Genomic DNA, 144,179 nt, shown 5'->3' with positions numbered 1-144,179 from the left:
TGGTCATATCCTAATTTTTGAATTTGGCTTATTTCCATTCATTTCCAGAAACCGTATAAGATATCGACAAATTATTTTTTCTAAATTGTTAGTCGCGACATGTCGTAACACGTAAATTTTAATTGCAAAGGTACGGTGAACGTAAATGTGAGTTTTCTCCCCTTTTGTATTTAAAAATACTCGTATGGTGATGTAACTGATTAACTAAATATAATTAAGACCTATGGTCTTTTGATTTGAGATCCTTGGTTTATGACCTTGACATTGATCTCAAGGTCATAGCTTAATTTGACGTTATAGAATTTGACCTTTGCTTTTACCTCACATAAAATTGAGAATGGAAATGGGGAATGTGTCGAAGAGACAACAACCCGACCAAATAAAAAACAACAGCAGAGGGTCACCAACAGGTCTTCAATGTAGCGCGAAATTCCCGCACCCGGAGGCGTCCTTCAGCTGGCCCCTAAACAAATATATACTACAGTCTTTGGATGGTGTAAACTTCCCACTAACACCATACACCATTACACCATACACCATACACTATTACACCATGCACTTTGTACCATTACACCATACACGTTACATCTTTGCACCATACACCTTAAACATTACACCATACACCATTCCCCATTCTATCTACACGATCCGAAATTACCCATAATGCAATTAAATTTCAACGACTACAAAATTATTTATTTGTTTTAAAAAACGAATTTTGATCACAATATTGCAAATTAATATATAAAATTAAGACTTCCGTGATCATGGTCATGTAAACAATACAGATCAAATACATGTATTTGTAAATAAAGTACGCATAAAACTTTGCTTGTATAAATTAAGCCGTGATCTGCCTTCCTGTAGAGGCTGTGTCTGCGCGTACACCCGTGGCCGAATTGGCCTCAGTTAATAAATAACGATATAGGTTTCACTGCTTTTATTATTAAGTTCTGATCGGTTTTAAAATGTAGCGTAAAATTAAAAAACTTGGTTTTCAGATAAAGTCGACAAACAATGCAGAAAACGAATAGTACTAAGATCATATAAAATATTCATATATAATCATGAAAGCGATATTGGTGTACAGTTTACCGGTCAGGGCGAACTCTAAAAATCGAGTATACTCGGTTTTGCGAGTTTACGATCCCGTCGTGCAATAACTATTCATGCTTATGGCCAGCGTAATATAAATGATTATTATTTTTCTGCACCAATCAACAATACATTCATACATATCCTTTTTCATTCAATTAATTGAATTATCCACAAAAATTATAGCTTTCACATCTCATCTTCACTAAAAACTAAAACGAACGAACCTAAAAATATTCCGGTAAATTTTTGCAATTTTTTTTTTTTTTTCCTCCCTTAAAATGTCGAGATTGAAAACGCATTTTTGTTCCTTTAAAATACGATATGATGTATTATTTTAAAATGAAACTTGATAATCTTTATACGTTCAACATTCAAAGTTTTCGTTTGGTGTTAATAAAATGTATGTATCTTTCACTCAGTAAGGACATTGGTCCGCAGAAAATCATGGTTGGTCAGGTTTGAGTGTTAACGTTTCTCGGACCAACAAATTTTTGGTCATGCCAAGTAATCCTTGATCACAACTCTGTTGGACCTCCTACGGCATCCATTAGTTATTTAAAAGATTAGATAAAAGAACATATAAACCTATCAAATGTACCGTTTTTTAAATAAAAATATTGCGAGTGGACCACTCAAACCTCCTTTTTCGGCGATTACAATTTTCAACCCTCGAATTAAGCTTTCCAAACTAACTAAAATTAAAAACTTACTTTCTAACCGATCTTTTCGTGTACCGGACAGGCACCACTCGTTATTTCATAAGAAAAGCCTGCTATGGTCTAATACACATGCAATCGGTTGTCTACTTGGGAGTTTCCGCACAAACACTTGACTCAGAATAAACATCGAATACGGCAGTGGAAATACCATTCATTTTTTTGGGCAAAGGTTACCGGGTTAATACCGAGTTCAAAATATACATGAAATATCATAATTTGTCCTGCATGTACGTATCGCTTTAAACACGGACATATGTTATACATGTACCAAATGGTGAATATGAATCAACCTTGAAATTGCTCTGGCAAATTGTTAGCTCGTAAAGTTAAAAAAAATCCATGTTTGACAAAGGTGTTGGGTTTTTTTTTTTGGTTTTTTTTGTCAGAGAAGTTAAAATGAAATTTACCGGTAAATGGAGTTACACTGAATCATGGAAGTAATATTGTGAATCTTCTCAAATGAAGAATAATGGATTGAACCTGGTTTTATGGCAAACCAAACCCTCTCTCTCTTATAGGCAATGTTAAAAATACCGCTATTATATGACAATAAAATTTGTCTTTATGGCAAATAAAACACTATAAAAATCTTGAAATTATCTGCTGTTATTCGTATAAATAAAAAAAAAAGAAAGTTGCGATATGATTGCCAATGCGACAATTCTCCACAAGAGACCAAAATGACACAGACATTTAACAACTATAGGTCACCGTACGGCCTTTAACAATGAGCAAAGTCCATAGTATGTTTCTTTTTATCATAATTGCAATATGATATTTTATAAGTTATCATTAGACTTCAAAATGTTGAATGAGTTGACGCCGTATACTGCTAATTGTATTTTTTTCTATCAAACTCTGTGATGTGTACAATGGTGTAGTTTTGAGGGTATTCAACAGATTACACTCGTGTCACAGGATGTCGATGTATATCCTATAGGTGGTCATTCATGTTCAATAAACGAATGTATGACAGAAAGTCACAGGACAAAAAGTCACAATTTAGTTTAGTTAAACAAATTTTATTTGTTCAAGTCACGACAAATTGGATAAAACACAAAAATAAATAAAGGAATAGTAAGAGAACTAAAACAAAAACAAAAAAAATAAAATACAAAATTAATTCAACAAACGAAAAAAGGGAAGCATTTAACTTAGATGATGATTTGTGTGCGATCATGGTTTGCTATCTAGACAATTAGAATTCGGTTTTTAGAATATATTTCTTTGAACATTTTAAAGATAGTGTTGTGTTTTTTCTTGAACTAGTATTAGATAAAATACAAAGATAACAAAGAAACAGGCCGGTAACAACCGTTGCCGGATAGTTTTTTTCTGCACGAGTAATCAGGTCAAGGTCCGAGGCGATAGCCGAGTACCTTGACCTGTCTACAAGTGCAGAAAACTATTCGGCTGGTTGTAACCGGCCTGTTTCTTTTGTTACTTTTGTTTTTTATCTGACTTGTACGACGTTTCAAGAAAGTAATAATACTTTTAGCAAGACTAAACATTTGAGAAACGTAGACAGCCATAAAGCAGTAAATGTAAGCTATAGCATAAACACATTTTTTTTTTCATTTCCCTTCAACCGAGATTTTTTGTCATTAAAAAAAACAAGGAATTTGATAATTTGATAAAAAAAAAAAAAAAGAAAAAAAGAACAACATTTCAAGTAAAAGATAAATGTTTTACACATTTAAGACTTTTTAAAATGCAACTTCGTAAAAAGGTAATATATTAAAGAAATATTTTGTGGTAAGTAAGATAACGTTTGATTTTTATGAATAAAACGGAAAGCGAGGAGGGTGGGGGGGGGGGGGGGGGTGTTAATTCATTTTAAAACAAACAGGCTGTGATCTTTATTTTTGATGAAAAAATGCAGGATGTGCCATTCCATCCCCCCCCCATTCCCCCTTAAAAAAATCGTAAAAATCGCGCGTTTGTTGCCAAATACATGAATTTAATATGCAGTGGTGGGAGTCCCGGGGTTAGAACAACCCTTTTTTTGACGATCAATGCATTTAAATGTGGACATAAAGTTGGACCCCCCCTGTTTTGTCCTTGATTTAGACCTAGATCCGCCACTGGTATAAATTCGATAAAAGTGAATTAAATGTTTATGAAAAAAATGGATTTTGTCTTAATATTACATATATTTAGCCATATACTTTGATTTTTTTATAAATTCATGCTCGTCTCTAGATCTGCAAGCGTTGATCGGGATTAAACACGTGTTACTATATGATCCAATCGCAGCTTACCGCCCAAAATTGATGACATAAGTTGAATGATTTTCTTCTAGATTTGCTGCTTATTTGGACGTGTATTACATGAACACTTTTTGTTTATAGGACCAATCGTGCATTGGTGAGTTGATAGGGATTTTATCTTTTGATATTAGATTTGATTTTTATTTACTTATTTCCTGTCTTATTTTTATTGAAATATACACATCAGTATCATGATCCTTTTTTTACTTTAAGCAATGTCCAAAATACTATTCATGTCCATATATTAAAAAAAACATTTATTGACTGAATATTTTGCTTCATAAAGGGGGCGGTATGTTCTTTTTTTAGTATATTAACTATTTACTTTTCAACGCCATCACCCAAATGTGTTTTGTTTAAATTAGCACAAGGGGCGGATCAAGCCATTTTAAAAGGAGGTCCAAGCTAGGACAAAGGGGGAAGGGTCCCAACCCAGGACAAAAGGGGGGGGGGGTCTAACTATATGTCACCATTCAAATGCATTGATCGGCCAAAAAAAAGGGGGTACCAACCCCCGGAACCCCCCCCCCCCCTCCTGGATCCGCCAATGAGCACTATTAACGGAATTCGGAAAATCAGGAATCATGCAAAACATTAATTTGTCATCTGCTTGACCATAATAATATTTTTCTCATAAAATTTGGGATCAAAATATCTATTTTAGGAGAAAACCATATCCCCCCCCCCCGGCCCCCACTATTGAAGTTTAATGTCTAATCCCTAAGTGTACTGATATGAATAGTATTTAACTGGAAAGGTTTGAAAAAAAAGATATCGATGCTAACGTAAATATTTTGTTCAATAAAAAGACAGGAAATAAGTCGGTTAACCAAAAAGTTCAAATCTAATTAAGTTAAAGTGCCCATGAACTCACTGACCATGCACGAGTGATTCTATTCATAAAAATGGTCCGTGTAACAACTAAAAAGAGTCCGTGTATCGTCTAAAAAGAGTCCGTGTAACACCCGTTAATGTACTGTTTTTCTATAGCTCTGCGAGGGGGCAAAGTCGTACAATTATATATAAAGCAACTTTGTAATTAAAATTTATTCAATTTAAATCAATACAAAATGTCAATTATTATATATTTTGTCTCAGTCTCCATAATCACTGAAATGCACTATCCTTAATGTATTTAATAACATGAAACAATTCAGAAACATTGTTGAACATGTATTATTCTATTTTATTTAAACGTTGTTCTCATATTATTATAGTCATAAGCAATAAGGATATCCTAAATGATGTTGTTGATTGTGTAATTCACGGCTGAGTAGGTGTGTAATCGATGACACGTGCATGCCCGCATTATATTATGAAAATTAAAAATATCTCTCTAAGTTCGCCAGGGTTTTAAATATCTAAAAAATTACCTCAGGGACTCGGTCGGCAGATTTTTTATGTTTTTATTTTTGTTATATTTCTTGTCTGGACACTGGACACATTTTCATAGTAAATACTGCCCATGGACAATATCTACTTATTTAAATGTGTCCTGGACACAATTTCCTATGAAAATATGTCCTTAAGTATGAAAAAGAGTCCATGAACAAAAACATAATATTGTCCAGGGGGGACATTTTTTCAGAGGACATTGTGTCCACCAGGGCATCTTTTGATGGGATTTAAGTATTAAATGATATCCATTGCCTTGTTATTACTGGACACATTTTAACTTTTGCAAACTTTAATTAATTGTTACTTTGACATAGAATTGTCTCATTGGCACTCATACCATCCTTATCTTAATATGTATATCTCTTAATATAATTATATACATGCATAATTCAAACTCAAATAAGTAACAGATGCTGTACAGTATTATTTTCCTTAGAGGACACAATTTAATAACATTTACTACAACAGTTTGTTCTGTAGATGGACCATATTTCATAACTGTCGCTGTAAAATGCTGTCCACTTAGGAGACAATATTTCATGGCAATGGACATTATTTATTTTCAATTGCCTTCTTCTCTGACATAACAAATATAGTAAAGTTCTTCGGACTTAATTTTACACTTCCTTCAATCAATTAAAAATACTGCTTGTAAATATATTGTACTGTAGCACATATTAGAACCCCACTTAAATCATGAATGGTCATGCTTTACGAATTTCTTTCACATTTACATGTATGACCCATTCTGTTTGGCTATATACAATGATATAGGTAGTGCTATACCTTGACATTTCTTGGTATTACAAATCAACATGTATATTAACGGCTCATTTTATAATGGCGTTAAATACCTATCTCTGATATAACAACATTTTTATAACATTCACATTTCTGAATGTTCTGTATATCAATTTCATATTTTATTGACCGAATGAGAATATGTTTATATGCAAGGAAACTTATTGAGTATCAAATTAATATAGGTGGTTTTTATTTATCTTGGTATTAAATTAAAGAAATTTGAAAATACTATTGCGTATCAGGTATAAAGTAGACTTGTTGACTGTTAGCGGAGAAATAATATGCCCTATACTGAAGAATATGAATGACTGAGACAATGACAAGTCTTGCAAAGGAACAAGATATAAAGCACATCGATTTTCCAGCCGGGGGCGTCTAAACACTCGGCTGCTAAGGAGTCCACTTTGTCTTAAACAGTTCACAAACGTTTTTTTTTGCACTAAATACTAATAAGGAGCACGCTTCAGCTAAACTCTTTTTTCTTTCGGTTTCATTCTATCTACATGGGCAAAGTTGACTTTAGATATTTTACCAAATGATACGAAACATTTAAATATGTCACAAGTATTACTCCATATATAAAAAAGAAGATGTGGTATGATTGCCAATGAGAAAACTGTCCACAAGAGACCAAAATGACACAGACATTAACAATTGTATGTCACCGTACGGCCTTCAACAATGAGCAAATCCCATACCGCATAGTCAGCTACAAAATGCCCCGATATGACAATGTAAAACAATTCAAACGAGAAAACTCACGGCCTTATTTGTATAAAAAAAAAGAATAAAAAATAAATATATAACACATAAACAAACGACACCCATTGAATTACAGGCTCCTGACTTGGGACAGCCACATCCATAAATAATGTGGTAGGGTTAAACATGTTAGCGGGATCCCAACCCTCCCATATTTTTTTTAAAATAATTTTTCGTCTTAATATGCATGAAATGTTTGCCACTGGACGTTAGGCAATCAACAATCAATTGATCAAATTTTGCACTAAAATAGGAATTCAACAAGTTAGTTAACTTTCTGAATTCGTTTTTGAGCAGAAATAAATTCCATAGAATATATTAAGTATGTAAATATATGCAAAGGGTATCTTGTGGTCTTGTGGTATAGTTTATATTAGATCAATCATTTGGCTGTTGTCTGCTCTTTGGTTGTTTTGTTGTCTCTTTTACACATTCCCCGTTATCATTCTCAATTTTATCGTATCTTTATTTTTATTGTATATGCCAGAAAATGTATTAGCCAAGTTTAAATGAAAATAAAGAGAATTAGAATATTGTTGAAGAGAAAATATATATCCGTGTGGAATTCGCCTCAGGTTGTTTTTCCAAGTTTGATATCCAACTTCTTTACCCGACAACCTTGTATATTGTATATGTTTGATGGACTATCATCATGCTCATGTGACCATCAGGTACTGAGATAAATATGTTATGGTTTAAACTCTGTCAAAAGCCAAAACGATTAAATATATATATCTAATTTAAATTCATTCATGCATACAGTAAAACGTTTCTTGAATGAGTGAAATTATATAAAACAATTTTTCAAACTTTTATCTTTAATGCGTTTAGCCTACATGTGAAAATAAACCGGGAAAGGAGTTGTGATTGACAAATGGACAACTATATACATGATATACAAACATATGTATTGATATTTTCTTTAGTTATGAACTGTAGAAAATACCCGATTCATGTATCCTCATTACACATAATCTGTGTTGAAATGCGTTGAAAGCATGGGAGTTTGTATTTCTTGCTCCTATATTATGTATTTCTTAAATATTTTCTTCGCCTTAAATGTGATCGATGTTTATATTGTTCTTATTAGTCCTGAATATTATAGTTCAAATCACACCTCTTTAACACAAGTGAAAAAGAAAGGGGGGAAACCTTGAATGACACAGTACAAAACTCCCAGTATATTTTATTTTATCATGGCCATTATAATGCTTAATCTACATGTATATATTGTTTACTACAAACATGAAATCGACAATAAAATTATACCACCAGCTATTTAATTGTACCATGTTGGTACTACTTCTACTACTTTGCGTTACACGAAGTTCCTCAAAACAAGGACTTGGTATAGAAAGTCCCTGCTCAAAATAAGGCAATTTTGACATTTCAAAGAACTCTGGTGTTTTTCGTTTTATTTTGTCTGGCATTGTCGGTATGTTTTCGTCTTATAAGTTTGAATTATTGTGCAGCAGCAAATATTCCAGAAGTACGCTATAAATACTTAGGATCTCGTGTCATGACTAAATAATTGAATCCTTTTTTTTCAGACAGGATAATATGCTCATCTCGGGTCCTTTAATAGCTAACTTACTTTTGTCTCTTGTGGAGAGTGGTCTCATTAGCAATCATATACTACACATATTTATATATCTGTATATATATAGTACCACATCTCCTTTTAATGGGCGCACTACGTTTGCACACATTTGGGAATTAAAATGTTTTACGTTTCCACTCAGCTTTTGATTACATTTGCACGCATTTATTTAACAGGTTTATTTCAATAATAATAATAATAATTTTATTTGCAAAATACACCCATATGGGTCAAGCAAACACAAATACAACATTTAATACAGACAGTGAAGAATTACAAATATTAACATAAAAAAACATAGTTATAAATGGTAATTAATGTAACCTTTGATGGACATGGACCTCATTTTCGCAATTCTAAAGATTGCTTTATAAAGTCACCAATTTCTGTCAAAAGCTCAGATTTAGGATTTAAAAGTTGTTTTAGCTTTAAAAGTGGTTGATAATTTGTAAAATCAGGATTTATATTATTAATCTTTAAAAATAAGCAATCTCTTAAAGTTGAGTTTAGTTTGCAATATAGAAACAAATGGTGTTCATCATCAATTTTATTACAAAGTTTACATAACCTTTGATCTCTGGGTACATTTTTATATCTTTCCATTTCAACCTCTAGGTTATGGTCACTAACCCTTAATTTAGAAATTAATTGTCTGGTTTTAAAATTTGATTCTTTTAATAAATAATTTTCAATTTTTATCTCAGTCAATCTAGATTGCCAGCATGTTCTCTTTTTATCCAAAAAGGTGTCTCGCAACAAAATTTCAGTCATTTGATACCCCAAGCTGACTTGCATAATAAAATTATATCAATGCATCAACCAAAACTGACAATATTTACATTTTATTATGTAAATCTATATATATAGCTGCACAGTACATAGTAAATCAGCAATATTTTGATATCAGAATGCATTGCATTATACAACTGAGTCTACAGTAACATTGCAACACAATGTCAACACAAATTTATTCCAATCATTTAGATTGCCAGCATATCCTCTTTTTATTCAAAATAGTGTCTTGCAACAAAATTTCAGTGATTTGATACCTCAAGCTGACTCATATAATAAAATTATTTTAACACGTCAACATAATTTGAGTGATTTGATACCTCAAGCTGAATATATAATAAAATTATTTTAACACGTCAACATAATTTCAGTGATTTGATACCTCAAGCTGACTCATATAATAAAATTATTTTAACACGTCAACAAAATTTCAGTGATTTGATACCTCAAGCTGACTCGTATAATAAAATTATTTTAACTCGTCAACAAAATTTCAGTGATTTGATACCTCAACAATGCTCAAGCTGACTCATATAATAAAATTATTTTAATGCGTCAACAAAATTTCAGTGATTTGATACCTCAAGTTGACTTATATGATAAAATTATTTTAACGCATCAACAAAATTTCCGTGATTTGATACCTCAACAATCATGACAATGCTGAAGCTGACTCATATAATAAAATTAGTTTTGCACGTCAACAAAATTTCAGTGATTTGATACCTCAAGCTGACTCATATGATAAAATTATTTTAACGCGTCAACAAAATTTTAGTGATTTGATACCTCAACAATGCTGAAGCTGACTCATATAATAAAATTAGTTTAACACGTAAACAAAATTTCAGTGATTTGATACCTCAAGCTGACTCAAATAATAAAATTATTTTTTAAAACTGACCATATTCGCTCTTCATCAGTCAGGGGCATTACTTAAACAAGTAACAATTAAAATTACCTATACAAGTAATGTTGAAAACGAGGCTATTTTAAATATAACTTATATAAGTTATTTTTCTGAATATTATGTTTATAGGTGTCAAAGAATACAGATTTTACTGGCTTTACATAATTTTCACAGTTATCTGGTTATTTTTCCCTTGATATATAAAAACTAATTCTTCAGAAACACTAATTAACTTTCCGACGCACTTATCTTTCATACCAACGCTTCTGGGTCAAAGATTGGTCTCTTGGGACTATTAAATTATCATTTTCCTCTAAAATCTTGAAGGTAGACTGATATAAATAGATAGATACTTGTGAATTAATTAAGACCTGAAGTTATTTATAATTTGTAACCTTAATCAATTACATATGTGCCTTAGATAAGTGTACTTGCTATTTTTTACAAAAATGTTTAAAATAACTTATTCAAGTAATATTTTTGCCATTATTTTCAAAGTAACCCTTTATCTCTATACTCCTTTTAAATCTGATAAATTCTTTATTTTATGATATAAAATGTTATTTAAAATCATGAAAACTACATTTAGTCTATGTTTCTATTGAAAATTAAAATAACTCTATTAAGTAATTTTATTATTTTTAAAATAAAAAATTACTTATATAAGTAATTAAAAAAAATAACTTGTTTAAGTAACGCCCCTGACTGTTTATTATGTAAATCAATATATACAAAATGATATAGCAGCATAGTAAATCAGCAATATTTTGATGTCAGAATGGATTGCCATTATATAAATTTTGTTGATTGTTGGCATGTCTTGTTTTTATTCAAAATATTGTCTCGCAACAAAATTTCAGTGATTTGCAACCTCAGGCTGCCCATGCTGACTCATAATAAAATTATTTAAACATGTCAACCAAAACTAACCATATAAGCACTTAGACATGTCTATTATGTAAATCTATATAGCAGCATAGCAAATCAGCAATATTTTGATTCTTTTCTGTTTACGTAATATAAAACGGTCACTGAAGTCAATATCTGTATCTGTATTTCAAACTTCTGAACATGGATGGGTATGCCGTTAATTCATTTTGGCTATTGTTTGATTGTTGGATCTGCGCATAAATAAGTCATGCTTGCTGTGGTGTGCTCATTTAAACCCAGTGGTTCAGGATATTTTGTAAGATTCACCATATCGCTAATCCTGGCTGAGACGGCTGCTTGAACTTTTCATGCATATAACAATCACTTTTCCATGGTGGCTTCATATATTTTGTTTTATGACGTCACAATTTTACGGGAAATTTTACATGTCTATTAATGGCAGACAAATAGCGATAAGGTTTATAAAACTAACCCAGTAGTACATCCCCAACAATGTGACTGACATGAGAGATACTTTCATGACTTTATAATGAGAAGTTCTCTTCTTGGAAAAGTATACTGTTACATGTAGTATATTATGTCGGTTGGTTGATTTTGTTGGTAGCTAAATTTCAAGTGGCAAATATTTCATTCCTGTTCGCGTAAGTATTTTTTCGAACGTTCACGGTATCATTTATAATTTATAATGACAAATCTAACACAATTGACGAGATTGTTCATAGTTATACAACACCTTATGTGCAATACATGTAACACTGTACAGTGTACAATTTCCTTTTGAACATTTTCTGGAAAACAGAATCGTGAATCCAAGGCAAACAAACGTGAATTACGAAGGAATATTTATGAAGAGCCTGTCAAAAATGGGGAACGAAACAACGTTAAAAATGATGCTGATAACCCAATGATATAAAAATATGTTCCTATGCGCGGATAATCTCTGTATACGGCTTCTACTTTAAAAAAATCATTTATTTTAATTTATGATAGCTGCAAGTGATACATGTGATAACAAGTGTCCAATCTTATAGCCATTGTTCTCTATAAATAAGAATATGAAATAATAAAAAATAATTACTTTAATAAACACATTAAAAATATTTTTTTTTCGTATTCTTATCTATAATATATATTAAGTCTACCGGGTATAGTAATTTGCTACTCTGGAAAAATATTAATTAAGATTATTATTATTGTTTAATCCGAAAAATTAAAATAAAAAGAACTTCGATTTCCACCAATGAAATGTCGTACACCATTCATTCACACCATTCCCGATTGCACGTTACACGATCACACCATTCCTCATACACCATTACACCATTCCCCTTACACCATACACCATAGCACCATACACCTTACACCATTGCACCATACACCTTACACCATTACACCATACACGTTTTTTTGGGAAGTTTACACCATCCAAGGGCTGTATGTTATCGTGTGTTTTTTCTATTTTGTAATGTTATGCTATTGTTTCAAAAAAAGAGAGAAGTTTGATACCATTAAAACGTTTAGTCCTGCTGCAAGTATTTACACCTGTCCTAAGTCAGGAATCTGATGTACATTAGTTGTCGTTTGTTTATGTAAGTTATAAGTGTTCTCGTTTTTTATGAAGATTAGACCGTTGGTTTTCCTGTTTGAATGGTTTTACACTAGTAATTTTGTGGCCCTTTATAGCTTGTTGTTCGGTGTGAACCAAGGCTCCGTGTTGAAGGCCGTACATTGACCTATAATGGTTTACTTTTATAAATTGTTATTTGGATGGAGAGATGTGTCATTGGGTCTCACACCACATGTATATGGTGGGATGTTAAAAGTACGAAACTACGTAATATGTACCACAGAAACACAAAAAGTAGCACGTTACACAAAGCACACCAGCGAAAATAAAAGATATTACAAACAACACATTGATATAAGATAATCATGAGACATATCTTAAGGAACAAGATATATTGTGGTGCTAATGAGACATATATTGCTTTTGCAAACAGAACAATGACCCTTAAATATAACAATTGCATTAATACTCAATGAGTTGACATGTCATGGCAAAAACCCTTTACCAATTTCATGAGTCAGGATATATAAGCGTCCTTACAATCAGAGATTTATTACAACGATATCAGTTTATTTTTTCAGATTTTGGTGATAAAAGAACAACCAGTGAAATAAAGTTATGAATCAACGTGATAGATCTTCAACCTTGCGAAGGGATATAAGTTTTCTTCATTTGTAAAATATCAATGATTCTATTTGTATACGTAATGTTAAGAGTAATTAGTTTAATGACTCTAAATACAAGACAAATGTACATTTTACTTTTTTTAAATTGTTATTTGGATGGAGAGTTGTCTCATTGACACTCACACCACATTTCCTATAGCTAAGATATGTCATACAAAAAAATATATATACATGTTTATACCAATTTAACCCCGTTAGGTGATACCTCGATCACAGTATGTCTACGGATGTACTTTTTTTACATGTTTGAATAACATTAGTGACTGTCTAGTTCAAAAGGAGTCTAACGTTGTAACAGGTAACAGGGATATCCCGAGATAAATTACATTGAGAACAATAGTTTGTTTATCACACTAACCTGAATGAGAAACCATGAGAATGTTTTATAACCGATGTCCACTGTAAATCGGATTGTTTTCAATAAAATAATCATGTTTAACACAAAAATATCTCTATGTTTAGATTTTTTGGTTTGGGAAACATGTAGATCGTCAAATATCAGCTGTAAGCCACAACGTGAACCTGTTTGACATGTGAGTGCATCAAACGTGCTTAAATGTTTGACATTGTATCAAGTGGCTTTTATTTAACGATATCAATATGTATAAAACCCGATTATGAGTTTATCTTTCTAGTACTAGTCTCTCGAAAAATTTACAATTGACAAAAGCAAAGCTTAGTACCGTCCTCTCACTCATTGTAACGTCGTTGGTAACTTCTCAGCAGATATTGTGATGTCGATTATAATGCCCCCTCTCGTGGGATACGAACATTTTTTAGCGATTGAGCAAGATCATATAAGCTAAGAGGAGGAAGATAAATCTCAGTATTAGTATTTTAACTAAGGGTTATGGTACGTTATCATGGTAATGTGCGAGAACCATTACTATTTTGTTATAAAAAAGACCTTAGTTAGACACATCTCTACTGTATTTAGTTGAGTTACAGACCCACAATGATCTACAATTAATCTTATAATTACATAATTACTTACAGTGCTATTTGCCTGAAATCATGAAACAAATATTACTCTATTAATTATGTTACTTTGAAATATGAATATTATTCATTACTTAGATTTACATGTTGGCATATTATGTACAACATTTTGATTCCCTAAACGTTGATACTGAAATTATACTAAAATGATGCAAAAAAAAAGATGGACGAACTTAGATAATCGTTATATTGTATGACCACTTAGATTTTGCGTTAAATATAATCCCAAAATTAGGCATACTGTATTCCGCGGTAACAAGAGCTGTTAATTTGAACTTAATTCTGCGGACCCGTATTTATTTTTTTATTTATCCTTTTGTAGATTTAGAAAAAGTAACTACAGAGGGTTACAAATCTTCCTGTTTCTGATTTTTGTTTAAAGTCTGTAAGCCTATTATCAACTAACAAACCTGAAAAAAACAACTTCCAACATGAAAATTATCAACTATACTGACATAAACAGCATTGAAAATGTAAACTGTGCAGACCATCGCACTTCAGCGTTTCGCCTAACGCATTTCAGAGTAGATATCAACAAGAATTAGTCACAATGCCACCATCGCAGCGTCAAGTCATCGCACCTCAGCGTGACCATCGAGTTTTTGAGGACCATCACGGTTCAGAGTCCTACATATATATATATATTCATTTTACACCGTGATACAACTATCCCGATCTGTCTCCGGCTGTACTTTTTTTACATGTAAGAATCGCATCACTTTCATTAGAAACTGTCTAGTATAACAGAAAATGTACTCTGACGTTATAACAGGAAGCAGAAGAAACTTAGCAAAGTTGCATTGGGGTCAGTATTTTAGTTTGTTCATTTATTAAATTAGAAGCAATTGTTCTATAGAGCAGCAACTACGCTTGGAAAGGAAGGGAAAGATCTAACCTTGTTACGAACCATAATGAAAATAATATACTTTTTCATCGTTTACACTAATACGTCGATTGTAGTGTAAAGCAAGCCACAATGTGAACCTGTTTGACAAGTGAGTGCATCGAACGTGCTTAGCAGTTTTACATTGTATCAAGTGAATTATATTTTACGATATCAATTTGTTTAAAACCCGATTATGAGTTTATCTTTCTAGTACTAGTTTCTCGACTGATTTACGATTGACAAAATCAAAGCTTAGTACCGTCCCCTCACACATTGTGACGTCGCTGGTAACTTCTCATCAGACATTGTGATGTCGATTATAATACCCGCTCTCGTCTCAAAGACAGGATACTAGCATTTTTTTTAGCGACTGAGAAAGATCATTTAAGCTAAGAGGAGGAAGATAAATCTCAGTATTCGCATTTTAACTAAGGGTTATGGTACGTAATGTGCGAGAACAATTACTGTTTGTAATAGAAATGACCTTAGTTAGACACATTTCTTCTGTATTTAGTTAAGTTACACCCTCGCAATGATCTACAATTAATCTTATAATTACATAATTACTTACTGTTTAAATCTCCTGAAATCATGAAACAAATATTAATCTATTAATTATGTTTCAAGAAATATGAATATTATTCATTACTTAGATTTACATGTTGGCATATTATGTACAACATTTTGATTCCCTGAACGTTGATACTGAAATGATACTGAAATGATGCAAAAAAAGATAGATGAACTTAGATAATCGTTATATGGTATGACCACTTAGATATTGCATTAAATATAATCACAAAATTAGGTATACTGTAATCCGGGGTAACACGAGCTGTTAATATGGACGTAATTCTGCGGACCCGTATTTATTTAGATCCTTTTGTAGATTTAGAAAAAAAATCACTACAGAGGATTAATTTCCCCTATCTACAAATCCCTCTGTTTCTCATTTTTTTTAAAGTATGTAGGCATAATATCAACTTTCAAACCTAGTAAACAACTCATCACATGAAAATTATCAACTATACTGACATAAAAAGCATTGAATATGTAAATTTTGTAGACTATCGCACTTCGGCGTTACGCCTATCGCATTTAGGTGTAGCTATCAACAAGAATGATTCACAATTTCACCATCACAGCGTCAAGGAATCGCACCTCAGCGTGACCATCACGTTTTTGAGGACCATCACAGTTCAGAGTCCTACATAAATTTATATTCATTTTACACCGTGATACAATTTTCCCGATATGTATCCGTCTGTACTGTTTTTACATGTAAGAATCGCGTCACTTTAATTAGAGATTGTCTAGTATAACAGAAAATGTACTCTGACGTTATAACAGGAAGCAGAACAAACTTAGCAAAGTTACTCTGAGGACAGTATTTTATTTTGTACATTTATTAAATTAGAAGCAATTGCTCTATAGGTTGCAGTCTTGTAATTGACGGCTCCATAGGCTTACATGCAAAACAGCTGATCTTTGAAAATAAAAAAATAAAAAATGATACATAGAAAAAAAAATTCATGTTCATAACATGTATATACTAATGTGAAATTGTGATTTAATCGAAAAAAAAGGGGGTCTTGCCACGAAGAATAAAAAGTTACGCAATCATGAAGTCAAAACATTTTTTTCTACTTTCTGTATGCTATTTTTACTAGGCCGCACCACTTCCAGTAAACATGATATCCTTCCACTTTCCTGGGTTGATATCCCCAAAAGATGCATGATTTTTTTTAAAGTCTATATATATGTTTCAATTCAGCATAAACCTATAATCAAACAGAAAAAATTGAGTTCAGAAAAAAATTCAGAAAAAAATGCACTATTTTGTTTCCCTCCATGTTTTGACATGCACCGGAAACTGGAGTTGTAATACAAGACTGGTACCTATAACAAGAGTGACATGTCTTAAAAAAATAAATCATTTACTTAGTTTCATTAAGTAGCCATATTTGAACATAAAAAATGCTATTATAAGAACTGTTTGGCTGTATTAATAAAAATAACCCCACTATTAAAGCAGTACCCCTTTCTGAAAACAGGCAAAATTTGGAAATCAGTCATGTCTACTAATTGATCTGTAAATCTCATTCTAGTCTATCTTTATGAATGTTTTCCTATTATTTGGATACTGTGGAGCTAGAAGAGTATTCTTATCTATTATTTTTATTTTTTTCCTCCTGTTTAAAAGAACCACATTCAATAGTTTACCCCTCCCCCTTTTTTCAATGAAATCTACCCAAGTGGGCCTCTTGTTTAAGTCAAAATTGGAAAACCACCCAAAACTTTTTCATATTGAAGAATTTGCTACAATACAACTATCTGGACACAAGAAAGACCATACCTTTCTCTCTTTTTACTATACTGGTCTTTATACATGCCTACTATATCATGGTTTTTAGACTGTACTTGACCCACCAATGCATATAGAATTTAAAATAAAATTCAAGAAAAAGCAAAATAAATACTCAAGTTGGTGTTTTTGGTAAGAATATTGATTACTTGTCACACCTAATCACAAAAATCCTGGTCATGATGGATAGTTTTAGATAAATTCTACTTTTTAAACAAATTTTTAACCCAAATATGGAAATTTCAATTAACCATGCAGTGCCGCAGACAGGAAAAGAAGTACAGACTCATGAAAAATGAATATTTTGTGAAAATCTTTTCACCAAAAGTTCATTTTATACATATTCTACCTAAATGTCAACAATTGAGCCATGAAAATAATAACCCTAAAGAAAAACATTACTTTTGTATGTAGCTGTCTCTTCAACTTTGCTCTAATTTTCAATAAAACTGTGCAACTAAAATTTTCATCATAAGAAGAAGATTTCATTGAGAAAAAAATCGTTCTATGTTCTTTTTAATTGAAAATCATATATGTAATACCATCAAAATCTCAATTCGCCTGAAACTGTTGTGCTTTATATCTATTAATACTTTAGAATGGTGTCTAGTATAAAAATGCATAATTATTACATAATTTCAGTTTTTTCAGTGTAACTTGATACTCCATGATTTTCTTCTCTTAAAAAGTTCTGAAATCATGATGTTTTATCATTCTGGGCACATAAAAGTCCACATGAACTACCTTCTTGCAGTGAACATATGAAAAAATACCCTATGCAGGTTGCAGTCTTGTAATTGACGGCTCCATAGGCTTACATGCAAAACAGCTGATCTTTGAAAATAAAAAAATAAAAAATGATACATAGAAAAAAAGTTTCATGTTCATAACATGTATGTACTAATGTGAAATTGTGATTTAATCGAAAAAAAAGGGGGTCTTGCCACAAAGAATAAAAAGTTACGCAATCATGAAGTCAAAACATTTTTTTTCTACTTTCTGTTTGCTATTTTTACTAGGCCGCACCACTTCCAGTAAACATGATATCCTTCCACTTTCCTGGGTTGATATCCCCAAAAGATGCATGATTTTTTTTTAAAGTCTATATATATGTTTCAATTCAGCATAAACCTATAATCAAACAGAATAAATTGAGTTCAGAAAAAAATTCAGAAAAAAATGCACTATTTTGTTTCCCTCCATGTTTTGACATGCACCGGAAACTGGAGTTGTAATACAAGACTGGTACCTCTAGAGCAGCAACTACATTTTGAAAAGAAGGGAAAGATCTAACCTCGTTACGAACCATAATAAAAATAATATACTTTTTCATCGTTTACACTAATACGTCGTTTGTAGTGTAACTGTTACAAGCCACAATGTGAACCTGTTTGACATGTGAGTGCATCGAACGTGCTAAAAAGTTTAACATTGTATCAAGTGGCTTTTATTTTACGATATCAATTTTATAAAACCCGATTATCCGTTTATCTTTCTAGTACTAGTTTCTTTACAGATTAACGACTGACAAGAGCAAAGCTTAGTACCGTCCCCTCACACATTGTGACGTCGCTGGTAACTTCTTATCAGGCATTGTGATTTCGATTATAATGCCCGCTCTCGTCTCAAAGACAGATTACGAGCAATTTTTTAGCGACTGAGTAAGATTATATAAGCTAAGAGGAGGAAGATAAATCTCAGTATTCGCATTTTAACTAAGGGTTATGGTACGTAATGTTCGAGAACAATTACTGGTTGTAATAGAAATTACCTTAGTTAGACCATGGAAGTAATATTGAAAGGAATAACATCGTCGTCACTTCAAAGGTTTCATCTGCGATACCGCCCATCTTTCAATAACTTGTTAATTGGTTCAATATCTGGCATGGAAGTTGATTCTCCGCATGTGATCGATCAAATCACTGACACTTATCGGTCATTTTCGTGTTCACGGAGAACTACGAACAGACATGTTTTTGTCGTTTATACGTGCGAAGTAACCCGAACAGTCCATTCGTTACATTCCGTTGATGTACGCTGCCGAAAAGAGTCATTCGTTCAATTTTTATTTTAGTCCAATTTTCCCCTATTTTTTGGTTAGTTTGATCATACTAGTTTAAACTGACAGCTATCACATACGAAATTGGAGAACAATATTGTGTCATTTCAATTTTAATATTTACAGACAGTTAAAAAAACATTTCCGTAAGTTAAGAAGATGATTGTAAAAAAATACGTTTGGACCCCCTTTATTAAATACGAATAATCTAAATCCTTCGTGTATTTATAGTCAATTAAAATATTCACAATTCTAAACGGTTCTATCCTTCAATTTAAGTTCTTGATACATAAACTAATTTGTGTAAAAAGGAATTTAACGTAAGACAGATAGTCAAGCCCATTTCGTCGGTTTGTTATAATTTTTGCTGTATAGCTTATTATATTAATACAAGCATTCCACAATAATATATATTTACGAAAATATTATCCCCATTTTAGTTGTCCAGTTTCAATAATGCAATCAATAACATTTATGACATATACATCAATTTAGAATACTTGAAAGTAAATATTCTTTTATTCAATCTCGATTAACTTTGCACATTTCAACAGTAAAAAAATCTATGCCTACATTTGCCTACATTATTTTGTTAAACATCATGTGAAACCTGATCGATTCATCGGTATTTATCTGTTTAACTCGGGATTCGCTTTTAACCGGAAAATACTTTTAGGACAGTTTAAAACAAACGGTAAAAAGCAAAAATATCCTAAATTAAATACAATTTGTCCATGTTAAACTGCTGTAGTTTGAACAATTCTCGTAAGTTTTTCTAGTTTTTTACATCATACGACTTCATCTGAAGGCAGAGGTTTTATATGATACAGCGCCACCTTCTTATTAATAAACCTCGGATTTCACACAGGTACTTTGAAATTACCGGACTCGATAAAATCACGTGACTGATAAGAAATTGCAGATGCCATTATCACAGATAGTAACCAAAGAGGTCTTACCGCTGAGACTATAATTGGATAAAATCATATGACTTTAGTACAGGGCTCTACAGGCCGTTAATACATGCTAATTACTCGATGTTATTCCTTTTAAATATTACTTCCATGGTTAGACACATTTCTTCTGTATTTAGTTAAGTTACGGACCCGCAATGATCTACAATTATTCTTATAATTACATAATTACGTACGGGTCCAATCTCCTGAGATCATGAAACAAATATTAATCTATTAATTATGTTACTTTGAAATATTAATATTATTCATTACTTAGATTTACATGTTGGCATATTATGTACAGTATTTTGATTCCCTGAACGTTGATACTGAAATGATACTGAAATGATGCAGAAAAAGTGAGATGAACCTAGATAATCGTTATATGGTATGACCACTTAGATTTTGCGTTAAATATAATCACAAAATTAGGTATGCTGTAATCCGGGATAACAAGAACTGTTAATGTGGACTTAATTCTACGGACCCGTATTTATTTTTTTACAAATCCCCTTGTTTCTCATTTTTCTTAAAGTATGTAAGCATAGTATCAACTTTCAAACCTAGTAAACAACTCATCACATGAAAATTATCAACTATACTGACATAAAAAGCCTTGAAAATGTAAATTTTGACTATCGCACTTCGGCGTTACGCCTATCGCATTTAGGTGTAGCTATCAACAAGAATGAGTCACAATTCCACCATCGCAGCGTCAAGTCATCGCACCTCAGCGTGACCATCGAGTTTTTGAGGACCATCACGGTTCAGAGTCCTACACATATATATATATATATATTCATTTTACACCGTGATACCACTATCATGATATGCATCCGTCTGTACTGTTTTTACATGTAAGAATCGCGTCACTTTCACTAGAGACTGTCTAGTATAACAGAAAATGTACTCTGACGTTATAACAGGAAGCAGAATAAACTTAGTAAACATCTAATACGTCGATTGTAGTGTAAAGCAAGCCACAATTTGAACCTGTTTGACATGTGAGTGCATCGAACGTACTAAAAAGTTTTACATTGTATCAAGTGGCTTATATTTTACGATACCAATTTGTATAAAACCTGATTATGAGTTTATCTTTCTAGTACTAGTTTCTCGACAGATTTACGATTTACAATAGCAAAGCTTAGTACCGACCCCTCACACATTATAACGTCGCTGGTAACTACTCATCATACATTGTGATGTCGATTGAAATGACAGAATACGAGCATTTTTTAAGCGACTGAGCAAGATCATATAAGCTAAGAGGAGGAAGATAAATCTCAGTATTCACATTTCAACTAAGGGTTATGGTACGTTATGTGCGAGAACAATTACTGTTTGTAATAGAAATGACCTAAGTTAGACACATTTCTTCTGTATTTAGTTAAGTTACACCCCCCGCAATGATCTACAATTAATCTCATAATTACATAATTACTTACGCGTCCAATTGCCTGAAATCATGAAACAAATATTACTCTATTACTTATGTTACTTTGAAATATGAATATTATTCATTACTTAGATTTAAATGTTAGCATATTATGTACAACATTTTGATTCCCTGAACGTTGATACTGAAATGATACTAAAATGATGCTAAAAAAAGAATGATGAACTAAGATAATCGTTATATGGTATGACCACTTAGATTTTGCGTTAAATATAATCACAAAATTAGGCATACTGTATTCCGGGGTAACAAGAGCTGTAAATATGGACGTAATTCTGCGGACCCGTATTTATTTTTGTTTAAAGTCTATTAGCCTATTATCAATTTACAAACCTGGAAAACAACATCCAACATGAACATTATCAACTATACTGACATAAACAGCATTAATACATATTTAATATTGTATTATAGCATTGCAAAGATAACATTGATGCAAGAAACGAGGACATAGTTCGTGGACAGCATTTGAGGAAGTGAAAGTTAAAAAAAGGATCAAAAAGTAAAATAACAAAAATTCTGAACTCCGGGGAAAATTCAAAATGGCATTCTCAAATATAGAAAATGGTGGATTGAACGTGGTTTTATAGCGCTAAACATCTCATTTGTATGAAAGTCGCATCAAATTCAATTATATTAACGATGCGTGAACAAAACAGACATGTTATATGAAATTTTAAAAATAGGGATGCATCCATCAATACCATGTCACAATCCCAATCAGAACAAAACAAACAATCATATAACAAAGAAGTACAAAAAATAAAATATCAAATTAAACAATCAAATGCATTACTACTTATATGTGTATTTAAAATCAACCCAAATGACCGCATGGTGAGGTTCCATGTGTTTGATGTTGGAATGTTACGTCACAAAGGAATAATTTGAAATATGTTGTCGTTTAAAGTATTTCCAATATTATACTAGAACAATAACATTATAAAACTATTATAGATCAATTACATATATGGTGGGATGTTAAAAGTACGAAACTACGTCATATATACCACAGAAACACAAAAATCGCACGAACAAAGCACACCAGCAAAAATAAAAGATATTTCAAACAACACATTGATATAAAATAATCAAGAGACCTATGTTCAGTGACAAGATATATTGTGGTGCTAATATGACATATATTGCTTTTGCAAACAGAACAAGGACCTTAAATATAACCATTGCATTTGTACTCAATAAGTTGACATATCATGACAGAAACACTTTACCAATTTCAGGAGTCAGGAGATATCCGCGTCCTTACATTCAGAGATTTATTACAGCGATATCAGTTTATATTTTCAGATTTTTGCGAGAACATAACAGCCAGTGTCATAATGTTATGAATCAACGTTATAGATCTACACCCTTGCGAAGGGATATAAGTTTTCTTCATTGGTACAATCTCAATGATTCTATTTGTATACGTAATGTTAAGAGTGGTTATTTTAATGACTCTAAATACAAGATAAATGTAGAAGATATGCCATACAGAACAATATATATACATGTTTATACCAATTTAACCCCGTTGGTGATACCTCTATCACAGTATGTCTACGGCTGTACTTTTTACATGTTTGAATAACATCACTCTCATTAGTATTTGTCTAGTTCAAAAGGAGTCTAACGTAGTAAAAAGTAGAAGCCGTATACAGAGGTTATCCGCGCATAGGAACATTATTTTTATATCATTGATTATCAACATCATTTTTAACGTTGTTTCGTTCCCCATTTTTGACAGGCTCTTCATAAATATTCCTTCGTAATTCACGTTTGTTTGTCTTGGATTCACGATTCTGTTTTCCAGAAAATGTTAAAAAGGAAATTGTACACTGTACAGTGTTACATGTATTGCACATAAGGTGTTGTATAACTATGAACAATCTCGTCAATTGTGTTAGATTTGTCATTATAAATTATAAATGATACCGTGAACGTTCGAAAAAATACTTATGCGAACAGGAATGAAATATTTGCCACTTGAAATTTAGCTACCAACAAAATCAACCAACCGACATAATATACTACATGTAATAGTATACTTTTCCAAGAACTTCTCATTATAAAGTCATGAAAGTATCTCTCATGTCAGTCACATTGTTTGGGATGTACTACTGGGTTAGTTTTATAAACCTTATCGCTATTTGTCTGCCATTAATAGACATGTAAAATTTCCCGCAAAATTTTGACGTCATAAAACAAAATATATGACGCCACCATGGAAAAGTGATTGTTATATGCATGAAAAGTTCAAGCAGCCGTCTCAGCCAGGATTAGCGATATGGTGAATCTTACAAAATATCCTGAACCACTGGGTTTAAATGAGCACACCTCAGCAAGCATGACTTAGTTATGCGCAGATCCACCAATCAAACAATAACCAAAATGAATTAACGGCATACCCATCCATGTTCAGAAGTTTGAATATAGATACAGATACTGACTTCAGTGACCGTTTTATATTACGTAAACAGAAACGAATCAAAATATTGCTGATTTGCTATGCTGCTATATAGATTTACATAATAGACATGTTTAAGTGCTTATATGGTTAGTTTTGGTTGACATGTTTAAATAATTTTATTATGAGTCAGCATGGTCAGCCTGAGGTTTCAAATCACAGAAATTTTGTTGCGAGACAATATTTTGAATAAAAACAAGACATGCCAACAATCAACAAAATTTATATAATGGCAATCCATTCTGACATCAAAATATTGCTGATTTACTATGCTGCTATATCATTTTGTGTATATTGATTTACATAATAAAGAGCGAATATGGTCAGTTTTAAAAAATAATTTTATTATTTGAGTCAGCTTAACATGCTTAAGGTATCAAATTACTGAAATTTTGTTGACTCCTTAAAATAATTTTACTATATGAGTCGGCTTGAGGTATCAAATCACTGAAATTTTGTTTACGTGTTAAACTAATTTTATTATATGAGTCAGCTTCAGCATTGTTGAGGTATCAAATCACTGAAATTTTGTTGACGCGTTAAAATAATTTTATCATATGAGTCAGCTTGAGGTATCAAATCACTGAAATTTTGTTAATGTGTTAAAATAATTTTTATTTATGAGTCAGCTTCAGCATTGTTGAGGTATCAAATCACTGAAATTTTGTTTACGCGTTAAAATAATTTTATCATATGAGTCAGCTTGAGGTATCAAATCACTGAAATTTTGTTGACGTGTAAAAATAATTTTATTATATGAGTCAGCTTCAGCATTGTCATGATTGTTGAGGTATCAAATCACGGAAATTTTGTTGACGCGTTAAAATAATTTTATCATATAAGTCAACTTGAGCTATCAAATCACTGAAATTTTTGTATTTTGAATAAAAAGATGATATGCTGGCAATCTAAATGATTGGAATAAATTTGTGTTGACATTGTGTTGCAATGTTACTGTCGACTCGTTTGTATAATGCAATGCATTCTGATTTCAAAATATTGCTGATTTACTATGTACTGTGCAGCTATATATATAGATTTACATAATAAAATGTAAATATGGTCAGTTTTAGTTGATGCATTGATATATTTTTATTATGCAAGTCAGCTTGGGGTATCAAATCACTGAAATTTTGTTGCGAGACACTTTTTTGGATAAAAAGAAAACATGCTGGCAATCTAGATTGACTGAGATAAAAATTGAAAATTATTTATTAAAAGAATCAAATTTTAAAACCAGACAATTAACTTCTAAATTAAGAGTGACCATAACCTAGAGGTTGAAATGGGAAGATATAAAAATGTACCCAGAGATCAAAGGTTATGTAAACTTTGTAATAAAATTGATGATGAATACCATTTTTTCTATATTGCAAACTAAACTCAACTTTAAGAGATTGCTTATTTTTAAAGATTAATAATATAAATCCTGATTTTACAAATTATCAACCACTTTTAAAGCTAAAAAAACATTTAAATCCTAAATCTAAGCTTTTGACAGAAATTGGTGACTTTATAAAGCAATCTTTAGAATTGCGAAAATGAGGTCCATGTCCATCAAAGGTTACATTAATTACCATTTATAACTATGTTTTTTTTTATGTTTATATTTGTAATTCTTCACTGTCTGTATTAAATGTTGTATTTGTGTTTGCTTGACCCATATGGGTGTATTTTGCAAATACAATTATTATTATTATTATTGAAATAAACCTGTTAAATAAATGCGTGCAAATGTAATCAAAAGCTGAGTGGAAACGTAAAACATTTTAATTACCAAATGTGTGCAAACATAGTGCGCCCATTAAAAGGAGATGTGGTACTATATATATATATAAATATAACTCGTCTAAACATCAACCCAACAATGTTAGATCTGTAAATTTGCTTTTGCAAATTTTTGGTTCTTCCCTCGCCGGGATTCGAACCCATGCTACTGTGATATCGTGACACCAAATCGCCTGCACTACAGCTGTCCCGCTAGACCTCACGACCCCCTGGACTCTCTCTCTATATATATATGTGTGTAGTATATGATTGCTAATAAGCAAATGATGAGGCCACTCCTCACGAGACCAAAGTAAGTTAGCTATTAAAGGACCCGAGATGAGCATATTATCCTGTCTGAAAAAAGGATTCAATTATTTAGTCATGACACGAGATCCTAAGTATTTATAACGTACTTCTGGAATATTTGCTGCTGCACAATAAGGGAGGCAACATATAACGTGCAATGGGGATTTCAAACTTATAAGACGAAAACATACCGACAATGCCAGACAAAATAAAACGAAAAACACCAGAGTTCTTTGAAATGTCAAAATTGCCTTATTTTGAACAGGGACTTTCTATACCAAGTCCTTGTTTTGAGGAACTTCGTGTAACGCAAAGTAGAAGAAGTAGTACCAACATGGTATAATTAAATAGCTGGTGGTATAATTTTATTGTCGATTTCATGTTTGTAGTAAACAATATATACATGTAGATTAAGCATTATAATGGCCATGATAAAATAAAATATACTGGGAGTTTTGTACTGTGTCATTCAAGGTTTCCCCTTTTTTTTCACTTGTGTTAAAGAGGTGTGATTCGTACTATAAAATTCAGGACTAATAAGAACAATATAAACATCGATCACATTTTAGGCGAAGAAAATATTTAAGAAATACATTATATAGGAGCAACAAATACAAACTCCCATGCTTTCAACGCATTTCAACACAGATTATGTGTAATGAGGATAAATGAATCTGGTATTTTCTACAGTTCATAACTAAAGAAAATATCAATACATATGTTTGTATATCATGTATATAGTTGTCCATTTGTCTATCACAACTCCTTTCCCGGTTTATTTTCACATGTAGGCTAACCGCATTAAAGATAAAAGTTTGAAAAATTGTTTTATATGATTTCACTCATTCAAGAAACGTTTTACTGCATGCATGAATGAATTTAAATTAGATATATATATTTAATCGTTTTGGCTTTGACAGAGTTTAAACCCTAATAACATATTTATCTCAGTACCTGATGGTCACATGAGAATGATGATAGTCCATCAAACATATACAATATACAAGGTTGTCGGGTAAAGAAGTTGGATATCAAACTTGGAAAAACAACCTGAGGCGAATTCCACACGGATATGTATTTTCTCTTCAACAATATTCTAATTCTCTTTATTTTCATTTAAACTTGGCTAATACATTTTCTGGCATATACAATAAAAATAAATATACGATAAAATTGAGAACGGAAACGGGGAATGTGTAAAAGAGACAACAAAACAACCAAAGAGCAGACAACAGCCAAATGATTGATCTAATATAAACTATACCACAAGACCACAAGATACCCTTTGCATATATTTACATACTTAATATATCCTATGGAATTTATTTCTGCACAAAAACGAATTCAGAAAGTTAACTAACTTTTTGATGATTCCTATTTTAGTGCAAAATTTGATCAATTGATTGTTGATTGCCTAACGTCCAGTGGCAAACATTTCATGCATATTTAGGACTAAATATTATTTTTAAAAAAATATGGGAGGGTTGGGATCCTGCTAACATGCTTAACCCTACCACATTATTTATGGATGTGGCTGTCCCAAGTCAGGAGCCTGTAATTTAGTGGGTGTCGTTTGTGTATGTGTTATATATTTGTTTTTTGTTCATTTTTTTATACAAATAAGGCCGTGAAATTTCTCGTTTGAATTGTTTTACATTGTCATATCGGGGCATTTTGTAGCTGACTATGCGGTATGGGATTTGCTCATTGTTGATGGCTGTACGGTGACATACAATTGTTAATGTCTGTGTCATTTTGGTCTCTTGCGGACAGTTTTCTCATTGGCAATCATACCACATCTTCTTTTTTATATATGGAGTAATACTTTTGACATATTTAAATGTTTCGTATCATTTGGTAAAATATCTAAAGTCAACTTTGCCTATGTAGATAGAATGAAACCGAAAGAAAAAAAGTTTAGCTGAAGCGTGCTCCTTATTAGTATTTAGTGCAAAAAAACAACGTTTGTGAACTGTTTAAGACAAAGTGGACTCCTTAGCAGCCGAGTGTTTAGACGGACCCGGCTGGAAAATCGATGTGCTTTATATCTTGTTCCTTTGCAAGACTTGTCATTGTCTCAGTCATTCATATTCTTCAGTACAATGTATAGGGCATCTTATTTCTCCGCTAACAGTCAACAAGTCTACTTTATACCTGGCACGCAATAGTATTTTCAAATTTCTTTAATTTAATACCAAGATAAATAAAAACCACCTATATTAATTTGATACTCAATATGTTTCCTTGCATATAAACATATTCTTTTTCGGTCAATAAAATATGAAATTGATATACAGAAGAACATTCAGAAATGTGAATGTTATAAAAATGTTGTTATATCAGAGATAGGTATTTAACGCCATTATAAAAAATGAGCCGTTAATATACATGTTGATTTGTAATACCCGGAAATGTCAAGGTATAACACTACCTATATCATTGTATATAGCCAAACAGAATAGGTCATACATGTAAATGTGAAAGAAATTCGTAAAGCATGACCATTCATGATTTAAGTGGGGTTCTAATATGTGCTACAGTACAATATATTTACAAGCAGTATTTTTAATTGATTGAAGGAAGTGTAAAATTAAGTCCGAAGAACTTTACTATATTTGTTATGTCAGAGAAGAAGGCAATTGAAAATAAATAATGTCCATTGCCATGAAATATTGTCTCCTAAGTGGACAGCATTTTACAGCGACAGTTATGAAATATGGTCCATCTACAGAACAAACTGTTGTAGTAAATGTTATTAAATTGTGTCCTCTAAGGAAAATAATACTGTACAGCATCTGTTACTTATTTGAGTTTGAATTATGCATGTATATAATTATATTAAGAGATATAAATATTAAGATTAGGATGGTATGAGTGCCAATGAGACAACTCTATGTCAAAGTAACAATTAATTAAAGTTTGCAAAAGTTAAAATGTGTCCAGTAATAACAAGGCAATGGATATCATTTAATACTTAAATCCCATCAAAAGATGCCCTGGTGGACACAATGTCCTCTGAAAAAATGTCCCCCCTGGACAATATTATGGTAGTGAATAATGTTTTTGTTAATGGACTCTTTTTCATACTTTAGGACATATTTTCATAGGAAATTGTGTCCAGGACACATTTAAATAAGTAGATATTGTCCATGGGCAGTATTTACTACGAAAATGTGTCCAGTGTCCAGACAAGAAATAAAAAAAATAAAAAAATTAAAAACATAAAAAACATAAAAAATCTGCCGACCGAGTCCCTGAGGTAATTTTTTAGATATTTAAAACCGAACTTAGAGAGATATTTTTAATTTTCATAATATAATGCGGGCATGCACGTGTCATCGATTACACACCTACTCAGCCGTGAATTACACAATCAACAACATCGATTAGGATATTCTTATTGGTTATGACTATAATGATATGAGAACAACGTTTAAATAAAATAGAATAATACATGTTCAACAATGTTTCTGAATTGTTCCATGTTATTAAATACATTAAGGATAGTGCATTTCAGTGATTATGGAGACTGAGACAAAATATATAATAATTGACATTTTGTATTGATTTAAATTGAATAACTTTTAATTACAAAGTTGCTTTATATATAATAGTTCAAGAAAAAACACAACACTATCTTTAAAATGTTCAAAGAAATATATTCTAGAAACCGAATTCTAATTGTCTAGATAGCAAACCATGATCGCACACAAATCATCATTTAAGTTAAATGCTTCCCTTTTTTCGTTTGTTGAATTAATTTTGTATTTTATTTTTTTTTGTTTTAGTTCTCTTAATATTCCTTTATTAATTTTTGTGTCTTATCCAATTTGTACTTGAACAAATACAATTTGTTTAACTAAACTAAATTGTGACTTTTTGTCCTGTAACTTTCTGTTCTACATTCGTTTATTGAACATGAATGACCACCTATAGGATATACGTCGACATCCTGTGACTCGAGTGTAATCTGTTGAATACCCTCAAAACTACACCATTGTACACATCACAGAGTTTTATAAAAAAAATACAATTAGCAGTATACGGCGTCAACTAATTCAACCTTTTGAAGTCTAATGATAACTTATAAAATATCATATTGCAATTATGACAAAAAGAAACATACTATGGACTTTGCTCATTGTTAAAGGCCGTACGGTGACCTATTATAGTTGTTAAATGTCTGTGTCATTTTGGTCTCTTGTGGAGAATTGTCACATTGACAATCTTATCGCAACTTTCTTTTTTTATTTATACGAATAACAGCAGATAATTTCAAGATTTTTATAGTGTATTATTCGCCATAAAGACAAATTTTATTGTCATATAATAGCGGTATTTTTAACATTGCCTATAAGAGAGAGAGGGTTTGGCTTGTCATAAAACCAGGTTCAATCCATCATTCTTCAATTGAGAAGATTCACAATATTACTTCCATGATTCAGTGTAACTCCATTTACCGGTAAATTTCATTTCAACTTCTCTGACAAAATAAAAAACCCCAAAAAAAACCAACACCTTTGTCAAAAATAGATTTTTTTTTTTAACTTTACGAGCTAACAATTTGCCAGAGCAATTTTAAGGTTGATTCATATTCACCATTTGGTACATGTATATGTCCGTGTTTAAAGCGATACGTACATGCAGGAAAAATTATTTTGTTGAATGAAATCATATTCTAATGGGTGCCGTAGGAGAACCACCAGAGTTTTGAGCAAGAATTTCTTGGCATGAAACAGATCGAAATCTCGGAGTTATGATATTTCATGTATATTTTGAACTCGGTATTAACCCGGTAACCTTTTCCCAAAACTCCCAAGTAGACAACATGCACGTGTATTAGACCATAGCAGGCTTTTCCTATAAAATAACGAGTGGTGCCTGTCCGGTACACGAAAAGATCGGTTAGAAAGCAAGTTTTTAATTTTAGTTAGTTTAGAAAGCTTAATTCGAGGGTTGAAAATTGTAATCGCCGAAAAAGGAGGTTTGAGTGGTCCACTGGCAATATTTTTATTTCAAAAACGGTACATTTGATAGGTGTATATGTTCTTTTATCTAATCTTTTAAATAACTAATGGATGCCGTAGGAGGTCCAACAGAGTTGTGATCAAGGATTACTTGACATGACCAAAAATATGTTGGTCCGAGAAACGTTAACACTCAAACCTGACCAACCTTGAATTTCTGCGGACCAATGTCCTTACTGAGTGAAAGATACATACATTTTATTAACACCAAACGAAAACTTTGAATGTTGAACGTATAAGGATTATTACTTAAAAAAAATTGAGATTTTTTTTCACAAATTTGAGGAAAAACTTCAAGTATCATTTTAAAATAATACATCATATCGTACTTTAAAGTAACAAAAATGCGTTTTATAATCTCGACATTTTAAGGGAGGAAAAAAAAAGAAAGAAATTGCAAAAATTTACCGGAATATTTTTAGGTTCGTTCGTTTTAGTTTTTAGTGAAGATGAGATGTGAAAGCTATAATTTTTGTGGATAATTCAATTAATTGAATGAAAAAGGATATGTATGAATGTATTGTTGATTGGTGCAGAAAAATAATAATCATTTATATTACGCTGGCCACTTGAATAGTTAATTTCCACGACGGGATCGTAAACTCGCAAAACCGAGTATACTCGATTTTTAGAGTTCGCCCTGACCGGTTAACTGTACACCAATATCGCTTTCATGATTATATATGAATATTTTATATGATCTTAGTACTATTCGTTTTCTGCATTGTTTTTCGACTTTATCTGAAAACCAAGTTTTTTAAATTTCCGCTAAATTTTAAAACCGATCAGAACTTAATAATAAAAGCAGTGAAACCTATATCGTTATTTATTAACGGAGGCCAATTCTGCCACGCGTGTTCGCGCAGACACAACCTCTACAGGAAGGCAGATCACGGCTTAATTTATACAAGCAAAGTTTTATGCGTACTTTATTTACAAATACATGTATTTAATCTGTATTGTTTACATGACCATGATCACGGAAGTCTTAATTTTATATATTAATTTGCAATATTGTGATCAAAATTCGTTTTTTAAAACAAATAAATAATTTTGTAGTTTTTATTAATTGCATTATGGGTAATTTCGGATCGTGTAGATAGAATGGGGAATGGTGTATGGTGTAATGTGTAAGGTGTATGGTGCAAAGGTGTAACGTGTATGGTGTAATGGTACAAGGTGTATGGTGTAATAGTGTACGGTGTATGGTGTAATGGTGTATGGTGTTAGTGGGAAGTTAACACCATCCAAGGACTGTATCAATTGGTAGGCTTAACTCAATCAAAAAACGTAAATTAACACACTATGAACGATTAAATTTGATCTGCGATATCTGAATGCAAATGCACAGTTTATAAAATATTAGGGACAAACAAGCAAGGCCAAAAAGCAAACAAAGTAGTCCAAACAAAGCCATGACAAGACACTACTGCGAAATATTTAATCCTTCGAAAATAATCACTTTTGAAAAAAAACGGTTTTAATAATACAGGTAAATGAAAAATAACTTTGTCATTTTATGTATACTACTTATGTGTATAAAATTCTGCCAAAAATTAGAAATACTAAGAAAGTTCTGTCATATACATACACAATTTAACACTAGTTACAAATTGGGGTGAATATCAACAATAAAACTATACAATTACAGCTAGCTAAAACTTCCCTGTACAGATTTAAGGAGAATAATCTTGAAGTTCATACAAATGTAGTACGAAGAAGTGAACATTAGAAGATATTCTAAATTATAAAAGCTGGTATATAAACAAGATCCATATTAATATAAAATAACAAAAAAGAATTATAAACAGTATAACAGGTGTATGTTATTGATCTAAAATACAAATTTTATTGTTCTTTTATAATAATGGAAATACTTTGAACAACATTGATTAAGGATCTGTAACTCATTTTACATGTCTAAATAAGTGTTTTTGTAATTCGAAAACAGTAAAAGTTCTTTGAGATTACGTTCCGTCAACCGCCGTTTAATCTAAATACTGGGATATCTAACAGGAGATGTCTTAATAACGTGTTATAGTGAAAATAATGATTTTTATAATAATGAGTATTCAAACACATGACGTTTATCTTTAAAACGTATTAATCTATAATGCTATGAAATCAAAATTAAAGATTTAATTTGCGTCAATGTAATATATTTATTTATCATGATTTCAAAAAATAACTTCGCACGTCTCAAATTAACCAAAATAACAAAAAAAAAACATTTAGTTATTCAAACATCGATGCTTATGATAGTTGTTTTAAGAAATTCACATTTGACATTGGTATTGATTTTTTTGAAAATAATATTGTAAATGATGAGACCTCTTATTATATGCATTGTTCTATGGAACAAGACTTGCACTTATCCTTCAATTTCAAATGTATGTGTTTTAAAGGAACATTGTCTCATTTGAGTTAATGTGTTAAGCCAAATTATATATCTTGAATATTTCAGGATTTAATATATATGTTAGCGGCAATAAGTGAAATTAGGCATTAAGCTTAAATCCTAGGCAATAAGCTAACGCCTAGGCATTATGTCTAATGCCTAAATGATGTTAGGCATTAGTCTTAAATCCTAGGATTTAAGCTTAAATCCTGAAAAATGTGTCCAGGCATTAAGCTTTATGCCTAAAATATAAATGCGAGTAAATAAAAGACATTTTTTCAATTAAATAAAAAATTATACATAATAGCTTTACGAGAACTGAAGTTTAAATGTAATCTACTGGAAATAAAATCACAGATAATCCTGGCTATCATTGTGTTTGCCTGCTTCAGTTGACTGTCCATGGCTCCAGAACGATGGCAAACTCTCCATTCCATCGCTCAATGCTACCATGTGATTGGGGATGTCTCGGTTTCCCATGAACGATAAAAAATTGCAAGTTCTGGTCACATTGATTTTAACTGGGATATGACCAAAGCTGTGAATTCCCGACCATTGCTTTGAAGTATATGGGGCGCACCAAAAATTTTAAAAATATCAATGAGATTGATCTCCTACCTGATAAACCTTACAATTGACATTCAGGTCATAATCTCTTTTTTGCCTCCACTGAGCCATTTTAATGTTTTCCCTGGCAAGGTCATGTACCTCTGTCAGCGTCTCTCTAAGAATCTTTATATAATCTGTTAGTTCTTTTTGTTCCCTAGTCCTGTTAGGTGCATCAAGACCCAAAACTAGGTCAATAGGTTGAATATTTTCCTTGCCAAAAACCATGAAATTTGGTGTGAACCCAGTTTGTCTGTTTTCTGTAGCTCTAATGGCACCAAAAAGTTGCTGTAGATGAACATCCCAGCTATCTTGTCGTTTCTTAGTGAAGCACCTTATCATCTGCGCAAGAGTGCGATTATAACGTTCAACTTGACCGTTTGAAGCTGGATGATATGCTGTAGTCCTTGTTTTCGTTATCTCTAGGAGTTCCGAGAGCTGTCGTATCACGTTACCATCAACGTTTTCCCCCTGTCTGTATGAATCTCCAAGGGACATCCAAATATTGATATTGTACTGTCCATAAAAGCTTTGGCAATTGTTTCTGCATGTTGGTTTGGTAAAGCACAACACTCAATCCATTTGGTAAATTGATCAAGGATCACGAGTATATATTTGTTACCCATTTTAGTTACAGGTAGGGGGCCTAAAATGTCCATATGTATCCTTTCAAAAGGGACCCCAGAGTGATACTGCCCCAAATCTGCTCTTGCCTTTCTGCATGCCGTCTTCTGTCTATTGCAAGCATGACATGAACTTACATAGATTTTGCAATCTGATGACCTTTTATACCAGTATGCAGTCTTCCTTAGTTTTGATAGTGTCTTGTCCTGCCCTAGATGTCCAGAAGATCTTAGATCATGACAGCACCTGAGCAATTCATTTTTCAGACTGTCTGGGGTCACAAAAAGAATCCTAGAACCAACAGGGTCCTCCCAGATATAAGACAGTATACTGTCTTGATATCTAAGCTGTGACTTACATTGCCAAAGATGTCTAACTCCTGGACTCTGCATCTGTAGTTTCTGCTGAGAGGGAGTATAATTCAGTGTTAACCATGCAATAATAGTACTTAGGTGTTAATCCTGATTTTGCAATTGCCTCAAGTCATCATTTGAATAACTGGTAGGCATTCCCATTATACTTATATTATTGTCTGATGTTACCTTATCGACCTAATGGTTAATCCTATAATGCCGACTGGTGAAGTACAGCTGACAGATCTCGCTGTCCAAGGTACCACAAAGTCAACATCTTCTTCAAATATTTGCCACTGGCTCCTTGCTCGAGTGCAGTACTTACATCCTCCACAAGGAAGCAAATTAAGTGGTATCTCTGAGCTGTAGTGTGAGCAAAGGTCTTGGTGATTGGGTATCCTGGAAAGCCCATTTGCATCTGAATGCTTCTTACCTGGTCTGTGTTGAATGATCAGGTTATACTGTGATAACTCTTCTAGCCAGCGAGCTAACTGTCCCTCTATGTTTTTGAAGTTCATGAGCCACTTCAAACTGTTATGGTCTGTGCGTAAAGTGAACTGGTTACCAAGTAGATAATGACGATATTGTCTGGTAAAGGCTACTATTGCTAGAATTCCTTCCTTGTAGTGCAATATTTTCTCTGAGCTGGTGTCAATACCCTACTTGCATAGCTTACCGTAACACACTTTTTGAATTTGACTCAATTCGGCTCCAATAGTATTTTCAGAGGCATCAGTATCCAGAATGAATGGAAAGTTAGGATCAGGATATCCCAATACAGGTGGTGTAGTTAAGGCCTTCTTAATGCTATTAAAGGCATCTTGATGTTCTGATTCCAATTTAAACTCTTTTCCCCCTGTAAGGACATGTAGAGGTGCGGCCAGAGCAGCATAATGAGACACATGCTCCCTGTGGTAATTAGCAAATCCCAAAATGATTCTAGTTCTTTCTTGCTTTTTGGAACTGGCCATTTCTGTACCGAATCAATGTTTTTACGATCTATTGAGATTCCATCCTTATTAACAATCTTACCTAAAATGTTTGCCTCTTTTTGGAACAGATTACACTTTGATGGTTTCAACTTGAGATTATACTGGTGGAATCGTTCTAATACATGTCTCAGCTTCTGTAGATGATCCTCAAAACTATAACCCAAAATGATGACATCATCCAGATATGCCAAACACTCCTCCCAAGTTAAACCCTGCAAAACTAACTGAACAACTCTACTAAAAGTAGCTGGAGAGTCACAGAGACCAAATGGCAGTCTGACGTGCTCGAACAAACCATACTTAGTCACAAAAGCGATCTTATAGCGGTCTTTCTCGTCTATTTCCAACTGCCAATAACCTGCAGCCATATCCACCGTACTCATGTATTGGCTTCCACGCAAAGTATCTAGACAGGTTTCTATTTTCGCTATCGGAAATAAATCTTTTGTTGTAGCCTTGTTGAGTCCTCTATAGTCTAGACAGTACCTGATAGAGCCATCCTTTTTCCGTACTAGAACAGGACATGCTGCCCAATCTGATATTGATGGCTGAATAACCCCTTTATCCAACATATCTTGTAAATGTTTTTGTGCCTAACCTTCAAACTTTTATGGAGTCCGCCTCAGTCAATGTTTTACTGGAGTAGCATCTCCTGTGTGGTTACGGTGTTTAATTTCCCCTTTAAATAGGCCCAAATCCATATCCCCTTTCGCAAACACGTCCTGAAATTGAATCATTAATTCTGCTATGTCTCTACTTTCTGACAGTGTCATACTTTTAATGGTCCTTGAAAACAGATCTTGTATATGTTTTGGAATAAGTTCATTCATATATTTAATTGAAAGAGCTTGTTTGACAGAGACCCTGTCAGACATGTTTTTATCAGGATTTTATGAACCTACTTGAGAGTGGTTATTATCAGCTTTAATGGATAAAATTGTATGTGCAGGTGGAACCATATTTGAGTTTTCTTTTGTCTCTAAAACAGTTGTCAGGCTATCAGATATTCTGTCAGCCTCTGCAGCTTGATGTGTTACAAAATATGGCTCGAAATTATTTAATGACTTGTCAGAAAAGCTGTCAAGTTCATTTACATCTGTCAAAGGTATTGTGCATTCTATTTCTGTGCCAATTCCAAATTTTAACCCTCCTTTCAAAGTGACAAACTTATTGAAGCCATTACGTACTACTGTTGAGACCTCCTGACCTACTTTCAGCACAACATTTGGTGTTAATAAACCTTTTAGTTCATATTTCGGCTGTATAATAATATCAGAATTAGGTGTCCTATCAATCTCAGTTTTTAATACCTTCATTGACTGAGGGGGAACAACTGTTTTCCTCCCTACTGTTACTCTGTAAACATGTGACATTTTACCCTCCTTATCACCTAAACAGATGGCGGGTTTAAGATCTTGATTTATCTGTACGGTATAATTGCCTAGATCAATTATAGCCTTGAAATGTTCCAAAAAATCAATACCTAATATTACCTTATCTCTGATCTCTGCAGCCACAAACCTCCATTTGGCTTTGAGTTTACCAACTGTCACGTCAAGGTCATCTGTGTATCTGGCTTCCATTTCAGACCCTTTTCCAGCCCCTTTCAATATTATGTGCTGCTTCATCTTTACTTTTGGCCCCAACTGTTTAAGGAGTGATATACTGATCACGGAAACTTGAGCTGCACTATCTACAACAGCTAAAACTTTTTGCCCATTAAGAATTAAGTTTATGTACAATGTGTTTGAATCTGAATTATGTTTATACATAAATAGTTCCTGAATTTTTGCTGTATTGCTAATATCCTCTTTTTTTTTTTTACATCTGTACATATTTGCCACCATGTCCCGAGCTGATCAAGAATTGGCCGTCTTTCTTGATCCCTGATAGTTTAAAGTGTTGCTACTTGGTGATGGAGATCTACTTCGCATGGGCGACCCATTTCGATACATTATCCTGCTTGGACAATCCCGGGCATAATGTCCTTCTTTTCCACACTGAAAACAGCCTGTTCCCCTATATGGGCTTGTTGACCTTTCTGGTGTAGGAGACCTATATGTACTTCTTGACCTCTGGTTTTGACCCTGATTTTGGTTAATTATATTGAGAATATTTTTCACAATAATTTTTGTCTCTGCAAGATCATCTTCTGTTTCTTAAGTCTTTTCTCAATATTAGCACTTACCCCTCTTTTATCATCATCTTTTTCAACAACCCATACAGCAAATTTTTCTTCTTCCTGTTCTTGGACATCTTCTGTATCTGAAAATGTAACTCTTTTCACTTCAGACTTCTTACCGCCCATAATAACTTTTTGGTTAGCTGCTGCACTACGTACAAATTGGACTGCTTGATCTAAGGATTCTGGGTTCTTGTCCATGGCCACCAAAGCAGCTCTTTTGTCTAGACAACCTCTCAAAAATGCATCAGTAGCCAGCGTCTCAGCAAACTTCTCTGGAGTATCAGGATACCCATCAACCGCCAACTCCTGTGCCCTCTCTGCAAAATCTCTCAAATTCTCTTCATTTTCTTGCCTCAAATCCTGTAATAATCTACGTAAAATATTCCTTTTTACCAAATTTCTCATTAAATTTCTGACAAAACAGTTTATAATTTTCTGTAATGATTTAACCCTGTTACTGTAGTACTTTAGAGCCCTATCACTTAAAAGTTCTATTAATTTGAACAATCTTTGCTCATCAGTCCATTTATATCTATCAGCTATGGTAGAAAACTGTAGAAAAGTATGGTCGCCAGTCACTTTTGCCATCAAAAATAGCCAGCTTTGGAGCAGATGGACCATATTTGTCGGAAGTTGAAGGGGGTTTATAATTTACTCCTGATTTAGATTCCCTGTCAGTTATTACCTTTTGAATTCTAGCAAGAGACTCTTGCTGTTCTATTTGAGATTGCATTTTCTCTGTTTTTTCATGATACCGGTCTAATTCCTTATCTTTAGTTTCTACCATTTCTCTAAAGTGATTTAATTCTTGTTTTACCTTTTGTAAGTATACATCTCGCTCTTGCTCATACTGCAACCTTTGTTGTTCCAATAAGGCTAGGTTCTTCTCTCTCATCTGGTCAGCCTGTAACTGAAAACTAACTACCATATCAGAACGATCCTTTTCAAAAAGTAAAATCACAAAAATACTAGATATTTTATCCCTTAGTAATGCTACCTTTGACGCAAGATCTTCCCCCGATGGCTTAACTTCTTTAAAAGTTATTAGATTGTCTTTTAATAAAGATGCCCAAAGAGTACTAGAAATTTCTAGAAATTTCTGTAATATCAAAGATATTGTCTTCAGTAAGTGTACCTTTTTCTTCTCTTGCCCTTAGTATGGCATTTGCTTTAGCCTCCCCAATGCCTTTTAACGACTTCAGTTGTAAAAATGTAGCTGTGTTAATATTCACTGGTTCTGTCATGATTGAATAAATCTATTTCTTATAAAATGAAATAAATATAAGACACAATGTCTTGCTATATAATTAATCAGTAACACTGACTAAATTGTCAACAGGTTAAGTTTCAGTAACACTGACACTTGCCTGTATCTCTTTGTCATTGACAATGACAACGAAAAGTGTATCAATCAAACTTCAGTTTCTCAAATGATTAAATGATTGTCCAATAAATAATCAGTGAAACTGACAAAGGATTATTGACAATTGTTTTAAACACTAAGAAAATTATCCGTATATTTCGTCAATTTCGAATCTTTTATTGTTTCAAAATTCAAAACGAAAAATTTTGCTGCTACAAAATCATTTCCGGTATTCTCCAGGTGAGTTGAAACAAACTTCTGACACCAATATAGTATTTGCTACTAGAACTTATATAGTAAGTAAGGTTACGTTGAGTTATCCAAGTAATTATGTGGCAAATGGCAGATACGACTTGAGGATTAGACGTCTGTCTTCATCAAGCTCTCTGGCTATTCTGCAATGTTCGTTAGTACTCACCACCGGAAGTTGACAGTAACACTATAGGTAAATGTCCGGGTTCGGTATTAATCAGATCCGGACAAGTCAATTACAACAATATCTTGACATGTAAATTATTTAATGAATAAAATGTATTTATTAAAATTACATTATTAATATAATTATTTTGATTGATGATTTCAGATTTCAGAAAGAGTAAGTATAGATATGATTATCTGATTAATTAACGGTCATTGATTAATGATCTTTGAATCAATTTTACATAGACCGGTCTGGATACGGGTATTTTTACTTTACAAAAACAAGAAATGTTATCGCACATTGAGTTCAATTACCTATAGTTTTAAATTTTTACACTCGCAAAAATCATTATTGGTGTCTTAATTACGTTTAATCCTAGCAGATATTGTAAATGTTGTAAACTATGATCTGCCATATAATAATTTTTCAAACACGTCATGTTTCGGGGTAAAATGAATGAATATATAATGAAATTTTAAAGCTTTTCTACCTAAGGAATAGATTACCTTAGCTCTTTTTGGCAAACCTTTTAATAATTTTACATAGACCGGTCTGAATAGGGGTATTTTTATTTTACAAAAACAAGAAATGTTATCGCACATTGAGTTTTATTACCTATAGTTTTAAATGCTTATACTCGAAAAAAAATCATTATTGGTGTCTTAATAACATTTAATCCTAGCAGATACTGTAAATGGTGTAAACTATAATTTGCCATGTGATCATTTTTCAAACACGTCACATTTCGGGGTAAAATAAATGAATATATATTAAAATTTTAAAGCTTTTCTACATAAGGAATAGATTACCTTAGCTGTATTTGGCAACACTTTTTGGAATGTTGGATTCTCAATGCTCTTCAACTTCGTACTTTATTTGTCACTTTTAACATTGTTTTGGATTCGAGCGTCACAGATGAGTATTTTGTAGGAGAAACGCGCGTCTGGCGTAAATCAAAATTTAATCCTGTTATCTATGATGAGTATATTTTCTGTATGACCTATCTTCTTAATTTCTTTGATTTATATTTAAATCAATAAAAACAACCTGTTTTTTACGTGGTTAATACATAAGAAACATAGCGATTTGTCTAGTAGTAAACAGGAAATACTAATCTCCTCAGTTGTGCGATAGCAAGTCATGAAATCAATCACAAATTAATTACATTGATTTTTGAAAGTATTTAATTGCATCGCAATTGCATTGATTTTCGAATGAATTAATTACATTTCAATTACTTTTTGTCCCAAAAATGTAAGAGTTACAATTAAAATTATAAAAATGACAATGGGTACAATAAAATGAAATTTGTATATTGACATAGTAAAAACTTATGTAAAAATGTAAATGTTTAATGGCATTGTTACTGTTGTTGTTACATTTAATCACCATAAGAGTTTAACTGTGATAAATTATTTGATTGCATTTCTTCTTTTTATTGGAAGAATGTTTTATAGTCTATATATCGAGACGAATATACTTTTAATTCCTAAAAAGCTTTTTCTTGAAAATTTCAAGTTTTTGTTTTAAAAAGTTTATTTAGGTGTTAATTGATATCTTATAAACCACAAGTGAAATTTGAAGAAACTTTCAAGTTTCGATTTATTTATTACAGAATACATGTAGTAATGGTAGCCTTTTTCAAGTATAATCTTTTGGGAAGTGAAAATTGTCAAGCACAAAAAAATGTAAATTAAACTCAATGCTTGTATGTCTTGATTGTGTAGGGGCACTAGCTACGAGATATATAAAACAATCTAGTATATTATTATTATTTTTGTTCAATCATTAATAAAATGCAGATAGTGAAATAATAATTCGCTTTTAGTAGTTAGTATGGTTCAATTTTCGCAAAAAAAGTTAAAAAGAAACTTTTGATTTTGAATTATTTACTTACTCGTACTTACTCGATTCAGGGTAACGTTTCTGGTCGAGGTAGTTTTTTTTTAATGATTTTGACATCCAATTAGTTTGAAACTTAAGATACATATTCCTTTTGATATAATCTTTTTAAATTTAAATATCAATTGCAAATTAGAGATTTTTCCCGATTTCTACGGTCCACTGAAGATATAAAATGATAGTACGGATTGGGCATCTGTGTATAATTTACACATTCTTGTTTCGTCATGTATTTAAAGCGATGTATTTATAACGTTTAATTTGAGAGAATATTTAATAGTTTGTTGATATGATAACGAATTTTGAATACACAACGCATATCTTTAAAATATTGCATTAATATCAACAAATAGATTATAACTCTTTATAATATTATTTTATATTTATTTTAATATTAACATACAGCTTCAGCTGTTTCAATTTAATTTTCAAAACGTACATAACCATTTATTATTTTAAACTCCACTGTCGATGTTCATGGTAATTGTTTTGAAAAGATTCACACTTGACATTGATATGAATGAAATATGTTCATCTTTGTTCGTAACAAGGCTAGCCGTTTCAGCTTTTTTTCAAATACTGCTCATTACATGTAATGGAATGGTTTGTCATTGTAGTAAATGTACAAAGCAAAATATTTTTTTTTTCATGATTCTATTTAACGATATTAAGTCCCCATATATCAATAGCAGTCTCGAGAAGGACAAAAGGTATTATGATTTTTTTTAAATATTTCATTTTCATGTAGAGTACTTCCTTGCTTCATAACCTCATTAAAGTAAAATCCTTTAAATACTGAACTGTAAGGTTAATTCCAAACAGAAAGTCCCTAGTCAAATGGCAAAATCAAAAGCTAAAGCACATCAAATGAATGGACAGCAACTGTAATATTCCTGACATGGTACATCACACTCAAAGCCAAATAATAACCCTCACCCATTATAGGCTCGAGTGCAATCAATGGCCTTATACAACAATCATTTAATTAACCAGTGCATGAGCTCAACATAAGAAATGAAACCAGTTGATAAGAACTTGTATAATGTTGTATTAATATCGATTATATCAAAACTTTTCGGAAAGACCCTTCCAACAATAAATACGTCAATTTATTAACATATATTAAAGGTATACGGTCAAACTACTATTATGTATATGTTTACTTTATTTATATTTCTATTTTAGGCATTTTGGGGTTAGGGAAGTAGCTGGAGAAGATTGATTGACAGTGGTTTGAGATCAATGAGGAATAATGTAATTGAAGCTTTAATAAAATAAATGAAATAATTAAAGTCAGTAGGGTTATTAATAGCATTGAACCCAATGACTTATTATCTGATGGCCATTACTTCTTAAACGAAATTTCTTTCAAATCCATGTACTGAATCGAATGATCTATTTGTACATCTTCACGGTAGACCAGTAAATATATTGAAAAAAGTAAAATCACAGAAATACTGAACTCAGAGGAAAATTAATTCGGAAAGTCCACAATCACATGGGAAAATCAAATAAAAAAACGCATCAAAAACGAATGAACAAGAACTGTCATATTCCTGACTTGGTACAGGCATTTTCAAATGTAGAAAATGGTGGATTGAACCTGGTTTTATAGCTAGCTAAACCTTTCACTTGTATGACAGCCGTATCACATTTCATTATATTGTCACCGATGCGTGAACAAAACAAACAGACACAATAGTTAAAAATGTCAAACATAGGGGTACATCAGTCAACATTGTGTTATCATCTTAATCACTGTAAAAACAACAAATGTAACGAAGACGCACAAAAAGGCATATATCAAATTAACATCCTCATTTTGATTGCTAAAGGCAACAGTAGTATTCCGCTGTTCAAAACTCTGATTGCATTATACGATTTAAAATGCACCCATCAAGGAAGGAGGGTTTTGAGTACTGGTGTAAAATTGCGCGTTTGAAATTCGCACAGGTAGACATGAAATAATTTTGTCGTTCAAAGTATGACGGGATGCATAAATACAGTCACCCAAAATAGATATAACACAAACTGACAAAACAGTATAAAGTAATAATAAATAAAATAGTAGTGTGGTTCAAAGTATGACGGGATACATAAGTACAGAGTCACGTCAAATGTATATCACAAAAAAAGTGGGTTAACAGTAAAAGTACTATTAATAAATAAAATAATTTTGTCATTCAAAGTATGACAAGATACATAGGTACAGAGTCACATCATAAAATAATTTTGTCGTTCAAAGTATGATCAACAAACATCAAGCAATCAGAAACTGAAAATTAAATGGGAAAAATTAGATAAACAACAGTACACGGACATCATAGCAAAGAGATCATCAAATATTCAGATATGCTAGAAAACGATAATGAGAGCATAGACCAGATCATTAAAGATACAACAAATTTAATGTCTGAAACAGCGAAAAAAGTTAGTAAACAGAAGACATATGGCAAGAACAAACTAAAATTAAATATCTGGAACAAAGAAATTGCTGACGCATTAAAAGCCAATAAGCATGCATACAAGATATGGAAGGACAATGGACGTCCAATGAACATCGACCATCCATTAATTATTGAAAAGAAACTGACAAGGAAAACATTTAGGACGGAAATCAGGAACGAAGAGCTACGAAGGAAACATAACGAGAGGAACATCTTGATACACTCGAATAGTGGCGACAAAAATCTTTTCTATAAACTGATACGTAAGCAAAGACAAAATGGCAATACCTTCATAAACGACCTAAACGTTGATGGAGAAACTTTCGAAAGAGATGATATCTTATCTGGATGGCATACTCATTTTAACAAACTGGCAATACCAACTGAACATCCATCATTTAATTACCAGCATTTACAACTATGTGAAATGGACTATGATACAATCTTAGAAATAAGTCGCCAATTTACATCAAAAGAAGTAAGCCTGGATATCATTCAAAAAGCTATTAAATCCATAAATAAAGGAAAAGCAGAAGACATATATGGCGTTTCCATAGAAAATTATTTATATGGAGGGGACCTATTTTTGAAATTTCTACATAAACTCATTAATACTATGTTTCAAAAAAGGCTGATTCCTGATTTTATAAAGATGGGTCTATTATCACCAGTTTACAAAAACAAAGGAGACAAATCTTACTCCAAGAACTACCGTGGTATAGTTGTTTTACCAATATTATTGAAAATAATTGAGTACATACTACGTGATGATCTAAGAAAACATTCTCTCGACCTACAGTCAATACTACAGAGAGACTTCACTGCAAATGCGTCACCACTGAATGCAGCAATCATAGTAGAGGAAGTATATAGAGAATACATGGACAAGAAATCGCCATTTCTTATAGCTTTACTGGATGCGAAATCTGCCTTCGATGTTGTGGTCCTAAAAATGCTTCTACGGAAAGTACACTTCACCGATGTCAATCCAGCGACTTGGATATTAATTGATGAAATACATGAAAACACAGAAGCATGCGTCAAATGGGTAAATGATTATTCAGAAAAGTTTCAAGTCCAACAGGGAGTTAAACAGGGAGGTCTTCTCAGTGCAGATATGTATAAAATATATATTGAAGATTTACTTCATAATTTTGAAAATGTTGCACAGGGATGCACAATTGGAGAAACCTCTGTTAATGCAATAGCCTGTGCGGACGATGTTGCCTTGATGAGCGAAAATCCAGCAGAACTACAACTTCTCATAAATATAGCTGCTGAATATAGTCAAAACCATCACTATCTACTACAGCCTCAAAAAAGCGTTGTCTTACAAATAGAACCATCTAACCGCAAGAAACAGTCTAGATCAGTCAATTTAACTTTGAACGAAAATCCTATGCCAATCGTTGACAAATCACCTCATCTAGGAATTCTTAGATCAACATCTTCAACAAACTCTCAAAATGAAACCACTGACCAGAACATTACTAAATCTAGGAGAGCCGCCTACAGTCTCATGTCAGCAGGACTGCATGGTGAGAATGGACTTGATCCGATTACCTCACTACATCTGATCAAAACCTTTATACAACCTATTCTTACATACGGCTTAGAAGTTATATTACCTACTTCATCAAATCTACTAAAATTAGAAAAGTTCCAAAAACAGTTGCTTAAGAGAATTATGTCTTTACCGATATGTACACCAGATCCGAGTATTTACATCCTATCCGGATTCTTACCTATAGAAGCACAAATCGACCAAAAAGCGCTAATATTATTTAATAACATATGTAGGCAAGACAACTCAAATTTAGAAAAGAAATTGGCTATTAGACAATTAACCGGCAAAGATCAATCGAGCAACAGCTGGTTTATTTCAATTAAGAAAATGATATTTAAATATGGACTACCATCTCCGTTACAACTTCTAAACTGTGCGCCAAAAAAGTTTCAATGGAAGAGAACTGTCCAAATTGCAGTTTATAAATACTGGAAAGAAGCAATAATTTCATCCGGAAAAAGCTATATGTCTCTTCGACATCTTAATATAGACGCATACAATCCTGGGGAATTTCACCATCTTTTGGACATAAATACAACTAACGATCCGACCAGAGAAACAACAAGACTGGCAATTAAATTAAAATTAGTAACTGGCACTTATATATTACAGAATAAAAGATTTAGATATACAGAAAATGAAACTCCGATCTGTAAATTATGTGATCAAGGCGATGAAACTCTCTGTCACTTCCTGTTGGACTGTCAAATTCTAGAACCTATCCGACAAAAATATTTTCACCAGATCGATGAAATATTACATTTAATATCGAAAGACAACCTTAGAACACTTTCCAGTCATGATAAAATCCAAATAATTCTGGACTGTACGTTGCACTATACTGGACTAAAAGGAAATAGTGAAAATATTGTTAAATTAGATGCAATATGCAGGCAAATGTCGTATGCGTTACATATAGCAAGATACCAATCTTTAGATATTAAAAGGAAATGAGGATATTTCATTGTTATGAACTGATAACATGTTCCGAACATCGGTACTCCCGTATTTATACTGTTGTTGTGCCGAGAGCATACCTGTCAAATAGTGAACTGTATATTCTCGTATAATGTGGAAATTAAACATTGCTAATTCAGTGATGCATGGAGGATAATATGAAACATTGATATCTCCGTACTCAAGTATATTATATAATTACCGATAATGTGTGTAAAATAGTGTACATAGATGTGGTGGTGGAATATTGACTACTCAAATGAGGTTGTCCCGAAGTGGACGGAGAAAGATTTCCTGGTAAGGTAGGTAAGATGGGACACAGAGTTACGTCAAAAAGAATATCTCAAAAAACAGACTTAACAATAAAAGTAATATTAATAAAGACAAATAAAAGAATAATATAACACGTTATTAAGACGATAAACAACGTCAGTACGAAAAATCTATACTTCAAGACCATCGTGTATTATTTGTAAAGTTGATACGGAATATTTATCAACAAGTTCTGGGTACCTTCCGATGAATTTTTTTAGAAAAGGACGAGATGTTCTTTGACATACCTATGGTTCATCAACTTTCTGCTCAGACATTGGTGACGTTTTACAAAATCTGAGTAGGAGCTGCAAGCTCTTTAATACCGAATAAGTTGGGAAATGTATATTCCATATGTAGGTGAAGTTGGTATATTAAATAGAAATAGAATTGTATACATTATGGCCAATAAAAATAATAATTCGAACGAATATATGCAACTTCCAAAAATATGATCATATGATTTTATTATCTCTTTATTCTGTACCTAGCTCATTTCCCCAATTAGTATTGTACTACATAAATATGTTCTTATCAACAGCCATTCTTTATATGTTTTTGCGTATTATTTTCAATTTTTTGTATGTTTTGCTAATTTTTATCTGTTCCTTCTTTCTATGTTATTATTTCTCTATCTGTAAACCTATATGTAAACTTTATAAAGGCCCTTGAATTAAAACTTGATGTCGATCCTCTGTCTCATTTGCATTATATTCATTCTTATTTATTATTGATAACACGAATCTTTGTAAACTTTATAAACAATACGTGGTTAAAGGTGTTTTTTTTAATGAAATAAGTTTCATAAGGTTTGATTGAAATATAATAAAAGCGAAATAATATTGGGATAAATTTTAGAATAAAGAAATATATGCTCCCTAATAGATTGCAATGTGCAGTGTGGAAAAGAAAACAGATACCTTATTTTAATAAGACTCTGTCAGTGTTATTATGGAAAAAGAGCCGGCCTCGCTGAAAAAAAGTTATCTCTTTCCTGTTACAAAACTTTGAATTTTTCGAAAACCTAAGGATTTTCTTATCCCAGGCATAGATAACCTAAGCCGTATTTGGCACATGTTTTTGGAATTTTGGATGCTCAATGTTCTTCAACTTTTTTCTTGTTTGGCTTTATAAATATTTTGATATGAGCGTCACTGATGAGTCTTATGAAAACGAAACGCGAGTCTGGCGTACTAAATTATAATCCTGGTACTTTTGATAACTATTTGCCAAAATGAATCCATAGGTATTACAATAAAACAAATTACAATACAATTGAGATCGGGAATTGGGAGAAATGTCAAAGAGATAAAATCAACAACCTGACCAAAGAGCAGATAAGGCCACTAATATGTCTTCAACAAAGCGAGAAAACCCTGCACTCAGAGGTTGCAATTAGATGTCCCTTGATAAAAATGTACACTAGTTAAATGAAAATGTATGTCATACTAAACTCCAATTCAAATAAATTAACTAAATTAAAAAAAAACCTATACAAGATCTAGACTAACAAAGGCCAGAGGGACAGGGTGTAAAAATTGGACGGGATTGAATATGCTTTTGAGATGTCAACCCTACCCTATACATATACTTCTATTCAATGTAAAATAAAGAAACACACAGTATTACGCACTATGAAAATCATTTTAAAAGAAGTCCATTTCGGATTTTTGAAAAAGGTCACAAAAGAAAATAATTAAACAACAATGATACATAAATTCACAAAGAACTACTAGCAGTCACTGAAAGCTTCGTAACCCATTTACACTGACTTAAAGGTTAAGTCTTCATCTTATGAAAAATCAGACACTATCCCTTCCGTAAGTGCTTTAGTATCATACTACATGTACCATCATAAAACACATTAAAAGAACATAGCTTGTAGCATGTCAACAATAGGTTTTAGTTTAAATGTGTTTATTTCCAATACAAAAACCTGATAAGTGAATCAATATTAACACCAACATATGCTATCCTTAATGAATTGACAAAAGTCTGGATAAGTCTGTTAAATGGTTTGGTTAGCTTTTGAGGTGAATTCTGATATTTTTAGGCTTTGTAAAGAAAATTACCATAACAGATTGCATGTGAAATACCTTAACGTTTAATACGTCTGCACGTTAACTGATATTAACGAATGATGTCAATGATCCAATGATAATATTAAGTAAATGCTTGAACAAGTTTGTGATATCAAAAACCCTGGTGTAATTATTTTGTCAGTTATACAGACATTTCTTAGGTTAAAATCAAATACTGTGTTACATACACGATCGAATCTATTTGTAAAAACATCAATTTTGGGACAAAGGGAACGTAACTATCTGAAATGGATTATCAACATCGGAAAATGAATATTCGTCTCTTTAATCATACATTTTGATATTAAGCTTCTTTTTAAAATGTACCCCATTAACTTCTATAAATTCACACTTGTAACATAGGGTTAATTCAGGATCGGTCTTCAATCATAAATCAATTAGGTTTTGACCAATAAGAAAACAATCAATTTCAGCAATTCTAAATATATAAAGAAAATGCACACCCTTCGCACCAAAAATTAGATCTGGCGGGGTGTATATGATTATTGACCTTGTTGTAAGTCTGTTGCTACTGATATGGTCAAAACTCTGCCAACGATGATAAACATTTACTATTAATTATCTCAGAAATTTAATTACATATTGCATTAACTCTTTTTCAATATGGATTATAATCATTTAGTTCATTAAATAAAATATGTTTTTTATTGTTACAAGATGTTAGTTATGCATGTGTACACAAAATTATCAGTTGGCCAGCCCAGTTGCCAGTACTTCGGTATTAAAATACGGATTAAAATTTGCTGTTACAAAATGATAGAAATAATTATATTATTACAATTTGCTGTTTTGCTGCACAAAATGATAGAAATAATTATTAACTAAGGAATGTATCTCCCTCATGCACAGCTCTGGTTCCTTTCACGGATTTGGCTATACTTTTTTAACCTCTTGGATTATAGCTCTTCATCTTTTATATAAGCTTTGGATTTCAAATATTTTGGCCACGAGCATCACTGAAGAGACATGTATTGTAGAAAATGCGCATCTGGTGCAAGAAAATTGGTACCGTTAATTTTATTATAGTTGATTTCTAGAATTATAATTGCATATATTGACAATATAGTGTTTATGCACAAAGTAGATTTCTTTTCATTTTTGCAGATTGAAAATGAAATATTTAATTTCTATTCTCATTAAAAAACAAAATTCATATTTCAAACATTGTTCCTCAAATAATTATAGTATATACATCAAAAAGATTAACTGTTGTACACATATATTAGTTAAATAGCTTTACACCAATATTTTGATTCCCTCTGTTTCTCCAAATCGTTGGATTTTTTCCTCCTTGTAACTCCAATATAGAAATGTATAATTGATTGGAATTCATTATCTTCATGTTTCCATTAATCTCTTATCAACCTCTTTTTTAAATAACTGTTATGGTTGGTTAGTGGTCATACAGCTATCGAATGATTATACTGATTAACCACAATGTACTGCCCACATGTTCTTATCTTGTATCAGTCAGACATGTTTATAAAACAATTATCACCAAAACTATTAGCAGTGCTATATATGTCAATTTGTTTTTCTCCAGTAGTTTTGGAATTTAAGGGAAAAAACAGCTGAAAAAAGAAATTCTGAAAACAATTACTTGATTTGTATTGTGATTCCTTAAACATGTTTTTGAACGCTCATACATTCATAACCATGAAGATTGGTGTAACAGCAAAAAACACAAGTTTTCAAGTCGATGTTATTTTGTCCTTTTGTGCATAAAGCATCTGTTAAGTCTACACCTATAACAATAAGGGGCACAATAAGGTTTGCCTATTACTTTATTGCACTTTGATGTTTTTCTAAGGTGCAATGTTACACATTGACAAATCCCTGGAACCCAAAACTTATACAGCACATGCGTAATTTTGCTACTTAGTCCAGAGCGTACAATTGTATGATGACTTTTTTTTTTAATTATTAACGACGTAAAGTAGTGTTCATTTGATTACACTATTGGATACAAGTACTTGGTTTTGTAACCTCATGGTGCGTTGTTTAGTCTTCTTTTACATCACAATAATCCAATATCGTCTAAATAAATATCAAAGGTACCAGACTTATAATGTTATACGCCAGACACGTGTTTTGTCTACATAAGACTCATCAGGGACTCTCAGACCAAAATAGTTATATACTAGGTTGCAATCTTGTAATTAACTGCTCCATAGGCTTAAATGTAAAACAGTTAAAATCTTTGAAAATTATAAAAATGTACATAGAAATTTGTTTTCATGTTCATACCATGTATGTACTAATGTAAAATTGTAGATTAATCAAATAAAGTGGGTCATACCCACGAAGAATAAAAAGTTACGTATCCCTGAAGTCAAAACATTTTTTTCTACTTTCTGTTTGCTGTTTTTACTAGGACCGACCACTTCCAGTAAACATGATATCCTTCCACTTTCCTGGATTGATATCCCCAAAAACATACAAGATTTTTTCTAAATCTATATTTATGTTTTAACTCAGCATGAACCTATAATCAAACAGAAAAAATGAGTCCAGAAAAAAAATCAGAAAAAAATGGACTATTTTGTTTCCCTTCATGATTTGACATGCACCGGAAACTGAAGTTTTTGCCATGTTACTGTTTTTATAATAAGCAGGCTTTTTTCCGGGATATTTGAAAGATGGGGCAGGGAATGAAATAGTTCGGCGAGCGGAGCGAGGCGTAGTTTTTGTTTTAACCTTATCTTTGCCAAAAAACATTAAATCAGTATGAAGTGCACTAATGTAACGGTTCCTGACTTGGAGCATGTATATCTTACAGTTAAAGTGTCAGTGTTTGAAATTTTTTAATGCCGAATTCTCTCTATTTATTTTCTCTGGTATGATTGGATGGATCTTATTTGCAGACGACCAATTACGAAAAATTCAAAATCCTACGGTATGAGGCGTTACTAAACATTTCAATTGTCCTAAATCAGGATTTTATGAACGAGAGTCGTAATTACGTTAGCTCTGGTAGAGGGTCCACGGGGAAGCTCAGAAGCTCCTGGGTTTCAACAATTAAGCATCAAATTATGAAGAAGCCAGACTAATAAATATCTCTCTATTTTAGATTAGGTTTTGGTTTCATTGAACAACACATGTGATACAAAACAAACAAACAATGAAGTATAAAGGTCGTTCGTTCTTAAAATTGTAGGCTTTAATTTGGAATACATGATTGAATATGAAAATTGACGTTATTTTACAACGGTACTAAATTAAAGCAATCATGTCACTGTCTAGTTCCGATAGATTGTATATGGTACATGAATAAATATGGTGCTTGAACTTGATGGCAAAATGTAGGCCCAATGATGCCACTTAGGTACTCACTAATGCATATTGAAATAATACCATACTACCAAAAGCTATCAAGATTGGGAAGTAAAAATACTATACCAAATATACTAGTACATGTTACTAAAATTGAGAAAGGAAAAAAGGAATGTGTCAAAGCGACAACAACCCGACCATAGAGCAGACAACAGTCGAAGGCCACCAATGGGTTTTCAATGTAGGCGTCCTTCAGCTGACCCCTTAAAAATATGTATACCAGTACAGTGATAATGGACGTCATACTACAAACTATACACAAGAAACTAAAATTAAAAATCATACAAGACCGACAATGGCCAGAGGCTCTTGACTTGGGACAGGCGCAAAATTGCGGTAGGGTTAAAAATGTTTAACTCAACCCTCCCCCTATACCTCTAGCCAATGTAGAAAAGTAAACGCATAACAATACGCACATTAGTTTTCAGTTGAGGAGAAATCCGATTCCAATGTCAGAAGATGTAACAAAATAATAAAAAATGACAATGATACATAAATAACAACAGATTACTAGCAGTTAACTGACATGCCAGGCCCAACCCTCAATTAATAACATTAACGGTACCATTTTTTCTGCACCAGATACGCATTTCGACAATACATGTCTCTTCAGTGATGCTCGTGGCCAAAATATGTAAAATCCAAAGCTTATATAAAAGATGAAGAGCTATAAATTTAAACTGATAGTATTAATATAACTTTTGAAACCACTGCGTTGATGTTACTGATGGTGGACGTTTCGTACCCGAAGGTATCACCAGCCTAGTAGTCAGCACTTCGTCTTTCACGTGAATATCAATTATATGGTCATTTTCTAAATTTCCTGCTACAAAACTTTTTCGAAAAACTAAGGATTTTTGTATTCCAGGACTAGATTACCTTAGCCGTATTTGGCACAACTATTTTGAATTTTGGGCGCTCAATGCTCTTCAACCTTGTACTTGTTTGGCTTTATCACTAATTTGATCTGGGTATCACTGATGAATCTTATGTAGACGAAAACCGCGTCTGACGTAACAAATTATAATTTTGGTACATTTAATAACTATTTACTAGTATTAATGTACAATAACGCAAAACTCCAAGACACGGCCGCCGGACTCTCGTTTCCAATGAATGGTTAGAGTAGAGTGGAATCATTAGAAGCATTTCACGCTAATTTCATTATGGAGTTAAATGCCCCATCTTTAAATGTCCCTGTGATTCCGAATAAATATAAAAAGAATTCAGATTACATGTTATTTAATGAATATGATAAATTGCCATATTAAATAGCAGATTACGATATTTTTGTTATCTATTTTTTTGAAAAGTGGGGCGTACGCGCATAACGCACTTACGTGGACCCACCCCTGATAAGTATAGCTAAGAACAATTCACGGATGATGACTCATCAATCTCTTTAAACTAGAGTGACAAGCCAGGCGTCCCCATTCTCGAGCACATTAATTCTGCTGTAAGTGTTATCATGCGTTTTTTTTAATTCATTTTCCTGTCAGTGTTGTTTTACTTTTGATTGGTTAGTACCTGTTAAGCATTTTCGCCATCTATTTTATCATCTAAACAGCAACATATATCCAGTACAGTTTTCAACATCTTTCTTAACAGCCAGATTAGTAATTTTTCCATTCCAAACTTCGTTTGAAAGAGTAAAGTACTAAAATTCTTTGTCGTCGCTTATTCTCATCTACCGTCTCATCCATTTGATATCTGTCGATTTTATCATCTAAACAGCAACATTTCCAGTGCAGTTTTCAACATCTTTCTTAACAGCCAGGTTAGTCTTTTTTCCACTCCAAACCTCGTTTGAAAGAGTAAAGTACTAAAATTCTTTGTCGTCGCTTATTCTCATCTACCGTCACATCCATTTGATATCTGTCGATTTTATCATCTAAACAGCAACATTTCCAGTGCAGTTTTCAACATCTTTCTTTACAGCCAGATTAGTCTTTTTTCCACTCCAAACCTCGTTTGAAAGAGTAAAGTACTAAAATTCTTTGTCGTCGCTTATTCTCATCTACCGTGACATCCATTTAATATCTGTCGATTTATTAACTCTTTAGAAAAGGCTAAATCATTGATTAATACGCAATTTACATTTTACTTGCAAAAGCACTCTAGGTGAAAGCCCGAAACACCACACAAGCCTAAAGCTTTTACCTGCTTTGAGAGTGTTGTGTGTTTGCTATTAATTGGTCATGATTTAGAACATTATGTGCTTTACTTGATTACATTATATCAATTGAAAAGTGCACTGAAACTGGTTTTAAAATTACTATTATAATGATCATGGCCATTTATAGGCAACTCACTTTTAAATCCAGCAGCTGTGCGATATTGATGGCCAATCTTAATTACCCTCCTCGTCCTTTTACAAGTGTGTTGTTCTATTCATGGGCTGAATTTACATCTGCATGACTAAACCTAATGCATTATACTTGTTAATGATAAAACTAGTATACAAACATATTGACAAGGATTGTTATTCCCGTATTATTGTTTAAAACCTGCACAATTACCCGAAATTGTAAAACATCTGGACAAAAAGGACAAAAAAAGAAGGTATAATTCCTGATACATGCACATGTAATACAAAGCCAATAAGAATCATGAAAAATATTTGACAGAAAACTTATCCATCATTACTGCGTTTACCTGAAGGCCGTATGGTGACCTACTGTTGTTAATTTCTGTGTCATTTGTGAATTAGCAACAAGACGTCCACATCATCATTTTTATATTCATAATGATTTAAAATAGATATTACAACCTACAATCGACTCATCTGTATAAATGACATACAAGTAAACACATGGTTTATATATCTTGGCAACTTTCACCATTCCAAAACATCTTATAAAGTTGCACGAGAAATATGTATTTTATTTGTTAAACTTATTATGCCTTGAGATAACCCTCACCTTTCCGTTAATGAAGAAACGTTTAACAACCCCAACACATGCTCATAATTCAATGTTCATCAATTGAAAGAAGATGGGAACGAAACAAAGAAAACATTCAGAGACAAGCTTCCTTTGGCTTAGAGTTTTACATCACAAGAGACAGAAAGTTACTTATCAATCAGTAGTTCATACTTCTGTAATATGTACATTACAGAAATAGAACGAACTAGAATAATAGTTAAAACTTGTTTCCATTGTCATTTTGTCTCTGACTGAGAGATGTCGCATTCCAATTATACCATATCTTCAATTTCGTTCAAATGATTATATTCACAACTCCCTTTTAACCTGGATAACAACGATTCTGAAGACAAAAAATTGTCTAGACACATGTTTAAAGAGGGTATATGTTTTCCTTTAGACATATGGTGTTCACTTTCATTGTTTTGAATTGACGAATGCCATACAACATATATTTTATTCACTTTCTTCAACAATTAAGATATTTTGTAACAGTTTTATTCATTACGTAGTCGGTGAAATGACATGTAGCTTGTCATTGTTTGTAGCATCATGTTCCTTTGATAACTATGTTTGCTTGCAAATAATGAATGTCGTTTCAGAATTGGACATCCGGAAATTACTATGCAATTGCGTCTACTTAATTTTGATATCTGATAACTAATTTCAATATTCAAAGAAATAAAATTGAGAAAGGAAATGGTGAATATGTCAAAGCGACAACCAACCGACCATAGAGCAAACAACAGCCGAAGGCAACCAATGGGTCTTCAATGTAGCGAGAATTCCCGCACCCGTAGGTGTCCTTCAGCTGGCCCCTAAAATATGCATAATAGTACAGTGATAATGGACGTCATACTAAACTCCGAATTATACACAAGAAACTAAAATTTAAAATCATACAAGACTAACAAAGGCCAGAGGCTCCTGACTTGGGACAGGCGCAAAATTGCGGCGGGGTTAAACATGTTTATGAGATCTCAACCCTCCCCCTATACCTCTAGCCAATGTAGAAAAGTAAAACAATAACAATACGCACATTAAAATTCAGTTCAAGAGAAGTCCGAGTCTGATGTCAAAAGATGTAACAAAAGAAAATAAATAAAATGACAATAATACATAAATAACAACAGACTACTAGCAGTTAACTGACATGCCAGCTCCAGACCTCAATTAAACTGATTGAAAGATTATGTCTTCATCATATGAATATCAGGTACAATCCCTCCCGTTAGGGGTTTAGTATCATACTATCATAAAATATATGAGAAGAACATAACCCGTGTCATGCCAACAACTGTTTTTTTAGAAATAAATGTGTTTAGTTCCGATGCAAAGACCCTATCAGTGAATCAATGTTAAAGCCAAAATATGCAATCTTTAATGACCTGACAACAGTATCGTAACTATATCCCCTTTTAATAAGTCTATTTAAAGGTTTTGTTAGTTTCTGAGGAGAATACTGACATTTTTGTGCTTTATAAAGAATATTTCCATAAAATTTTGGATGTGAAATACCTGAACGTATAAGATGTCTGCATGTTGAGTTATATTTACGAATTATTTCCTTATACCGGTGATAAAACTTAGTAAATGTTTTGACCAGTTTGTGATATCGAAAACCCTGGTGTAATAATTTTTCAGTAATACATAAATTTCTCTCGCTAAAATCTAATACATTGTTACATACACGAGCGAATCGTACAAGTTGAGATATATAAACACCATAAGATGGTGACAAGGGAACGTCACCATCTAAAAATGGATAATTAACAATAGGAAATGAAAAATCATCTCTTTTATCATAAATTTTTGTATTAAGCTTCCCGTTTATGATATAGATATCAAGATCGAGGAAAGGGCAGTGGTCATTGTTATCATTAGCTTTATTTAAAGTAAGTTCTACAGGATAAATTTCTTTAGTATACATACTGAAGTCGTCATTATTTAGAGCCAATATATCATCCAAATATCTAAAAGTATTGTTAAATTTTTGTATCAAATGTTGTTTTGATGGGTCTTTGCTAATTTTAGTCATAAATTGTAACTCATAACAATACAAAAACAGGTCCGCAATAAGTGGTGCACAGTTAGTCCCCATTGGAATTCCAATAACTTGACGATATACGGAATCTCCAAAGCGAACAAAAATGTTATCAAGTAAAAATTCAAGTGCATAAATAGTATCAAAGCATGTCCAATTGACATAGTTCTTTTGTTTATTGCTACTAAAAAATGATCTAAAAGAGTTTGAACATATGTACTCGCATTCCGACTTTTTAAATGCCCAGTTAATTAGGGATGTGAATTTTTTCTTAATAAGAATATGAGGCAAAGTGGTATATAGGGTAGAAAAATCAAAACTTTGAACAGATTCAAAATCACCAATATATGCATGCAATTTATCAAGTACTTCCAACGAGTTTTTGACACTCCAAAAGTAATTAATTCCACTATTTTCAAAGGCCTTATTTGAACAATTTATTATCAGGTTTTTTATTGTACCAAGTGTACTAGTAAGTAAAACAGACAATTTAGTAGTTGAACAATGGCTGGAAGATGAAATAAATCTATATTTGTAAGGTTTTTTGTGCAGCTTCGGAAGCCAGTACATAGTTGGGACTTTCATTGTGTTTGGTTCTGCTTGTAAAGAAGTAGCTAAAAGTTTATGTTTGTTACAGATGTCGTTTTCTGAAAATGAAGTCAGTTGGAATGTTGGTGAATTCGTGATTTCCTTTTGCAGAACCTCTATATAAAATTTACGTCAAACAATAATGATATTATTAGCAGCTTTATCAGCCGGGACAAAAACAAATTCCTTGGCTAGTTCCGTTAGTTTATTTTTGATACGCGAAATAGGGTTTTTATAGTTTTTGTTGAGGGTAAAATGTTCTTTAAAATGTTGTATTCGAATATCAACTATCTTCATTACTGAATTAAAAAAAGAGTCCAAAGACTCAAAAAAGTAGAAATACCTACTTCTTCATTAAAATGTTACTCGACTTATTTCCGAGTTGACACATTTAAATATTTTAAACTTCACCTGAACTAAAATTATTGTTTTAATTTTTCCATCTTTACAATACATTTTAAATCAATCCTTTCTTTCTATATTCATTAAACGGTACCCTTATTCCTCTTTCCAGGAACACTCATACTTTAGCACTAAATTATTTAACTAACCTCTGACACATTTTTACTTTGATACTTATTCACACTCCAAAGATCGTCTGTCGAAAAAAAATCAGATTTGACTTTAGCTTTTCTTTCCTGTGCAGCCTTTATTCTATCAGCTCTCTTCTGGACTTCTGTCCTTTTGTCAATCCTACAACCGACAAAAATAACTCATATTTAATGAATTACTGTGATATTTTTTTCTCTGTTTTTGAAGAAATAAATTCAAAATTTGGGATGCACACTAAAAAGCCCGCTTACCTCGTTTTGAAAAGTGTTCATCACATTTTTTAGTTTATTTCATATGGACAGAAAAAAACAGTAAAGTAAATTCTTATAATTCAATTCTAAATTCCATTTCAAAAGAGTTGATCATGAAAAAAACGTTGATGACGTCACGGTTAAATATGATGTATATTAGCTGATATACACGAAACTTTTAGCAAACCGGAAGCAGTGTTTCATAAAAAAAAAAACAAAAAAAAACACCCATACGACTGTAATATCAGACTCCTGTTTAAAACCAAATGTACAGTACAGTACACCTCATCTAAGGTTTCATAAAGTCCACCCTGATCACGTTTTGAAAGATGTATATACTTATATTAGTCTTATACTATATATTTTCTATATATTTGTTCACGGTGTGCTCTGTATGTCAAAATGGAGGTCTGTTATATATATACTAGTATTAACAACCATTTGAAAGTTATTTGAGAGTCTCATAAGAGAACTTATTACTTACTCTGCACAAGGTCTGCAATATCTAATGCACAGCTTTGTTATCAGGACAGCATTCATCATCAGAACTATCCCTGCTAATAGATACCAGTACCCATTGTCAGGGTACGTTTCAGTCTTGAAAGGACGTTCAGTAGTAGTTGATGACGTTGTAGTTGTCTAAAAAATATAACACATCAATGTGAGAGAATTTCAAAAATTAATAGCTGTATACAATGGTGACAACGGACCATTTGAATTGTTTGTTTCACTTTTGCGTAAGGAAAATAATGTGGACGGGTATTGGATGGGCAGAAAATCAACGCATTTAACTTTCAAATATTTTGTTTTTCTCTGTGCGCATGTCTGGTGTTGAGTTGGTTGACTGTCAATTACACTTATAACCGCGTTTGTACTAACATGAACAACATGGCGGTTGCCAACTGTGAATCAGGATAGGCTTAGCCTTTGGAGCACCTTAGATAATCCCAACTTGTGATGGTTCAGTCTTTTGTTTTCTATTTTGTGTGTTGTGTGCTATTGTTTGTGTGGTGGTCTTTTTTCTGTTTAGCCATGGGGTTGTCAGTTTATTTTTAGTTTATATTTTATTTATTGCCTCTTGTATCGATAGTTTTTATGTTTAGAACAATACGTTTCCCTTTTCCCTACCTCTGGGAAAATCAGTGACAAGGTAGAATATCCCACAAGTCCTCCACCATCAGTTGCACTTAAAGTCAAGATCACTGTCTGGCCGTAATTAAAGGATGCAGAAATATCCATGGCCACAGTTATTGTCCCATTTTCATCGATATTGAAATAGCTATTCCCTAAACCTGATTGATCCAAGCCGTAGGTTATTGTATTCCAAGTTACTGTAATGTCTCCATCCGATGCCGATACATCGATTAGTATCGTTCCAATATCTTCCGTTGGAAATAAGAATACATTGTAGTAATCTCGCTCAAATATCGGCGTAAAGTCATTTGTGTCTGCTATGTTTATAGTTAAAAATGCTGTATCTGTCAAACCTCCTGGATCTGTTACGGTGACATTGCATTGAGTGACCGGTGGATGACCAATATCAGAATCAAAATCGCCGCCAAAATAAACATCGCCTGTACTTTCGTCCATTTCAAAATATGTTGTATTATATCCATTACAGTCCAATGTGTATCTTAAAGTTTCATTTTCTGGATCTGATGCATCAATATTAGGTGATGACAGAAGTGTTTCTCCCTGGAATGGAAATTTCTTTAACGTATACATAATCTAACAGTCAATGTAACGTATATTATTTTTGATATATACTGCTAAGTAACATGACTTATATAGTAATACAGATCGGATTTGAATTACACAAATATTACTCCTATTAATATAGAAATAAAAATATGCTGGATAAACTCATGATGCAGTAATAAACGAATGAGAAATTTATGTTGACATTCACATTATAAAGAAAATGTTTTCCTTTTAATCAAAAATGCAGATACCGTTAAGGGTGCTTTAAGGCTACGTGAGACTATCAATATTAAGGTTATGAGCTTCCTTAATCTGTGACCTTCTGCTTACAAAATGATTGTTTTAGCAAGGTTCGAATGACAAAGAACTGAAATCAACATTACATACCTATCTTTTCTTTCAAAATAAAGAATTGGTTTATTAAGATAATGTGTGTGTGTGCGTGTGTGTGTGTGTGTGTGTGTGTGTGTGTGTGTGTGTGTGTGTGTGCGTATGTCAGTCGTGTCAACTGGGGACACACACGTGTAGGAAACCCTTCAATTGGGGACACATATCAAACGGGGACGTCCCCAATTGTCAAAGTGCTGTAAATCGAATTTTTTTGCGTCCTTTTCTATCAGAAACAAATTTTCTTACAAAAACAATTTTATAAACATTTGTCCTCAATTCAACTATTTCAACCGGACATAGTTTGTGTGACGGCTTACATGTTGGAAACTCGCAAAGCGCGGACGTGATACACTCGGTCCCCGTTTGCACCATCTTAATCATATCATGTGACCAAGCACAAAATGGCGACCGATTAACTAGCAGCGAGGTAAAGTTTATTTGTGTTGCACTATTTCATGTATTATGATGGGCGGATCAAGGATTTTAGATTAGGGGAGGGGGACGCAAAGTTATTTTTTTTAGGTATAATTATCGAAACATTGGAATATTCTTTTAGAGAGGGTGCTTTGTAGATATCTTGCCTGCCAAGCAAAACGTGGCGAGAAATATTTTGTGGTAAATTAACACAGGCACAATGTCTCAGAAAAAATCCTATATTAAGGTATATATAGGGGGGGGGGCGGAAATTTTGAGACAAGTGCCTTTGTAAATTAACGAGAAATAAAAGTTTCAAGCTAAAACCGCATAGATCCACCCCTGTCAATCTACAATCACCATAATTTATAACAAGAAATCTGTGAGCTTCTATTCAATGACTCACAGGAGTGGCTCACCTGACCAATTTTAGATTTTGAAAACAAATATTTCTTCTTTTGCAAGCGATTTTTAATTGTCTTTTCAAAAAAAAAAAAATTATTGTTTTTTGTTGTTTTCTGACAATGTCTGAGGTTGTGCCAAACTTTTTATATACATTTTTTACTGCAAACCTAACCACTTATATCAGAATAAGATGCTTACAAAGATATTTTTATTTTAATGGGATCCTTTGTAATATGGAAATACGAGTTGGGGCCTTGACCTGTCAACGTATAGTTGTATATATATTATGATACAAACTAAACTAACCTTTTGTTTGAACCAGTATTTCTATCTTTCATTAACATGATTAAGAAAGAATCTTACCTGAACTGTTTTCTTGGCCGTACAATGATGAAATAACCAATCCAACCGCGGGTAGGGCCTTTCGCCTAATTCATTTTACTTTGTGGGAAAGTGAGGTACATATGTTGGGATGTTTTGGAACTTCGATTATCAAAGAAAGTGTTTATAAAATCAGCAACTACACCATGTACACTGTCACAATTGTTTTACTTTAACTGACAGAAGCCTATCATTTTTGTCATCAAACTCAGTACCGCGTTCGACACCTTTCTTTGAAGTATAATATATTTATAGAACTTATAAATAAATCATAGGTCAGTTTGTTAGTAATCATGTTGATTCTGTTAAACTTACTGTTTTATATAATTCTTTGAATGTTAACAGATGTAATGCGATGACATTAATTTTTCGTCATCTGTTCAGATACTCTATTGAGCTGAGGACAACCAATGCTTTGCAAATTTTATAGGGGGCACATGCCTGCCAAGCCCTCGCCTTAATCTGCCCCTGATTATCCATCTATGATGTCTTTTCTTTTCGACGATTTACACGTTAAGTAAAATGCCTCATATGGAGAACAGGTCCAGGAACAGATTCATACCGTCAGTTTCCATTTAACGTAATAATTCTAATCTTTAATACTTTTATATAACATGGTAAATCAGAACTATCAGTAGATTTATCTACAGTGATTTATATAGTGTGAAGCAGGGTTTCCGCTGGTGGTCGCCATTTTTTGCAATTTGCGAAAAAATAATGATTGTGGCGATTAAAATTCGTCATTGGCGAAAGAAATATATATAACGATTTATTTTCAACCATCTTGTTTATTTACTTTTTTCAGGTTTCTCTGATTTTACCGATCAGATAATACTCGGAATTCACCTTGAACTCGTTAAGATTTTGACAGAAAATCAATAATCAGCTGATTGCATTTATAGCTATAGACATCAAAGGACTAAATAATAACCAGGTGTTGATTGTATGATATGACAAAATGATATGGTTAAATGGCTTCTGTCAAATGTCACAAAAGAGATTTATTAACCACTTCGCTACGCACGTGTTTGAAACAAAATGTTTACGCTTCCTCTCCTTCTTTTAGTGATAGTCCAGAAAAGAAAACTGTTGTTATGACGAAAAATGTTCAAAAGCAAGAAAGGTCTCTGATTTAAAACTTTATCATTTAAATTTCATATAGATAATTGATTTGAGTGGGTACTTTAAAGTCGTTTCAGTGACCAACGTGTTTCAAGCATATAAATTGGATCAATTTCAAGTGATAAAATGTTTTGTTTTGTTGTAAAAACCACTTCTTATTTAGGGGGGGGGGAGCTAGGAAAAAAAGGAAATTTTTAAAAGAAAAATATATCTGTGTTACTTGGCGAAAAAAATAATAAAGTGGCGAAAATTATATTGTTTTGGCGAAAGAGGTGGCGAAAAAAGTAATTGACCAAGGGGAAACCCTGGTGTGGAGGGGAAGGGACCAAGGACCTTGACAATTAGGAACAAAAGATCGTAAATGTTGGCTTTGCGGAAAATATATTATGTATATATACAAGTTGATGCCGGGGTAAAAATTTGCGTTGCAGCTCATTAGCCATTTCGGCATTTGCAAATAATTTCTAAGCCCTCATGTTAAAATCATGTTTTCAGGACAAATAAGTGTCCTTGGGATATTATTCAATTTTAAAATACTCTGGGAAATTATGGTACCCTTTGCTTTTCAAAGTGCTGTACGGTTAATAGATTTTTTTGGGGGATCCTCTTCTATCAGAGACAAATTTCTTATAAAAACAATAATTTAAATAATTGTCCTCAGTTTAACTATTTCAACCGGACATAGTTTGTGTAACGGCTTCCATGTTTGAAACAAGCAAACCGTAGACAAGTCACACCCAGTTCGCATTTGCACCATCTTATACATATCACTTGACTGAACCATACATGTAATGGCGACCTGTCTGCATGAAAATAGTGGTGAGGAAAACTTAGTTTATCAGTAGTCCTTTTGGGTCTCATTGGGGGGTTCTGATCCTGGATCCCGCTTACTGTTTTGACAGATTCCCGTATCCTGCATACACTATGTACTTAAGCAATTCTCATTTTTGTCGAGCCTGCAACTTTTGTTGCAGAAAGCTCGACATAGGGATAGTGATCCGGCGGCAGCGGTATTAGCTAACTTCTTAAAAGCTTTATATTTTAGAAGGTGGAAGACATGGATGCTTCATACTTTGTATATACATTTTGTAGATGCCTCATGTTACGAAGTTTCCGTCAGTCACATTTTCAATGTCCTTGACCATGTTGACCTCATTTTCATGGTTCAGTGACCACTTGAAAAAAAAGTTCAAATTTTTTGTAAAGTTGAATTCTCTCTTATTATAAGTAATAGGATAACTATATTTTATATGTGCGTACCTTGCAAGGTCCTCATGTCTGTCAGACAGTTTTCACTTGACCTCGACCTCATTTCATGGATCAGTGAACAAGGTTAAGTTTTGGTGATCAAGTCCATATCTCAGATACTATAAGCAATAGGGCTAGTATATTCAGTGTATGGAAGGACTGTAAGGTGTACATGTCCAACTGGCAGGTGTCATCTGACCTTGACCTCATTTTCATGGTTCAGTGGTTATAGTTAAATTTTTGTGTTTTGGTCTGTTTTTCTCATACTATATGCAATAGGTCTACTATATTTGTTGTATGGAATGATTGTAAGGTGTACATGTCTAGCGGGCAGATGTCATGTGACCTTGACCTCATTTTCATGGTTCAGTAGTCAATGTTAAGTTTTTGAGTTTTGGTCTTTTTATCTAATACTATATGCTATAGGTCAACTATATTTGGTGTATTGAAATATTTTATGATCTTTATGTCAGTCGTGCAGGTTTTATTTGACCGTGACCTCATTTTCACGGTTCATTGCACTGTGTTAAGTTTTTGTGTTTTGGTCTATTTTTCTTAAACTACATGTATAAGTAACAAGTCAACTATATATGTTGTATAGAAGCATTGCGAGCTGTACATGTCTGTCTGGCATGGTTCATCTGACCTTGACCTCATTTTCAAGGTTCATTGGTCTTTGTTTAAATAGTTATCTTGGTTAATGTTAAGTTTATGTGACAGTTGTTATAAAGCTTAACTTTATACTTAGGACTATCAACCTAATATCAATGATTAGTATAGAAGGCGAGACATTTCAGCGTGTGCACTCTTGTTTGTCATTTCCCCGGGTCCCGCTAGACTCCATTTCCCGTTTAAACGGCACAATAATTCGACTTTCACGTGTCACGCTTACAAAAAATCAGCAATCCCGTGTCACGCTTCGACCCCAATGAGACCCACGTTGAAGACTTTGACCTACCATGGTTTTTCTTTAACAAATTGTGACTTGGAGAGTTGTCTCATTTGCACTCAAACCACATCTTATATCTGTATAAATATAGGGGATCTCCATGACCTGTTTTAAGATGGGGCACCACCATTGTTAAATTATCATCTGCCACCGTCCAAAGATCACCGCCATCATTAAATTATCTTCCGCCATCCTCAAACAATGTAAAAAAAAACTGCTGTTGTTCATTTATAGAAAAAATGTTTTTGTTTCTCTAGCGACCCCCATTTTCTTGGTTAGCAACCTATAATCAATTAACCCTTAAGCTTTTTGTATTACAATCCAAAGGGTCTTCCTGATTACAAATTTAAAGCCCTAAGGGATATATCCGGCTAAAAATTACTAATCACTTTAACAATTGATTGCATTATCATGATTATTAGGTAATGTCTGCAAATGCTAATGAAAATTTTAAATAAAAAAGATAAAGGTTAAATCCAGTATTTTAACAGAATGACAGAGAAAAAAGTATTACAAGTGGAACATATGATTGACTTGCGCAATCAGCATCTCCCTTTTTTAAAAGAGTACAAAATAAGACGTTAAACTGAACATAATTTTATATATACCAAAAAACATATTAGTACAGCAATTATTGATACATGTAATATTTGATCACTCTTCAAGTTTAAAAATAAATACATCATCACTCACAAAACATGAATATTAACTGCAACTTGATAAATTGATAAAAATGACAATTAAGGAAATTAGTTGTTATTATATAATGAAATATATATATGACATGTATAATAAGCAATGTGTATCAGCCTGTTCAGCATTCCTTACATAGAAATGAGGGAATGAAATATTTTTGATCATGCAACAGCGTAAATACAAGTTTTTCCATGGTGAAAGTTGCTCTAACATTAAATTTTCATCTAAAAATGTATAGGAGTCCCTGGATATAAATTTAAAAAAAATAGTTAAAAGAACTCAGAATATTGGCTTGCTTGCCCACTAACATGACTAAGCACCCTGTAGTTCCCTTTATAAAATCAAAGGCAATGCACTGGGTGTGGTGGTCTATATGATGTAGATGATATTTACCGGTACTTACAATCTCCGTACAGAATAAAAATTTACTTATAACGATGATAATTAAATTAAATTGACCGACCCATCTGTGGAGGAACTGATAATCTTAAACTAAGCATGCTAAGAAATATGGTTTCTGTTGACATGTTTGATAAAAATCAACAAAAAAATGAAAAAAATTAAGTTGGTAACTGCTTAAAGGGAAATGATGTGAAACTGGCTTGACAGGTACATTGTATGTCATGTAAAATTGCTTTTTTATGGTTATCAGTTTTTCAAAAGTCAATTAAACCACATATTTACCGAAACAAAAAACAGTAATTGTTTTATTTCATTTTCTGGGAGAAATGTATACATGTATTCGCAAGTAATTTACCAAAACCAATTGTACATAGAATGTTTTTTTAACAAAATTATGCACGTAAATGCACCTGACGTTTTGTAAGGTGAATATGCTTATTTATTCAAAATCCCATTCATATACATGATATAGAAAAACTTACTAAAATTTTATCGATATGGAATAAGAGTTTATATTTAGGATAGTAGGTATCCATTAGCACGATTAGCATGATTAGGGATTAATGAGAATTAGTTGGTAACCATTATGGATTAACATGATTAATGAGAACTAACTATATATAGTACGTATCCATTTAATGATTAGGGTTTAATGAGAACTAGTAAGTACCCATTAGAGATTAATGAGAATTAGTAGCTATACATGTAGGTACCCATTAAATATTTATGATCATGAGTATTTAAGTGAATATTCATGATATTGCGAATGAGAATTGAATTGTCAAAAGATTTAAATGTGAATGGTAGAAATATAGATTCTACAACTGCAACAAGTGTTATGATATTTCTCCACTCGAGACAGTTAAATTTTAATATTTAAAGCACGAGGCTTGCCAAGCTTTTTAAATAATTCAAGTTTAACAGTTAAGAGTGGAGAAGTATCGTAATACACTAGTTATAGTGGTGGAATCTGTTTCTCTAATGATTTTTATCCTTTCTTTTCAAAGATTTGAAGAAAGTTGTGTACTTTTTATTTGATGTCATCATGCACGGTCGCCTTTTTAGCTCACCTGGCCCAAAGGGCCAAGTGAGCTTTTCCCATCACTTGGCGTCCGGCGTCGTCCGGTGTCGTCGTCGTTAACTTTTACAAAAATCTTCTTCTCTGAAACTACTGGGCCAAATTTAACCAAACTTGGCCACAATCATCATTGGAGTATCTACTTTAAAAATTGTGTCCGGTCACCTGTCAAAATAATCAAGATGGCCGGCATGGCTAAAAATAGAACATAGGGGTAAAATGTATATTTTGGCTTATAACTCTGAAACCAAAGCATTTAGAGCAAATCTGACTGGGGTTAAATTGTTTATTAGGTCAAGATCTATCTGCCCTGAAAATTTCAGATGAATCAGACAATGGGTTGTTGGGTTGCTGCCCCCCCCCCCCCCCCCCCCACCCAATTTGTAATTTTTAAAGAAATTTAGCCGTTTTTGGTTATTATCTTGAATACTATTATAGATAGAGACAAATTGTAAACAGCAATAATGTTCAGCAAATTAAGATCTACGAATAAGTCAACATTACCAAAATGGTCAGTTGACCCCTTAAGGAGTTATTGCCCTTTATAGTCATTTTTTAACAATTTTCATTAATTTGGTAAATTTTGGTAAGTTTTTACGAAGTGTTTTCCTCTGTAACTAAAGGGCCAAGTTCATTACAGATAAAGAAAATTGTAAGTAACAAGAATGATCAGTAAAGTTTGATCTTCAAACACATCACCATCACCAATACACAATTTTTTGATGAATCCATCTGTTTCCTTTGTTTAATATGCACATAAACCAAGGTGAGCGACACGGGCTCTTGAGAGCCTCTAGTTTCATGAAGTCACAATAAGAAAATTCAAAACAAACCAAGAAAAGTTAACGTCACAATTAAATTTCGACCAATGATTTGCAGAGAAAAGATTTTTCACTAGTAAGGAGAAATATTTTTCTCACAACGATCAAGAAATGTGAAAATACAATGAACATGATGAAGCATGTGTTCAAAATTAAACTTGTACATTTGAAGCCAAATTTATAAAACTGTTCAACTGTAATTTTCTGAAATTGATTTAATAGATATAGGAAGATGTGGTATGAGTGCCAATGAGACAACTCTCCTTCCACATAATAATTTAAAAAAGTAAACCATTATAGGTCAAGGTACGGCCTTCAACATGGAGCCTTGGTTCACACCGAACAACAAGCTTAATAATCATGATAATACATTTTGTAGTTACTCAGCCTTCATCCTTAACATTTGAGTTCATAAGCCAGAAGATAATTTTTTGTTATAATCCTATGCCGAAGGACTTGTGGTTACGCATGAAGACTGGTTACTAGAACATTATAGATCCTTGACCTACATAATAACGCCTTATTTCAATAAAATTGCGAATGGAAATGGGGAATAGATCAAAGATACAACAACCCGACCAAAGAGTGCTCAGTCAACAGCCGAAGGCCACCAAAGGGTCTTTAACGCAGGGACAAAATCTGGCACCCGGAGGTGGTCCTCAGCTGGCCCCTAAATAAAAGTGTGTACTAGTTCAGTGAAAATGGACATCATTAGGTTAGGGGGAGGGTTGGGATCCCACTTACATGTTTAACCCTGCCACATTATTTATGTATGTGCCTGTCCCAAGTCATGATCAGGAGCCTGTAATTCAGGGGTTGTCTTTTGTTTATGTGTTGCATATTTGTTTTTCATTCATTTTTTTACATAGATAAGGCCGTTAGTTTTCTCGTTTGAATTGTTTTACATTGTCTTATCGGGGCCTTTTATAACTGACTATGCGGTATGGGCTTTGCTCATTGTTGAAGGCCGTATGGTGACCTATACTAGTTGTTAATGTCTGTGTCATTTTGGTCTTTTGTGGATAGTTGTTTCATTGGTAATCATACCACATCTTCTTTTTTATATATTTTTAGACATCTGCAAAGGACAGAAAATTAAAAAAGTCTATAAAGGCACAAAAAAGTCCTCAGAGTTCAAGAAAAGATAGGATGACATTTTTACTTGTATACATTTGTAAGTTAAAAAACATTGAAATCTAAGGAACATAACTAAGCCTATTTTTGTTTACCTATACAAGTCAATAGAATACACTTTTTTATGTAACTTATATAAGTATATAATTTACTTCTTCAAGTAAATAAAAAATACTTGTACAAGAAGGTACCCTGACTGATATACATGCCATTAAGCTTAAAACATAAATTTTATGTTTTAAAAAAAATATTTGTTGGTTTATTGTTTTGCTCTTGAAGCCATTTTGTGGTCATGTAAATGTATAGGACAACAGAGTTGGTGTACGTGGGTTCGATTCCCACCCTAGGCATTCATTTATATTGGCTGGTGCAAAGTGGGCAGTTGAGCTTAGTGGCCCTGCGCTGACTCTGTTGTTCCTATATCAAAATGTCAACTTGTCATGGGGAGGGCTTGCTTGCTTTCTTTATCCTTTATTTCAAAGTCTTAAACAACCAAACCCTGGTACATTGTATATTTTGAAATTTTTTACATTCGTGACATTGTATATTGTGAAATTTGTGTTTTGGTTATTTAGATTTATACTCTGGTTGCATTACCATAAGGGTCCATTGAACAGCAAAAGGTTAATGATTAGTAACAGACCGATTTTACATTTTGCTTTGCTCTGCTCTGCTAATTATGATGAAATTATATTGGCTTTGGAATTTGAAAATTTCCTGAAATTAACAGTTATACGGACTTCTTTTAAAATGCCTTCAGATATTCAGCTGATATTTGTTATATATCAGTCTACTATGAGATGTTTAACAGATCAAGTAATTATGTTTCATTCTATTCTGCTGTTTTCGTTAAAACTATGGATTTTTAACCTAATGTTATGAAAATAAGACATTTCCAGAATTTCTTTCTATATATATATTCAAATAATGGGCTGGTTTAGGTATGAGAGATAGCTATAATGAGTTACATATGTAGTATTGTTCAGTTCCACTCTGGTGATTTTTCTCAGATACATGTTCATGTATAGAGTTATTTTTTTTCCTTAAATTGAAATGCCTTTTCATCATGTTTATGAAGTTGCCAGGTAAGAATTCTAGACAACTGGGAGTTCTTCATTGATAAAAATATCTGATGTTCAACATTAATTTCATGATACCAACTTTTAGGATAAGGGGCTTCAAGAAAATAAAATTAAAGATTCAAGATTTCTCCCAATTTCCACTAAACATGTCATCATTTAGTATGACTCTATCATATGTGTGTCCCCACTTGATAGTACTTGGACAATCATATGTGTGTCACATATTGAATTTGTTAGATAATGTTGTGTTATCACCTTTCAGCTCACCTGGCATAAAAGGTCACATGAGCTTGGCTGATGTTCAACATTTCTTTTACTTCAGGAGCTTTAAAGATTAGTTATGACTGTTCATCTGTCCGTCCAAATACATTTTCAATATATCACATTATGCTGTTAATCACTAATCTTGTTGGTAGTGATGGTCTGATGATTCACAAAAATGTCAAATTATCCAGTCATTGGTGGAAAAGATATCATTATGCTACCTTAACTTTTCTTTCCTCAAATAACCAGAAAAAACAAATTGGCAACAAATATAAATAAAGAATCATGACTTCTTAAAGTTTCCACTAAACATGTCCTCATTTAGTAGGACTCTATCATATGTGTGTCCCCACTTGATGGTACTTGGACAATCATATGTGTGTCCCATATTGAATTTGTTAGAAAATGTTGTGCTATCACCTTTCAGCTCACCTGGCATAAAAGGTCATATGAGCTTGGGTGATGTTCAACATTTCTTTTACTTCAGGAGCTTTAAAGATTAGTTATGTCTGTTCATCTGTCCGTCCAAATACATTTTCAATATATCACATTATGCTGTTAATCACTAATCTTGTTGGTAGTGATGGTCTGATGATTCACAAAAATGTCAAATTATCCAGTCATTGGTGGAAAAGATATCATTATGCTACCTTAACTTTTCTTTCCTCAAATAACCAGAAAAAAACAAATTGTCAACAAATATAAATGAAGAATCATGATTTCTCAAAATTTCCACTAAACAGCTCATCTGAAATTAATGTCATGTATGCTTGTGACTCAACTTGGTGTCTGTGGTAATCCATTACTTCTCCGATTCAGAATTACCAAAAAACTATTATAAGAAAAAAAAAATAAAGATACAAGATTTCTCCAAATTTCCACTAAACATGTCCTCATTTAGTAGGACTCTATCAGGTGTATCCCCACTTGATGGTACTTGGACAATCATATGTGTGTACCATATCGAATTTGTTAGAAAATGTTGTATTATCACCTTTCAGCTCACCTGGCATAAAAGTTCATATGAGCTTGGGTGATGTTCAACATTTCTTTTATTTCAGGAGCTTTAAAGATTAGTTATGACTGTTCATCTGTCCGTCCAAATACATTTTCAATATATCACATTATGCTGTTAATCACTAATCTTGTTGGTAGTGATGGTCTGATGATTCACAAAAGTGTCAAATTATCCAGTCATTGGTGGAAAAGATATCATTATGCTACCTTAACTTTTCTTTCCTCAAATAACCAGAAAAAAACAACAAATTGGCAACAAATATAAATGAAGAATCATGATTTCTCAAAATTTCCACAAAACAGCTCATCTGGCATTAATGTCATGAAAGATTGTGACTCAACTTGGTGTCTGTGGTAATCCATTACTTCTCCGATCAGAATTACCAAAAAACTATTAAAATAAAATAAAAATAAAGATTCAAGATTTCTCCAAATTTCCACTAAACATGTCCTCATTTAGTAGAACTCTATCAGGTATATCCCCACTTGATGGTACTTGGACAATCATATGTGTGTACCATATTGAATTTGTTAGAAAATGTTGTATTATCACCTTTCAGCTCACCTGGCATAAAAGGTCATATGAGCTTGGCTGATGTTCAACATTTCTTTTATTTCAGGAGCTTTAAAGATTAGTTATGTCTGTTCATCTCTCCGTCCAAATACATTTTCAATATATCACATTATGCTGATAATTACTAATCTTGTTGGTAGTGATGGTCTGATGATTCACAAAAATGTCAAATTATCCAGTCATTGGTGGAAAAGATATCATTATGCTACCTTAACTTTTCTTTCCTTAAATAACCAGAAAAAAACATATTTGCAACAAATATAAATGAAGAATCATGATTTCTCAAAGTTTCCCCTAAACAGCTTATCTGGCATTAAATGTCATGTGAGCTTGTGACTCAACTTGGTGTCTGTGGTAATCCACTACTTCTCCGATCAGAATTACTAAAAAAACTATTATAAGAAAATATAAATGAAGAATCATGATTTCTTAAAGTTTCCACTAAACATGTCCTCATTTAGTAGGACTCTATCATATGTGTGTCCCCACTTGATGGTACTTGGACAATCATATGTGTGTCCCATATTGAATTTGTTAGAAAATGTTGTGCTATCACCTTTCAGCTCACCTGGCATAAAAGGTCATATGAGCTTGGGTGATGTTCAACATTTCTTTTATTTCAGGAGCTATAAAGATTAGTTATGACTGTTCATCTGTCCGTCCAAATACATTTTCAATATATCACATTATGCTGTTAATCACTAATCTTGGTGGTAGTGATGGTCTGATGATTATTCACAAAAGTGTCAAATTATCCAGTCATTGGTGGAAAAGATATCATTATGCTACCTTAACTTTTCTTTCCTCAAATAACCAGAAAAAAACAAATTGACAACAAATATAAATGAAGAATCATGATTTCTCAAAATTTCCACAAAACAGCTCATCTGGCATTAATGTCATGAAAGATTGTGACTCAACTTGGTGTCTGTGGTAATCCATTACTTCTCCGATCAGAATTACCAAAAAACTATTAAAAGAAAATAAAAATAAAGATTCAAGATTTCTCCAAATTTCCACTAAACATGTCCTCATTTAGTAGGACTCTATCAGGTGTATCCCCACTTGATGGTACTTGGACAATAATATCTGTGTACCATATTGAATTTGTTAGAAAATGTTGTATTATCACCTTTCAGCTCACCTGGCATAAAAGGTCATATGAGCTTGGCTGATGTTCAACATTTCTTTTATTTCAGGAGCTTTAAAGATTAGTTATGTCTGTTCATCTCTCCGTCCAAATACATTTTCAATATATCACATTATGCTGATAATTACTAATCTTGTTGGTAGTGATGGTCTGATGATTCACAAAAATGTCAAATTATCCAGTCATTGGTGGAAAAGATATCATTATGCTACCTTAACTTTTCTTTCCTTAAATAACCAGAAAAAAACATATTTGCAACAAATATAAATGAAGAATCATGATTTCTCAAAGTTTCCCCTAAACAGCTTATCTGGCATTAAATGTCATGTGAGCTTGTGACTCAACTTGGTGTCTGTGGTAATCCACTACTTCTCCGATCAGAATTACTAAAAAAACTATTATAAGAAAATATAAATGAAGAATCATGATTTCTTAAAGTTTCCACTAAACATGTCCTCATTTAGTAGGACTCTATCATATGTGTGTCCCCACTGGATGGTACTTGGACAATCATATGTGTGTCCCATATTGAATTTGTTAGAAAATGTTGTGCTATCACCTTTCAGCTCACCTGGCATAAAAGGTCATATGAGCTTGGGTGATGTTCAACATTTCTTTTATTTCAGGAGCTATAAAGATTAGTTATGACTGTTCATCTGTCCGTCCAAATACATTTTCAATATATCACATTATGCTGTTAATCACTAATCTTGGTGGTAGTGATGGTCTGATGATTATTCACAAAAGTGTCAAATTATCCAGTCATTGGTGGAAAAGATATCATTATGCTACCTTAACTTTTCTTTCCTCAAATAACCAGAAAAAAACAAATTGACAACAAATATAAATGAAGAATCATGATTTCTCAAAATTTCCACAAAACAGCTCATCTGGCATTAATGTCATGAAAGATTGTGACTCAACTTGGTGTCTGTGGTAATCCATTACTTCTCCGATCAGAATTACCAAAAAACTATTAAAAGAAAATAAAAATAAAGATTCAAGATTTCTCCAAATTTCCACTAAACATGTCCTCATTTAGTAGGACTCTATCAGGTGTATCCCCACTTGATGGTACTTGGACAATAATATCTGTGTACCATATTGAATTTGTTAGAAAATGTTGTATTATCACCTTTCAGCTCACCTGGCATAAAAGGTCATATGAGCTTGGCTGATGTTCAACATTTCTTTTATTTCAGGAGCTTTAAAGATTAGTTATGTCTGTTCATCTCTCCGTCCAAATACATTTTCAATATATCACATTATGCTGATAATCACTAATCTTGTTGGTAGTGATGGTCTGATGATTCACAAAAATGTCAAATTATCCAGTCATTGGTGGAAAAGATATCATTATGCTACCTTAACTTTTCTTTCCTCAAATAACCAGAAAAAACAAATTGGCAACAAATATAAATGAAGAATCATGATTTCTTAAAGTTTCCACTAAACATGTCCTCATTTAGTAGGACTCTATCATATGTGTGTCCCCACTTGATGGTACTTGGACAATCATATGTGTGTCCCATATTGAATTTGTTAGAAAATGTTGTGCTATCACCTTTCAGCTCACCTGGCATAAAAGGTCATATGAGCTTGGGTGATGTTCAACATTTCTTTTATTTCAGGAGCTTTAAAGATTAGTTATGACTGTTCATCTGTCCGTCCAAATACATTTTCAATATATCACATTATGCTGTTAATCACTAATCTTGTTGGTAGTGATGGTCTGATGATTCACAAAAATGTCAAATTATCCAGTCATTGGTGGAAAAGATATCATTATGCTACCTTAACTTTTCTTTCCTCAAATAACCAGAAAAAAAAATTGGCAACAAATATAAATGAAAAATCATGATTTCTTAAAGTTTCCACTAAACATGTCCTCATTTAGTAGGACTCTATCATATGTGTGTCCCCACTTGATGGTACTTGGACAATCATATGTGTGTCCCATATTGAATTTGTTAGAAAATGTTGTGCTATCACCTTTCAGCTCACCTGGCATAAAAGGTCATATGAGCTTGGGTGATGTTCAACATTTCTTTTATTTCAGGAGCTTTAAAGATTAGTTATGACTGTTCATCTGTCCGTCCAAATACATTTTCAATATATCACATTATGCTGTTAATCACTAATCTTGTTGGTAGTGATGGTCTGATGATTCACAAAAATGTCAAATTATCCAGTCATTGGTGGAAAAGATATCATTATGCTACCTTAACTTTTCTTTCCTTAAATAACCAGAAAAAAACATATTTGCAACAAATATAAATGAAGAATCATGATTTCTCAAAATATCCCCTAAACAGCTTATCTGGCATTAAATGTCATGTGAGCTTGTGACTCAACTTGGTGTCTGTGGTAATCCACTACTTCTCCGATCAGAATTACTAAAAAAACTATTATAAGAAAATAAAAATAAAGATTCAAGATTTCTCCAAATTTCCACTAAACATGTCCTCATTTAGTAGGACTCTATCATATGTGTGTCCCCACTTGATGGTACTTGGACAATCATATGTGTGTCCAATATTGAATTTGTTAGAAAATGTTGTATTATCACCTTTCAGCTCACCTGGCATAAAAGGTCATATGAGCTTGGCTGATGTTCAACATTTTTTTTATTTCAGGAGCTTTAAAGATAAGTTATGTCTGTTCATCTGTCTGTCCAAATACATTTTAAATATATCACATTATGCTAGTAATCACTAATCTTGTTGGTAGTGATGGTCTGATGATTCACAAAAATGTCAAATTATCCAGTCATTGGGGGAAAAGATATCATTATGCTACCTTAACTTTTCTTTCCTTAAATAACCAGAAAAAACAAATTGGCAACAAATATAAATGAAGAATCATGATTTCTTAAAGTTTCCACTAAACATGTCCTCATTTAGTAGGACTCTATCATATGTGTGTCCCCACTTGATGGTACTTGGACAATCATATGTGTGTCCCATATTGAATTTGTTAGAAAATGTTGTGCTATCACCTTTCAGCTCACCTGGCATAAAAGGTCATATGAGCTTGGGTGATGTTCAACATTTCTTTTATTTCAGGAGCTTTAAAGATTAGTTATGACTGTTCATCTGTCCGTCCAAATACATTTTCAATATATCACATTTTGCTGTTAATCACTAATCCTGTTGGTAGTGATGGTCTGATGATTCACAAAAGTGTCAAATTATCCAGTCATTGGTGGAAAAGATGTGATAATGCTACCTTAACTTTTCTTTCCTCAAATAACCAGAAAAAAACAAATTGGCAACAAATATAAATGAAGAATCATGATTTCTCAAAATTTCCACAAAACAGCTCATCTGGCATTAATGTCATGAAAGATTGTGACTCAACTTGGTGTCTGTGGTAATCCGTTACTTCTCCGATCAGAATTACAAAAAAACTATTAAAAGAAAATAAAAATAAAGATTCAAGATCTCTCCAAATTTCCACTAAACATGTCCTCATTTAGTAGGACTCTATCAGGTGTATCCCCACTTGATGGTACTTGGACAATCATATGTGTGTACCATATTGAATTTGTTAGAAAATGTTGTATTATCACCTTTCAGCTCACCTGGCATAAAAGTTCATATGAGCTTGGCTGATGTTCAACATTTCTTTTATTTCAGGAGCTTTAAAGATTAGTTATGTCTGTTTATCTCTCCGTCCAAATACATTTTCAATATATCACATTATGCTGATAATCACTAATCTTGTTGGTAGTGATGGTCTGATGATTCACAAAAATGTCAAATTATCCAGTCATTGGTGGAAAAGATATCATTATGCTACCTTAACTTTTCTTTCCTTAAATAACCAGAAAAAAACATATTTGCAACAAATATAAATGAAGAATCATGATTTCTCAAAATTTCCCCTAAACAGCTTATCTGGCATTAAATGTCGTGTGAGCTTGTGACTCAACTTGGTGTCTGTGGTAATCCATTACTTCTCCGATCAGAATTACCAAAAAACTATTATAAGAAAATAAAAATAAAGATTCAAGATTTCTCCAAATTTCCACTAAACATGTCCTCATTTAGTAGGACTCTATCATATGTGTGTCCCCACTTGATGGTACTTGGACAATCATATGTGTGTCCAATATTGAATTTGTTAGAAAATGTTGTATTATCACCTTTCAGTTAACCTGGCATAAAAGGTCATATGAGCTTGGCTGATGTCCAACATTTCTTTTATTTCAGGAGCTTTAAAGATTAGTTATGACTGTTCATCTGTCCGTCCAAATACATTTTCAATATATCACATTATGCTGTCAATCACTAATCTTGTTGGTAGTGATGGTCTGATTATTCACAAAAGTGTCAAATTATCCAGTCATTGGTGGAAAAGATATCATTATGCTACCTTAACTTTTCTTTTCCAAATAACCAGAAAAAAACAAATTGGCAACAAATATAAATGAAGAATCATGATTTCTCAAAGTTTCCACTAAACAGCTTATCTGGCATTAAATGTCATGTGAGCTTGTGACTCAACTTGGTGTCTGTGGTAATCCATTACTTCTCCGATCAGAATTACTAAAAACCTATTATAAGAAAATAAAAATAAAGATTCAAGATTTCTCCAAATTTCCACTAAACATGTCCTCATTTAGAAGAACTCTATCATGTGTGTCCCCACTTGATGGTACTTGGACAATCGTATGTGTGTCCCATATTGAATTTGTTAGAAAATGTTGGGTTATCACCTTTCAGCTCACCTGGCATAAAAGGTCATATGAGCTTGGCTGATGGTCAACATTTCCTTTACTTCAGGAGCTTTAAAGATTAGTTATGTCTGTTCATCTGTCCGTCCAAATACATTTACAATATATCACATTATGTTGTTAATCACTAATCTAGTTGGGAGTGATGGTCTGATGATTCACAAAATTGTCAAATTATCCAGTCATTGGTGGAAAAGATATCATTATGCTACCTTAACTTTTCTTTCCTCAAATAACCAGAAAAAACAAATTGGCAACAAATATAAATGAAGAATCATGATTTCTAAAACTTTCCGCTAAATAGCTCATCTGGCATTAATGTCATGTAAGCTTGTGACTCAACTTGGTGTCTGTGGTAATCCATTACTTCTCCGATTCAGAATTACCAAAATACTATTATAAGAAAATAAAAATAAAGATTCAAGATTTCTCCCAATTTCCACTAAACATGGCCTCATTTAGTAGGACTCTATCATGTGTGTCCCCACTTGATGGTACTTGGACAATCATATGTGTGTCCCATATTGAATTTGTTAGAAAATGTTGTATTATCACCTTTCAGCTAACCTGGCATAAAAGGTCATATGAGCTTGGCTGATGTCCAACATTTCTTTTATTTCAGGAGCTTTAAAGATTAGTTATGACTGTTCATCTGTCCGTCCAAATACATTTTCAATGTATCACATTATGCTGTCAATCACTAATCTTGTTGGTAGTGATGGTCTGATTATTCACAAAAGTGTCAAATTATCCAGTCATTGGTGGAAAAGATATCATTATGCTACCTTAACTTTTCTTTCCTCAAATAACCAGAAAAAAACAAATTGGCAACAAATATAAATGAAGAATCATGATTTCTCAAAGTTTCCACTAAACAGCTTATCTGGCATTAAATGTCATGTGAGCTTGTGACTCAACTTGGTGTCTGTGGTAATCCATTACTTCTCCGATCAGAATTACTAAAAACCTATTATAAGAAAATAAAAATAAAGATTCAAGATTTCTCCAAATTTCCACTAAACATGTCCTCATTTAGAAAAACTCTATCATGTGTGTCCCCACTTGATGGTACTTGGACAATCGTATGTGTGTCCCATATTGAATTTGTTAGAAAATGTTGGGTTATCACCTTTCAGCTCACCTGGCATAAAAGGTCATATGAGCTTGGCTGATGGTCAACATTTCCTTTACTTCAGGAGCTTTAAAGATTAGTTATGTCTGTTCTTCTGTCCGTCCAAATACATTTTCAATATATCACATTATGTTGTTAATCACTTATCTAGTTGGCAGTGATGGTCTGATGATTCACAAAAATGTCAAATTATCCAGTCATTGGTGGAAAAGATATCATTATGCTACCTTAACTTTTCTTTCCTCAAATAACCAGAAAAAACAAATTGGCAACAAATATAAATGAAGAATCATGATTTCTAAATCTTTCCGCTAAATAGCTCATCTGGCATTAATGTCATGTAAGCTTGTGACTCAACTTGGTGTCTGTGGTAATCCATTACTTCTCCGATTCAGAATTACCAAAACACTATTATAAGAAAATAAAAATAAAGATTCAAGATTTCTCCCAATTTCCACTAAACATGGCCTCATTTAGTAGGACTCTATAATGTGTGTCCCCACTTGATGGTACTTGGACAATCATATGTGTGTCCCATATTGAATTTGTTAGAAAATGTTGTATTATCACCTTTCAGCTCACCTGGCATAAAAGGTCATGTGAGCTTGGCTTATGTTCAACATTTCTTTTATTTCAGGAGCTTTAAAGATTAGTTATGTCTGTTCATTTGTCCGTCCAAATACATTTTCAATGTATTACATTATGCTGATAATCACTTATCTTGTTGGTAGTGATGGTCTGATGATTCACAAAAGTGTCAAATTATCCAGTCATTGGTGGAAAAGATATCATTATGCTACCTTAACTTTTCTTTCTTCAAATTACCAGAAAGAACAAATTGGCAACAAATATTAATGAAGAATCATGATTTCTCAAAATTTCCACTAAACAGCTCATCTGGCATTTATGTCATGTAAGTTTGTGATTCAACTTGGTGTCTGTGGTAATCCACTACTTCTCCGATCAGAATTACTAAAAAACTATTATAAGAAAATAAAAATAAAGCTTCAAGATTTCTCCAAATTTCCACTAAACATGTCCTCATTTAGTAGGACTCTATCATATGTGTGTTCCCACTTGATGGTACTTGGACAATCATATGTGTGTCCCATATTGAATTTGTTAGAAAATGTTGTATTATCACCTTTCAGCTCACCTGGCATAAAAGGTCATATGAGCTTGACTGATGTTCAACATTTCTTTTATTTCAGGAGCTTTAAAGATTAGTTATGACTGTTCATCTGTCCGTCCAAATACATTTTCAATATATCACATTATGCTGTCAATCACTAATCTTGTTGGTAGTGATGGTCTGATTATTCACAAAAGTGTCAAATTATCCAGTCATTGGTGGAAAAGATGTCATTATGCTACCTTAACTTTTCTTTCCTCAAATAACCAGAAAAAAACAAATTGTCAACAAACATAAATGAAGAATCATGATTTCTCAAAATTTCCACTAAACAGCTCATTTGGCATTAATTTCATGAAAGATTGTGACTCAACTTGGCGTCTGTGGTAATCCATTACTTCTCCGATTCAGATTTACCAAAAAACTATTATAAGAAAATAAAAATAAAGATTCAAGATTTCTCCAAATTTCCACTAAAAATGTCCTCATTTAGTAGGACTCTATCATGTGTGTCCCCACTTGATGGTACTTGAACAATCATATGTGTGTCCCATATTGAATTTGTTAGAAAATGTTGTATTATCACCTTTCAGCTCACCTGGCATAAAAGGTCATATGAGCTTGACTGATGTTCAACATTTCTTTTATTTCAGGAGCTTTAAAGATTAGTTATGTCTGTTCATCTGTCCGTCCAAATACATTTTCAATATATCACATTATGCTGATAATCACTATTCTTGTTGGTAGTGATGGTGTGATGATTCACAAAAGTGTCAAATTATCCAGTCATTGGTGGAAAAGATATCATTATGCTACCTTAACTTTTCTTTCCTCAAATAACCAGAAAAAACAAATTGTCAACAAATATAAATGAAGAATCATTATTTCTCAAAATTTCCACTAAACAGCTCATCTGGCTAATGTCATGCAAGCTTGTGACTCAACTTGGTGTCTGTGGTAATCCACTACTTCTCCGATCAGAATTACAAAAAAAAACTATTATAATAAAATAAAAATAAAGATTCAAGATTTCTCCAAATTTCCACTAAACATGTCCTCATCTAGTAGGACTCTATCATATGTGTGTCCCCACTTGATGGTACTTGGACAATCATATGTGTGTCCCATATTGAATTTGTTAGAAAATGTTGTATTATCACCTTTCAGCTCACCTGGCATAAAAGGTCATATGAGCTTGACTGATGTTCAACATTTCTTTTATTTCAGGAGCTTTCAAGATTAGTTATGACTGTTCATCTGTCTGTCCAAATTCATTTTCAATATATCACATTATGCTGTCAATCACTAATCTTGTTGGTAGTGATGGTGTGATGATTCACAAAAGTGTCAAATTATCCAGTCATTGGTGGAAAAGATATCATTATGCTACCTTAACTTTTCTTTCCTCAAATAACCAGAAAAAACAAATTGTCAACAAATATAAATGAAGAATCATTATTTCTCAAAATTTCCACTAAACAGCTCATCTGGCTAATCTCATGCAAGCTTGTGACTCAACTTGGTGTCTGTGGTAATCCATTACTTCTCCGATTCAGAATTATCAAAAAACTAGTATAAGAAAATAAAAATAAAGATTCAAAATTTCTCCAAATTTCAACAAAACATGTCCTCATTTAGTAGGACTCTATCATGTGTGTCCCCACTTGATGGTACTTGGACAATCATATGTGTGTCCAATATTGAATTTGTTAGAAAATGTTGTGTTATCACCTTCTAGCTCACCTGGCATAAAAGGTCATATGAGCTTGGCTGATTTTCAACATTTCTTCTATTTCAGGAGATTTAAAGATTAGTTATGACTGTTCATCTGTCCGTCCAAATACATTTTCAATGTATCACATTATTCTGTCAATCACTTATCTTGTTGGTAGTGATGGTCTGATTATTCACAAAAGTGTCAAATTATCCAGTCATTGGGGGAAAAGATATCATTATGCTACCTTAACTTTTTTTTCCTCAAATAACCAGAAAAAACAAATTTGCAACAAATATAAATGAAGAATCCTGATTTCTCAAAATTTCCACTAAACAGCTCATCTGGCATTAATGTCATGAAAGATTGTGACTCAACTTGGTGTCTGTGGTAATCCATTACTTCTCCGATTCAGAATTACCAAAAAACTAGTATAAGAAACAAAATTTCTCCAAATTTCCACAAAACATGTCCTCATTTAGTAGGACTCTATCATGTGTGTCCTCACTTGATGGTACTTGGACAATCATATGTGTGTCCCATATTGAATTTTTTTAGAAAATGTTGTGTTATCACCTTTCAGCTCACCTGGCATAAAAGGTCATATGAACTTGGCTGATGTTCAACGTTTCTTTTATTTCAGGAGCTTTAAAGATTAGTCATGTCTGTTCATTTGTCCGTCCAAATACATTTTCAATATATCACATTATGCTGATAATCACTAATCTTCTTGGTAGTGATGGTCTGATGATTCACAAAAGTGTCAAATTATCCAGTCATTGGTGGAAAAGATATCATTAAGCTACCTTCACTTTTCTTTCCTCATATAACCAGAAAAAAAACAAATTGTCAACAAATATAAATGAAGAATCATGATTTCTGAAAATTTCCACTAAACAGCTCATCTGGCATTAATGTCATGCAAGCTTGTGACTCAACTTGGTGTCTGTGGTAATCCACTACTTCTCCGATCAGAATTACTAAAAAAACTATATAAGAAAATAAAAATAAAGATTCAAGATTTCTCCAAATTTCCACTAAACATGTCCTCATTTAGTAGGACTCTATCATGTGTGTCCCCACTTGATGGTACTTGGTCAATCATATGTGTGTCCCATATTGAATTTGTTCGAAAATGTTGTGTTATCACCTGTCAGCTCACCTGGCATATAAGGTCATATGAGCTTGGCTGATGTTCAACATTTCTTTTATTTCAGGAGCTTTAAAGATTAGTTATGTCTGTTCATTTGTACGTCCAAATACATTTTCAATATATCACATTATGCTGATAATCACTCATCTTGTTGGCAGTGATGGTGTGATGATTCACAAAAGTGTCAAATTATCCAGTCATTGGTGGAAAAGATATCATTATGCTACCTTAACTTTTCTTTCGTCAAATAACCAGAAAAAACAAATTGTCAACAAATATAAATGAAGAATCATGATTTCTCAAATTCCCACTAAACAGCTCATCTGGCATTAATGTCATGCAAGCTTGAGACTCAACTTGGTGTCTGTGGTAATCCACTACTTCTCCGATCAGAATTACTAAAAAAAAACTATTATAAGAAAATAAAAATAAAGATTCAAGATTTCTCCAAATTTCCACTAAACATGTCCTCATTTAGTAGGACTCTATCATATGTGTGTCCCCACTTGATGGTACTTGGACAATCATATGTGTGTCCAATATTGAATTTGTTAGAAAATATTGTATTATCACCTTTCAGCTCACCTGGCATAAAAGGTCATATGAGCTTGGCTGATGTTCAACATTTCTTTTATTTCAGGAGCTTTAAAGATTAGTTATGTCTGTTCATTTGTACGTCCAAATACATTTTCAATATATCACATTATGCTGATAATCACTTATCTTGTTGGCAGTGATAGTGTGATGATTGACAAAAGTGTCAAATTATCCAGTCATTGGTGGAAAAGATATCATTATGCTACCATCACTTTTCTTTCCTCAAATAACCAGAAAAAACAAATTGTCAACAAATATAAATGAAGAATCATGATTTCTCAAATTCCCACTAAACAGCTCATCTGGCATTAATGTCATGCAAGCTTGAGACTCAACTTGGTATCTGTGGTAATCCACTACTTCTCCGATCAGATTTACTAAAAAAACTATTATAAGAAAATAAAAATAAAGATTCAAGATTTCTCCAAATTTCCACTAAACATGTCCTCATTTAGTAGGACTCTATCATATGTGTGTCCCCACTTGATGGTACTTGGACAATCATATGTGTGTCCAATATTGAATTTGTTAGAAAATGTTGTATTATCACCTTTTAGCTCACCTGGCATAAAAGGTCATATGAGCTTGGCTGATGTTCAACATTTCTTTTATTTCAGGAGCGTTCAAGATTAGTTATGACTGTTCATCTGTCCGTCCAAATACATTTTCAATATATCACATTATGCTGTCAATCACTAATCTTGTTGGTAGTGATGGTCTGTTTATTCACAAAAGTGTCAAATTATCTAGTCATTGGTTGAAAAGATATCATTATGCTACCTTAACTTTTCTTTCCTCAAATAACCAGAAAAAAACCAAATTGGCAACAAATATTAATGAAGAATCATGATTTCTGAAAATTTCCACTAAACAGCTCATCTGGCATTAATGTCATGCAAGCTTGTGACTCAACTTGGTGTCTGTGGTAATCCACTACTTCTCCGATCAGAATTACTAAAAAAAACTAGTATAAGAAAATAAAAATAAAGATTCAAGATTTCTCCAAATTTCCACTAAACATGTCCTCATTTAATAGGACTCTATCATATGTGTGTCCCCACTTGATGGTACTTGGACAATCATATGTGTGTCCCATATTGAATTTGTTAGAAAATGTTGTATTATCACCTTTCAGCTCACCTGGCATAAAAGGTCATATGAGCTTGACTGATGTTCAACATTTCTTTTATTTCAGGCGCTTTAAAGATTAGTTATGACTGTTCATCTGTCCGTCCAAATACATTTTCAATATATCACATCATGCTGTCAATCACTAATCTTGTTGGTAGTGATGGTCTGATTATTCACAAAAGTGTCAAATTATCCAGTCATTGGTGGAAAAGATGTGATTATGCTACCTTAACTTTTCTTTCCTCAAATAACCAGAAAAAAACAAATTGTCAACAAATATAAATGAAGAATCATGATTTCTCAAAATTTCCACTAAACAGCTCATCTGGCATTAATTTCATGAAAGATTGTGACTCAACTTGGCGTCTGTGGTAATCCATTACTTCTCCGATTCAGATTTACCAAAAAACTATTATAAGAAAATAAAAATAAAGATTCAAGATTTCTCCAAATTTCCACTAAACATGTCCTCATTTAGTAGGACTCTATCATGTGTGTCCCCACTTGATGGTACTTGGACAATCATATGTGTGTCCAATATTGAATTTGTTAGAAAATGTTGTATTATCACCTTTCAGCTCACCTGGCATAAAAGGTCATATGAGCTTGACTGATGTTCAACATTTCTTTTATTTCAGGAGCTTTCAAGATTAGTTATGACTGTTCATCTGTCCGTCCAAATTCATTTTCAATATATCACATTATGCTGTCAATCACTAATCTAGTTGGTAGTGATGGTCTGATTATTCACAAAAGTGTCAAATTATCTAGTCATTGGGGGAAAAGATATCATTATGCTACCTTAACTTTTCTTTCCTCAAATAACCAGAAAAAAACCAAATTGGCAACAAATATTAATGAAGAATCATGATTTCTGAAAATTTCCACTAAACAGCTCATCTGGCATTAATGTCATGCAAGCTTGTGACTCAACTTGGTGTCTGTGGTAATCCACTACTTCTCCGATCAGAATTACTAAAAAAACTAGTATAAAAAAATAAAAATAAAGATTCAAGATTTCTCCAAATTTCCACTAAACATGTCCTCATTTAATAGGACTCTATCATATGTGTGTCCCCACTTGATGGTACTTGGACAATCATATGTGTGTCCCATATTGAATTTGTTAGAAAATGTTGTATTATCACCTTTCAGCTCACCTGGCATAAAAGGTCATATGAGCTTGACTGATGTTCAACATTTCTTTTATTTCAGGCGCTTTAAAGATTAGTTATGACTGTTCATCTGTCCGTCCAAATACATTTTCAATATATCACATCATGCTGTCAATCACTAATCTTGTTGGTAGTGATGGTCTGATTATTCACAAAAGTGTCAAATTATCCAGTCATTGGTGGAAAAGATGTGATTATGCTACCTTAACTTTTCTTTCCTCAAATAACCAGAAAAAAACAAATTGTCAACAAATATAAATGAAGAATCATGATTTCTCAAAATTTCCACTAAACAGCTCATCTGGCATTAATTTCATGAAAGATTGTGACTAAACTTGGCGTCTGTGGTAATCCATTACTTCTCCGATTCAGATTTACCAAAAAACTATTAAAAGAAAATAAAAATAAAGATTCAAGATTTCTCCAAATTTCCACTAAACATGTCCTCATTTAGTAGGACTCTATCATGTGTGTCCCCACTTGATGGTACTTGGACAATCATATGTGTGTCCAATATTGAATTTGTTCGAAAATGTTGTATAATCACCTTTCAGCTCACCTGGCATAAAAGGTCAAATGAGTTTGACTGATGTTCAACATTTCTTTTATTTCAGGAGCTTTAAAGATAAGTTATGACTGTTCATCTGTCCGTCCAAATACATTTTTAATATATCACATTATGCTGTCAATCACTAATCTTGTTGATAGTGATGGTCTGATGATTCACAAAAATGTCAAATTATCCAGTCATTGGTGGAAAAGATATCATTATGCTACCTTCACTTTTCTTTCCTCAAATAACCAGAAAAAAAAACAAATTGGCAACAAATATAAATGAAGAATCATGATTTCTGAAAACTTCCACTAAACAGCTCATCTGGCATTAATGTCATGCAATCTTGTGACTCAACTTGGTGTCTGTGGTAATCCACTACTTCTCCGATCAGAATTACTAAAAAAACTATATAAGAAAATTAAAAAAAAGATTCAAGATTTCTCCAAATTTCCACTAAACATGTCCTCATTTAGTAGGACTCTATCATATGTGTGTCCCCACTTGATGGTACTTGGTCAATCATATGTGTGTCCCATATTGAATTTGTTCGAAAATGTTGTGTTATCACCTGTCAGCTCACCTGGCATATAAGGTCATATGAGCTTGGCTGATGTTCAACATTTCTTTTATTTCAGGAGCTTTAAAGATTAGTTATGTCTGTTCATTTGTCCGTCCAAATACATTTTCAATATATCACATTATGCTGATAATCACTAATCTTGTTGGCAGTGATGGTGTGATGTTCTACAAAAGTGTCAAATTATCCAGTCATTGGTGGAAAAGATATCATTATGCTACCATAACTTTTCTTTCCTCAAATAACCAGAAAAAACAAATTGTCAAAAATTATAAATGAAGAATCATGATTTCTCAAATTTCCACTAAACAGCTCATCTGGCATTAATGTCATGCAAGCTTGAGACTCAACTTGGTGTCTGTGGTAATCCACTACTTCTCCGATCAGAATTACTAAAAAAAACTATTATAAGAAAATAAAAATAAAGATTCAAGATTTCTCCAAATTTCCACTAAACATGTCCTCATTTAGTAGGACTCTATCATATGTGTGTCCCCACTTGATGGTACTTGGACAATCATATGTGTGTCCCCACTTGATGGTACTTGGACAATCATATGTGTGTCCAATATTGAATTTGTTAGAAAATGTTGTATTATCACCTTTCAGCTCACCTGGCATAAAAGGTCATATGAGCTTGGCTGATGTTCAACATTTCTTTTATTTCAGGAGCTTTAAAGATTAGTTATGTCTGTTCATTTGTCCGTCCAAATACATTTTCAATATATCACATTATGCTGATAATCACTAATCTTGTTGGCAGTGATAGTGTGATGATTCACAAAAGTGTCAAATTATCCAGTCATTGGTGGAAAAGATATCAGTATGCTACCATAACTTTTCTTTCCTCAAATAACCAGAAAAAACAAATTGTCAACAAATATAAATGAAGAATCATGATTTCTCAAATTCCCACTAAACAGCTCATCTGGCATTAATGTCATGCAAGCTTGAGACTCAACTTGGTGTCTGTGGTAATCCACTACTTCTCCGATCAGAATTACTAAAAAAAACTATTATAAGAAAATAAAAATAAAGATTCAAGATTTCTCCAAATTTCCACTAAACATGTCCTCATTTAGTAGGACTCTATCATATGTGTGTCCCCACTTGATGGTACTTAGACAATCATATGTGTGTCCAATATTGAATTTGTTAGAAAATGTTGTATTATCACCTTTCAGCTCACGTGGCATAAAAGGTCATATGAGCTTGGCTGATGTTCAGCATTTCTTTTATTTCAGGAGATTTAAAGATTAGTTATGACTGTTCATCTGTCCGTCCAAATACATTTTCAATATATCACATTATGCTGTCAATCACTAATCTTGTTGGTAGTGATGGTCTGATTATTCACAAAAGTGTCAAATTATCCAGTCATTGGTGGAAAAGATGTGATTATGCTACCTTAACTTTTCTTTCCTCAAATAACCAGAAAAAAAAACAAATTGGCAACAAATATAAATGAAGAATCATGATTTCTGAAATTTCCACTAAACAGCTCATCTGGCATTAATGTCATGCAAGCTTGTGACTCAACTTGGTGTCTGTGGTAATCCACTACTTCTCCGATCAGAATTACTAAAAAAAACTAGTATAAGAAAATAAAAATAAAGATTCAAGATTTCTCCAAATTTCCACTAAACATGTCCTCATTTAGTAGGACTCTATCATATGTGTGTCCCCACTTGATGGTACTTGGACAATCATATGTGTGTCCCATATTGAATTTGTTAGAAAATGTTGTATTATCACCTTTCAGCTCACCTGGCATAAAAGGTCATATAACCTTGACTGATGTTCAACATTTCTTTTATTTCAGGAGCTTTAAAGATTAGTTGTGACTGTTCATCTGTCCGTCCAAATACATTTTCAATATATCACATTATGCTGTCAATCACTAATCTTGTTGGTAGTAATGGTCTGATTATTCACAAAAGTGTCAAATTATCCAGTCATTGGTGTAAAAGATATCATTATGCTACCTTAACTTTTCTTTCCTCAAATAACCAGAAAAAAACAAATTGGCAACAAATATAAATGAAGAATCATGATTTCTCAAAATTTCCACTAAACAGCTCATCTGGCATTAATTTCATGAAAGATTGTGACCTAACTTGGTGGCTGTGGTAATCCATTACTTCTCCGATTCAGATTTACCAAAAAAATATTATAAGAAAATAAAAATAAAGATTCAAGATTTCTCCAAATTTCCACTAAACATGTCCTCATTTAGTAGGACTCTATCATGTGTGTCCCCACTTGATGGTACTTGGACACTCATATGTGTGTCCAATATTGAATTTGTTAGAAAATGTTGTGTTATCACCTGTCAGCTCACCTGGCATAAAAGGTCATATGAGCTTGGCTGATGTTCAACATTTCTTTTATTTCAGGAGCTTTAAAGATTAGTTATGTCTGTTCATCTGTCCGTCCAAATACATTTTCTATATATCACATTATGCTGATAATCACTAATCTTGTTGGTAGTGATGGTGTGATGATTCACAAAAGTGTCAAATTATCCAGTCATTGGTGGAAAAGATATCATTATGCTATCTTAACTTTTCTTTCTTCAAATAACCAGAAAAAAACAAATTGTCAACAAATATAAATGAAGAATCATGATTTCTCAAAATTTCCACTAAACAGCTCATCTGGCATTAATGTCATGCAAGCTTGTGACTCAACTTGGTGTCTGTGGTAATCCACTACTTCTCCGATCAGATTTACTAAAAAAAACTATTATAAGAAAATAAAAATAAAGATTCAAGATTTCTCCAAATTTCCACTAAACATGTCCTCATTTAGTAGGACTCTATCATATGTGTGTCCCCACTTGATGGTACTTGGACAATCATATGTGTGTCCAATATTGAATTTGTTAGAAAATGTTGTATTATCACCTTTCAGCTCACCTGGCATAAAAGGTCATATGAGCTTGGCTGATGTTCAACATTTCTTTTATTTCAGGAGCTTTAAAGATTAGTTATGACTGTTCATCTGTCCGTCCAAATACATTTTCGATATATCACATTATGCTGTCAATCACTAATCTTGTTGGCAGTGATGGTCTGATTATTCACAAAAGTGTCAAATTATCCAGTCATTGGTGGAAAAGATATCATTATGCTACCTTAACTTCTCTTTCCTCAAATAACCAGAAAAAATCAAATTGTCGACAAATATAAATGAAGAATCATGATTTCTCAAAATTTCCACTAAACAGCTCATCTGGCATTAATGTCATGAAAGATTGTACCTCAACTTGGTGTCTGTGGTAATCCACTACTTCTCCAATCAGAATTACTAAAAAAAAACTATATAAGAAAATAAAAATAGATTCAATATTTCTCCAAATTTCCACTAAACATGTCCTCATTTAGTAGGACTCTATCATATGTGTGTCCCCACTTGATAGTACTTGGACAATCATATGTGTGTCCCATATTGAATTTGTTAGAAAATGTTGTATTATCACCTTTCAGCTCACCTGGCATAAAAGGTCATATGAGCTTGACTGATGTTCAACATTTCTTTTATTTCAGGAGCTTTAAAGATTAGTTGTGACTGTTCATCTGTCCGTCCAAATACATTTTCAATATATCACATTATGCTGTCAATCACTAATCTAGATCTTGTTGGTAGTAATGGTCTGATTATTCACAAAAGTGTCAAATTATCCAGTCATTGGTGTAAAAGATATCATTATGCTACCTTAACTTTTCTTTCCTCAAATAACCAGAAAAAAACAAATTGTCAACAAATATAAATGAAGAATCATGATTTCTCAAAATTTCCACTAAACAGCTCATCTGGCATTAATGTCATGAAAGATTGTGACCTAACTTGGTGTCTGTGGTAATCCATTACTTCTCCGATTCAGATTTACCAAAAAACTATTATAAGAAAATAAAAATAAAGATTCAAGATTTCTCCAAATTTCCACTAAACATGTCCTCATTTAGTAGGACTCTATCATGTGTGTCCCCACTTGATGGTACTTGGACAATCATATGTGTGTCCAATATTGAATTTGTTAGAAAATGTTGTGTTATCACCTGTCAGCTCACCTGGCATAAAAGGTCATATGAGCTTGGCTGATGTTCAACATTTCTTTTATTTCAGGAGCTTTAAAGATTAGTTATGTCTGTTCATCTGTCCGTCCAAATACATTTTCGATATATCACATTATGCTGATAATCACTAATCTTGTTGGTAGTGACGGTGTGATGATTCACAAAAGTGTCAAATTATCCAGTCATTGGTGGAAAAGATATCATTATGCTACCTTAACTTCTCTTTCCTCAAATAACCAGAAAAAATCAAATTGTCAACAAATATAAATGAAGAATCATGATTTCTCAAAATTTCCACTAAACAGCTCATCTGGCATTAATGTCATGAAAGATTGTAACTCAATTTGGTGTCTGTGGTAATCCACTACTTCTCCGATCAGAATTACTAAAAAAAACTATATAAGAAAATAAAAATAAAGATTCAAGATTTCTCAAAATTTCCACTAAACATGTCCTCATTTAGTAGGACTCTATCATATGTGTGTCCCCACTTGATAGTACTTGGACAATCATATGTGTGTCCCATATTGAATTTGTTAGAAAATGTTGTATTATCACCTTTCAGCTCACCTGGCATAAGAGGTCATATGAGCTTGACTGATGTTCAACATTTCTTTTATTTCAGGAGCTTTAAAGATTAGTTATGACTGTTCATCTGTCCGTCCAAATACATTTTCGATATATCACATTATGCTGTCAATCACTAATCTTGTTGGTAGTGATGGTCTGATTATTCACAAAAGTGTCAAATTATCCAGTCATTGGTGGAAAAGATATCATTATGCTACCTAAACTTCTCTTTCCTCAAATAACCAGAAAAAATCAAATTGTCAACAAATATAAATGAAGAATCATGATTTCTCAAAATTTCCACTAAACAGCTCATCTGGCATTAATGTCATGAAAGATTGTAACTCAACTTGGTGTCTGTGGTAATCCACTACTTCTCCGATCAGATTTACTAAAAAAAACTATTATAAGAAAATAAAAATAAAGATTCAAGATTTCTCCAAATTTCCACTAAACATGTCCTCATTTAGTAGGACTCTATCATGTGTGTCCCCACTTGATGGTACTTGGACAATCATATGTGTGTACCGTATTGAATTTGTTAGAAAATGTTGTGTTATCACCTGTCAGCTCACCTGGCATAAAAGGTCATATGAGCTTGGCTGATGTTCAACATTTCTTTTATTTCAGGAGCTTTAAAGATTAGTTATGTCTGTTCATCTGTCCGTCCAAATACATTTTCTATATATCACATTATGCTGATCATCACTAATCTTGTTGGTAGTGATGGTGTGATGATTCACAAAAGTGTCAAATTATCCAGTCATTGGTGGAAAAGATATCATTATGCTACCTTAACTTCTCTTTCCTCAAATAACCAGAAAAAATCAAATTGTCGACAAATATAAATGAAGAATCATGATTTCTCAAAATTTTCCACTAAACAGCTCATCTGGCATTAATGTCATGAAAGATTGTAACTCAACTTGGTGTCTGTGGTAATCCACTACTTCTCCGATCAGAATTACTAAAAAAAACTATATAAGAAAATAAAAATAAAGATTCAATATTTCTCCAAATTTCCACTAAACATGTCCTCATTTAGTAGGACTCTATCATATGTGTGTCCCCACTTGATAGTACTTGGACAATCATAAGTGTGTCCCATATTGAATTTGTTAGAAAATGTTGTATTATCACCTTTCAGCTCACCTGGCATAAAAGGTCATATGAGCTTGACTGATGTTCAACATTTCTTTTATTTCAGGAGCTTTAAAGATTAGTTGTGACTGTTCATCTGTCCGTCCAAATACATTTTCAATATATCACATTATGCTGTCAATCACTAATCTAGATCTTGTTGGTAGTAATGGTCTGATTATTCACAAAAGTGTCAAATTATCCAGTCATTGGTGGAAAAGATATCAATATGCTACCATAACTTTTCTTTCCTCAAATAACCAGAAAAAACAAATTGTCAACAAATATAAATGAAGAATCATGATTTCTCAAATTCCCACTAAACAGCTCATCTGGCATTAATGTCATGCAAGCTTGAGACTCAACTTGGTGTCTGTGGTAATCCACTACTTCTCCGATCAGAATTACTAAAAAAAACTATTATAAGAAAATAAAAATAAAGATTCAAGATTTCTCCAAATTTCCACTAAACATGTCCTCATTTAGTAGGACTCTATCATATGTGTGTCCCCACTTGATGGTACTTGGACAATCATATGTGTGTCCCATATTGAATTTGTTAGAAAATGTTGTATTATCACCTTTCAGCTCACCTGGCATAAAAGGTCATATGAGCTTGACTGATGTTCAACATTTCTTTTATTTCAGGAGCTTTAAAGATTAGTTGTGACTGTTCATCTGTCCGTCCAAATACATTTTCAATATATCACATTATGCTGTCAATCACTAATCTAGATCTTGTTGGTAGTAATGGTCTGATTATTCACAAAAGTGTCAAATTATCCAGTCATTGGTGGAAAAGATATCAATATGCTACCATAACTTTTCTTTCCTCAAATAACCAGAAAAAACAAATTGTCAACAAATATAAATGAAGAATCATGATTTCTCAAATTCCCACTAAACAGCTCATCTGGCATTAATGTCATGCAAGCTTGAGACTCAACTTGGTGTCTGTGGTAATCCACTACTTCTCCGATCAGAATTACTAAAAAAAACTATTATAAGAAAATAAAAATAAAGATTCAAGATTTCTCCAAATTTCCACTAAACATGTCCTCATTTAGTAGGACTCTATCATATGTGTGTCCCCACTTGATGGTACTTGGACAATCATATGTGTGTCCAATATTGAATTTGTTAGAAAATGTTGTATTATCACCTTTCAGCTCACCTGGCATAAAAGGTCATATGAGCTTGGCTGATGTTCAGCATTTCTTTTATTTCAGGAGATTTAAAGATTGGTTATGTCTGTTCATCTGTCCGTCCAAATACATTTTCAATATATCACATTATGCTGATAATCACTAATCTTGTTGGTAGTGATGGTCTGATTATTCACAAAAGTGTCAAATTATCCAGTCATTGGTGGAAAAGATATAATAATATGCTACCTTAACTTTTCTTTCCTCAAATAACCAGAAAAAAACAAATTGGCAACAAATATAAATGAAGAATCATGGTTTCTCAAAATTTCCACTAAACAGCTCATCTGGCATTAATGTCATGCAAGCTTGTGACTCAACTTGGTGTCTGTGGTAATCCACTACTTCTCCGATCAGAATTACTAAAAAAACTAGTATAAGAAAATAAAAATAAGGATTCAAGATTTCTCCAAATTTCCACTAAACATGTCCTCATTTAATAGGACTCTATCATATGTGTGTCCCCACTTGATGGTACTTGGACAATCATATGTGTGTCCCATATTGAATTTGTTAGAAAATGTTGTATTATCACCTTTCAGCTCACCTGGCATAAAAGGTCATATGAGCTTGACTGATGTTCAACATTTCTTTTATTTCAGGAGCTTTAAAGATTAGTTATGACTGTTCATCTGTCCGTCCAAATACATTTTCAATATATCACATTATGCTGTCAATCACTAATCTTGTTGGTAGTGATGGTCTGATTATTCACAAAAGTGTCAAATTATCCAGTCATTGGTGGAAAAGATGTGATTATGCTACCTTAACTTTTCTTTCCTCAAATAACCAGAAAAAAAACAAATTGGCAACAAATATAAATGAAGAATCATGATTTCTGAAATTTCCACTAAACAGCTCATCTGGCATTAATGTCATGCAAGCTTGTGACTCAACTTGGTGTCTGTGGTAATCCACTACTTCTCCGATCAGAATTACTAAAAAAAACTAGTATAAGAAAATAAAAATAAAGATTCAAGATTTCTCCAAATTTCCACTAAACATGTCCTCATTTAGTAGGACTCTATCATATGTGTGTCCCCACTTGATGGTACTTGGACAATCATATGTGTGTCCCATATTGAATTTGTTAGAAAATGTTGTATTATCACCTTTCAGCTCATCTGGCATAAAAGGTCATATAACCTTGACTGATGTTCAACATTTCTTTTATTTCAGGAGCTTTAAAGATTAGTTGTGACTGTTCATCTGTCCGTCCAAATACATTTTCAATATATCACATTATGCTGTCAATCACTAATCTTGTTGGTAGTAATGGTCTGATTATTCACAAAAGTGTCAAATTATCCAGTCATTGGTGTAAAAGATATCATTATGCTACCTTAACTTTTCTTTCCTCAAATAACCAGAAAAAAACAAATTGGCAACAAATATAAATGAAGAATCATGATTTCTCAAAATTTCCACTAAACAGCTCATGTGGCATTAATTTCATGAAAGATTGTGACCTAACTTGGTGTCTGTGGTAATCCATTACTTCTCCGATTCAGATTTACCAAAAAACTATTATAAGAAAATAAAAATAAAGATTCAAGATTTCTCCAAATTTCCACTAAACATGTCCTCATTTAGTAGGACTCTATCATGTGTGTCCCCACTTGATGGTACTTGGACACTCATATGTGTGTCCAATATTGAATTTGTTAGAAAATGTTGTGTTATCACCTGTCAGCTCACCTGGCATAAAAGGTCATATGAGCTTGGCTGATGTTCAACATTTCTTTTATTTCAGGAGCTTTAAAGATTAGTTATGTCTGTTCATCTGTCCGTCCAAATACATTTTCTATATATCACATTATGCTGATAATCACTAATCTTGTTGGTAGTGATGGTGTGATGATTCACAAAAGTGTCAAATTATCCAGTCATTGGTGGAAAAGATATCATTATGCTACCTTAACTTTTCTTTCTTCAAATAACCAGAAAAAACAAATTGTCAACAAATATAAATGAAGAATCATGATTTCTGAAATTTCCACTAAACAGCTCATCTGGCATTAATGTCATGCAAGCTTGTGACTCAACTTGGTGTCTGTGGTAATCCACTACTTCTCCGATCAGATTTACTAAAAAAAACTATTATAAGAAAATAAAAATAAAGATTCAAGATTTCTCCAAATTTCCACTAAACATGTCCTCATTTAGTAGGACTCTATCATATGTGTGTCCCCACTTGATGGTACTTGGACAATCATATGTGTGTCCAATATTGAATTTGTTAGAAAATGTTGTATTATCACCTTTCAGCTCACCTGGCATAAAAGGTCATATGAGCTTGGCTGATGTTCAACATTTCTTTTATTTCAGGAGCTTTAAAGATTAGTTATGACTGTTCATCTGTCCGTCCAAATACATTTTCGATATATCATATTATGCTGTCAATCACTAATCTTGTTGGCAGTGATGGTCTGATTATTCACAAAAGTGTCAAATTATCCAGTCATTGGTGGAAAAGATATCATTATGCTACCTTAACTTCTCTTTCCTCAAATAACCAGAAAAAATCAAATTGTCCACAAATATAAATGAAGAATCATGATTTCTCAAAATTTCCACTAAACAGCTCATCTGGCATTAATGTCATGAAAGATTGTAACTCAACTTGGTGTCTGTGGTAATCCACTACTTCTCCGATCAGAATTACTAAAAAAAACTATATAAGAAAATAAAAATAAAGATTCAATATTTCTCCAAATTTCCACTAAACATGTCCTCATTTAGTAGGACTCTATCATATGTGTGTCCCCACTTGATAGTACTTGGACAATCATATGTGTGTCCCATATTGAATTTGTTAGAAAATGTTGTATTATCACCTTTCAGCTCACCTGGCATAAAATGTCATATGAGCTTGACTGATGTTCAACATTTCTTTTATTTCAGGAGCTTTAAAGATTAGTTGTGACTGTTCATCTGTCCGTCCAAATACATTTTCAATATATCACTTTATGCTGTCAATCACTAATCTAGATCTTGTTGGTAGTAATGGTCTGATTATTCACAAAAGTGTCAAATTATCCAGTCATTGGTGGAAAAGATATCAATATGCTACCATAACTTTTCTTTCCTCAAATAACCAGAAAAAAACAAATTGTCAACAAATATAAATGAAGAATCATGATTTCTCAAATTCCCACTAAACAGCTCATCTGGCATTAATGTCATGCAAGCTTGAGACTCAACTTGGTGTCTGTGGTAATCCACTACTTCTCCGATCAGAATTACTAAAAAAAACTATTATAAGAAAATAAAAATAAAGATTCAAGATTTCTCCAAATTTCCACTAAACATGTCCTCATTTAGTAGGACTCTATCATGTGTGTCCCCACTTGATGGTACTTGGACAATCATATGTGTGTCCAATATTGAATTTGTTAGAAAATGTTGTGTTATCACCTGTCAGCTCACCTAGCATAAAAGGTCATATGAGCTTGGCTGATGTTCAACATTTCTTTTATTTCAGGAGCTTTAAAGATTAGTTATGTCTGTTCATCTGTCCGTCCAAATACATTTTCGATATATCACATTATGCTGATAATCACTAATCTTGTTGGTAGTGACGGTGTGATGATTCACAAAAGTGTCAAATTATCCAGTCATTGGTGGAAAAGATATCATTATGCTACCTTAACTTCTCTTTCCTCAAATAACCAGAAAAAATCAAATTGTCAACAAATATAAATGAAGAATCATGATTTCTCAAAATTTCCACTAAACAGCTCATCTGGCATTAATGTCATGAAAGATTGTAACTCAACTTGGTGTCTGTGGTAATCCACTACTTCTCCGATCAGAATTACTAAAAAAAACTATATAAGAAAATAAAAATAAAGATTCAAGATTTCTCCAAATTTCCACTAAACATGTCCTCATTTAGTAGGACTCTATCATATGTGTGTCCCCACTTGATAGTACTTGGACAATCATATGTGTGTCCCATATTGAATTTGTTAGAAAATGTTGTATTATCACCTTTCAGCTCACCTGGCATAAGAGGTCATATGAGCTTGACTGATGTTCAACATTTCTTTTATTTCAGGAGCTTTAAAGATTAGTTATGACTGTTCATCTGTCCGTCCAAATACATTTTCGATATATCACATTATGCTGTCAATCACTAATCTTGTTGGTAGTGATGGTCTGATTATTCACAAAAGTGTCAAATTATCCAGTCATTGGTGGAAAAGATATCATTATGCTACCTAAACTTCTCTTTCCTCAAATAACCAGAAAAAATCAAATTGTCAACAAATATAAATGAAGAATCATGATTTCTGAAAATTTCCACTAAACAGCTCATCTGGCATTAATGTCATGAAAGATTGTAACTCAACTTGGTGTCTGTGGTAATCCACTACTTCTCCGATCAGATTTACTAAAAAAAACTATTATAAGAAAATAAAAATAAAGATTCAAGATTTCTCCAAATTTCCACTAAACATGTCCTCATTTAGTAGGACTCTATCATGTGTGTCCCCACTTGATGGTACTTGGACAATCATATGTGTGTACCGTATTGAATTTGTTAGAAAATGTTGTGTTATCACCTGTCAGCTCACCTGGCATAAAAGGTCATATGAGCTTGGCTGATGTTCAACATTTCTTTTATTTCAGGAGCTTTAAAGATTAGTTATGTCTGTTCATCTGTCCGTCCAAATACATTTTCTATATATCACATTATGCTGATCATCACTAATCTTGTTGGTAGTGATGGTGTGATGATTCACAAAAGTGTCAAATTATCCAGTCATTGGTGGAAAAGATATCATTATGCTACCTTAACTTCTCTTTCCTCAAATAACCAGAAAAAATCAAATTGTCGACAAATATAAATGAAGAATCATGATTTCTCAAAATTTCCACTAAACAGCTCATCTGGCATTAATGTCATGAAAGATTGTAACTCAACTTGGTGTCTGTGGTAATCCACTACTTCTCCGATCAGAATTACTAAAAAAAACTATATAAGAAAATAAAAATAAAGATTCAATATTTCTCCAAATTTCCACTAAACATGTCCTCATTTAGTAGGACTCTATCATATGTGTGTCCCCACTTGATAGTACTTGGACAATCATATGTGTGTCCCATATTGAATTTGTTAGAAAATGTTGTATTATCACCTTTCAGCTCACCTGGCATAAAAGGTCATATGAGCTTGACTGATGTTCAACATTTCTTTTATTTCAGGAGCTTTAAAGATTAGTTGTGACTGTTCATCTGTCCGTCCAAATACATTTTCAATATATCACATTATGCTGTCAATCACTAATCTAGATCTTGTTGGTAGTAATGGTCTGATTATTCACAAAAGTGTCAAATTATCCAGTCATTGGTGGAAAAGATATCAATATGCTACCATAACTTTTCTTTCCTCAAATAACCAGAAAAAAACAAATTGTCAACAAATATAAATGAAGAATCATGATTTCTCAAATTCCCACTAAACAGCTCATCTGGCATTAATGTCATGCAAGCTTGAGACTCAACTTGGTGTCTGTGGTAATCCACTACTTCTCCGATCAGAATTACTAAAAAAAACTATTATAAGAAAATAAAAATAAAGATTCAAGATTTCTCCAAATTTCCACTAAACATGTCCTCATTTAGTAGGACTCTATCATATGTGTGTCCCCACTTGATGGTACTTGGACAATCATATGTGTGTCCAATATTGAATTTGTTAGAAAATGTTGTATTATCACCTATCAGCTCACCTGGCATAAAAGGTCATATGAGCTTGGCTGATGTTCAGCATTTCTTTTATTTCAGGAGATTTAAAGATTGGTTATGTCTGTTCATCTGTCCGTCCAAATACATTTTCAATATATCACATTATGCTGATAATCACTAATCTTGTTGGTAGTGATGGTCTGATTATTCACAAAAGTGTCAAATTATCCAGTCATTGGTGGAAAAGATATAATATTATGCTACCTTAACTTTTCTTTCCTCAAATAACCAGAAAAAAACAAATTGGCAACAAATATAAATGAAGAATCATGGTTTCTCAAAATTTCCACTAAACAGCTCATCTGGCATTAATGTCATGCAAGCTTGTGACTCAACTTGGTGTCTGTGGTAATCCACTACTTCTCCGATCAGAATTACTAAAAAAACTAGTATAAGAAAATAAAAATAAAGATTCAAGATTTCTCCAAATTTCCACTAAACATGTCCTCATTTAGTAGGACTCTATCATATGTGTGTCCCCACTTGATGGTACTTGAACAATCATATGTGTGTCCCATATTGAATTTGTTAGAAAATGTTGTATTATCACCTTTCAGCTCACCTGGCATAAAAGGTCATATAACCTTGACTGATGTTCAACATTTCTTTTATTTCAGGAGCTTTAAAGATTAGTTGTGACTGTTCATCTGTCCGTCCAAATACATTTTCAATATATCACATTATGCTGTCAATCACTAATCTTGTTGGTAGTAATGGTCTGATTATTCACAAAAGTGTCAAATTATCCAGTCATTGGTGTAAAAGATATCATTATGCTACCTTAACTTTTCTTTCCTCAAATAACCAGAAAAAAAACAAATTGGCAACAAATATAAATGAAGAATCATGATTTCTCAAAATTTCCACTAAACAGCTCATCTGGCATTAATTTCATGAAAGATTGTGACCTAACTTGGTGTCTGTGGTAATCCATTACTTCTCCGATTCAGATTTACCAAAAAACTATTATAAGAAAATAAAAATAAAGATTCAAGATTTCTCCAAATTTCCACTAAACATGTCCTCATTTAGTAGGACTCTATCATGTGTGTCCCCACTTGATGGTACTTGGACACTCATATGTGTGTCCAATATTGAATTTGTTAGAAAATGTTGTGTTATCACCTGTCAGCTCACCTGGCATAAAAGGTCATATGAGCTTGGCTGATGTTCAACATTTCTTTTATTTCAGGAGCTTTAAAGATTAGTTATGTCTGTTCATCTGTCCGTCCAAATACATTTTCTATATATCACATTATGCTGATAATCACTAATCTTGTTGGTAGTGATGGTGTGATGATTCACAAAAGTGTCAAATTATCCAGTCATTGGTGGAAAAGATATCATTATGCTATCTTAACTTTTCTTTCTTCAAATAACCAGAAAAAACAAATTGTCAACAAATATAAATGAAGAATCATGATTTCTCAAAATTTCCACTAAACAGCTCATCTGGCATTAATGTCATGCAAGCTTGTGACTCAACTTGGTGTCTGTGGTAATCCACTACTTCTCCGATCAGATTTACTAAAAAAAACTATTATAAGAAAATAAAAATAAAGATTCAAGATTTCTCCAAATTTCCACTAAACATGTCCTCATTTAGTAGGACTCTATCATATGTGTGTCCCCACTTGATGGTACTTGGACAATCATATGTGTGTCCAATATTGAATTTGTTAGAAAATGTTGTATTATCACCTTTCAGCTCACCTGGCATAAAAGGTCATATGAGCTTGGCTGATGTTCAACATTTCTTTTATTTCAGGAGCTTTAAAGATTAGTTATGACTGTTCATCTGTCCGTCCAAATACATTTTCGATATATCACATTATGCTGTCAATCACTAATCTTGTTGGCAGTGATGGTCTGATTACTCACAAAAGTGTCAAATTATCCAGTCATTGGTGGAAAAGATATCATTATGCTACCTTAACTTCTCTTTCCTCAAATAACCAGAAAAAATCAAATTGTCGACAAATATAAATGAAGAATCATGATTTCTCAAAATTTCCACTAAACAGCTCATCTGGCATTAATGTCATGAAAGATTGTAACTCAACTTGGTGTCTGTGGTAATCCACTACTTCTCCGATCAGAATTACTAAAAAAAACTATATAAGAAAATAAAAATAAAGATTCAATATTTCTCCAAATTTCCACTAAACATGTCCTCATTTAGTAGGACTCTATCATATGTGTGTCCCCACTTGATAGTACTTGGACAATCATATGTGTGTCCCATATTGAATTTGTTAGAAAATGTTGTATTATCACCTTTCAGCTCACCTGGCATAAAAGGTCATATGAGCTTGGCTGATGTTCAACATTTCTTTTATTTCAGGAGCTTTAAAGATTAGTTATGACTGTTCATCTGTCCGTCCAAATACATTTTCGATATATCACATTATGCTGTCAATCACTAATCTTGTTGGCAGTGATGGTCTGATTACTCACAAAAGTGTCAAATTATCCAGTCATTGGTGGAAAAGATATCATTATGCTACCTTAACTTCTCTTTCCTCAAATAACCAGAAAAAATCAAATTGTCGACAAATATAAATGAAGAATCATGATTTCTCAAAATTTCCACTAAACAGCTCATCTGGCATTAATGTCATGAAAGATTGTAACTCAACTTGGTGTCTGTGGTAATCCACTACTTCTCCGATCAGAATTACTAAAAAAAACTATATAAGAAAATAAAAATAAAGATTCAATATTTCTCCAAATTTCCACTAAACATGTCCTCATTTAGTAGGACTCTATCATATGTGTGTCCCCACTTGATAGTACTTGGACAATCATATGTGTGTCCCATATTGAATTTGTTAGAAAATGTTGTATTATCACCTTTCAGCTCACCTGGCATAAAAGGTCATATGAGCTTGACTGATGTTCAACATTTCTTTTATTTCAGGAGCTTTAAAGATTAGTTGTGACTGTTCATCTGTCCGTCCAAATACATTTTCAATATATCACATTATGCTGTCAATCACTAATCTAGATCTTGTTGGTAGTAATGGTCTGATTATTCACAAAAGTGTCAAATTATCCAGTCATTGGTGTAAAAGATATCATTATGCTACCTTAACTTTTCTTTCCTCAAATAACCAGAAAAAAACAAATTGTCAACAAATATAAATGAAGAATCATGATTTCTCAAAATTTCCACTAAACAGCTCATCTGGCATTAATGTCATGAAAGATTGTGACCTAACTTGGTGTCTGTGGTAATCCATTACTTCTCCGATTCAGATTTACCAAAAAACTATTATAAGAAAATAAAAATAAAGATTCAAGATTTCTCCAAATTTCCACTAAACATGTCCTCATTTAGTAGGACTCTATCATGTGTGTCCCCACTTGATGGTACTTGGACAATCATATGTGTGTCCAATATTGAATTTGTTAGAAAATGTTGTGTTATCACCTGTCAGCTCACCTGGCATAAAAGGTCATATGAGCTTGGCTGATGTTCAACATTTCTTTTATTTCAGGAGCTTTAAAGATTAGTTATGTCTGTTCATCTGTCCGTCCAAATACATTTTCGATATATCACATTATGCTGATAATCACTAATCTTGTTGGTAGTGACGGTGTGATGATTCACAAAAGTGTCAAATTATCCAGTCATTGGTGGAAAAGATATCATTATGCTACCTTAACTTCTCTTTCCTCAAATAACCAGAAAAAATCAAATTGTCAACAAATATAAATGAAGAATCATGATTTCTCAAAATTTCCACTAAACAGCTCATCTGGCATTAATGTCATGAAAGATTGTAACTCAACTTGGTGTCTGTGGTAATCCACTACTTCTCCGATCAGAATTACTAAAAAAAACTATATAAGAAAATAAAAATAAAGATTCAAGATTTCTCCAAATTTCCACTAAACATGTCCTCATTTAGTAGGACTCTATCATATGTGTGTCCCCACTTGATAGTACTTGGACAATCATATGTGTGTCCCATATTGAATTTGTTAGAAAATGTTGTATTATCACCTTTCAGCTCACCTGGCATAAGAGGTCATATGAGCTTGACTGATGTTCAACATTTCTTTTATTTCAGGAGCTTTAAAGATTAGTTATGACTGTTCATCTGTCCGTCCAAATACATTTTCGATATATCACATTATGCTGTCAATCACTAATCTTGTTGGTAGTGATGGTCTGATTATTCACAAAAGTGTCAAATTATCCAGTCATTGGTGGAAAAGATATCATTATGCTATTTAAACTTCTCTTTCCTCAAATAACCAGAAAAAATCAAATTGTCAACAAATATAAATGAAGAATCATGATTTCTCAAAATTTCCACTAAACAGCTCATCTGGCATTAAAGTCATGAAAGATTGTAACTCAACTTGGTGTCTGTGGTAATCCACTACTTCTCCGATCAGATTTACTAAAAAAAACTATAATAAGAAAATAAAAATAAAGATTCAAGATTTCTCCAAATTTCCATTAAACATGTCCTCATTTAGTAGGACTCTATCATGTGTGTCCCCACTTGATGGTACTTGGACAATCATATGTGTGTACCGTATTGAATTTGTTAGAAAATGTTGTGTTATCACCTGTCAGCTCACCTGGCATAAAAGGTCATATGAGCTTGGCTGATGTTCAACATTTCTTTTATTTCAGGAGCTTTAAAGATTAGTTATGTCTGTTCATCTGTCCGTCCAAATACATTTTCTATATATCACATTATGCTGATCATCACTAATCTTGTTGGTAGTGATGGTGTGATGATTCACAAAAGTGTCAAATTATCCAGTCATTGGTGGAAAAGATATCATTATGCTACCTTAACTTTTTTTTCCTCAAATAACCAGAAAAAACAATTTGTCAACAAATATAAATGAAGAATCATGATTTCTCAAAATTTCCACTAAACAGCTCATCTAGCATTAATGTCATGCAAGCTTGTGACTCAACTTGGTGTCTGTGGTAATCCACTACTTCTCCGATCAGAATTACTAAAAAAACTATTATAAGAAAGTAAAAATAAAGGTTCAAGATTTCTCCAAATTTCCACTAAACATGTCCTCATTTAGTAGGACTCTATCATATGTGTGTCCCCACTTGATGGTACTTGGACAATCATATGTGTGTCCAATATTGAATGTGTTAGAAAATGTTTTATTATCACCTTTCAGCTCACCTGGCATAAAACGTCATATGAGCTTGGCTGATGTTCAACATTTCTTTTATTTCAGGAGCTTTAAAGATTAGTTATGACTGTTCATCTGTCCGTCCAAATACATTTTCAATATATCACATTATGCTGTCAATCACTAATCTTGTTGGTAGTGATGGTCTGATTATTATGTGTTTACAAGGGATATGTATTTTGAATAACATTCCTATAACATAGGTTCTGTGTTTTACAAGCGATATGAACACTAGATAAAGTTCCTATAACACAGGTCCTGTGTTTCACCAGCGATATGAACCCTACATAACGTTCCTATAACACAAGTTCTATGTTTTACAAGGGATATAAACCCTATATAACATTCCTATAACACAGGTCCTGTGTTTTAAACGGGATATGAACCATAGATAACATTCCTATCACACAGGTAATGTGTTTTACAAGGGATATGAACCCTAAATAACATTCCTATAACATAGGTCCAGTATATGAACCCTAGATAACATTCCTATCACACAGGTAATGTGTTTTACAAGGGATATGAACCCTACATAACATTCCTATAACACAGGTCCTTTGTTTGACAAGGGATAAAACCCTAGATAACATGTCTATAACACACGTTATGTATTTTACAAAAGAAATGGACCATAGATAACATTCCTAAAACCCAGGTCCTATGTTTTCCAAGGTTATGAACCCTAAATAACATTCTTATAACACAGGTCATGTGATTTACAAGGGATATGAGCCCTAGATAGCATTTTTAAACACAGGTCCTGTGAACCCTAGATAACATTCCTATAACACAGGTACGGGGTTTAACAAAAGATATGAACCATAAATAACATTCCTATAACACATGTCCTGTGTTGGACAAGGGATATGAACCCTAGATAACATTTCTATAACACAGGTTATGGGTTTTACAAGAGAAATGAACCATAGATAACATTCCTAATACCCAGGTGCTATGTTTAACAAGGGATATGAACACTAGATACTATTCCTATAACACATGTCCTCTGTTTTAAAAGAGATATGAACCCTAGATAACATTTTTATAACAAAGTTTCTGTGTTTTACAAGGGATATGTACCCTAGATAACATTCCTTTAACACATGTCCTGTGTTTTACAAGGGATATGTACCCTAGATAAGATTCCTATAATATATGTCCTGTGTTTTACAAGAGATAAAACCCTATATAACATGTCTATGACACAGGTTAAGTCTTTTATAAGAGAAATGAACCATAGATAACATTCCTAAAACCCAGGTCCTATATTTTACAAGGGATATGAACCCTAGATAATATTCCTATAACACAGGTCATGTCATGTACGAGGGATATGAACCCTAGTTAACATTCCTATAACACAGATCCTATGTTTTACAAGGGATATGAACCCTAGATAACATTCCTATAAAACATGTCCTGTGTTTGATAAGGGATATGCACCCTAGATAACTTTCCTATAGCACAGGTCCGTTGTTTTACAAGAGATATGAACTCTCGATAACATTCCTATAACACATGTCCAGTGTTTTACAAGAGAAATGAACATTTGATAACATTCCTAAAACACAGGTTCTTTGTTTTACAAGAGATATGAACCCTCGATAACATTCCTATAACACATATCCTGTGTTTTTCAAGATATGAACACTAGATAACATTCCTATAACATAGGTCAAGTGTTTTACAAGGGATTTGAACCCTACATAACATTCCTAAAACACAGGTCCTTTGTTTTACAAGGGAAATGAACCTTAGATAACATTCTTATAAGACAGTTCATGTGATTTACAAGGGATATGAACAATAGATAACATTCTTATAACACAGGTCATGTGATTTACAAGGGATATGAACCCTAAATAGCATTTCTAAACACAGGTCCTGTGTTTTACAAGAGATATGAACCCTAGATAACATTCCTATAACACAGGTTTGTGTTTAACAAGAGATATGAACCCTAGATAACATTCCTATAACACAGGTCCAATGTTTTACAAGGGAGGTGAACCCTAGAAAACATTCCTATAACACATGTCATGTGTTTTACAAGGGATATGAACCTTAGATAACATTCCTTTAACATAGGTTCTGTGTTTCACAAGCGATATGAACCCTAGATAATGTTAGTATATCACAAGTCATGTGTTTTACAAGGGATATGAATCCTAGATAACAATCCTATAACACAGGTCCTGTGTTTTACAAGGGATATGAACCATAGAAAACACTCCTATAACATAGGTTCTTTGTTTCATAAGGAATATAAACCCTAGATAACATTCCTATAACAGCGGTTCTTTGTTTCACAAGGGATATGAACCCTAGACAACATTCCTATAAGACAGGTCCTGTGTTTTACAAGGATATGAACCATAGATAAGATTCCTATAATATATGTCCTGTGTTTTACAAGAGATAAAACCCTATATAACATGTCTATGACACAGGTTAAGTCTTTTATAAGAAATGAACAATAGATAACATTCCTAAAACCCAGGTGCTATGTTTTACAAGGGATATGAACCCTGGATAATATTCCTATAACACAAGTCATGTCATGTACGAGGGATATAAACCCTAGATAACATTCCTATAACACAGATCCTGTGTTTTACAAGGGATATGAACCCTAAATAACATTCCTATTAAACATGTCCTGTGTTTGATAAGGGATATGCACCTTAGATAACTTTCCTATAGCACAGGTCCTTTGTTTTACAAGAGATATGAACCCTCGATAACATTCCTATAACACATGTCCAGTGTTTTACAAGAGAAATGAACATTTGATAACATTCCTAAAACACAGGTTCTTTGATTTACAAGAGATATGAACCCTCGATAACATTCCTATAACACATATCCTGTGTTTTTCAAGATGTGAACACTAGATAACATTCCTATAATATAGGTCAAGTGTTTTACAAGGGATTTGAACCCTACATAACATTCTTAAAACACAGGTCCTTTGTTTTACAAGGGAAATGAACCTTAGATAACATTCTCATAACACAGTTCATGTGATTTACAAGGGATATGAACAATAGATAACATTCTTATAACACAGGTCATGTGATTTACAAGGGATATGAACCCTATATAGCATTTCTAAACACAGGTCCTGTGTTTTACAAGAGATATGAACCCTAGATAACATTCCTATAACACAGGTTTGTGTTTAACAAGAGATATGAACCCTAGATAAAAATTCCTATAACACAGGTCCAGTTTTTTACAAGGGAGGTGAACCCTAGAAAACATTCCTATAACACATGTCATGTGTTTTACAAGGGATATGAACCTTAGATAACATTCCTTTAACATAGGTTCTGTGTTTCACAAGCGATATGAACCCTAGATAATGTTCCTATAACACAAGTCATGTGTTTTACAAGGGATATGAACCCTAGATAACAATCCTATAACACAGGTCCTGTGTTTTACAAGGGATATGAACCATAGAAAAACTCCTATAACATAGGTTTTTTCTTTCATAAGGGATATGAACCCTAGATAACATTCCTACAACACCGGATCTTTGTTTCACAAGGGATATGAACCCTAGATAACATTCCTATAACAGCGGTTCTTTGTTTCACAAGGGATATGAACCCTAGACAACATTCCTATAAGACAGGTCCTGTGTTTTACAAGGATATGAACCATAGATAAGATTCCTATAATATATGTCCTGTGTTTTACAAGAGATAAAACCCTATATAACATGTCTATGACACAGGTTAAGTCTTTTATAAGAAATGAACAATAGATAACATTCCTAAAACCCAGGTGCTATGTTTTACAAGGGATATGAACCCTGGATAATATTCCTATAACACAAGTCATGTCATGTACGAGGGATATAAACCCTAGATAACATTCCTATAACACAGATCCTGTGTTTTACAAGGGATATGAACCCTAAATAACATTCCTATTAAACATGTCCTGTGTTTGATAAGGGATATGCACCTTAGATAACTTTCCTATAGCACAGGTCCTTTGTTTTACAAGAGATATGAACCCTCGATAACATTCCTATAACACATGTCCAGTGTTTTACAAGAGAAATGAACATTTGATAACATTCCTAAAACACAGGTTCTTTGATTTACAAGAGATATGAACCCTCGATAACATTCCTATAACACATATCCTGTGTTTTTCAAGATGTGAACACTAGATAACATTCCTATAATATAGGTCAAGTGTTTTACAAGGGATTTGAACCCTACATAACATTCTTAAAACACAGGTCCTTTGTTTTACAAGGGAAATGAACCTTAGATAACATTCTCATAACACAGTTCATGTGATTTACAAGGGATATGAACAATAGATAACATTCTTATAACACAGGTCATGTGATTTACAAGGGATATGAACCCTATATAGCATTTCTAAACACAGGTCCTGTGTTTTACAAGAGATATGAACCCTAGATAACATTCCTATAACACAGGTTTGTGTTTAACAAGAGATATGAACCCTAGATAAAAATTCCTATAACACAGGTCCAGTTTTTTACAAGGGAGGTGAACCCTAGAAAACATTCCTATAACACATGTCATGTGTTTTACAAGGGATATGAACCTTAGATAACATTCCTTTAACATAGGTTCTGTGTTTCACAAGCGATATGAACCCTAGATAATGTTCCTATAACACAAGTCATGTGTTTTACAAGGGATATGAACCCTAGATAACAATCCTATAACACAGGTCCTGTGTTTTACAAGGGATATGAACCATAGAAAAACTCCTATAACATAGGTGTTTTCTTTCATAAGGGATATGAACCCTAGATAACATTCCTACAACACCGGATCTTTGTTTCACAAGGGATATGAACCCTAGATAACATTCCTATAACACAGGTCCTGTGTTTTACAAGGGATATGAACCATAGAAAACACTCCTATAACATAGGTTCTTTGTTTCATAAGAGATATGAACCCTAGATAACATTCCTATAACACAGGTTCTTTGTTTCACAAGGGATATGAACCCTAGATAACATTCCTATAACACAGGTCCTGTGTTTTACAAGGGATATGAACCATAGAAAACATTCCTATAACACAGGTTCTTTGATTCACAAAGGAAATGAACCTTATATAACATTCCTACAACACAGGTAATGTGTTTTACAAGAAATATGAACCCTAAATAACATTCTTATAACATAAGTCCCTTTGTTTCACAAGGTATATGAACCCTGAATAACATTCCTATAACACAGGTCCTATGTTTTACGAGGGATATGAACCCTAGATACCATTCCTAAAACACAGGTCCTTTGTTTTACAAGAGATATGAACCCTCGATAACATTCCTATAACTCAGGTCCTTTGTTTTACAAGGGATATGAACCCAAGAAACCATTCCTAAAACACAGGTTCTATGTTTTACAAGAGATATGAACCCTATATAACATTCCTATAACACGGGTCCTGTGTTTTACAAGGGATATGAACCCGAGATAACATTCCTATAACACAGGTCCTATGTTTGACAAGGGATATAAACCTCAGATAACATTCTTATAACACAGGTCATGTAATTTAAAAGGGATATGAACCCTAGATAGCATTTATAAACACAGGTCCTGTGTTTTACAAGAGATATGAACCCTAGATAACACTCCTATAACACAGGTCCCGTGTTTAACAAACGAAATGAACCCTAGATAACATTCCTATAACCAAGGTCCTATGTTTTACAAGGGATATGAACCCTTAATAACATTCTTATCACACAGGTCAAGTTATGTACTAGGGATATGAACCCTAGATAACATTCTTATAACATAGGTCATGTGATTTAAAAGGAATATGAACCCTAGATAGCATTTCTAAACACAGGTCCTGTGTGTTACAAGAGATATGAACCGTAGATAACATTCCTATAACACAGGTCCCGTGTTTTACAAGAGAAATGATCCCTAGATAACATTCCTAAAACCAAGGTCCTATGTTTTACAAGGGATATGAACCCTAGATAACATTCTTATAACACAGGTCATGTGATGTACGACGGATTTGAACCCTAGATACCATTCCTATAACACAGGTCCTGTGTTCTACAAGGGAAATGAACCCTAGATAACATTCCTATAACACAGGTCCTGTGTTTTACAAGAGAAATGAGCCCTAGATAATATTGCTATAAGCAAGGTCCTATGTTTTGCAAGGGATATGAACCCTAGATAACATTCTAATAGCACAGGTCATGTGTTTTACAAGGGACATAAACCCTATATAGCATTTTTAAAACACAGTTCCTGTGTTTTGCAAGAGATATGAACCCTAGATAACATTCCTATAACCCGGGTCCTGTGTTTTACAAAGGAAATGAACCCTAGATAACATTCCTATAACACAGGTCCTGTGTTTTACAAGAGAACAGAACCCTAGATAATATTGCTATAACCAAGGTCATATGTTTTGCAAGGGATATGAATACAAGGGGTATGAACCCTATATAGCATTTCTAAACACATGTCCTGTGTTTTACAAGAGATATGAACCCTAGATAACACTCCTATAACACAGGACCCGTGTTTAACAAACGATATGAACCCTAGATAGCATTTCTAAACACAGGTCATGCATGTGTTTTACAAGGGATATGAACCCTAGATAACATTCCTATAACACAGGTCCTGTATTTTACAAGGGATATGAACCCTAGATACATTGTAACATTCCTATTACACAGGTCATGTGTTTGACAAGCGATATGAATCCTAGACAACATTCCTATTATACAGATCGTGTGTTTCACAGACGATATGAACCCTAGATAACATTCATTTAACACAGGTCATGTGTTTCACAGGCGATATGAAACCTAGATAACATTGATATAACAAAAGTTCTATGTTTAACAAGAGACATGAACCCTAGATAACATTCCTATAACACAGGTTCTATGTTTTACAAGAGATATAAACCTTAGATAACATTCCTATAACACGGTTCCTGTGTTTTACAAGGGATATGAACCCTAGATACCATTCCTATAACACAGGTCATGTGTTTCACAAGAGATATGAACCCTAGATAACATTCCTATAACACAGGCTCTATGTTTTACAAGAGATATGAACCTTAGACAACATTCCTATAACACGGGTCCTGTGTTTTACAAGGGATATGAACCCTAGATAACATTCCTATAACATAGGTTCTATGTTTTACAAGAGATATGAACCCTAGATAACATTCCTATAACACAGGTCATGTGTTTGAAAAGGCATATAAACCCAAGATAACATTCCTATAACACAGGTTTTGTGTTTAACAAGGGATATGAACCCTAGATAACATTCCTATAACACAGGTCCCATGTTTGACAAGGGATATAAACCCAAGATAACAATCCTATAACACAGATTCTGTGTTTAAAAAGGGATATAAACCCTTGATAACATTCCTATAACACAGGTCCCGTGTTTTACAAGCGATATGAACCCTAGATGACATTCCTATACCACAGATAATGTGTTTGACAAGGGATATCAACCCTAGATAACGTTAATTTAACACAAGTTATGTGTTTAACAAGGGATATGAACCCTAGAAAACATCACTATAACAGAGTTCTTTTTTTCATAAGCCACATCAACCCTTGATAACATTCCTATAACACAGCTCCTGTGTTTTACAAGCGAAATGAACCCTAGATAACATTCCTATAACACAGGTCCTGTGTTTAACAAGGGATATAAACCCTAGAAAACGTTCCTATAACACATGTCATGTGTTTCACAAGAGATATGAACCATAGATAACATTCGCATAACACAGGTCCAGTGTTTTACAAGGGATATGAACCCTAGAAAACATTCCTATAACACAGATTTTTTTGTTTCATAAGGGATATGAACCCTAGATAACATTCCTATAACACATGTCATGTGTTTTACAAGGGATATGAACCTTAGATAATATTCCTAGAACATAGGTTCTGTGTTTCACAAGCGATATGAACCCTAGATAAAGTTCATATAACACAAGTCCTGTGTCTTACAAGGGATATGAATCCTAGGAAACATTCATATAACACAGGTTCTTTGTTTCATAAGGGATGTGAACCCTATATAACATTCCTATAACACTGGTTCTTTGTTTTACAAAGGATATGAACCCTAGATAATTTTCCTATTACACAGGTTCTTTGTTTCATAAGAGATATGAACCCTAAAAAATATTCCTATACAACATTGTCTTTGTTTCACAAGGCATATGAACCCTAGATAAAATTCCTACAACACAGGTAATGTTTTTTACAAGAAATATGAACCCTAAATAACATTTCTAAAACACAGGTCATTTGTTTTACAAGAGATCTGAACCCTAGATAACATTCCTATAACACAGGTCCTTTGTTTTACAAGAGATAGAAACCCTAGATAACATTCCTATAACATAGGTCATGTGTTTTACAAGAAATATGAACCCTAAATAACATTCCTAAAACACAGGTCCTTTGTTTTACAAGAGATATGAACACTAGATAACATTCCTATAGCACAGGTCCTTTGTTTTACAAGGAATATGAACCCTAGATATCATTCCTAAAACACAGGTAATGTGTTTTACAAGAGATATGAACCCTAGATAACATTCGTATAACAAAGGTCCTTTGGTTTACAAGAGATATGAACCCTAGATAACATTCCTATAACATAGGTAATGTGTTTTACAAGAGATAAGAACCCTAGATAACATACCTGTCCTTTGTTTTACAAGAGATATGAACACTAGATTACATTCCTATAACATAGGTAGTGTGTTTTACAAAAAATATGAACCCTAGATAACATTCCTATAACACAGGTCCTTTGTTTTACAAGAGATATGATCCCTGGATAACATTCCTATAACATAAGTAATGTGTTTTACAAGAGATATGAACCATAGATAACATTAGTATAACTCAGGTCCTTTGGTTTACAAGAGATATGAACCTTCGACAACATTCCTATAACACATGTCCTGTGTTTTACAAGAGATATGAACCCTAGATAACATGTCTATAACACAAGTCCTATGTTTTACAAGAGATATGAACCCTAGATAACATTCCTATAACAAAGGTCCTTTGGTTTACAAGAGATATGAACCCTCGATAACATTCCTATAACACACGTCCTGTGTTTTACAAGAGATATGAACCCTAGATAACATGTCTATAAAACAGGTCCTATGTTTTAAAAGAGATATGAACCCTAGATAACATTCCTATAACATAGGTCCTTTGGTTTACAAGAGATATGAACCATCGATAACATTCCTATAACACATGTCCTGTGTTTTACAAGAGATATGAACCCTAGATAACATGTCTATAAAACAGGTCCTATGTTTTACAAGAGATATAAACCCTAGATAACATTCCTATAACAGATGTCCTGTGTTTTACCAGAGATATGAACCCTAGATAACATTCCTATAACACATGTCCTGTGTTTTACAAGAGATATGAACCCTAGATAACATGTCTATAAAACAGGTCCTATGTTTTACAAGAGATATGAACCCTAGATAACATTCCTATAACACAGGTAATGTGTTTTAAATGAAATATGAACTATAGATAACATTCCTATACCATTGGTCCCGTGTTTTACAAGCGATATGAACCCTAGATAACATTCATATAACACAGGTCCTTTGGTTTACAAGAGATATGAACCCTCGATAACATTCCTAAAACACATGTCCTGTGTTTTACAAGAGATATGAACCCTAGATAACATGTCTATAAAACAGGTCCTATGTTTTACAAGAGATATGAACCCTAGATAACATTCCTATAACACATGTCCTGTGTTTTACAAGAGATATGAACCCTAGATAACATGTCTATAACACAGGTCCTATGTTTTACAAGAGATATGAACCCTAGATAACATTCCTATAACACAGGTAATGTGTTTTAAAAGGAATATGAACTATAGATAACATTCCTATACCATTGGTCCCGTGTTTTACAAGCGATATGACCCCTAGATAACATTCCTATAACAAAGGTCCTTTGGTTTACAAGAGATATGAACCCTCGATAACATTCATATAACACATGTCCTGTGTTTTACTAAAAATATGAACCCTAGATAACATTCCTATAACACATGTCCTGTGTTTTACAAGAGATATGAACCCTAGATAACATTCCTATAACACATGTCCTGTGTTTTACAAGAGATATGAACCCTAGATAACATTCCTATAACACATGTCCTGTGTTTTACAAGAGATATGAACCCTAGATAACATTCATATAACACATGTCCTGTGTTTTACAAGAGATATGAATCCTCGATAACATTCCTATAACACATGTCCTGTGTTTTACAAGAGATATGAACCCTAGATAACATGTCTATCAAACAGGTCCTATGTTTTACAAGAGATATGAACCCTAGATAACATTCCTATAACACAGGTAATGTGTTTTAAAAGGAATATGAACTATAGATAACATTCCTATACTATTGGTCCCGTGTTTTACAAGCGATATGAACCCTAGATAACATTCCTATAACACAGGTCCTTTGGTTTACAAGAGATATGAACCCTCGATAACATTCCTATTACACAGGTCATGTGCTTAACACGAGATATGAACCCTAGATAACTTTCATATAACATTGGTCATGAGTATTTCAAGAGATATGAAGCCTAGATAACATTCCTATAACACAGATCCTGTGTTTTACAAGAGATATGAACCTTAGATAACATTCCTATTACACAGGTCATGTGCTTAACACGAGATATGAACCCTAGATAACTTTCATATAACATTGGTCATGAGTATTTCAAGAGATATGAAGCCTAGATAACATTCCTATAACACAGGTCCCGTGTTTTACAAGCGATATGCACCCTAGATAACATTCCTATAACACAGGTCCTATATTTTACAAGCGATATAAACGATAAATAACATTTCTATAACACAGATCCTTTGTTTTACAAGAGATATGAAGCCTAGATAACTTTCAAATAACATTGGTCATGAGTTTTACACGAAATATGAACCCTAGATAACTTTCATATATCATTGGTCATGAGTTTTTCAAGAGATATGCACCCTAGATAACATTTCCATAACACAGATCCTGTGTTTTACAAGAGATATGAACCCTAGATAACATGTCTATAAAACAGGTCCTATGTTTTACAAGAGATATGAACCCTCGATAACATTCCTATAACACAGGTAATGTGTTTGTAAAGGAATATAATATGAACCCTCGATAACATTCCTATAACACATGTCCTGTGTTTTACAAGAGATATGAACCCTAGATAACATTCCTATAACACATGTCCTGTGTTTTACAAGAGATATGAACCCTAGATAACATTCCTATAACACATGTCCTGTGTTTTACAAGAGATATGAACCCTAGATAACATTCATATAACACATGTCCTGTGTTTTACAAGAGATATGAATCCTCGATAACATTCCTATAACACATGTCCTGTGTTTTACAAGAGATATGAACCCTAGATAACATGTCTATCAAACAGGTCCTATGTTTTACAAGAGATATGAACCCTAGATAACATTCCTATAACACAGGTAATGTGTTTTAAAAGGAATATGAACTATAGATAACATTCCTATACTATTGGTCCCGTGTTTTACAAGCGATATGAACCCTAGATAACATTCCTATAACACAGGTCCTTTGGTTTACAAGAGATATGAACCCTCGATAACATTCCTATTACACAGGTCATGTGCTTAACACGAGATATGATCCCTAGATAACTTTCATATAACATTGGTCATGAGTATTTCAAGAGATATGAAGCCTAGATAACATTCCTATAACACAGATCCTGTGTTTTACAAGAGATATGAACCTTAGATAACATTCCTATTACACAGGTCATGTGCTTAACACGAGATATGAACCCTAGATAACTTTCATATAACATTGGTCATGAGTATTTCAAGAGATATGAAGCCTAGATAACATTCCTATAACACAGGTCCCGTGTTTTACAAGCGATATGCACCCTAGATAACATTCCTATAACACAGGTCCTATATTTTACAAGCGATATAAACGATAAATAACATTTCTATAACACAGATCCTTTGTTTTACAAGAGATATGAAGCCTAGATAACTTTCATATAACATTGGTCATGAGTTTTACACGAAATATGAACCCTAGATAACTTTCATATATCATTGGTCATGAGTTTTTCAAGAGATATGCACCCTAGATAACATTTCCATAACACAGATCCTGTGTTTTACAAGAGATATGAACCCTAGATAACATGTCTATAAAACAGGTCCTATGTTTTACAAGAGATATGAACCCTCGATAACATTCCTATAACACAGGTAATGTGTTTGTAAAGGAATATGATATGAACCCTCGATAACATTCCTATAACACATGTCCTGTGTTTTACAAGAGATATGAACCCTAGATAACATTCCTATAACACAGGTAATGTGTTTTAAATGGAATATGAACTATAGATAACATTCCTATACCATTGGTCCCGTGTTTTACAAGAGATATGAACCCTCGATAACATTCCTATAACACATGTCCTGTGTTTTACAAGAGATATGAACCCTAGATAACATGTCTATAAAACAGGTCCTATGTTTTACAAGAGATATGAACCCTAGATAACATTCCTATAACATAGGTCCTATGTTTTACAAGAGATATGAACCCTCGATAACATTCCTATAACACATGTCCTGTGTTTTACAAGAGATATGAACCCTAGATAACATGTCTATAAAACAGGTCCTATGTTTTACAAGAGATATGAACCCTAGATAACATTCCTATAACAGATTCCTGTGTTTTACAAGAGATATGAACCCTAGATAACATTCCTATAACACATGTCCTGTGTTTTACAAGAGATATGAACCCTAGATAACATGTCTATAAAAAAGGTCCTATGTTTTACAAGAGATATGAACCCTAGATAACATTCCTATAACACAGGTAATGTGTTTTAAATGAAATATGAACTATAGATAACATTCCTATACCATTGGTCCCGTGTTTTATAAGCGATATGAACCCTAGATAACATTCATATAACACAGGTCCTTTGGTTTACAAGAGATATGAACCCTCGATAACATTCCTATAACACATGTCCTGTGTTTTACAAGAGATATGAACCCTAGATAACATGTCTATAAAACAGGTCCTATGTTTTACAAGAGATATGAACCCTAGATAACATTCCTGTAACACAGGTAATGTGTTTTAAAAGGAATATGAACTATGGATAATATTCCTATACCATTGGTCCCGTGTTTTACAAGCGATATGAACCTTAGATAACATTCCTATAACACATGTCCTGTGTTTTACAAGAGATATGAACCCTAGATAACATTCCTATAACACAGGTAATGTGTTTTAAATGGAATATGAACTATAGATAACATTCCTATACCATTGGTCCCGTGTTTTACAAGAGATATGAACCCTCGATAACATTCCTATAACACATGTCCTGTGTTTTACAAGAGATATGAACCCTAGATAACATGTCTATAAAACAGGTCCTATGTTTTACAAGAGATATGAACCCTAGATAACATTCCTATAACATAGGTCCTTTGGTTTACAAGAGATATGAACCCTCGATAACATTCCTATAACACATGTCCTGTGTTTTACAAGAGATATGAACCCTAGATAACATGTCTATAAAACAGGTCCTATGTTTTACAAGAGATATGAACCCTAGATAACATTCCTATAACAGATGTCCTGTGTTTTACAAGAGATATGAACCCTAGATAACATGTCTATAACACAGGTCCTATGTTTTACAAGAGATATGAACCCTAGATAACATTCCTATAACAGATGTCCTGTGTTTTACCAGAGATATGAACCCTAGATAACATTCCTATAACACATGTCCTAAGTTTTACAAGAGATATGAACCCTAGATAACATGTCTATAAAAAAGGTCCTATGTTTTACAAGAGATATGAACCCTAGATAACATTCCTATAACACAGGTAATGTGTTTTAAATAAAATATGAACTATATATAACATTCCTATACCATTGGTCCCGTGTTTTACAAGCGATATGAACCCTAGATAACATTCATATAACACATGTCCTGTGTTTTACAAGAGACATGAACCCTAGATAACATTCCTATAACACAGGTAATGTGTTTTAAATGGAATATGAACTATAGATAACATTCCTATACCATTGGTCCCGTGTTTTACAAGGGATATGAACCCTCGATAACATTCCTATAACACATGTCCTGTGTTTTACAAGAGATATGAACCCTAGATAACATGTCTATAAAACAGGTCCTATGTTTTACAAGAGATATGAACCCTAGATAACATTCCTATAACATAGGTCCTTTGGTTTACAAGAGATATGAACCCTCGATAACATTCCTATAACACATGTCCTGTGTTTTACAAGAGATATGAACCCTAGATAACATGTCTATAAAACAGGTCCTATGTTTTACAAGAGATATGAACCCTAGATAACATTCCTATAACAGATGTCCTGTGTTTTACAAGAGATATGAACCCTAGATAACATTCCTATAACACATATCCTGTGTTTTACAAGAGATATGAACCCTAGATAACATGTCTATAAAAAAGGTCCTATGTTTTACAAGAGATATGAACCCTAGATAACATTCCTATAACACAGGTAATGTGTTTTAAATGAAATATGAACTATAGATAACATTCCTATACCATTGGTCCCGTGTTTTACAAGCGATATGAACCCTAGATAACATTCATATAACACAGGTCCTTTGGTTTACAAGAGATATGAACCCTCGATAACATTCCTATAACACATGTCCTGTGTTTTACAAGAGATATGAACCCTAGATAACATGTCTATAACACAGGTCCTATGTTTTACAAGAGATATGAACCCTAGATAACATTCATATAACACAGGTAATGTGTTTTAAAAGGAATATGAACTAAAGATAACATTCCTATACCATTGGTCCCGTGTTTTACAAGCGATATGAACCCTAGATAACATTCCTATAACAAAGGTCCTTTCCTATAACACATGTCCTGTGTTTTACAAGAGATATGAACCCTAGATAACATGTCTATCAAACAGGTCCTATGTTTTACAAGAGATATGAACCCTAGATAACATTCCTATAACACAGGTAATGTGTTTTAAAAGGAATATGAACTATAGATAACATTCCTATACCATTGGTCCCGTGTTTTACAAGCGATATGAACCCTAGATAACATTCCTATAACTCAGGTCCTTTGGTTTACAAGAGATATGAACCCTCGATAACATTCCTATTACACAGGTCATGTGCTTAACACGAGATATGAACCCTAGATAACTTTCATATAACATTGGTCATGAGTATTTCAAGAGATATGAAGCCTAGATAACATTCCTATACCATTGGTTCCGTGTTTTACAAGCGATATGAACCCTAGATAACATTCCTATAACACAGGTCCTTTGGTTTACAAGAGATATGAACCCTAGATAACATGTCTATCAAACAGGTCCTATGTTTTACAAGAGATATGAACCCTAGATAACTTTCATATAACATTGGTCATGAGTATTTCAAGAGATATGAAGCCTAGATAACATTCCTATGACACAGATCCTGTGTTTTACAAGAGATATGAACCTTAGATAACATTCCTATTACACAGGTCATGTGCTTAACACGAGATATGAACCCTAGATAACTTTCATATAACATTGGTCATGAGTATTTCAAGAGATATGAAGCCTAGATAACATTCCTATAACACAGGTCCCGTGTTTTACAAGCGATATGCACCCTAGATAACATTCCTATAACACAGGTCCTATATTTTACAAGCGATATAAACGATAAATAACATTTCTATAACACAGATCCTTTGTTTTAAAAGAGATATGAAGCCTAGATAACTTTCATATAACATTGGTCATGATTTTTACACGAAATATGAACCCTAGATAACTTTCATATATCATTGGTCATGAGTTTTTCAAGAGCTATGCACCCTAGATAACATTTCCATAACACAGATCCTGTGTTTTACAAGAGATATGAACCCTAGATAACATGTCTATAAAACAGGTCCTATGTTTTACAAGAGATATGAACCCTAGATAACATTCCTATAACACATGTCCTGTGTTTTACAAGAGATATGAACCCTAGATAACATGTCTATAAAACAGGTCCTATGTTTTACAAGAAATATGAACCCTAGATAACATTCCTATAACACAGGTAATGTGTTTTAAATGGAATATGAACTATAGATAACATTCCTATACCATTGGTCCCGTGTTTTACAAGCGATATGAACCCTAGATAACATTCCTATAAAACAGGTCCTTTGGTTTACAAGAGATATGAATCCTCGATAACATTCCTATAACACATGTCCTGTGTTTTACAAGAGATATGAACCCTAGATAACATGTCTATCAAACAGGTCCTATGTTTTACAAGAGATATGAACCCTAGATAACATTCCTATAACACATGTCCTGTGTTTTACAAGAGATATGAACCCTAGATAACATGTCTATAACACAGGTCCTATGTTTTACAAGAGATATGAACCCTAGATAACATTCCTATAACACAGGTAATGTGTTTGTAAAGGAATATGATATGAACCCTCGATAACATTCCTATTACACAGGTCATGTGCTTAACACGAGATATGAACCCTAGATAACTTTCATATAACATTGGTCATGAGTATTTCAAGAGATATGAAGCCTAGATAACATTCCTATAACACAGATCCTGTGTTTTACAAGAGATATGAACCTTAGATAACATTCCTATTACACAGGTCATGTGCTTAACACGAGATATGAACCCTAGATAACTTTTATATAACATTGGTCATGAATATTTCAAGAGATATGAAGCCTAGATAACATTCCTATAACACAGGTCCCGTGTTTTACAAGCGATATGCACCCTAGATAACATTCCTATAACACAGGTCCTATATTTTACAAGCGATATAAACGATAAATAACATTTCTATAACACAGATCCTTTGTTTTACAAGAGATATGAAGCCTAGATAACTTTCATATAACATTGGTCATGAGTTTTACACGAAATATGAACCCTAGATAACTTTCATATATCATTGGTCATGAGTTTTTCAAGAGATATGCACCCTAGATAACATTTCCATAACACAGATCCTTTGTTTTACAAGAGATATGAACCCTAGATAACATTCATATAACATTGGTCCTGTGTTTTACACGAGATATGAACCCTAGATAACTTTCATATAACATTGGTCATGTGTTTTTTAAGGGATATGCACCCTAGATAACTTTCGTATAACATTGGTTATGAGTTTTTCAAGGGATATGCACCCTAGATAACATTCATATAACATTGGTCATAAGTTTTTCAAGAGAAAGGAAGCCTAGATAACATTCATATAACTTTGGTCATGAATTTTTCAAGGGATATGCACCCTAGATAACTTTCATATAACATTGGTCATGAGTTTTTCAAGGGATATGCATCCTAGATAACTTTCATATAACATTTGTCATGAGTTTTTCAAGGGATATGCACCCTAGATAACTTTCATATAACATTGGTCATGAGTTTTTCAAGGGAAATGAAGCCTAGCTAACATTCATATAACATTGGTCATGAGTTTTTCAAGGGATATGCATCCTAGATAACTTTCATATAACATTTGTCATGAGTTTTTCAAGGGATATGCACCCTAGATAACTTTCATATAACATTGGTCATGAGTTTTTCAAGGGAAATGAAGCCTAGCTAACATTCATATAACATTGGTCATGAGTTTTTCAAGGGATATGCACCCTAGATAACTTTCATATAACATTGGTCATGAGATTTTCAATGAATATGAAGCCTAGATAACATTCATATAACATTGGTCATGAGTTGTTCAAGGGATATGAAGCCTAGATAACATTCATATAACATTGGTCATGGATTTTGCAAGGGATATGCACCCTACATAACTTTCATATAACATTGGTCATGAGTTTTTCAAGAGATATGAAGCCTAGATAACATTCATATAACTTTGGTCATGAATTTTTCAAGGGATATGCACCCTAGATAACTTTCATATAACATTGGTCATGAGTTTTTCAAGGGATATGCATCCTAAATAACTTTCATATAACATTTGTCATGAGTTTTTCAAGGGATATGCACCCTAGATAACTTTCATATAACATTGGTCATGAGTTTTTCAAGGGAAATGAAGCCTAGATAATATTCATATAACATTGGTCATGAGTTTTTCAAGGGATATGCACCCTAGATAACTTTCATATAACATTGGTCATGAGATTTTCGATGAATATGAAGCCTAGATAACATTCATATAACATTGGTCATGAGTTGTTCAAGGGATATGAAGCCTAGATAACATTCATATAACATTGGTCATGGATTTTGCAAGGGATATGCACCCTACATAACTTTCATATAACATTGGTCATGAGTTTTTCAAGGGATATGAAGCCTAGATAACATTCATATAACATTGGTCATGAGTTTTTCAAGGGATATGCACCCTAGATAACTTTCATATAACATTGGTCATGAGTTTTTCAAGGGAAATGAAGCCTAGCTAACATTCATATAACATTGGTCATGAGTTTTTCAAGGGATATGCACCCTAGATAACTTTCATATAACATTGGTCATGAGATTTTCAATGAATATAAAGCCTAGATAACATTCATATAACATTGGTCATGAGTTGTTCAAGGGATATGAAGCCTAGATAACATTCATATAACATTGGTCATGAGTTTTTCAAGGGATATGCACCCTAGATAACTTTCATATAACATTGGTCATGAGATTTTCAATGAATATGAAGCCTAGATAACTTTCATATAACATTGGTCATGAGTATTTCAAGAGATATGAAGCCTAGATAACATTCCTATAACACAGATCCTGTGTTTTACAAGAGATATGAACCTTAGATAACATTCCTATTACACAGGTCATGTGCTTAACACGAGATATGAACCCTAGATAACTTTTATATAACATTGGTCATGAATATTTCAAGAGATATGAAGCCTAGATAACATTCCTATAACACAGGTCCCGTGTTTTACAAGCGATATGCACCCTAGATAACATTCCTATAACACAGGTCCTATATTTTACAAGCCATATAAACGATAAATAACATTTCTATAACACAGATCCTTTGTTTTACAAGAGATATGAAGCCTAGATAACTTTCATATAACATTGGTCATGAGTTTTACACGAAATATGAACCCTAGATAACTTTCATATATCATTGGTCATGAGTTTTTCAAGAGATATGCACCCTAGATAACATTTCCATAACACAGATCCTTTGTTTTACAAGAGATATGAACCCTAGATAACATTCATATAACATTGGTCCTGTGTTTTACACGAGATATGAACCCTAGATAACTTTCATATAACATTGGTCATGTGTTTTTTAAGGGATATGCACCCTAGATAACTTTCGTATAACATTGGTTATGAGTTTTTCAAGGGATATGCACCCTAGATAACATTCATATAACATTGGTCATAAGTTTTTCAAGAGACATGAAGCCTAGATAACATTCATATAACTTTGGTCATGAATTTTTCAAGGGATATGCACCCTAGATAACTTTCATATAACATTGGTCATGAGTTTTTCAAGGGATATGCATCCTAGATAACTTTCATATAACATTTGTCATGAGTTTTTCAAGGGATATGCACCCTAGATAACTTTCATATAACATTGGTCATGAGTTTTTCAAGGGAAATGAAGCCTAGCTAACATTCATATAACATTGGTCATGAGTTTTTCAAGGGATATGCACCCTAGATAACTTTCATATAACATTGGTCATGAGATTTTCAATGAATATGAAGCCTAGATAACATTCATATAACATTGGTCATGAGTTGTTCAAGGGATATGAAGCCTAGATAACATTCATATAACATTGGTCATGGATTTTGCAAGGGATATGCACCCTACATAACTTTCATATAACATTGGTCATGAGTTTTTCAAGAGATATGAAGCCTAGATAACATTCATATAACTTTGGTCATGAATTTTTCAAGGGATATGCACCCTAGATAACTTTCATATAACATTGGTCATGAGTTTTTCAAGGGATATGCATCCTAGATAACTTTCATATAACATTTGTCATGAGTTTTTCAAGGGATATGCACCCTAGATAACTTTCATATAACATTGGTCATGAGTTTTTCAAGGGAAATGAAGCCTAGATAATATTCATATAACATTGGTCATGAGTTTTTCAAGGGATATGCACCCTAGATAACTTTCATATAACATTGGTCATGAGATTTTCGATGAATATGAAGCCTAGATAACATTCATATAACATTGGTCATGAGTTGTTCAAGGGATATGAAGCCTAGATAACATTCATATAACATTGGTCATGGATTTTGCAAGGGATATGCACCCTACATAACTTTCATATAACATTGGTCATGAGTTTTTCAAGGGATATGAAGCCTAGATAACATTCATATAACATTGGTCATGAGTTTTTCAAGGGATATGCACCCTAGATAACTTTCATATAACATTGGTCATGAGTTTTTCAAGGGAAATGAAGCCTAGCTAACATTCATATAACATTGGTCATGAGTTTTTCAAGGGATATGCACCCTAGATAACTTTCATATAACATTGGTCATGAGATTTTCAATGAATATGAAGCCTAGATAACATTCATATAACATTGGTCATGAGTTGTTCAAGGGATATGAAGCCTAGATAACATTCATATAACATTGGTCATGAGTTTTTCAAGGGATATGCACCCTAGATAACTTTCATATAACATTGGTCATGAGATTTTCAATGAATATGAAGCCTAGATAACTTTCATATAACATTGGTCATGAGTATTTCAAGAGATATGAAGCCTAGATAACATTCCTATAACACAGATCCTGTGTTTTACAAGAGATATGAACCTTAGATAACATTCCTATTACACAGGTCATGTGCTTAACACGAGATATGAACCCTAGATAACTTTTATATAACATTGGTCATGAATATTTCAAGAGATATGAAGCCTAGATAACATTCCTATAACACAGGTCCCGTGTTTTACAAGCGATATGCACCCTAGATAACATTCCTATAACACAGGTCCTATATTTTACAAGCGATATAAACGATAAATAACATTTCTATAACACAGATCCTTTGTTTTACAAGAGATATGAAGCCTAGATAACTTTCATATAACATTGGTCATGAGTTTTACACGAAATATGAACCCTAGATAACTTTCATATATCATTGGTCATGAGTTTTTCAAGAGATATGCACCCTAGATAACATTTCCATAACACAGATCCTTTGTTTTACAAGAGATATGAACCCTAGATAACATTCATATAACATTGGTCCTGTGTTTTACACGAGATATGAACCCTAGATAACTTTCATATAACATTGGTCATGTGTTTTTTAAGGGATATGCACCCTAGATAACTTTCGTATAACATTGGTTATGAGTTTTTCAAGGGATATGCACCCTAGATAACATTCATATAACATTGGTCATAAGTTTTTCAAGAGACATGAAGCCTAGATAACATTCATATAACTTTGGTCATGAATTTTTCAAGGGATATGCACCCTAGATAACTTTCATATAACATTGGTCATAAGTTTTTCAAGGGATATGCATCCTAGATAACTTTCATATAACATTTGTCATGAGTTTTTCAAGGGATATGCACCCTAGATAACTTTCATATAACATTGGTCATGAGTTTTTCAAGGGAAATGAAGCCTAGCTAACATTCATATAACATTGGTCATGAGTTTTTCAAGGGATATGCACCCTAGATAACTTTCATATAACATTGGTCATGAGATTTTCAATGAATATGAAGCCTAGATAACATTCATATAACATTGGTCATGAGTTGTTCAAGGGATATGAAGCCTAGAAAACATTCATATAACATTGGTCATGGATTTTGCAAGGGATATGCACCCTACATAACTTTCATATAACATTGGTCATGAGTTTTTCAAGAGATATGAAGCCTAGATAACATTCATATAACTTTGGTCATGAATTTTTCAAGGGATATGCACCCTAGATAACTTTCATATAACATTGGTCATGAGTTTTTCAAGGGATATGCATCCTAGATAACTTTCATATAACATTTGTCATGAGTTTTTCAAGGGATATGCACCCTAGATATGCATCCTACATAACTTTCATATAACATTTGTCATGAGTTTTTCAAGGAATATGCACCCTAGATAACTTTCATATAACATTGGTCATGAGTTTTTCAAGGGAAATGAAGCCTAGATAACATTCATATAACATTGGTCATGAGTTTTTCAAGGGATATGCACCCTAGATAACTTTCATATAACATTGGTCATGAGATTTTCAATGAATATGAAGCCTAGATAACATTCATATAACATTGGTCATGAGTTGTTCAAGGGATATGAAGCCTAGATAACATTCATATAACATTGGTCATGGATTTTGCAAGGGATATGCACCCTACATAACTTTCATATAACATTGGTCATGAGTTTTTCAAGGGATATGAAGCCTAGATAACATTCATATAACATTGGTCATGAGTTTTTCAAGGGATATGCACCCTAGATAACTTTCATATAACATTGGTCATGAGTTTTTCAAGGGAAATGAAGCCTAGCTAACATTCATATAACATTGGTCATGAGTTTTTCAAGGGATATGCACCCTAGATAACTTTCATATAACATTGGTCATGAGATTTTCAATGAATATGAAGCCTAGATAACATTAATATAACATTGGTCATGAGTTGTTCAAGGGATATGAAGCCTAGATAACATTCATATAACATTGGTCATGGATTTTGCAAGGGATATGCACCCTACATAACTTTCATATAACATTGGTCATGAGTTTTTCAAGAGATATGAAGCCTAGATAACATTCATATAACTTTGGTCATGAATTTTTCAAGGGATATGCACCCTAGATAACTTTCATATAACATTGGTCATGAGTTTTTCAAGGGAAATGAAGCCTAGATAACATTCATATAACATTGGTCATGAGTTTTTCAAGGGATATGCACCCTAGATAACTTTCATATAACATTGGTCATGAGATTTTCAATGAATATGAAGCCTAGATAACATTCATATAACATTGGTCATGAGTTGTTCAAGGGATATGAAGCCTAGATAACATTCATATAACATTGGTCATGGATTTTGCAAGGGATATGCACCCTACATAACTTTCATATAACATTGGTCATGAGTTTTTCAAGGGATATGAAGCCTAGATAACATTCATATAACAATGGTCATGAGTTTTTCAAGGGATTTGAAGACTTTATAATTTTCATATAACATTGGTCATGAGTTTTTCAAGAGATATGAAGCCTAGATAACATTCATATAACATTGGTCCTGTGTTTTACACGAGATATTAAGCCTAGATAACTTTCATATAACATTGGTCATGAGTTTTTCAAGGGATATGAAGCCTAGATAACTTTCATATAACATTTGTCATGAGTTTTTCAAGGGATATGCACCCTAGATAACTTTCATATAACATTGGTCATGAGTTTTTCAAGGGATATGAAGCCTAGATAACATTCATATAACATTGGTCATGAGTTTTGCAAGGGATTTGAAGCCTAGATAACTTTCATATATCATTGGTCATGAGTTTTTCAAGAGATATGAAGCCTAGATAACATTCATATAACGTTGGTTGTGAGTTTTCCAAGGGATATGCCCCCTAGATAACTTTCATATAACATTGGTCATGAGTTTTGCAAGGGATATGAAGCCTAGATAACATTCATATAACATTGGTCATGAGTTTTTTTCCAGGGATATGAAGCCTAGATAACATTCATATAACATTGGTCATGAGTTTTTTAAGGGATATGAAGCCTAGATAACATTCATATAACATTGGTCATGAGTTTTTCAAGGGATATGAAGCCTAGATAACATTCATATAACATTGGTCATGAGTTTTTCAAGGGATATGAAGCCTAGATAACGTAAATTAAGCACTGTTACTAGTACATATTTTTAAGAAGTATGTTGTTTGGATTATGTTTGTATAAGACTTGAATTGACTTTTATTTCAGGGCTATACATATAAATGAATTAAAATTAAGACTACGATTTCTCAAAATTTCAACAAAAAATGTCCCCATTTAGTAAGAATCTATCATGTGTGTCCCCCATTAATTTTACTTTGACAAGCATACGTGTCCCTATTTGATGTTATTTGGGCATTCATATTTGTGTCCCCTAGCTTACGTTTATACAACACTAGTACAGAGTTAGTCGAGGTGTATAAACACTGTTGCTGAGTTTTTCCAGGGATGCGTTAACGTTTTTAAACACTGGCACTGAGTAAATCAAGTGGTATGACCCCTAGATAGCGTTCCTATAACACTGGTTCTGTGCTTTTCAAGTGATATGGACCCTAGACAACGGTATATAACACTGATATTAAGTCTTCAAAGGGATATGAACCCTATAAAACTTTCATATAACACTGATACTAAGATATTCTAGGTGAATGACCACTGACAGCAAATATTTCCACATCACTGACAATGAGTTGTTCCAGGTTTTTATCTGTAGGGAATGTTCTGAAACACTCTTACTGAGATGTTTGAAGTTTATAACCCTAGATAACTTTCATACAACACTGATTCTGAGATGTTCTAGGTAAATGACACCTAGAACACAGGTCCGTATACATAATTTCATCTTCATCAGTTTGTTCATTTGAATAGAGACCGCTGCCAATAGTTTAATTACATAAAAAGATCCCATTTTGATGCATTCCATTGAGACACTAATGTCCCCACTTAGATATCTTTGATAAGACGAAAAGTCCTCATTTAGAAATCTCATATCATACTGTGTGTCCCCAATTAATTCACGAAATAAATGCCATTAATAGTCCCCATTTAGAAAGCTGATACCATAGATGTGTGTATAATTTGTGTGTCCCCATTTAGTTCACTTAATTTATGTCATTCAAATGACGTTTCTAAGCTACCAACTGTTACATGCGATTATAATAAGTTCTTTTGTAAGCAAATCTGATATTAAATTAAACACAAGACCTACACGAAAGAAGTCCCCATTTGAGCGTGTTGTAGCAGGTGTCCCCACTTGACACCTTAGACATGTATGTGTGTGTGTGTGTGTGTGCCAGTTGTGTCAACTGGGGACACACACGTGTAGGAAACCCTTCAATTGGGGACACATATCAAACGGGGACGTCCCCAATTGTCAAAGTGCTGTAAATCGAATTTTTTTGCGTCCTTTTCTATCAGAAACAAATTTTCTTACAAAAACAATTTTATAAACATTTGTCCTCAATTCAACTATTTCAACCGGACATAGTTTGTGTGACGGCTTACATGTTGGAAACTCGCAAAGCGCGGACGTGATACACTCGGTCCCCGTTTGCACCATCTTATTCATATCATGTGACCAAGCACAAAATGGCGACCGATTAACTAGCAGCGAGGTAAAGTTTATTTGTGTTGCACTATTTCATGTATTATGATGGGCGGATCAAGGATTTTAGATTAGGGGAGGGGGACGCAAAGTTACTTTTTTTAGGTATAATTATCGAAACATTGGAATATTCTTTTAGAGAGGGTGCTTTGTAGATATCTTGCCTGCCAAGCAAAACGTGGCGAGAAATATTTTGTGGTAAATTAACACAGGCACAATGTCTAAGAAAAAATCCTATATTAAGGTATATATAAGGGGGGGGGGCGGAAATTTTGAGACAAGTGCCTTTGTAAATTAACGAGAAATAAAAGTTTCAAGCTAAAACCGCATAGATCCACCCCTGTCAATCTACAATCACCATAATTTATAACAAGAAATCTGTGAGCTTCTATTCAATGACTCACAGGAGTGGCTCACCTGACCAATTTTAGATTTTGAAAACAAATATTTCTTCTTTTGCAAGCGATTTTTAATTGTCTTTTCAAAAAAAAAAAATTATTGTTTTTTGTTGTTTTCTGACAATGTCTGAGGTCGTGCCAAACTTTTTATATACATTTTTTACTGCAAACCTAACCACTTATATCAGAATAAGATGCTGACAAAGATATTTTTATTTTAATGGGATCCTTTGTAATATGGAAATACGAGTTGGGGCCTTGACCTGTCAACGTATAGTTGTATATACATGTATATTATGATACAAACTAAACTACATGTAACCTTTTGTTTGAACCAGTATTTCTATCTTTCATTAACATGATTAAGAAAGAATCTTACCTGAACTGTTTTCTTGGCCGGACAATGATGAAATAACCAATCCAACCGCGGGTAGGGCCTTTCGCCTAATTCATTTTACTTTGTGGGAAAGTGAGGTATATATGTTGGGATGTTTTGGAACTTCGATTATCAAAGAAAGTGTTTATAAAATCAGCAACTACACCATGTACACTGTCACAATTGTTTTACTTTAACTGACAGAAGCCTATCATTTTTGTCATCAAACTCAGTACCGCGTTCGACACCTTTCTTTGAAGTATAATATATTTATAGAACTTATAAATAAATCATAGGTCAGTTTGTTAGTAATCATGTTGATTCTGTTAAACTTACTGTTTTATATAATTCTTTGAATGTTAACAGATGTAATGCGACGACATTAATTTTTCGTCATCTGTTCAGATACTCTATTGAGCTGAGGACAACCAATGCTTTGCAAATTTTATAGGGGGCGCACGCCTGCCAAGCCCCTGCCCGCAAAGCCCTCGCCTTAATCTGCCCCTGATTATCCATCTATGATGTCTTTTCTTTTCGACGATTTACACGTTAAGTAAAATGCCTCATATGGAGAACAGGTCCAGGAACAGATTCATACCGTCAGTTTCCATTTAACGTAATAATTCTAATCTTTAATACTTTTATATAACATGGTAAATCAGAACTATCAGTAGATTTATCTACAGTGATTTATATAGTGTGAAGCACGGTTTCCGCTGGTGGTCGCCATTTTCGCAATTTGCGAAAAAATAATGATTGTGGCGATTAAAATTCGTCATTGGCGAAAGAAATATATATAACGATTTATTTTCAACCATCTTGTTTATTTACTTTTTTTTCGGGTTTCTCTGATTTTACCGATCAGATAATACTCGGAATTCACCTTGAACTCGTTAAGATTTTGACAGAAAATCAATAATCAGCTGATTGCATTTATAGCTATAGACATCAAAGGACTAAATAATAACCAAGTGTTGATTGTATGATATGACAAAATGATATGGTTAAATGGCTTCTGTCAAATGGCACAAAAGAGATTTATTAACCACTTTGCGACGCACGTGTTTGAAAAAAAATGTTTACGCTTCCTCTCCTTCTTTTAGTGATAGTCCAGAAAAGAAAACTGTTGTTATGACGAAAAATGTTCAAAAGCAAGAAAGGTCTCTGATTTAAAACTTTATCATTTAAATTTCATATAGATAATTGATTTGAGTGGGTACTTTAAAGTCGTTTCAGTGACCAACGTGTTTCAAGCATATAAATTGGATCAATTTCAAGTGATAAAATGTTTTGTTTTGTTGTAAAAACCACTTCTTATTTAGGGGGGGGGGAGCTAGGAAAAAAAGGAAATTTTTAAAAGAAAAATATATCTGTGTTACTTGGCGAAAAAAATAATAAAGTGGCGAAAATTATATTGTTTTGGCGAAAGAGGTGGCGAAAAAAGTAATTGACCAAGGGGAAACCCTGGTGTGGAGGGGAAGGGACCAAGGACCTTGACAATTAGGAACAAAAGATCGTAAATGTTGGCTTTGCGGAAAATATATTATGTATATATACAAGTTGATGCCGGGGTAAAAATTTGCGTTGCAGCTCATTAGCCATTTGCAAATAATTTCTAAGCCCTCATGTTAAAATCATGTTTTCAGGACAAATAAGTGTCCTTGGGATATATATATATTATTCAATTTTAAAATACTCTGGGAAATTATGGTACCCTTTGCTTTTCAAAGTGCTGTACGGTTAATAGATTTTTTTTGGGGATCCTCTTCTATCAGAGACAAATTTCTTATAAAAACAATAATTTAAATAATTGTCCTCAGTTTAACTATTTCAACCGGACATAGTTTGTGTAACGGCTTCCATGTTTGAAACAAGCAAACCGTAGACAAGTCACACCCAGTTCGCATTTGCACCATCTTATACATATCACTTGACTGAACCATACATGTAATGGCGACCTGTCTGCATGAAAATAGTGGTGAGGAAAACTTAGTTTATCAGTAGTCCTTTTGGGTCTCATTGGGGGGTTCTGATCCTGGATCCCGCTTACTGTTTTGACAGATTCCCGTATCCTGCATACACTATGTACTTAAGCAATTCTCATTTTTGTCGAGCCTGCAACTTTTGTTGCAGAAAGCTCGACATAGGGATAGTGATCCGGCGGCAGCGGTATTAGCTAACTTCTTAAAAGCTTTATATTTTAGAAGGTGGAAGACATGGATGCTTCATACTTTGTATATATACATTTTGTAGATGCCTCATGTTACGAAGTTTCCGTCAGTCACATTTTCAATGTCCTTGACCATGTTGACCTCATTTTCATGGTTCAGTGACCACTTGAAAAAAAAGTTCAAATTTTTTGTAAAGTTGAATTCTCTCTTATTATAAGTAATAGGATAACTATATTTTATATGTGCGTACCTTGCAAGGTCCTCATGTCTGTCAGACAGTTTTCACTTGACCTCGACCTCATTTCATGGATCAGTGAACAAGGTTAAGTTTTGGTGATCAAGTCCATATCTCAGATACTATAAGCAATAGGGCTAGTATATTCAGTGTATGAAAGGACTGTAAGGTGTACATGTCCAACTGGCAGGTGTCATCTGACCTTGACCTCATTTTCATGGTTCAGTGGTTATAGTTAAATTTTTGTGTTTTGGTCTGTTTTCTCATACTATATGCAATAGGTCTACTATATTTGTTGTATGGAATGATTGTAAGGTGTACATGTCTAGCGGGCAGATGTCATGTGACCTTGACCTCATTTTCATGGTTCAGTAGTCAATGTTAAGTTTTTGAGTTTTGGTCTTTTTATCTAATACTATATGCTATAGGTCAACTATATTTGGTGTATTGAAATATTTTATGATCTTTATGTCAGTCGTGCAGGTTTTATTTGACCGTGACCTCATTTTCACGGTTCATTGCACTGTGTTAAGTTTTTGTGTTTTGGTCTATTTTTCTTAAACTATAAGTAACAAGTCAACTATATATGTTGTATAGAAGCATTGCGAGCTGTACATGTCTGTCTGGCATGGTTCATCTGACCTTGACCTCATTTTCAAGGTTCATTGGTCTTTGTTTAAATAGTTATCTTGGTTAATGTAAAGTTTATGTGACAGTTGTTATAAAGCTTAACTTTGTACCTAGGACTATCAACATAATATCAATGATTAGTGTAGAAGGCGAGACATTTCAGCGTGTGCACTCTTGTTTGTCATTTCCCCGGGTCCCGCTAGACTCCATTTCCCGTTTAAACGGCACAATAATTCGACTTTCACGTGTCACGCTTACACAAAATCAGCAATCCCGTGTCACGCTTCGACCCCAATGAGACCCACGTTGAAGACTTTGACCTACCATGGTTTTTCTTTAACAAATTGTGACTTGGAGAGTTTTCTCATTTGCACTCAAACCACATCTTATATCTGTATAAATATAGGGGATCTCCATGACCTGTTTTAAGATGGGGCACCACCATTGTTAAATTATCATCTGCCACCGTCCAAAGATCACCGCCATCATTAAATTATCTTCCGCCATCCTCAAACAATGTTAAAAAAAATAGAAAAAAATGTTTTTGTTTCTCTAGCGACCCACATTTTCTTGGTTAGCAACCTATAATCAATTAACCCTTAAGCTTTTTGTATTACAATCCAAAGGGTCTTCCTGATTACAAATTTAAAGCCCTAAGGGATATATCCGGCTAAAAATTACTAATCACTTTAACAATTGATTGCATTATCATGATTATTAGGTAATGTCTGCAAATGCTAATGAAAATTTTAAATAAAAAAGATAAAGGTTAAATCCAGTATTTTAACAGAATGACAGAGAAAAAAGTATTACAAGTGGAACATATGATTGACTTGCGCAATCAGCATCTCCCTTTTTTAAAAGAGTACAAAATAAGACGTTAAACTGAACATAATTTTATATATACCAAAAAGCATATTAGTACAGCAATTATTGATACATGTAATATTTGATCACTCTTCAAGTTTAAAAATAAATACATCATCACTCACAAAACATGAATATTAACTGCAACTTGATAAATTGATAAAAATGACAATTAAGGAAATTAGTTGTTATTATATAATGAAATATATATATGACATGTATAATAAGCAATGTGTATCAGCCTGTTCAGCATTCCTTACATAGAAATGAGGGAATGAAATATTTTCGATCATGCAACAGCGTAAATACAAGTTTTTCCATGGTGAAAGTTGCTCCAACATTAAATTTTCATCTAAAAATGTATAGGAGTCCCTGGATATAAATTTTGAAAAAAATAGTTAAAAGTACTCAGAATATTGGCTTGCTTGCCCACTAACATGACTAAGCACCCTGTAGTTCCCTTTATAAAATCAAAGGCAATGCACTGGGTGTGGTGGTCTATATGATGTAGATGATATTTACCGGTACTTACAATCTCCGTACAGAATAAAAATTTACTTATAACGATGATAATTAAATTAAATTGACCGACCCATCTGCGGAGGAACTGATAATCTTGCATAAGGAAAGGATTACAAATATGTAGGTCTGTCGTGTCTGAAATACAATGACACACCTTAAAGGTACAAATGGTTCTGCATTTCGACAATTGGTATCTTTGGTGATACTTGGGGCCACAATATTTGAAAATACAAAATTTATAGGGCTTATTTAACCAACACAAAATGTATACCCATATCCGGGCAAGGGCCTACATTGATGAATTTAAAATAATTTCCCATAATTGTGTATAAGAAAAATTAAATTACACACTATTTGTAAGGTGTTGCCAGTACCAAAGGTCTGGCTACTGGCTGGTGATATGTTTGAAACCTTACCTTACCTAAGTAGCAAAATTATCGATCTAGTGGCGTAAGGATATTTTGACTAGTTTTCACAATTTGGGGCTACGTTTATTTTGTACATGGATTATTTCTTCGATAACAGTTACTTGTAGGTGTACTTATAATATATTTTGTATTGTGCACTTCTAAAAAATTGTTTTGCATTTGTGATTTCGGGTTTTTATAGTTGACTATGCGGTATTGGATTTGCTCATTGTTGAAGTCCGTAAGGTGATATATAGCTCATTGGTATTCATACCACATCTTCTCTTTTATAGTCATAAATACTAATTGTCTGTATAAACCAATCAGACTTAAACTCAATAATGAGTTTACTAGTTTTCGGGCTATAAAAATGCAATCAATAATGCTAATCAAATTACAGTCAAACAACGACAAAGCAGCAGTTGTTGGTGAATATGATTCAACTATAAATGCTGGGTTACAGAAAAGTCAAAACATATAAAGAATGGAAAAACATAAAAAATAAATTAGGAATACAAAATAATAAGTTGCTTATATATACGGAATGGAGAAAATTGGCTAAAAAGAATTACGAATACACAAAAATAGAGAAAAAGAATTAGGTACAGAGAAAAATTGACAAAACAAAGAATTAAGTATAGTGTAAAATGGACAAAAAAGAATTAAGAATAGAGAAAAGTTGACAAAAACATTAAGAGTAAAGAAAAAAGGTCTACACAATAAAAGAAAAGAAACTTATATGAAGTACACCATACAAACCCTCATAACTGTATGAAAAACAATGTTTTTGAATTGCATAAAGGAAATGTGTATGTGTTAAATCATTTTTAGTGATTGCAAACCAAAACACCAAGCGTTTAAGACCATATACATTATTAGAAAGTATAAACAGATACATAAAACCTTCTACATATATGTTGGTTAGAACTTTGACCGCATTAAATGGTAAAAAGGTATTGACATGAATTAAACATTATCGTACGTACCACGTTCTCTGTGTCATTTAAAACGTAATGGGTATTACTGAGTGTTGGAACATCGTTCACATTTACAAAAGAGATTGTGACAGTTGTTGTTGCAGTGTCTTTAGTATCAGTGGCTCTCACAACGAACCGGAAGCTGGTAGCAAACCCAACATAGAACAGATTGTCGTAGTCAAATTCTGCAATAGTTGAAATCTGTCCACCTGAAAAAAGTAGTGTTATGACAAAAGGTTAATTTAGTTACCAATGAAACAGTGAGACGGTGAGAAATTCCCTAGTTTTTGTTCTTACTTGGTGAACTTCCCCTAATATGGTGTTGTGGTCAAATACAAACGAGTCATTCCATGCTATAAATCATTTTCAGAATAAGTAATAAATAATTGAGTCACTTTTCATTCATGAGGTCAATGTTTTTTTTATGAATATATATATGGTCATAAATTAACTTTTCAATATCAGTGTATCAAAAGATGTAAACCAAACGCGTGCGGATGATTTAAAATTGGTGATTTTTATTTATGAAATGATGTTCACTAAAATTTGAATAATAATATTAACTAAATAACATACTTACTCGCTGAATCTATAGCAAAGTAACTGTTTGTAGTCGGTGTCCATGAATATGTAACGACGTCTACTGAATCAAGATCTGTTGTAAAATATGTATATAATAGTGTATCTACAGCGGTATTTTCTTCTACCCCGATTTTTAGGTCAGATTCAGCATATACGAAAACCGGAATATCATTAATGTCTGAAAGAAAGAAAACTTGTGATATAACAAGAAAATAAAATTGCCGTTTCTGTTTAAGCACCAATTGGCGAAAAGACATTGAGGTAAACACTTTATTAGAAATGAAATAGACAGCTGCGCCATGAGCGCATGATACGCCCGTCGTCTTGTGTGTGAAGTTTTATTCAACAATCACAAATAGTTTCTGAGATACGGCGCGACACATGAAATCCCCCTTTTTTACAAAATACTCAATAACTGTAAAATAACATTTTGAATCATCACAAAAAAAGTATACAGATCTTATTATTAATTAAACTGTAAGAAGTGTGTAAATTTTAAAGCAATAATCATTTATGGTTTTTAATATACGGTGTGAAACCCCTACCCCCCCCCTTCCCCCGTTTATAAAAAACCTCTATTACTCTAAAATTAAATTTTGAATCATCACCAAAAAGTATACAGATCTTCAGATTAATATAACTAAGAAGTGTGTAAAGTTTTAAGCAATAGTCATAAATCATGAAACACCCCAAATTTGAAGGTTTTTTATAACCAAAAAGAATACAGATCATTTGATCATCATAAGAAACAACTATTTTAAGTTTCATGAAATTTGGATTAGTGTTTCTCAAGTTAAGGTGCGACATGTTTATGCCGGACAGACAGACGGACAGACAGACGGACGGACGCAGGACATTCATATTTCATAATACGTTCCGTCAAAATTTCGACAGGCGTATACATCCTTATCAAATAAAAGACAGTAGAAAACATTAAAGACCATACTCAGAACAATTGAAAATTGAAAAAAAATTTCAATTGTGAATTCGACAAATCTCGAATGCTTTACTCAACATAAACCATAACCGAATGCACGCTCTCTTTTAGTCAGCATACCCAAATCGTATTTCAAAGTATAAGAAATCAAGGAGAATGTGTCTAACATATCTGCATAATGTAGACACATTACAAAACATATTACCATTAAGCTGCTGACCAATCATCAAGTCATTCTACTTAGCCATTTAAGATACATTGAGAGTATTGAAGGAATATAACAACAACAAAAAAATCACAAATTATTTGAAAATAGAAAGTAAAAATGTTTTAGTCATTTTTATTATAAACTTTAATCATTGTTAATATCAGGATTCTGTTGATCTTTGAAATAACATATATTTAGATATGTGTTATACAGGTGTTACTGACACAAATGAATACTAGTGCTATTCTTTTTCTAGTCTGAAGTTAAAAACTCATCAGAGATGCAAGACATACTTTGGTGTGGGACTGTCATACAAGTGAGAGGTTTAGCTAGCTATAAAACCAGGTTCAATCCACCATTTTCTACATTTGAAAATGCCTGTAACAAGTCAGGAATATGACAGTTCTTGTTCATTCGTTTTTTATGCGTTTTGTTATTTGATTTTGCCATGTGATTATGGACTTTCCGAATTGATTATCCTCTGAGTTCAGTATTTTTGTGATTTGACTTTTTTTGGTAATAAAACCACGCATTGTTTTCTCAACAACACTCACAAATGGAACCCGCACTATAACAATTGGGAAGCAACAACCAATTCAATCTTAAAGATCTTTGACATTCAAAAACATTATTCAAAGAATAAGTTATGCAGTCATGTGTAAGTATATTTTCATCACCTACTAATCAAAAGAATGTTTGTGAAAAATAAATGCATCGTATAATTTAGAAAGATAAATGAAATCGTTATTGCACTGTCCAGCCAGCAAGGTGTAATTCGTTGTCATGTTTCGTTTAAAAGGGGATTAACGGTAAACAAAACTATATGATAAACCAAACTCCTATAAATGACCTTTAGTTTGCCACTGCTGGTGGACGTTTCGTCCCCGAGGGTATCACCAGCCCAGTAGTCAGCACTTCTGGTGTTGACATGAATATCAATTATAAGGTCATTTTTATAAATTTTCTGTTTACAAAACTTTGAATTTTTCGAAAAACTAAGGATTTTCTTACCCCAGTAGTAGATTACCTTACCCGTATTTGGCACAACTTTTTGGAATTTTGGGTCCTCAATGCTCTTCAATTCTGTAATTGTTTGGCTTTTTAACTATTTCGATCTGAGCGTCACTGATGAGTCTTATGTAGACGAAACGCGCGTCTGGCGTATAAAATTATAATCCTGGTACTTTTGATAACTATTTACGATAGGTTTCATGGCACAAAACGTCCCAAGTTTATCCAAGTATATAAACAATGTTGCATACGAGCATAGAGATACATCACAATTTCAGGGACTGAATTTCGGCTCTCCCTTGACACCATTTGCAATTATGGTCTTGATGAAGCGATGATTGTCCGTCGGGAGAGGACGATAAATGTCTGACTTGCGTTAAAAAAGAGAGCGATGTCTTTTGCAAGTAAAAGATACCCTTGTAGATTTCGAAAACGAACAGGCTATTGACGCTACAAGACATCACTTGCACCTGCAAAGTGGAAAAGGTTTAATTTAAGTTGCAATAACTTGTTTCCAAATCCACTATCAATAAATACGTTTAAACTAATCATATCTTATCCATGAAAATCATTTTAAATCAGATGTCTTACTTTCTACATAAACGCTAAGAACATTTGACCCCACTGTAGTGTCTCCATCATTCACTGTAACATGGATATCAAAAGCAGGTACTTGTATTGTGGAAAAATCAACAGTGGTTTTTATATCTGCTCCTGTTGATGCTTGAAATAAAAGATAACGAATAGATCAAAATCTTCATAAAATCTTTGTTTGTTTATTTTTTGTTGGGTTTAAAAATACAAATATCTGTTGTCCTTTGTTTTGGATTGGTTGTCTGTATATCATACCAGATTTTAATTGTTTTTAAACAAGACATTTGAATAAACCATTGTAGGTTGTTTCGTAGTGACGACCGTTTGATGTAGCGGATAAAACCCCAAGTATGCTTTGGTCATTTTTATTGACTTCCCCTTTTAAAATCTAATTTCTCGTTTTTTGTTATGGTTTTATGCTTATTTCGTGTTGCCGGAACAGAATATTTCTTCAATATTACCATTTTTATCTTCTATTTTTTTCTATCCCTATTCTGTTGGTGATTGTACATTTTATATTTACTCATTTTTTTTAGTAATCTATTATGTTCAGCATCACAACGGTTTAACATATTTTGTACTTGCGATACTTTGTTGGGTGACCAAATTTTTGAAACTCATTCGTAATCCATATGATCAACAAAATAATGAGTTATGCATTGTGATTATTATTGATGCATCACCATACTTAATAAATTAAAATATTCTGACTAAAATCAAATGATGTAACATTGTTTGGTCATTTTGAAAATATGAGTGCAATAGCTGTTAACATTACTGTCTCAATTATGAAAGTTTTTTGAAAAAATGCGATAGTAAAGCATTCAACCAGGATACAGAGGATTAAAACGGGATAAATATTCGAGATAATAAGTAAGATTACAGTAAACATCTCTAAAGTCAAATTTGATTTCACATTAAATTTATAAAATGAAAAAAACATGTTGTATAATTTTCGCGCTTTATGAATTTACTTTCATATGGTGCGCTCAAACTTTAACATTTAATAACCGTGGGTAACAAAATGTAGAACGCAATGACCTATATAACTAAAAAGAACCTAAAATAATTACCGATTTTAATTATTTTCATTTTACTCCTACTTACTTGTTGTCCGGGAGAAAGGACATGACGCTGAAGGTTCGCAATTGATTGCATATGACAGTGACGTCGTAGCAGTATCGGCGTCAGTCACAACAATAGGAATCGTAAAATCGGAACTTGTTGACTGTTGAGGCAGGATCTCTTCACCTAAATATAAATGTAAATATGATATCCATTTCAAAGATGTTTTTTATTAATCTATAAAAATAAGGATCAATATAAAATTTATAAGTTTTTGTACTAATTTAGTGAGTTGAAGAAAACAATTATAATAATTGCATGCACAAGAAAAAGAATGTAAACATAACGAATGAAACTTTCACTTGGTACCTGTTATAGATGTACAGGATAATATCACATGTCAATCGTATACTTTATCATTTTGCAGTTAATTTGGTACCATTATTGGGGTAAACTATTATTGCAGAAGAATATCGTTTTACTAAATTAAGAGTATCATTAAATGTACATTATACAAATGTGAACAATGCAAAATGGTTACATTTAATCGTTATTTCAGAACCTTTGCAATGGGGTATTCATTGACATACAACATGTACAATTAAGTACAACGAGTTCATCATTTTTCTACATCTTTCAATCACTTTCCATGTGAATGCTTAACTCCATAAGTGTGTATATGACTTATACACACTTTTATGTTATACCTGTCAAATTTGAAGAAATATCTACATAAATTCTTCATGTTTTATACTGCGGGTTGCAGTTTCTTAAACGTTGACTAAGCGATTTTTTTCGTTCATATCACCAAAACATAAAAAGTTAAATGCAAGCAAAAACTAATTGGGTTTTACGCTGAACGCGGACCAGAGAAAAGCTATGACTATTATTACTATTATGTGCATGTGATATATCGACAATTTAGTTTGCAATTAACCTTTGATTAAAAGGATTTTCCAGTTAAATAGATAAATACTTAAGTGGAAGGTCTGTAAATTCGGATGGTATGTTTTTGATTACATAAACCTTTAAGTGTCCTTTGTCAGAAGGTTGCCTCCCATCTGTACACGTGACACTGACGTCATGTCTTACTACATTGTCATAGTCAAGGCTTCTGTTTCTTGGTATATAAACATAATATATTCCATATTCTTAAAAAAACATAAATA

General features: G+C 33.0%; 1 protein-coding gene across 1 annotated transcript; it reads right to left on the bottom strand.

Annotated features, from left to right (window-relative positions):
• Positions 1-59,451: 59,451 nt before the first annotated feature.
• Positions 59,452-143,661, bottom strand: LOC143055279 (protocadherin gamma-A12-like). Its single transcript, XM_076228413.1, has 8 exons — positions 143,655-143,661; positions 143,053-143,196; positions 141,943-142,074; positions 139,194-139,373; positions 138,623-138,822; positions 60,841-61,407; positions 60,197-60,351; positions 59,452-59,602 (listed from the first exon to the last, which is right to left on the bottom strand). Exons 1-8 carry the CDS (start codon positions 143,659-143,661, stop codon positions 59,452-59,454), a joined length of 1,536 nt encoding a protein of 511 aa, XP_076084528.1.
• Between the last annotated feature and the right edge of the window lie 518 nt (positions 143,662-144,179).

This window comes from Mytilus galloprovincialis, chromosome 12 (genome assembly GCF_965363235.1).
Source record: "Mytilus galloprovincialis chromosome 12, xbMytGall1.hap1.1, whole genome shotgun sequence".
NCBI lineage: Eukaryota > Metazoa > Mollusca > Bivalvia > Mytilida > Mytilidae > Mytilus > Mytilus galloprovincialis.
Note: the sequence above shows the minus strand (reverse complement) of the source record. Positions and strands in the feature narration are given on the sequence as shown.

What these genes read in the sequence shown, in the direction of transcription:
- LOC143055279 (XM_076228413.1), bottom strand. An exon ending in TAAATGACACAGAGAACGTG is followed by an intron (nt 61,408 to 138,622) that starts GTACGTACGATA and finishes TTTCCATTCCAG; the next exon opens with GGAGAAACACTTCTGTCATC. An exon ending in TGTCACTGATTTTCCCAGAG is followed by an intron (nt 60,352 to 60,840) that starts GTAGGGAAAAGG and finishes TATATTTTTTAG; the next exon opens with ACAACTACAACGTCATCAAC.